The sequence below is a fragment of the Hordeum vulgare genome, chromosome 3H (assembly GCF_904849725.1).
Source record: "Hordeum vulgare subsp. vulgare chromosome 3H, MorexV3_pseudomolecules_assembly, whole genome shotgun sequence".
In the NCBI taxonomy this organism is placed as follows: domain Eukaryota; kingdom Viridiplantae; phylum Streptophyta; class Magnoliopsida; order Poales; family Poaceae; genus Hordeum; species Hordeum vulgare.
This window is the reverse complement of record NC_058520.1, coordinates 567863459-568007637: the sequence shown is the minus strand read 5'-3', so window position 1 is coordinate 568007637 and position 144179 is coordinate 567863459. Positions and strand designations below refer to the sequence as shown.

Genomic DNA, 144179 nt, shown 5'->3' with positions numbered 1-144179 from the left:
GCCCTGTCGGAGGGGACTTAGTTGGAGGGCCTCTTCATCATCATCATCGCCCCTCCAATGACTCGTGAGTAGTTCACTTCAGACCTACGGGTCCGTAGTTAGTAGCTAGATGGCTTCTTCTCTCTCTTGGATCTTCAATACAAAGTTATCCATGATCTTCATGGAGATCTATCCAATGTAATCTTCTTTGGCGGTGTGTTTGTCGAAATCCGATGAATTGTGGATTTGTGATCAGATTATCTATGATATATAGTTGAGTCTTTGCTGATTTCTTATATGCATGATTTGATATCCTTGTAAGTCTGTTCGAGTCTTGGGTTTTGTTTGGCCAACTAGATCTATGATTCTTGCAATGGGAGAAGTGCTTGGTTTTGGGTTCTGCCATGTGGTGACCTTTCCCAGTGACAGTAGGGGCAGCAAGGCACACATCAAGTAGTTGCCATCAAGGGTAAAAAGATGGGGGTTTATCATTGGTTTGAGATTATCCCTCTACATCATGTCATCTTGCTTAAGGCGTTACTCTGTTCTTTTGGACTTAATACACTAGATGCATGCTGGATAGCGGTCGACGTGTGGAGTAATAGTAGTAGATGCAGACAGTATCGGTCTACTTGTTTTGGACGTGATGCCTATAGAAATAATCATTGCATAGATATCGTCACGACTTTGCGCGGTTATATCAATTGCTCGACAGTAATTTGTTCACCCACCGTCTACTTGCTTTCATGAGAGAAGCCACTAGTAAACACTACGGCCCCCGGGTCTATTCACATCCATCGTTTACATCTTCGCTTTTACTTTGCTTTGTTACTTTGTTGCTTTCAGTTCTCACTTGGCAAACAATCTATAAGGGATTGACAACCCCTTCATAGCGTTGGGAGTAAGCTTTTGTGTTTGTGCAGGATCTTGTGATACTCCTCCACCGGATTGATACCTTGGTTCTCAAACTGAGGGAAATACTTACCATCATTGTGCTACATCACCCTTTCCGCTTCGAGGGAACACCAACGCAAGGCTCCAAGGCCACGGGGGAAATCCTTTGCATACTTGCCTAGGAAGTCCTTTAAGGCGTAGCCGCAGCTGAAGGATTACTGGTGCCGTCGACATGACTATTTTTGGCGTCGTTGCAAGGGAAGCACAGCTGCCATCAGAAGTATTTCTGGCGTCGTTGCCAGGGATCTTTTTGTTGACGTAGCAGAAGGTCGACGGCAGCCACCGGCATATTGAGTTGGGCGCATGGTTGGGAGGATAAAGATGACGAACTTGGGCCCCTATGACTGAGCGCATCAGCTATTGGCATTGGGTGAAAAATAAACCGAACATATGCCTCACTTATTTCTATCTGGCTGGATGGGCTCGCGCAGCACCAAAGTGTTGCCTCCATAGTACATGCTCTAATAGTCCTAAAAAAAGTGCATGTTCCATAATATGCTTTGTTGAGCCCCATAATAATCTTCTCCTTCCAACCCAATAACACAAAAGAAATGTGAACCAACATGTGATTGAATGGTTGCAAAAAGAGTGGTATTCTCAATTCAGAGTTCACGTCACAGACAACGTGCTTTAGTGGGATGAGACATTCCCGTCGACTACAAAGGTGTGTGTGAAGATTTCGTAAATCTTAAAATGATGTGCTCGCTCAATTTCTCGGAGGTGCTTATAGGAATAAGACATGTATATGTGTTCATAGGGATGAGTCTATATGTAAGCGTGTATGTGTATGTGGTGTTAAGAAAATAACATAAAGAAAACAGTTGGGAGACGGATTTCATGCAAATTGCCCTTTACTTTGTTTCAAAACCCGAAAAGGAAGGGAGAAAAATACTAATAGATTTTGTGTGCGATTTAATCAAAAAGCGCCCATGGCCTAATGGATAAGGCGTCTGACTTCTAATCAGGCGATTGTGGGTTCGAGTCCCACTGGGCGTGTTTAATTTTTAATTTTGTTTCTGTTATTATTTTTGAACTCATTTTCTTGTGCGTTATTATTTTTCTCACTTAAATTCGAAGTGAAGTTATTCCTGCTTCTATTACTTGGGCGTGTTTGAGTTTTTATTTTGCTTCTGTTACTTATTCTGAACTCATTTTCTTCTGCGTTATTATTTTTCTCTCTTAAATTCGAAGTGAAGTTATTCCTTAAAAAATGCTTCTATTACTTATTCTGAACTCATTTTCTTGTGCTTTATTACTTTTCTCTCTTAAATTCGAAGTGAAGTTATTCATTCATCGATCAGCCCAGCCTCGCGAGATTTTGCAGCTAGCGATGGTCTACCGGAGTCCAGAGATAGAGCAGCAATGACGTGCCAACACTTACGCACCAGTCCACGGTCCACCGGCTGTTAACCAGTCTTAGAGCAAGTACAATAGTATAGCCAGCTGCTGGCTATAAGTCATTGTCATGTCATCTATAGCCCATCTTATAGTTAACATGTACAATAGTTTATTGTAAATGTATACTATTTTTTTATTATATGGTCCACCTTTTATACTCACAAAATGACTAGGAGCACGTGTTAGAGCGGGCTCTTTTACCTTCTCTCTCCTCTTCTCTTTACTTTAACTAACCAAAAATATATTAATTTATTCTTTATAGCCAGCTGACTCAACTTTATTGTACTTGCTCTTAGAGCATCTCCCTCCAACACAGACGCGTGACTTTTAACACCTCGCTGAAAAAATCATAAAAAACGTGTGCATGCTATAATTGGTTTATCGCACGAAGCAAAACGGTATCACGCGCTGTTTATTTGAACCAACTATGAGTAGGCAGGTGGGGTTGCTGGATTAGACTCTGTTCTACACGCATTAAGAATGCTACAATGGCATGCTAAAAAAAAATTGAATGCAATTTTTTTATTCGGCTGTTGAGGATGTTCTTACTAATGGCAATGTTTACAGCCATCATCTCAAAAAAAAAAGGTTTCTGCGGCCACCATCACACCTTCTGTGCCGTGTTGCTCCATCGGTTCTAGAATGGTCGTATGACAACAGCCCTAGCATGCAAACTTCATGTAACTTGACTACTTAGATGTAGTGTGCAACAAGGCTATTCATCAAACACATTCGGATTTCTAATTTTGTACCAGCATTTTCGTTTTTGGCAATCCAAACACCAACTTAAAAATAAAATACCCATAAAAGAAGATGCCTATTTTTTTTTAACATGGAACAAAGTAAGTATTCCCTCGCAGCAGCAAATTGCTGATATATCATGGTATACCTGTCTTTTCATTAGGGTTTCTTCGTTTATAACTATTGCTCGTCGCCACCGCAAGGGTAGAGCATAGCAAACAGGCCATCCATAAACGCAGCCAAGAACCAGAATGGTGATTCTATCTTGAAACGGATGGGAGGAATACGAGATGCCCAGGGCAAAATTTGCAAGTTAGCACGTTATTATGTTCCACGTGTACATGAAAAATACACGGCAAAATCAAAGCCTCCAGGAGTGCCCTCTTCGACAGGACCTCCTCACGGGTGTGGGTAGCCTTTACACTCTAGCAGTGATCAGGTTGTACCCTTATGGGTGGTGTTCTCTGCTCAAAACCCATTGGGCTTGCTCCCGGTCCCGGACTTTGAAGATTTCTGCTGCTGGTCATGGTAGAATGCAGCATCCAGCGCCTGGAAATTATTATATAATCAGCTTGCTGAAAATTATTCAAAGAAAACTGGTATTCATGAGCTTTATGGCATCAACAGCAAGGAAGCAAGTATCCATTCCGATGAGCATGTAAACCAGCAAATGAAGATAAAAGCATTCAATACAAAATATTTGCTCTGACCCATATCCTTCTGCTTTACAAATATGGAAATGCATCTAGCTAAATCATGACAAAGGTATAGGTGGATAGTTTTCTGCAAGTTCAGATAATTCATGGGGTAATGGTAATCAAACACAGCAGTAAGGAATGGTAGGAACCTGTGTCATGGGCTTTACGAGTTGAGATATTTCATGCCGTACATCAGGCTGTGCCGATTCCTTTATATCCTGCACGTATGAAGTTGCACACATGATGCACACAAATATAATCAAAGGCAATTTCAGTTATAACCAGATAGATTCCAAATATCTACTGTGCTGACAAAGATGAACCTGTAACTTCTGATATATCTGTGTCATTGCTTCCTTAAGCCGTTGAACCTGTGGAACAACCGGACAAGTACATAAACATCTAAGCAATAATGGTCTAGGTGTTTTAATTGCTTAAGATAGCTGACCATATAGCAGTCCTACCAGGTATCTAGATTATAAATTAGCGGCAAAACTACAGTAACAACATAACCATCAATCTGGGCATCCTTGACTTAGTATTACGCTGTGTACACAAATATACCAATACTACACTGTACTCCCTCTGTAAACTAATATAAGCGCGTTTAGATTACTAAAGTAGTGTTCTAAATGCTCTTATATTAGTTTACGGAGGGAGTATAACACAATATTAACATCTGCTATTTTCAAGTCATTGGTTTTATTAAAAGAACGAATGCAGTATGAGAAAAGCTAGAAACAAATTGGGCCGTTAAATGCAACATTTTGATAGCCAAAAATATAATAATAATAATAACCTGGTGGTGGTCCATTTCCAGTCATGAGTTCAACCATGTTGACAACACATCAAACTCCACCACTCAAATAATTAATTGATCATTTCTACTTGCATTGTTATTAGTTATTATTCACATTTATAACATGCACTGGTATTGTTCTCATCTTGAAGCAGGAAAATACATTTCAGTAACCATTTTATTAATAAAAAGTCATCCAGCCACTGAGCTACTTTTACCAACTTCCACCGAAATAGTACTCGTGGGTTACAAGATAGGAGTGACAATACACCTTATTAGAAAGAACTGCGGTTGTTATCGGGTATGATGACCAAAAATGGCGCAGCAACTCCTGGATAGCCGTCCAATGCTAGCAAAATAGGCAGTCACAAGAAACTCTGTCAATACAAGATGTATAATAAGATCTCAAGTGCAGTGATAAGAAGATTTGAGAATGGTCAGACAAATATAAGCCGACCAATGCTAAGAAAATAGAGTCACAAGAAACTCTGTCAATACAAGATGTATAATAAGATCTCGAGTGCAGTGATAAGAAGATTTCAGAATGGTCAGACAAATATACATAAATAAACAAATAAAGGTACATTAAGATAAGTCCAGAAAATAAACATTCTAGAACAAATTGGAAGTACGGTACAACTTCTGCATAAAAGGTAAATAGGTGCAGTATCTCACATCCATAAGTTCATCTCGTGTTCGGTGAGGAAGACGACCAAGGAGACTGTCTTGGGGATTCTTAAGATTAAGCCTCCGTGAACGTGAAATTCCTTCATTCAATTCGTTAAGAACCTAGGCCCATACCATGTAGGTAGTTAGGTTTTCCTGCTCATGCAATTTAATAGCTTAAGAATAGAGAAGGCACAGCACAGCATCCAGAAGGTGTGTTTGTAAGGAAAACTTGGAGTATTGGGGTACTTGGGGGTACTGGGATGTTGATGAAATGACAATCCACTATGTAGAATTAGAACGAAACAAACAAAGGTAACTAGATACTGTTTCTTTTTCAGCAATGCAAAGTTGTGCACCAGATAAGGTGTAAGTTAGTCATATATAGAACAGTTACAGACATCAACTTTTCTCATAGTCCAACAATATATATTTTTTGTCACATATAACCCACATTTGGTTGGTCCAATTTATGGTTGAAGTTCAATTTTGAAATGTGTGAACGCCTTATTCATTGGAATGGTCAATGGAGGGAGTAAGTCAAAAGTCCTCTTCTACTCCTGCTCAAATGAGCTTGGTATGAACAGTAAAATTCAAAAAAAAAAACTGAAATTTTCGTGTGCCAAACTTTGACAAGTATTTTGAGTGCTTGAAAATTTTCATCATGAAATGACATTCATGGAAGTCATGACAAAAAAATAAATTCAGCACACCAAAATGCTTTAAAAAAATAGCATTTTTGAAACATCTATTTTTTATTTTATAATATTGCCCCGACTTCCACGAACGTCATTTCATGATAAAACTTCGCAAGGACATAAAACATTTGTCAAAGTTCGTCACAACAAAAAATCAGATTTTATCTCTTGCTATTTTTTTATTTATTTTACTGTTCATCAGGGAGCATTTCAGCTTGGGGTCAGATAGTCCGCGTCTATATATCTACAGATGCATCTTTCAAGGAAACAGGACCTAATCCCCGTAAAGTTGACTATAGAACATTGGTATCAGGTTAAAGTAAAACTGCTTACCTTCAGAGCAACATCTGCCTGAACAACCGGACAGTTCATTTTCACGGAAGATATTTGATCCATCAAATGACGGAATGCATCATCGGCGCTCAGGCTGCAGCTGCGCGCCTTTCTTCCATCGTTGTTACCTAAAGGTCTCAGAGCATTTGCTTGCTGAGAATCAAAATATTCTCGAGGATCCTATAAAGACAAGACAGGCGTGAGAATCCATAACCTTGTGATATATTACTGTAGTTGATATATTATATCAACCATATAAACCAACTATTACCTTTATACAAAGTGGTGCATATGGGAGACTTCGTGGAGCTTGCAGATCCTCTAACTCAGTCATGCGGGCCGCCTTTACCAACCTCTCATGACTAGCATCATCAGCAACAGAGCTAGGAGGTGGTTCTGCAGTTCATACCTCAACAGCCTAGTAAGGAACTAATTAGAGTGAGAAAAGATGCACACAGTGATATAATTACTAACCTTTCTTGGACCTTGCAAGTGCTTCAGCCACAGTCTTCGTATCAGTTGATTCAATATCTGAAAAAGAAGCATAACAAATACAATCACCTTACGGACTGAAACCATATGGTGCATTAATAGTTTAATACTAAGATATTAACAGACAATAAGCAAATGCAAAGTAGAAATGACTGGCATTCCTCTGATGTGAAGGGGAAAGTACACCAGCACAGAACAGGTACTACACTACAGCATTACAGTGTGCAACCAACCAGCAGTATAGGATGGTCGATTTGTGCAATTGTCTGTGCATTCTTTTCCAGGAAAGTATTAGACAGACAAACAGGAAGCCAGTAGAAGAACTGGTTGCAGGAGAACGTTAGGCTGTTAGCATATCAGTATCATCTCATGATAGTAATAGCATGCTTGACCAATCAACTTCAGCATACAAAAATTTAAAAGAGACAGCATGAAAACTTTTGAGTTGAGTCCAAAACTTCACCTGTTGATCTCCCTTCAAGAACAACAGCAGCATGCCGATTTAGATCTTGAGAAAGTGTTCTCCTAGCCAACTCGCTATCAGTATCAGTTGTCTCTCTGCTGCCATCACGGAGAATCCCATGATCCTAGATGCCCAAAAGAATAATGATATGAAAAATTCCAAAATAGGACTAAGCAATACATGAGGTTGTACTCAAAATAGCAGAAAAAGTTGCTCAATATGAGAAACAAATAAACCACTCGTCTTTGTGAAGTTGCAGATACAACAAAACAGTAGCAAGAACACAAACACACCGGAAGATGAATGTAGTCATCCCCTGCATCTGCCTCCATGTCTAATGTTGGATCAACTCGTTTTATCTGTAAACAAGAACCGAGTCACCAAAAAAATTGAAGGAAAAATGTATTGCAAAATATGCAGGATGACAACAATAAACAGCTAGAATTATACCTTGAGCTTTGCCTCCTTGGCAAGTATATCATCATTTTTCAAAAACATGGCTAATTCCTCATCGTCAGCAGCTTCAGCTTTTGCCGCTAAAGTATTTTTTGTCCTAAGTAGATACTCAGCTCTACAGTATTTTGTCCAAAAATCCTTTTCTGACAACTTTTTGGGAGTCACGGCAGATGAAGGAAAAACAGAGCAAAATGAGAATCCAAATCCACTTTATGCCAACACAGATATAGTATAAACTAAATCCAACTTAAGCTCAAGCTTCCTAAAGCCTATGGTAAGGATGACAATAGTATATGCAAGTATGCACTATCTTACCTTCTTTGGAACATAATCTAAAAATGCCCGATGCACGGCTGGCTTTTCTGCAAAAATCTGCAAAACATAAAATAATATATCATATTCATAACAGCTGATTTTCAAGACTCATTCAACATCCAATAAACAATCTCGTAGTTCAGCATTTACATGGTTAATAATGTATGCCAGGTAAACTGGTATTACTGAGCAGATGTAGCCCAGCCCAAGGACAAGAATAAGCCTATTCGACCGAGTCGAGAAATGCGGTCATGATGGTGTGGCCTCACTCACAGGTGGCTACCTGTGTGATTCAAAAGGGGCAATATTCTTCATGACACTCATTAGGAATGTGGCCCGATGAATCCGGGGCGATGACCCTAAGAGTCAGATAATACATCGACGCAATCTAAATGTATTTGGAGAGGGAGATGAAGAAGAGAATGAGAAGAGAGTGGGCTGTGGGACAACCCAGCACACAGCTCCAGCAAATTAACATAAGCGGCCCACAAGGGCCATCATCTCGCTTCCCCTCCCCAGCCTTAATCCCCTTCCTAACGCCACCTCTCCCTCCTAGTCCTCTGTCATCACCCTTGTTTTCTTGGATCTGATGGCAAGAACACAGAACAAAGGGGGGAACTGTGATGGCAGCTGTGACAGCAACGATGAGAAGAACTAGTGGGGATCGTAACAAAATGAGGTGACATCAACTGCTAGGACTAGCTCACTTCCTCTCAATCTGCCCCTCTTCCCCTCTGCCCTTCTCCCATTGCTATCGCATGGGGTCATGAGCAGCAGCTTCCTGGTGGAGAACCAGATCACAAGAATACAGGATGCTGGACTTGACGACCTGACATCGTGAACCGCAGGGTGACCTGCAATCCAAGTAACTATGGCCAGGACAGGCTTGCAATGCCTGATAGTCAAGTAACTATGGCCAGGACAGGCTTGCAATGCCTGATAGTCTAGATAGGCCAATCCTGAGCATTGCTTCAATGATCCAGACTTAACAGATGCAAGAATGTGTTTCAGTAGCCCACTCAAGGTTTTTGAACAGGTATAGCTAAACACAGTGGAATTTATATTTTTCATGCGGTAAAAATGGCATATTTACATTTTCATGACATAAAAATGGCTTGACAAGGGATCATACCGTTCTATATGTATGCCAAGTACTGAAAAGGAAAAGAGAAATAGACAGTATCATCACAAAGAGGTACAGTTTGTAAAATACCACCCAGTGAGGATGACGTGGAGTCTAGGGCCATGTGTTAGTACATTACCCTAAGAAAACAAGGGGGTGTTGCTCCTTACACAGAATGCAATAGGTGCTAATAAATAGTTGGTCAAGTAGAAGCCATTAAACAACACAACTGTTTAGAAATTCCATTAACCATGGCATTACACCTTTTTTAGGTACATAGCACTACACATGACAGTTAGAAATATTGCAAATGATGCTACCTGGCAGGGCAGCATTTAGATGTATGCGTAGCTGCATTTGTGATGGTTAAAGAAGTAACAAATGATGCTAGCAGGCAGACCTGCTTTAGATGATAATTCATTACCGAGGTAGAAAGAATGTACCTGATGGATAATCTCAGTAGTCAGACTGAAAGTAACCTTGTTTGTCTGTGAAAGGATACACATAAATCAGAAATGAGTAAATTAAGATAATCAACATATACAGCCATGTACTGCAGAAACTATCATAGTATGCCACATAGGCTCGCAATGATTATAGACCAATAGCATACCTGTCCATCAGCTGATGGCCTAACATCAGCTAGCATGGCACTTTTGAAACCTGGCTTTTGTTTTGATGATTTGTTTGTTTCATCATCAAGTAAATTCTGCAGAAGGACTTGAAATAAGTATTGGTTGCAACTGAATTTATATACTACTCCCTCCGTCCCATAATATAAGAGCGTTTTTGACACTAGTGTAGTGTAAAAAACACTTATATTATGGGACGGAGGAAGTACAAAACAAACAGAAATTGTATCAGTGCACAGTAGTTTTTACCTTTCTTGTTGCCCAAAATTCAGACTCTTGCAGAATATTGCCAAGCACAAACTTCTTATGCAACTTCTGCAGTTCACTGCAAACAGAGAAGGGTTCAAACAAGACAAAACGAGGCAATAATACAGCGCAACTATGTTTCCTCTGGTTGGCTATGATAGTCTGCAAATCTGTCTGTATCATTCTCTTAAAACAACGCACGAAGATTAAATGTTCATCCCTACAGCAACGCAGATCTGTTAACCTAACAGCATGAACATGCTCCTGACATGATCTGTCAATAAAATATAACCGAATGACATTACACCAACAACAGTAGCATTTTGTCCCAAGCAAGTTCAGGTACGCTAGAAAATATATCTGATTGACATTCCCATACAAAAAAATGGATAGGTGACGACATTTTGGCATCTGCACTTTATTTTGGCTCCTTCAAAATTCTACAGTTACAACACATAAAAGGCATATCATATTCAATCTAGCAGCTATGCCACCAGCTTCATTATGTAATGTTGCACACATTTGCATGCTGATGAAACAGACCAGTTAAAAGTGAAGCTCTGGTATCATCTTTGAATAAGTGAACCTACAAAAGCCAAATGCATACTTCACAGGAAAAAAAACTTAGAATCAGGTAATCAATTGAAAAGCACAAGCACATAAGAACTCAGCAAAAAATACTAAAGAGAGCAGGACAGCTTACACTGTTGCGGTTCAGTATTAAATTATTACCAATACCCATGTTGCTGTCAGCAGAAGAAACATGCAGGGTATTTGAAATGCAGATATTACCTGTCTTCTCGTAGCAATTTCATCCGGCGTTCCATTTCGGCAGAACTGAGCTGTTCTGGACCAGTCGACACGGCTAATTTTTCAGGAGGTACATTTGGTCTAGCAGGCACAGTACCTTGATGCTTACCTAAAACCCTAGCTGAAAGGAAAACATCATGAGCTGGTTCTATATTTTGTTGGCAATAATTGTGTAGACTAGAGGTGAAACTCAAAATCCAAATATTGAAGGACCAAAAGTAACATTAAAAATGCATATATTCAATCTAACAAGAATAATAATTTTCAAACGATGAATTTGTTCATAATCTGTGATCTATTCGATGGCAGAAAATGACATGCCTGTTAGGAATATTTAGTGAACATTACCTACAAAATCACGGCACAAATCACGGTTACCAACATTGTCAAACTCAAAAATATAGCCTCCCCCCTGAAAAAAGCATGGAAATCACAATCTTCTCGGTCACAGAAATAAATGTAGAGAATATGCTTCTCAACCAAAACTCAACAGGATGTTTATATTTAATTGATCATACCTTGTCAGAAACTTTTGAAAGATTCAATAATGGCGGTGTTGGTTTGCTACCATCAACCTTATTAAATTTGTGGCCTGAACCACATGGAGGAAGAAGCTACAAAGTTACCATCAAGCATATTGGTAATGACCATGAAATCAATTCTCATCAACCAACATGCATGGCCTACTCTAGCACAGCTGATGAGCTAAATATGTAATCGTGGATGTAGGTATTGTGAATATGTAATCTTAGATGTACGTATTCTCCATTCTGTTAAATCATTTCAAACAAACCGACGGCAAATCGCAAACCACATCTAGTAAATGCCCATCTATCTACAATTAAATAGTTTCCTTAACACATCAGCTCAACGAGACTAACACATCAGCTCAACGAGACTAACACATCAGCTCAACGAGACTAACACATCAGAACAAGGACAGTACTTCAATAATATACAATCCTCGGTGCTATATTATGAAACCACTGCTGCAAATGGACAAAGACTAAGTACCTTTGATGCTTCGGAAATCTACACTGAGCTTCATTAGTGAGCGTGGATCGTTAGGGGTAAATATTAACTTATCTTCGCTCTGCAATTAGAAGAACAAAGGAATATTATGATTTAGATCAAAGAAGAGCATTATGATGACTTGCAAGCAGCGGTAAGAAAGGATGAACGATTCACACCAGGTGAAACATACAGAGATGACTATTCAAAAGTAATACCCACTAAGTCAAAGAATCATTGCGCCTTGCTGCATCAGCACGAAATATAAAAATACTAGGAACATCATACATAAACAGTGCAACCACGAACCAAACAACTGCTACAGGCAGATTTTTTATAGCATGTGTTGAGCCCCCAATTTCATTAAGCAAACTGGGTGTTCTTATTTGGGGCACAAATTGGCTCCCACTAAAGGCAAACGAGGCACCAGGCTTGATACCAGTGGCGAGTCTACTAGGTAGGCATCATCAGGCTTAAGCCTACCCTTCACAAACATATTTCAGCTAACCATACCACTTAAAAATCATATTTAGGTGCTTTACATGCAAGATTCAAAATGCAATTGCTAATTAGGCTTATAAACTTGATGTTTTGAGCCTACCCTTCATTGTAATGCTAGATTCGCCACTGCTTGACACACAATCCTTTTGCTCCAACCGCAATGCTAACTTCCAGCGGATCAGACTTACTCTGTTCCACGACTAAACACGAAGGTTGGATGCGGTACACATACAACAATGAGGAAAGCACAGGCACACGCAGTCCTCCAATCTAAGCAGCAGCATGCTTCAATTTGTTCCGTTTTGCGTCCAATCAGAGACCTACTCGGGATCAATCAGTTGGGCACCTCAACACCGATAAACCCCCTGCCGGGCAACCCACGCCCCGACACCCGAGCAGCAAAATCAACGCCGGCGCAAGCCAACCAAACAGAACAAGACCAATTGCCTGAAAAAAAAAAGGGGGGGGGGGGGGGGGGGGGGGGGGGGGGAGGGAGGGTCGGATGGGAGGTGCGAATAGGGCGGCGAGGTGAGGATGGGACGCACCATGCGGAGGACGCCGCCGTGGCCCGGGTCCTTGAGCGTGGTCTTGTACTTGGCACCGATCGTCATGGTCCCCATCGCCTCCTCCTCCTCCTCGCTCTCAACGGCGCAGGGGGAGGGCGAGGCAGCTACCTGGACAGGGGTTCGCCCGCCAACCTCGGGAAAATGACAGCCGTCTGGTCGCCTCGCGTCGCCGGCGCCGGCGCCGATGGGGTTGGTGTCGATGTCGAGTTGGAAGGGGGGCTTCGCGCGTGCAGACGGGGGCTGGAGTCGTTGGAGGGGCGGAACACGAGACGCTGCGGGGAGCTGGGACTCCGGCACAGGGAGTGATTTAGACTGCGGAGGCGGCGGCGCGCGTCGGTCTGAGCGAGGGAGGAACGGCGAGGGGAAAAGGAGGCCGGGCGAGCGTGTGGGTAGGCGGTGGCACTGGTCCGTAAATAAGAAGACAAGGTCGTGGCTAAAGCTAGGTCGCGTTTGGTTAGACCGAACTGATCTGTTGTTGTTTTTCTTATTAAAGAAGAAAAAACGGTCTTCTAAATGACAGAATTAGAAACGATTTTTAACCAGAATTCGGTTCAACAAATCGGTCTTCTGAAATGACAGAATAAGACCTGATCTTTTAACCAGAATTCGGTTCAAAAATCGGTGTTCTTGAATGGCAGAATCACAACCGACTTTTTATTGAAGCAGAAATTTAGTTTGGTTCCTGTTAAAATTTGAACTAGAATTAACACGTACAATTCGTCATTGAGGGAGAAACGTTAACCATATACATAGAATTCATTAATGCTTCAGCCCAAAATGAATTAGGTAAATGAGCATGAGAGAGCATAGTTGTGACCCTGTGAGTGTCCTGTTCATTATCTCTGCAAGACCATTGAGCTGAGGTATCTTTGGTGTACTCTTCTCAAGCCTAATGCCAAACTTTCTGCAATACCTTTCAGAATGACCACAGTATTCACCACCATTGTCTGATCTCACGCAATTCAATTTCCTACCAGTTTCTCTCTCAACTTTGGCATGGGACTCCTTAAAGGCTTCAAGTGTTTGGGATTTGTGTTTCAGCACATACACATAAACCTTTCTGGAATGGTCATCAATGAAAGACACAAAGTGTAATGCTCCACCATGGGATTTTTCAGTCATGGAGCAAACATCAGTGTGCACAATATCAAGAACATTTTATGCACCATGTGGAGGGATGTACGAAATGCAACCCTATGTTGTTTGCCAGCAAAACAATGTGCACATGGTTTCAAGGATATACCTTCCAACTCATGGAGGTACTTCATGCGAGTAAGAGAATGCATGCCCTTCTCACTCATATGCCCAAGCCTCTTGTACCACAATTCCACTGCAATGTCTTTTTTATCAATGTTCCACACCTCATTGCACAACTTGGTTTTAGTCACATAGAGGTTACCTTGCCTACTTCCTCGAGCCATAATCAAAGAGCCTTTGGTGAGCTTCCACTATCCTTCACCAAAATAACTAGGGTGTTGGATATCATCAAGCTTGCCCACTAACAATAAATTCAGCCTTATGTCGGTAATGTGCCTCACATCATCGAGCACCAACCTTCAACTTGTGTTTGTTTCAATGCATATAGATCCCTTGCCAACAATTGTTGACGAACCACTGTTTCCCATCCTCGCTTGACCAATAACACCACTACTGTAAGATGTGAAATATTGCTTGTGTGATGTGATGTGGAAGGACGCACCTGAATCCACAACCCAACTCATGTCATCATCACGAACAACACTATAGCATTCATCATTTTCAATGACTAGACAGTCCTCATCTTTTGCGGTCATGGTTGAGCTGCTCTCAGCCTTTTGCTCGGTTTTCTTTGCAAGTTTCCCCTCTGCAAGCTCTCTTTTGTACTTCCCGCACCCGCTCTTTATGTGTCCCGGATTGCCACAATAAAAGCAAGTAATATATTTTCTCTGTTGTGGCTTTGATCTCCCCGTGCATTTGCTTCTCCCTTGCTGAAATCTGGTGTGACCGCGTCCATGATTCTCATTCTTTCAACCACATACGCATCATAAGAAGATGCATCACCCTTTTCCTTCTGTATGGCTTCTTCATTCAGCATGTTGTTCTTCACCTTCTCCAAAGTCATCTTCCCATCCTGAGTTGAATTGCTAACTGACACAACAAGCATGTTCCAATTATCAGGCATGGAACTCAGCAGCAACAATGATTGCACCTCATCCTCAAAGTTGATCTTCATGGCTGAAAGTTGATTTATATGGCACTGAAAGACATTCAAGTGCTCAATCACACTTGTGTTACTCACCAACGCCTTGTTCATTGATGTCTTTCTATCATACATAGATTCCAACTTCTGCCACATCTCATACGCATTTGTGTCATTTGCAACATGGTGGAATATATTGTGGTTGATGTACAATTGAATCATACCTACTGCCTTTCTATGCAACACTCTACATTCTTCTTCCGTGACACCTGTGGGTATCTTGTCTTTCACAATTGGCTCATACAAATCCTTGCAATAAAGGATGTCTTCCATCATGGGCTTCCATAATGAGTAATTGGAAGAATCAAGTATTATCATGCCACTTGTAGTAGCGCTTACTTCCAAAGCCATTGCGAGCAGCACTTCCAACAACAATCAGGTAACTAGGATTAGCAACCTCCTAAGAAACCAAGGCTCTGATGCCACTATGTTGGGAATTAGCACACAAATGCACTTGTGGTTAACTGTAAACTGCGACGAAAACAATGTAATCTTAGCACCACGTCATGTACTAACTCAAGGATCGTCGCTTAGCACAGAAGGAAACATATGCAACAACATATATGGAGGTCAAATGTTACTCAGGAGGCAAGACACTCCTCTCAAGAGTGTCTTGTGGAAGGAGTAACTTTCTAGACAACAACAAGCATTAACAAAGAGACACCAGATTTTTACATGGGAAACCCCTCAACTTGAGGGGAAAAAACACGGGCCGAAGCCACCCAAATCCTCTTCCACTATTATCAAATGTGGGATACAACAAGTTCTTCTCTAGATAGCACCAGGGGATCTCATACATCAAGATTTTTGAATCTTGGATGAACACAATAGGATTTGGGGATCAAGAGCTAGGGATTGGAACAATCTCACCAAAAATGGTGGAACCGGAACTTGAAGGAGACAAGGTGGTGGATCTGGACCATCAAAACCTTGGGGAGGAGCTCCCTTTGCTTCTTCCTTCCCTTTCTCACTTGGTTTTCTCTCTTCTTCTCTTGGAGGATGAACTGATTTTCGTCATTCTTGGTGGTGGCTGCTGGATGGAGGGTAAAGCATCCCCATCCTGTCACGTGCAAAGACCGAAATGACCCTAGGTCATAACCCTAATGGATAGTGGGTTCTGCACCTCTTTGGGCTGCCTAAAAGGCTTCAAATGATCATCTCCTCACAGCCAACATGAGAAGGATATCCCAACAATTTCCTGATCAAATTATATATAGAAATTACTGGAATCCGGGTTACGGTTGCAAAGTTATAGCATAATCATGTTTACCATATTCTCTGCAAAATAATAAAAGCTAGGGACCTAACGGGCCTAAAATAGAGCGAACATGTTAACTGCAGCTAAACGCGGAATACTAACCAAGTCTACACGCGTGCACATGCTCTCTGCTCTTTACTTGATTTCCATGCCAAACTTTGCAATATATATAGGGGCGTGCTAGACGCCGGTTGGACGGTTGGAATTTTGGCAGGTCGCCTATCCAGCGTCCGATGAAATCATGGAGAACCATCTGATTCCGCACGGTGACCTCATCCCTTCTTCGTGCTGGAACCTTTCTCTTCCTTAAAATAGATGCACCCCATGGCCAAAAACCATACAGTGAGCTCGGAGCCACCGCGCTCCTCGCCGCACAGCCAGCTTCGGTGCCCCTTGATCCCTTGCTGCACAGTCGTCCGACGCCCCACGTCGGCATCGCTACAGGCTGCACCATCCAAAATGCACCGTTGTCTCGGATTGCAGTCACCGTCGGCGATTGCCGCTCCTCCGACGAACGATTCCAGCATCTCCACCCACATCATAGTTCTAGCAAGCGTGGCTGCAGCAGCACCCACCACGCCACGTCATGCTCCCACTGGCAAGTAGGTTCCAATCAAACCACTCGTTAGTTGCACCAAAATCAGGTCACCTCGTGCATTTTGTGCTGATAGGTTCCAGCAAAACGGCTCAGTGATTCCAGCAAATCTGGTCCCTACGTCGTTGCTCGCTCGTAGGTTCCATTAAAACGGCTCAGTGGTTCCAGTAAAAATTTATAGTGAAACAGTACCACAAAATTCATGCATTTCTGTTCATCAACATTGCAGTACGGTTTCTCGTCGGATGCGGTTCACTTTGTCGATTTTGGTAGCCGTGAAAACAGTGTCCGTGTTTCGGTAAATTTGAAATGCTCCTAAATTGTATGAATTTAGAGAGAGTATTATATATGGAAGAGTTGCGCCTCGTTGATATGTTTCCCACGGCGTATTATTTGCACCATTCCGACTAGCGTTTTACAAATAATCGCGAAAAAGCTAGCTAGCACTCGTCAGGTGGTGCACCGTTTTTGAAATTCATTTAAAATCGTAAGGAATCTCTAAAAGGTGTTTTGCATGAATAAGTTGTGTTTATTCCATAGCTTTCGAATGGCGTATCACACGCCTCGTTTCGACAAACGGTTAAAAACTACAACAAAAACAATACCGAAAAACCACATGCAGTCCCCTTCATCGACATTGCAGTGCGGTTTCTTGTTTGATGCAGTTCACTTCGTTAATTTTGCGTCCACGAGAAAACAGTATTTGCATTTTGATAAATTCATAACTTTTTTAAACCGTAAGGAATTCAAGAGGGTGTTTTACATGAAAAAGTTGTGCCTCATCGATATCTTTCAAACGGCGCATCATTTGCATCATTTTGATGAGTAGTTTGGAAAAAATCAAGGTCAATAGCCTAGGTCGAGGTCGAGCATTGTTCATCGGCATTCACAGGTCACTCTCGGTGCCTATCAAGGTTTACCCCTCTGGTTCCATCACCGGTGACACCATCTACCCATGCTTTGAATCCAAGGAGGGGTACAGGGTCGAGGCTTACCATCTCGCTAATAGAAGCATCACACCACACCTGCTTCCAGCTCCATACTGGATAGCTTTGTTAACACAGCCACAGACTCTTGTGGACTGCCTTGCCTTCATCTGTGATCGCTGAATATTGTGTTCCATCACCCGGCGGTGTCAGGTTATCTTTTGTTATGGATGTTCTTTTCTATTTTTGCTGATCGTCACCATGCTAGCTGTAATTATGGTTCTGCTAGATTACTCGTAGTACTCTAGGAGAACTGAAGAAGTTAAGCCATGAAAGGGCACCTACCTTGTCAGCTCGTGGTGCTTCACTGGTCTGGATACTCCTATTGCTTATCATTTGTTGTCACTGTTGTGTTGTTGGCTGATGGTCTGTAATCACCTTTTATGTTAATGGTACTGTAAAAAACAAGAGAAAGAAAATAAACAAATGCCGACGCCGGCAGACCAACGAAGCGAAGATGGCCGACACGAGCGGCACTCTGCGGAGAAGTTCCATCGCACTCCTACCACTCTGAAGCCTCGCGTACCAAGCAACACCTTCATGAAGGAGTGCGACGACGACGATGCTGCTGCTCGACAGGTCCTAGGGTTTTTCCCGGTATGCGGATGGCAATGGGGAAGGGGTATCACCGATGCCCCTCGGGAAGGTCCGACGGCGCCGGCGGGTGTAGCCGCGCCGGTGACGGACAAGCCGCCAGGGATTTCTCCCGCCCCGAAACAACCACCACCGTCCCGGACAACCGGAAGTGCACCGCCCAACATGCCACCCACCAGCCTGTGCCACCACAGTCACTGAACCAACTTCTCCGTCTCACGGAGGCCACCAACACGAGACCTAGAGGGAGGACGAGAAGACAGCAGGCTCAAAGGCAACCGCAATGCAGCCGACAGGAGGGGACAACTCCACCGCTGCACGGAGCCGACTGGACGCAGCGACAGGGACCTACCAGGCCTCCATAGGCCCGGACGGACCCCAAAGGGTCCGAACAGTCCCTGCTGCCACGCTGCAGCACGCAAGCCACCGGAGCCATCACCACCCACAACCATTGACGCCTCGACACCACCACCAGAGAGCCGCGTCGCCACGCCTCGAACCGCCGACCTACCCCAGCCCAGATGGGGCCCGAAAGGGCCTAGATCTGGGTCGAGCGGGCATCGCCGGCCAGCAGCACAACACGCCGCCCCGCGGCCTACGACCACGCCGCCGCGTTAAGGGCACTCGAGGCCGGCGGGAACCCCGCCGCCGAATCACACCGCCGCCAGCCGAGCAGCATCGCCACCATCAGGTGCCCCCGACCCTCCTACGCATGCGGGGAAGGAACGGCACGCCGACGCCAGCGCCGTGCGGGCAGGGCCCAGCGGACCACGCCGACGGCGGCAACAAGGGAGCAAGACGGGGAGGGGGCTGAAGGAGAAGTGGATAGGGGATTCGCCCGTCGCCCGCGGGCGGGAAGGGGGGGGAGCGAGCGAACGGGGAGAAGACTGGTACACCGGCTTGTTTGTGCTGCGGCCCAGCAAGCTGGTTGTATTGGATAGTTGCTTTATCGTCATGTTAATGGTACTGTAAATGCTAGTCAGCATTTGCAGTTCTATGTGCTGGGGATGTTAATCTCTACTATTAAAGGGGGGGTCTGCCGTCGTGATCGTTCAATCAGATCCCCCTCGCTAGCATTGAGTTGCACCGAGTTCCACCGATTTTTTTTCCATCCCTCCAGAAACCATTCCCAAAATCAATCTGGTACCTCCCCACCTCGTGGTCACCTCGTGGTCAAAACAAAACCCAAAAACCAATCCGGTACCTCCCCACCTCGTGGTCAAAACAAAACAGTTCACATCAAACACACCCACGCACGATCAAACACACCCACGCACGCACGCCTCGCACCCACGCACGCCCGCCTCCCTCGCCTGGTCGCCGTTCGCCTGCCTGTCCTGGTCGCCGTTCGCCACCATCGCCTCCTCACCTGCCTCGCCTGATCGCCGTTCGCCTGTCTGGTCGCCGTTTGCCGCTGTCGCCTCCCTCGCCTGGCATGTTCGCCGTTCGCCTGCCTGGCCTGGTCGCCGTTAGTGGTGCTCGTTCTTGGGCCTCTCCGACCGCCGTTCGCCGCCATCGCCTGCCTCGCCTGATCGCCGTTCGTGGGCATTGCCTGGTTGCCGTTCGTGGTGCTCGTTCTTGGGCCTCGCCTGGTCGCCGTTCGCCCACCATCGCCTCCCTCGCCCGATCGCCGTTCGCCGCAGCAGAGGAGCACCTTCTCGCGCCTTGTGCTGTCTCCCTCGTCATCTCGTCATCGTCTTCAAACTGCGCCTGGAGAAGAGCACCTTGCCTCGCCTGATGCATGCAGTGCGTTTGATGGCAGAAGGTTTGTTGGATTTATAACTTTATATATGAACTGAAAAGCAAATCCCTACTGTTATAAACAACTCTTCTCCTTTTTATTTGAAGTTCCCCGACATAATGTACTGAAACATATTTGCTTTTAGTCTACCAATTTATGAAGAAATCCCTACTGTTACATCAAGGTATCCTTACATGTATGAAGAAAATATATAGGTGGACCATCTGTCCCTCTTACGAATAGTGTCATGCTAGATACTTACAGGATTCATTTAATCAATATTTCTTGAACTCATGGTGATTACAACCTTCGATCTACAACATTTGTATAAGCTGATAAGCATTTGTATAAGCCGATAGCAGCTGAGTAAGCAAAATTAGGATTGTTATACTACTCAAACATGCAATCACTTCTAGACTCTAACAATGAGTGAGATCTTTAGGAAACCGAAAGATAGTATCCAAAGAGGAGACCAGCTACCCGGTGAAGCATCTGGTGTGCTAAGTTAAGCTGCTGGATAGTACACTAGCTAACAACTAATAGCAATTGAAGAAATTATGATCTATTAGCTAACAAAGATACTACATACTTATTGGTATAGTCCAATTACTATTTGTTTTTTCAGCTTGAGTAGTAAAGGCTCGATGATTACCAATGGAATGTGCTATGTGTTTTTCACCCAGAGTTTAAGCAATGTTCTTTGACTCCCATTTTTTCTACTATTTTAAGAGTTATTATCCTTAACACTGAAATGATAGGAATGAAGGGACATGCCTGATTTGAAAGGAATTTTTGGATCAGGAGCGGGGATCAAACGTGCAAACTGCAGTACAGCCTGGTTCGTCCATTATTTTGGTTTAACATTTACATTTTGTCCCTCTCTTCATCTTGATAGGTGTTTTAAATCATTGTAGTATGTTGGCCTTCATGATCCATATCTAATGGACATGGACAAATTGAGCAAATAATGCATTCAAAATCCCAAGCAATGTTCTTTGGCTCCCATTTTTTCTACTATTTTAAGAGTTATTATCCTTAACACTGAAATGATAGGAATGAAGGCTCTGCCTCCTCTACGGCCGCGACAGGGAATGACACATATACTAGAGAGCCACATCTTAGTAAACCAAACAATGAAGAAAGCATATTGGATGTAGAAGGTGTACATGGAAGTAAAATTATTATTGCATATTTACCTTATGGGCGATATGGTCCACATAATATTAGTGATGAGTGTAAAGTCGGGCCTCTGAATTAAAGCAGCAACATAGTCAACAAAAGTGGAGTGACTCTTATTTTCTCATGGAACAGAGCCACTACCAAGCAATTATGGGAGTGGATCTACAGATTATCATACCTGTATCCTGGGCACCCATAGGCAGCTCCTACGCATCCATAGGCAGATCATCCTACTCTCGGTTTGTACCCTACAAGACATAAACATGGTCTGCACTATCATCAAACTGCAGTGCTGTGGATATGCCAAACACAAAATTTTATAGTCATATTCTATCAGAACAGATCGACATTAAATCAGCTTCTTCAAATAGAAGAATAAAAGTGAAGAAAATCATGCAGTCAATGGAATTATCAGTTCATACCTTTCTGATTCAACTGTCCATGCCCTTTTAGCTAACATGAGAATCAGAAAACAGGTACCATCGCAGCACATAAATAATCAAGAGTATGCCCACTAACAATTTGAAGCATCCACCTATAAATTGGTTTGGCCGCAACCACATCTACTCTCGGAAGGAGGTAAAATCCTGAAATTGTTTTTTAAAAAACAGAACAAAAAGATTCAGATTGTACAATTTAGATCATACCACATTATACTTTCAGTTAAAACTACAGTAAGTTCATACCTCGCCTCCCTCGCCTGATCGCCGTTCGCCCGCCATCGCCTCCCTCGCCTGATCGCCGTTTGCCGCAGCAGAGGAGCACCTTGCCGCGCCCTGTGCTGCCTCCCTCGTCATCTCGTCGTCGTCTTCAAACTGCGCCTGGATAAGAGCACCTTGCCTCGCCTGATGCATGCAGTGGGTTTGATGGCACAAGGTTTGTTGGATTTATAACTTTATATATGAACTGAAAAACAAATCCATACTGTTATAAACAACTCTTCTCCTTTTTATTTGAACTTCCCCGACATAATGTACTGAAACATATTTGCTTTTATAGTCTACCAATTTATGAAGAAATCCCTACTGTTACATCAAGGTATCCTTACATGTATGAAGAAAATATATAGGTGGACCATCTGTCCCTCTTACAAATAGTGTCATGCTAGATACTTACATGATTCCTATAGTAGAGATTCCTATAGGTGGACCATCTGATAAGCATTTGTATAACCTGATAGCAGCTGAGTGAAAATTCCATGCAACAACAAAATGACATACCGCAACATGAGACGGAAGGAACTCCAGCATGTCAAGAAGCTGCAGAGCAAACTCGACAGATTACAAATCACAACAAAGGATCATAAACTTTATTACTTAGGCAACTATAACAAAGGAAACAGTTCTACAATGTCAATATGAAGGCAAGAAAGATGAACTTGGAGAGGGCGTTACATGTCCAAATACAAATAGAAACATGTTCAAATATGAATAGTAATATAAGACAAATGCTTGAAGAAAACAGAGTTTGGAGTGAATACTGTGTTGAAAACTATTTTAAGAGTTATTATCCTTTTCACCTCATCAGGAACATGGAAAGGCTCATGAGCCCAGGAAAGATTTTTTCTGGTTGCCTCAACTTCTTTTGAACCTAAAGCGCTCCCATGGACATTGTGGGTGCTTGCCTTGTTTGGAGATACATAACCAATTGTAGTAGTCACCTACATATACAAGAACAGTCCCAGTTGTCACTTGTCTGATAAACTGTATCAAACTGACAGACAAAACAAATATTACTGAGCCTTATAATCACCTTGATAAGAGTTGGCTTATCTTTGACCTCCTTTGCTTCTTTTATTGCTGCACCTTGTCGCGCCTGCTGCAGTTTAGAACAGGTACACCTCAAAACGAGTTAAATTTAGATTGGATACGCCTGGTGAAGTTCCCTGATCACCTCCCAGGCTTCTTTTGCTGTGTTATTTCTGCATACATGACGTGCTACATCATTGGGGATAACATGGTACATAGGAAAAAAATACAGAACAAAAATATTCAACGATGGCTCTATACTCTCCTTCCTATTCTTTGATTTTTATAGGGGTTTACAAACAATTCACGTCCAACATGGCACACGTACTTGCCGAGAATTTCCATGATGCTTATTATTCTAGCCACATGTCAATGCTAAGTAGGGATTGGCATTTTTCACATGAAAAATAAAGTCATAGAAGAGTTATAACCTGATAAATACTTCATATCTGAATCTGTGATGCCATTACAATATCTCATGTTCAGCGTTTCCAGTTTTCTCAAGCCTGTGAAAGAAATAAAGAATGTTATGTTATTGCAACAGAGGCAAGTAGTTTTTCTGAGTTACTTGCTATTGAAACGGAATGTTAGGATCAGAAATCTTATAAAGAGTAGGTATTAAACAGTCAAGGGTCGAAACAAAAAACTGCATGGGATATTGTTCTCGTGTGAAAATTCTTGCACAAAATTGTACATAATATACTGTATCACCATTTGCATTCTACTAGAACCCTCCACCTCTCTTTGTATGCAACATGTTTAATTGACCCTTTTTTCTGCGGGTACCAAGTTCAGATGACTTTGCTCAAAGTATATATCTGTTGAAGTTTGACTATATTTATAAAATAATCTCTAGCAAACAAACCTCTGTTTAAAAATTAAAATTGACAAAACAATGTGTACATTAAGATATTTTAATAAAAAGTAGGGACACTAAAAGCTATTGTGCCTGCTTCTACAACAAGCATAGTTAACTAAAAGAAATGACAATTAAAGACAGTTGTGCTCTATTATTAGGCATTAGCACATAAGTACTGTTTAACTAAAAGAAACCCCCGTCACTAAGGTGTGCTCTGCTCAGAGAAGTAGCGAATATGGTTAAATTACCTGATTGCTTGCTGCAGTATTGATCTCATCCTCTCCATACTATTAAGTACCCAATCTCTATCAGCACAATGGCGTAAGCATAATCTCACGATTTCCATAATGTGTAATGTCAAACAGAGTATAAGACTTCAAACCAATTATATTGTATCTACAATACGAAGATGTTTTCCGGACTGATTCCAACAACTCGAACATAAAACTAAAAGGTCATGATGTATTTTCTTGAGCTTCCCTTCAAGTTTCACAAATAGTTCAAATGGTTGGCAAATAAAGATGGCAAGATCCATGAAAAGGATACATATATGTAGACCTAAATAATATCTAGCCTAGAAGTGTTCGTTTAAGTTTCACTGCTTCCATAGACATGTCAATAGGATGGTGTAAACTAAATGGTTTCCTTGAAAAAAATATACCAGAAGATGTCATAGGCCATCCGAACTCAATGCGGGAAGGGGAATGAGAAGGTAGGGTCAGTGGGCGGCGGAGCGGACGACGAAACTGCTTCATAATTCATTGTCAGAATCTTTATTCTCCCAATTGGCCATATAAGTGCAGCTTTTAGTCGACTGATATCCATAACCATAGAAAAACAACAAATTTAATAGTACAGAAAATTACTTTGATCTTTGCCCAAATGATTTAACTTTATCCAAGTGGTGGAGGCAATGGGTGGCCAGTTTTAAAAATAGCTATAAGCATGTGCATTTTTGTTTCATTCCCTCCCTGTCAGACCCCATTTGCACTCTTTCTCCACGACCGAATTTAACAAACGGAATGAAAATTGACACACGCATAGGGGTACCCTTATATGATAATATTGGAAACAATCATTTTCTATGTCAAATATCAGTGAAGCGTGAATTACTAGCAGAGCATTAATCTAGGATGAAGGAAAGGCCTCGGCATAAAGAAATGCAAATAGAAAGAAGAAACAAAGATGTTTGCATAGTAAGTACCAGATATGAAACTAATTCAGGATTGCATATGAAAGGCCAATAAATCACTAGCCCTGAGAGAATTTTACAATGTGAATAACTTACCTGCCCTGAGAAGATCAAATTTTGATGGGGGAACTACTGTACGAAAACAATTTGAGTAATATCAACCTTCACGCCCAATGGGAGAGTTTAACCTCCGAAGATGTGATAATGTAGACGCTTACGTAAAACATTGACATGAATGCGATCATGAAAATTTACACACCTGACACACACCAGCTCGTGTACCAGCTTGGTTTGCGTGTCCCCAGTTCCCAGTAGCAAGGGAATACTTCAAATCTAGCACATCACACCCTCTAATTTAATTTTGTTTCTTGCCATATGAATGCAGTTTTAGAGATAGAGATGTCACACGAAAAAGGGAATCTTTATGATAAAGGAAAAAGAGGTATGTCTATGCCCATCACATGTCTGCATATAAGGTATACAGTGTTCTTTCACAAGTTATCCTACATTAATTCTTGGAAAGTTGTTGAATATGAGAGGACACCGAGGCTACAACCCACCATTACCCACCGACCACTTTCTGGTTTTTCCATTCGCGACCAGACGGATACTACTAAAAACAGTGTTTCATCTTGCGACGATGATGAGAATCTGCCAACTCAACTCCGTATGATGGTTCCCATAGCCGGCAATCTCACGGCCTTTCGGCCAGTGCAACATGTCGAAACCCTAAGTGGTATCGCCCTTGACCACTAACGTATTTTCCGTTAGCATTTATACAATTCATAACCAAAGTGGTCCATAAAATGGTTCTTCAGGAAATCATTCTCGTGAAGCCATCTACTATGATCATCGTGCATCACTTGGAGGAATACCTAGCAGCGCTGAGCATGATATTGTTTCATATATAGCGCCGAGGCTCAACACCTCACAAACTGGTCCGGAACACCTTGCTTCAAGCGCAGTCATTGCATCGGACAAAAGACAGAAAAGGCGAGACCAATATGTAGCACGGCGAAATAGATTAACACTTGAACAGAAGGAGGAAATCAATGCACGTCGCAGAGCAGCTTGGAAAACGAAGACAGATGAGGAGAGGAATTCCCGTCAAAGAGAAGCTAGGCAACATATGACATCACACGAGAAGGAACAGAGTAGCACCCTTGGAAGGGCAGCCTACCAAAATATGTCGGTCGAGGACAAAGAACAGACAAACTCCCGCCGAAGAGCACGTGTGCAAAACATGTCACCCGAAGAGAAGCAGAATATGCGAGCTCAGCGAAACGCAAAAATCGCGGCTAGGCGCAACACCCCTTGCATTGAATCCATAGCAATGCCGCGACCAGATGCATCTAACTTAGCTGCCCCCAACCATATGTCGACCACTCATCCGTTCGCAGTCGGGGAACCCGTCGCTTCATCTCATGCCCCCGGGCCACCAAGTAAGGCTGGTCACGGCTTGGAATCAGACGGTAATCCCCCCATCTTTACACTACTTGATATGTCCATGTGTGTTCAACCAGTATTTACTAGCTACCTAACGATGCAGGCGAGTACCTTAGTCATACCCTGGGCGATGGAGATCAACAGGAAGAGCACATCAATGCGTCGCAACAAGGCAACGATCAACGAATATACGTGAACCAGAATCATGCCCATGAGCAGAGGCATGAGACCAGAGCAGAGCGTAGGGCTAAGCAGCGAGCTGACAAAGAAGGTGAAACTGTAAAGAAGATTCAAGGGAATGTCGTAAAACGAAGGGCACGCGGGAAGAACATACCAGAGGGTAAGAAGTCAGCATTGCTAGATTGTCGTAATGCAAGCTTTGAAGCTAAGCGGAGGACTCCCCGCCAAGAGGCAAGTACCTTAGATGTGAACAAATCACCAACAAGCTCATCTTCACCACCCACAGGAGCTGCTTCACTGGCTTCCCCCCTTCATCAAGCACGCCATCTTACACCATAGGGACCGATGGTAACCCTATCATCTTTACTGTCCACCATGTCACCTCACACTAAACCTTCCTCCCCCTTCATCAAGCACGTCGTATTACCGGCTCAACAATGATGCAGCTGATATGGAAGCCTTCCTCAGTGGCATAATGGACGATGCTGCACTCTCCGATGGCCTCATGGATGATGAGTACTACCTGTTTGCCGGTGAAGGTACTCTGAGACGCCTTTCGCTTCTCGTCCATGTATACTATTCATTTATGATGTGAATCCTATCATGTCATGTTATGTCTCGCTGATGCTTGCAGGATACGACACTGATGGCACGGACATCGATCAACCCGTGGACTCCTCCGAAACGGGGCCTATCAACCTTGATCCTTTTGACTATGTCTACTCGAACATCCCAGACAGCACGCACATCCTGAAGCATGCGGCAAACTGCGACCATTGCAAGGCCAGGAAGTTCCAGTACGAGACAGATGGCTTCTGCTGTAGAAACGGGAAAATAAAGTTGGCCGAACAAGAGCCTATTCCAGAGCTGATGAGGTTATGGTCTAGCGCAGATGCAGACTCTCGGCACTTCCAGGAGAGCATTCGGTTCTTCAACGGTCACTTCTCCTTCACTACCCTTGGCGTCATCCTAGACAACAACTATACGAACATGAAGTCTGGGGTATACACGTTTCGGGCGCAGGGCACTATTTACCACAAAGTGCATTCGTTCGGTCCAACAGCTCTTCCTGGACATCTGCAGTTGTACTTCTATGACGACGATCCCGACTTAAGCCGTCGCAAGGAGGCTACCAAGAAATTGGACGAACGCGTAGTCAGCAAGTTAGTGGACATCCTCAGGGGCAACCCCTACTCCCAACAGTTTAGAAGTTTGGGTGCCCACAAGGAAAACCTCAAGGAGTACCGCATAGACCTCAACATTGACCAGAAGCTAGATCAACGGAGATATAACAGACCTGTGTCATCCGAGGTGGCTGCGATTTGGGTCGAGGGAAACGAATTAGCAAACAGGTTTAACCGCAGCGTTACACTCTATGGGGACAATGATGAGAACCATAGTATACATGCCACAAATGGCTGCTATGACCCGCTCACGTATCCCCTCTTTTTCCCAAGGGGGGAGCTTGGTTGGCATCCAAATATCCCGAAGCGCAATGTCCCTTGGGAGCTTGCACAGCAACCAAGACGGAACCACGATAACGATTTAGGTTTGCCCGTTTGCTATGCTTATATGCAAAAAAGATAACATTGTATATCCTTCCCATATGGTAACTAACCTTCTTCTATCACGTCTATGCACAGAGGGGAACAACCGATTGTGCGTCTCTGTCAGGGACTACTACTGTTACCGGCTACAGACACGCCCGATATTCAACCCCATACTTCACGGAGCACGCCTGTTCCAGCAGTGGGGTGTGGACATGTTCATCAAGATTGAGGGTTGTAGGCTGAAGTGGATCAGGGACCACCAAACGCAGATACGTGCTGATTTATATCAAGGCCTTGTGGATAGCATCGCGGTTGGGGAGGTGCGAGCGAGCGCTATTGGCAAGAGGATCGTGCTCCCAGGCACGCATCAGGGGAGCAACCGGGACATGAAGGGGAGGCATATGGTGTTGGGGAACGTCGCATGGGAAACAAAAATTTTCCTACGCGCACGAAGACCTATCATGGTGATGTCCATCTACGAGAGGGGATGAGTGATCTACGTACCCTTGTAGACCGTACAGCAGAAGCGTTAGTGAACGCGGTTGATGTAGTGGGACGTCCTCACGTCCCTCGATCCGCCCCGCGAACAATCCCGCGATCAGTCCCACGATCTAGTACCGAACGGACGGCACCTCCGCGTTCAGCACACGTACAGCTCGACGATGATCTCGGCCTTCTTGATCCAGCAAGAGAGACGGAGAGGTAGAAGAGTTCTCCGGCAGCGTGACGGCGCTCCGGAGGTTGGTGATGACCTTGTCTCAGCAGGGCTCCGCCCGAGCTCCGCAGAAACGCGATCTAGAGGAAAAACCGTGGAGGTATGTACGTAGCTATGGACGTAGCTTCGACTGCGCGCTCTGTTGAAATTTGGAGGTGGGCCTTAGGCCCACTAGAGAATTTCAGAAAAATCTAAAGGGCCCATGTAGGTGGTGGCATGGCAAGGTGGTGGGAGTTTAGTCCCACCCCGCTAGTGGAGGAGAGTTTGGACCCCTTTATAAGGGTCTCTCTTCCACATGCTATTGGAGAGTGAGAAGAGAAGGTGCCCTCGCGCACTCCTCCTCCGCCGCCCGCCTCGCCACGCCACGCCTCGTCACGACGCGCCGCGGGTTGCGGGAATGAGCCGAGCCGAGCTCATACCTACGCGCTTATTTTTGCCGGTCAGGAACGGAGAATACGTAACGGACAAGGAAACGATCCGAGACGTCGGATCGTGATCGTTACCGACTCGGACTCTTCCACCCAGCCGTCTTTATAAGCACGCGATCGCCTACCCTAGCCGTCACGAAATCAGATCACATCTGCCTCACGCGTTCGTTCCTTGAACTGCTGCTGCCGCCGGCGACTCCGTCCCGTTTACCGCGTACACGGTCGACGGGAGAGCAGGCCTCCGAAACCTCGCCTCTCCGGTTCCTGTACGGGAGAGGGGCGATTAGGTTTTTGGGGAGCGATCACGCGACTGCTCGCCTCCGTCCGTCTGCTTCGTCTACGTCCGCGTCGCCCTCGTCATCGCCATGTCTTCACCAAGCGAAGCTGATCGTCTCCGCGAGGAAGCCGAAAAGAAGACGGCAGAGGATACTGCCTCTGCCGCCGCCGCCGCTGCTGCTGCTACGGCCAACTGGCCGATTGGAGGGTATGACTCGTTTATCCTCTTGTTCGTATTTATTCTAGCAGTACTACTTGTTTGCATAGATGTATCCACTATATGCGTAGTATGTGCTAGGTTAGCTCAACATCAGTATGTCATTAGTCTAGTCAATGCCATGCTAGTTATTATTTTGTGGATTAATCTACTCGGAAAATTGCCTATTTACTCAACAATCCAAAAACCTAATGTCTGTAGGAATTTTTCGAGTAATGGTTTTGCTGCTGCACTGAAACCGGATAAGTTTACCGGTACTTTTTTCAAGCGTTGGCAAACGAGAACCACCTTATGGCTCACGGCTATGAACGTGTTCTGGGTAGCCGGTGTCACTCCTACGGAAACTATCACTCCTGAACAGGAGAAGATGTTTAAGGAGGCCACCGTCCTATTCCTTGGAGCAGTCATTAGCGTGATCGGAGATAAGCTGGTTGATGCATATTTACATATGCATGTTGCCAAGGACTTGTGGGAGGCGCTCGAATCTAAATTCGGGGCCACCGATGCTGGGAGTGAGATGTATGTTATGGAGCAGTTCCACGATTACAAGATGGTTGACAACCGTTCTGTATTGGAACAAGCTCATGAGATAATATGCATAGCTAAGGAACTTGAGGTTCTTAAGTGCAATTTGCCGGGCAAGTTTGTCGCGGGCTGTATAATTGCTAAGCTCCCTAATTCCTGGAGGAACTTTGCTACTACTCTGAAACATCAGAGGCGTGAGTTCTCAGTAGAGGACATCATCGGCCATCTGAGTGTTGAGCAGAACTCGAGAGCAAAGGACTCCAATGGAAAAGCGGTGGAAAGCTCTTCTGCTGCCAATATGGTACATCAGAGGAACTTCAATTCTCACAAGCCCAAGGGAAAGAACTCTGTCCAACAGAATACCGACTTCAAGAAGAAGGGGAAGAAGCCCTTCAAGAAGAATAAGAAGGGAGATGGCTGCTATACTTGTGGTTCAGAGGAACATTGGGCGAACAAATGCCCAAACAAGTACAAGAAGCCGGCGCAGGACTCCAAGTCTGCAAACATGATTGTGGGCAACAATGAAAGTGGTGCATCTGGGTACGGTAATTTACTTACTGTATTTACAGTTTGTCAGTCCACCGATTGGTGGGTGGACACAGGTGCAAATATTCATGTGTGTGCTGACTTGTCATTGTTCTCTTCTTATCAGGCCACCGGTCGCGGGTCCGTATTGATGGGGAATGGCGCGAGTGCTTCTGTTCTTGGTGTTGGCACGGTCGATCTGAAGTTTACTTCGGGAAGGATCGTGCAGCTGAAGAACGTGCAGCATGTCCCCGCCATCAAGAAGAATCTCGTTAGTGGCTCCCTTCTGTGTAGAGAAGGGTTTAAGTTGGTGTTCGAGTCTAATAAAGTAGTAGTTACGAAATATGGACTTTTCGTTGGAAAAGGTTATGAATGCGGAGGTCTGTTCCGCCTTTCTCTAGCAGATTTTTGTAATAAAGTCGTGAACAATATTCATTCGAGTGTTAATGAATCTGAAGTTTGGCATTCACGTCTTTGTCACATAAGTTTCGGTGTTATGTCGCGGCTAGCAAAACTGAATTTAATCCCAACTTTCACTTTAGCCAAAGGTTCTAAGTGCCACTCGTGTGTGCAAGCAAAGCAACCTCGCAAGCCTCACAAGGCTGCAGAGGAGAGACACTTGGCACCATTAGAACTCATACATTCTGATCTTTGTGAGATGAATGGTGTGTTGACTAAAGGTGGAAAGAAATACTTCATGACATTGATAGATGATTCCACTAGATTTTGCTATGTGTATCTGTTAAATACTAAAGATGAGGCTCTACACTACTTTAAAATCTATAAGGCAGAAGTTGAGAATCAACTTGAAAAGAAAATTAAACGAGTCCGGTCTGATCGTGGTGGAGAGTACTTCTCAAACGAATTTGATTCATTTTGTGCGGAACACGGCATTATTCATGAGAGGACGCCTCCCTATTCACCCCAGTCAAACGGGGTTGCCGAGCGGAAAAACCGTACTCTAACTGATTTGGTTAACGCCATGTTAGATACATCGGGTTTATCCAAGGCATGGTGGGGGGAGGCTATATTGACCGCGTGTCATGTCCTGAATAAAGTTCCTACAAAAGATAATGAGGTCACTCCCTACGAGGAGTGGTCGAAGAGAAGGACGACACTCTCGTACTTACGTACTTGGGGCTGCTTGGCGAAAGTCAATGTACCGATCCCCAAGAAGCGCAAGCTTGGACCAAAGACTGTGGATTGCGTTAATTTGGGATACGCTAAGAACAGCGTAGGCTATAGATTTCTAGTAGTGAAATCTGAGGTACCTGACGTGAAGGTCGGTACAATAATGGAGTCGAGGGATGCTACATTCTTTGAGGATATATTTCCCATGAGAGATATGCAAAGCACTTCTAGACAGGAATCTGAGATAACTCCTGAGCCTGCCATTCCTATGGAATATTATGAACAAACACATGATGAAAATCCTGAGGAGGATGACGAGGAAGCCCGTGGTAGGGGCAAGAGACAAAGGACTGCAAAGACCTTTGGTGATGATTTCTTCGTATACCTCGTGGATGATAATCCCACTTCTATTTCAGAAGCGTATGCTTCTCCAGATGCTGATTACTGGAAAGCTGCTGTCCGTAGCGAGATGGACTCCATCATGGCTAACGGGACATGGGAAATCACTGATCGTCCCTATGGTTGCAAACCATTGGGATGCAAGTGGGTGTTCAAAAAGAAGCTTAGGCCCGACGGTACAATTGAAAAGTACAAGGCTAGGCTTGTGGCCAAGGGCTATGCCCAGAAAGAAGAGGAAGATTTCTTCGATACTTATTCACCTGTGGCTAGACTGACCACCATTAGAGTACTACTCTCATTGGCGGCCTCTCATGGTCTTCTCGTTCATCAAATGGACGTTAAGACGGCTTTCCTGAATGGAGAGCTAAATGAGGAAATCTATATGCAACAGCCAGATGGCTTTGTGATAGAAGGTCAGGAAGGAAAGGTGTGTAAGTTGCTGAAATCTTTATATGGTCTGAGACAAGCACCTAAGCAATGGCATGAGAAGTTTAATACAACTCTGACATCTGTTGGCTTCGTTGTTAATGAAGCTGACAAATGTGTATACTATCGCCATGGTGGGGGCGAAGGAGTTATATTGTGCTTGTATGTTGATGACATACTGATATTTGGAACCAACCTCAAAGTAATTGAGGAGGTTAAGTCCTTTCTGTCTCAAAACTTTGAGATGAAGGACCTTGGGGTGGCTGATGTTATCTTGAACATCAAGCTATTGAGAGATGATGAGGGTGGGATTACACTTCTGCAATCCCACTATGTTGACAAGATTTTGAGTCGCTTTGGATATTCAGACTGCAAGATTTGTCAAACACCATATGATCCTAGTGTGCTTATTCGAAAGTTTAAAGGCACAGCTATAGATCAATTGAGATTCTCTCAAATTATCGGTTCACTTATGTACCTAGCTAGCGCAACGAGGCCTGACATCGCGTTTGCTGTGAGCAAACTTAGCCGGTTTGTTGCAAACCCGGGCGAAGTTCATTGGCGTGCTGTTGAAAGAATTATGCGCTACTTGAAAGGTACTGTCAACCACGGGCTTCACTATACGGGATTCCCATCGGTACTTGAAGGGTATAGTGACGCGAATTGGATCTCTGATGCTGATGAGATGAAGGCCACTACTGGGTATATGTTTACTCTTGGGGGTGGTGCTGTTTCCTGGAAGTCTTGCAAGCAAACGATCTTAACAAGATCGACAATGGAAGCAGAATTAACAGCATTAGACACATCTGGTGTCGAAGCAGAATTTCTTCGAGATCTTTTGATGGACTTACCTGTGGTTGAGAAGCCAGTTCCGGCTATCCTTATGAACTGCGATAATCAGACGGTTATTGTTAAAGTGAAGAGTTCAAAGGACAATATGAAGTCCAACAAACATATAAGAATGAGATTGAAGTCTGTCAGACGTTTGAGAAACTCCGGAGTGATAGCGTTGGATTATATCCAAACGGCTAAGAATCTGGCAGATCCCTTTACTAAAGGGCTATCACGTGTTGTGATAGATAGTGCATCGAGGGAGATGGGTATGAGACCCACATGAGTTGCCATGGTAGTAACCTAACCTATATGATCGGAGATCCCGTGAAGTAGGACCTGGGAAAACAAGCCAGTGGTGAACTGAGGAGAGTAACTTTACTAACCCACTCCGTTGGAGATGCAATACTCTCGGATACTGTATGGTAGGATGACTACTGTCTTAATGTGTTCTAAAGCTTATATGTAAGCAAGATGCTGTCCTACAGAGCGATCTTTGGAGGAACACACCTATATGAGCTTGACTGCTGGTCACAGTCTATGAGATTTGGGTGATCTCTAGTAAACTCATGAATAGGCCAGGAGTGTGACTAATATGCTCCACCCGAGGGGTCACCTTCGGCAGCCTAGTACTAGTAAGACTTGTGGTGAAGCTCCTTTACGCCAAACTGACAATTCAAGGCATAGTCCATTGTTCAGTTGTGAAGGGGTGTAGCTACTTGTTCTAGGTGAAGCTCAACCTTAACAGGTCTTCACTGAAATGCTGGTATATTAAAACAGTGATTGGAACGAGGGAACACGATGTGCCCTTGAGATCTGGTGGGGGATTGTTGAAATTTGGAGGTGGGCCTTAGGCCCACTAGAGAATTTCAGAAAAATCTAAAGGGCCCATGTAGGTGGTGGCATGGCAAGGTGGTGGGAGTTTAGTCCCACCCCGCTAGTGGAGGAGAGTTTGGACCCCTTTATAAGGGTCTCTCTTCCACATGCTATTGGAGAGTGAGAAGAGAAGGTGCCCTCGCGCACTCCTCCTCCGCCGCCCGCCTCGCCACGCCACGCCTCGTCACGACGCGCCGCGGGTTGCGGGAATGAGCCGAGCCGAGCTCATACCTACGCGCTTATTTTTGCCGGTCAGGAACGGAGAATACGTAACGGACAAGGAAACGATCCGAGACGTCGGATCGTGATCGTTACCGACTCGGACTCTTCCACCCAGCCGTCTTTATAAGCACGCGATCGCCTACCCTAGCCGTCACGAAATCAGATCACATCTGCCTCACGCGTTCGTTCCTTGAACTGCTGCTGCCGCCGGCGACTCCGTCCCGTTTACCGCGTACACGGTCGACGGGAGAGCAGGCCTCCGAAACCTCGCCTCTCCGGTTCCTGTACGGGAGAGGGGCGATTAGGTTTTTGGGGAGCGATCACGCGACTGCTCGCCTCCGTCCGTCTGCTTCGTCTACGTCCGCGTCGCCCTCGTCATCGCCATGTCTTCACCAAGCGAAGCTGATCGTCTCCGCGAGGAAGCCGAAAAGAAGACGGCAGAGGATACTGCCTCTGCCGCCGCCGCCGCTGCTGCTGCTACGGCCAACTGGCCGATTGGAGGGTATGACTCGTTTATCCTCTTGTTCGTATTTATTCTAGCAGTACTACTTGTTTGCATAGATGTATCCACTATATGCGTAGTATGTGCTAGGTTAGCTCAACATCAGTATGTCATTAGTCTAGTCAATGCCATGCTAGTTATTATTTTGTGGATTAATCTACTCGGAAAATTGCCTATTTACTCAACACGCTCTTGGCGAGATCGCTGCCCCCCGGATCTCGCAGTACGACACATAGTGGTGGGGCGCCGCGCAGCGGGGGGCGCGGAGCGGGGGACGCGGGGCAGAGGGCGCCACGCGTGGTTGCCACCGACTGCGCGCTCGTCGGCAAGAGCGCTGCCCCCCGGATCTTGCCGACGACACATGGTGGTGGGGTTGGGTGGGAGGCTGACGACGGCGTGGCCATGCTGTAAGGAGAGACGGGGGAGGTAGAGTTGCTCCGGCAGGTCAGTCGCGTCGTCCAAGGTTCCACAACTCCGGCGCGCGGCGCGCCGGCCGCAGCATAGATGCGTTGCTCAGTGGATAGCACGGGAGGGGGGAACGGTGGTGGGTGGGGGGTACGGGATGAGTGTTGGCTGCTGCAGTGAAGAGAGTGCGGTGGTGATTTAGACTTGGCCAGTGTGGCTTTTTGCCTAAAAAATATCATAATTAACACAGATGTGGCCGATGTCTTCTACTGCAACCTCATGTACACAAGCGTGTGTTGGTGCACTGGTATGATAGGGAAAGATGGAGGAAAGAGTTTTTAGGTGCCCAGTGTTGACTGCAATTTCTATCAATTTTGTTCTTATTCTTATATTTTGTAAGTTGCATATGAATTATGATATTGTAGCCTAAAAACAATTGATACTCTATTTAAATTATATTTTATATATATTTCAATTTTACAGGATGTGTCAGTGATAGATATGGATATTGATGACCATCAAAATGAACCTACCAACAAGAGCCCGAAGGTGATAGATATGAATATCGTGGACCATCAAAAAGAAGCTACCGATAAGAGCCCGACGGATATGTCATTGGAAGAGAACAAAAACTCAGCAATCCTTATACAAGATATAGATACATCCAATTCAGGTCATACCAAACCGAAAAGAGCAAATACTAATATTACACCACAAGGTACTTACTTTTACAATGATTATCAACTTTTTCATTCTATTGGTCTTTTTTATGATCTACTAATTTGGCTTCATGTCGTCGCATGACAGATTATATTTGCACCGCGGGCGATATTTCAATTATTAAATCAATTATGCCCTTACATTCAAATACTAAGTTGGTGCACATCAATGATGCATTATTATCAAATGCTGAGATGAGATGCCTTACGCACGATGATGTGTTTTTGCACGATGATGTAAGTCAAACCACACAAACTCTGTTAAACTAACAAAAATATATTGTATCTTCGCATGGTAAGTGTATTAACATTTAAATGTATTCTATCTTTGAAACTATAGGTAATAAATGCATACATATATTGCATTAGTGCCCAAGAGCATCTACAAGATAGAGTGGGTGGAAAGGTACACATTGCAAGCACATTTGTGTCTTCCCTTCTAAAAAAAGATGAGATAGACCCGACAACACATCGTCACATTGTAAAACGAGTAAACACTGTTCTGGAGCATGACATGGTCAGTCTTAACTCACTACACTTACATATAATGATGCAACATTTTTTTACGTGAGAGTAGTCACGTGTTATGTTATATAATATGTATTGCTTTAGGTATTCCTTCCAATTAACATTACAAAGTACCACTGGTATCTATGGGTTCTCAATGCGAAGAAACGAGAGATACATGTGTTGGACTCACTTGGAATTGGCATAAACCGAAGTGACCTCACTATGACGGTAAATGTCTACTTCATGTGTTTCTTTCCCTAGACATTACATTTCATTTGCCTAATACGTGGTGACTTTTTTTCCATTTAATAGATACAAGGACTTGACAAGCACATAAAAATCGCATGTGATATGTCGGAGTTTAAGAGAGGTGATAGGTGGCAGGACCTCAATATTATGAATTGGACAGTCGTAGAACAGTTCCAAAAGCCACTCCAAACAGATGGGCATGATGAACACATCTCATATTTAAACTGAATTATAGAGAAATTTATGATAGATAGAATAGTAAGTCATGTGAATAATAAATTTTTGGTGGTAAATATGGTCTTATTTTATAGCCAAAACATTGAGGTAATAGATACATTTGACGATGCATGGAGACATGCACAATGAACATTTGACAAAAGCCTAAAGGAATATTTCAATGTTGCAGCACGTCGTGTGGATTGTTTATGTTAAATTTTATGGAGTATTGGACAGGAGAACTTTTGTCAGATCAATTCACTCAGGTATCTCTTTTTCTTAATATCAGATTTCATCTCAAATGCACGTACTTTTTTAACGAATTATTTTTAATTGCTGAATTATTTTTAATTGCTATATGCAGGAGGACATGAAAGAATTTCGACGAAAATTAGCTGTCATACTATTGAAGACAGAACTTAATAAGTTAAAAGGAAGTCCAATATACTATGAGCCTGACAATGAAGAAAAAAATCTGATTCTGATGTTAAGCTCCTGGATGATCGAAAGCGTAAGCGGCAAGATACACCTGATGGAGCCGAAGACAAAAGCCCCCTTCGAGGCCCCATCATGGGCGTAGACCCGCATGATTTAGTTGACAAAATATGCAATGACATCATGTCAATTAATGATGCTGATTTGTTGGAGTAAGCACCATGTCTAAGAAATATAAAGTTTCAATATTAGCTATTAGAATGTTACAATTATTAATTGTTACCTACAGGAAGGAGTGGATGCGAAGCTCTAAACCCCATCTGATAGGTTTAAGTCTTAGAAGAATTCAAGGTATACTACACAGGGACCAGCCGCTGGACGTTGATTGTTTCAACATGGCTATACGTATACTTGCATGTGACAAGGCCTTATTGGCGGTAGATCCTCCGGTGCGCTACATGGATCTACAATTTTCAGTGAGTTGCCACAATCATAGATTATATTATCATTGTCATCGTCATGTTTCTTAACCATTTTTCACCCAGACGGCTGTGACCGAGGCCGCTCTTGCTTTTGCACGAGATCTGGATTCACAGGTACAACCAGATATTCAGGCGCTAGCAGCATTGCTTCGTAGCTGGACTGAGATAGAGCGCAACATCTCATCATGCAATTTGGTAAGTTTGGTCTATTTTATATGATTGTCGTGATAAATGTTTATTCTTAATGAATGTTGCTTGTAGATTTTGCTTCCTCATAGATTCCTTGGCCACTACATCTTGTTCGCGATCAACAAACATGCCCGTCAAGTATTTATTATGGATCCTCTTTTTCCGTCCTTATTCTCGGAGAGATATGCACTAAAATTTCAAAGGATTTCATTCTACCTGAATGATGCACTGGAATTAGCGCAACCAGGTTGGAAGTCCGATATTTTCTTCTGGCCACGTAAATTAGCAACTGATGTTCCAACGAGCCTAGACCGGTCAGTTACTATGAAAATCACTATGCACTTTTTATATTCATTGTCATTAATTCCCAAAATAATGATAGTGTATTCGTCTACAGGTATGAATCTGGTTATTTTGTTTTCCATTTTATGCTCTCATGGTATGGTAACAAATTTGTTCGTCCACTTTGCACGGTGAGTGTTTGATAGCACATATTAATAAAAAACGAAGCAGCATTGCATGCTAATGAGATACATTGCTCATGTAGGATGGTTATGAGCTGAGAAAGAATTTTTTGATATGTTTGCTCGACTATCATGCGAATGAAGCTGAAGACAACATCCCGTATAATATGCGACAGATTATCAAGTGCCTGAAGTAGGGAGTTAGTTATCTAGATAATTAAAGTGGACTTATCTCTACACACCTGTATTCAAACTATTTTTTTATCGATTTTTTTTGTTCATCTCCATGGATTTGTTTATTGTATTTTGCCATATGTTGTGGCTATATATTTATAATATGAATTTTATGATGCAATATGTTTCGGTGAAGAAAATAATTAATCTCTGTTATATCTAAACCCGTATGATGACGCGCCATTAAGAACGAGGATGTATACAAAGAAAGCTAGCCGTATGTAGTACAAATAGTAGACTTTGGTTATGTCTATCATACATGATTATGTGTTTTAATTTGTAAGTTTAGTTATGACGAACTTGGTTTGTATCCACTATGTAGATGACTATTTCGTCATGTTTGTTTGTCTCTATGGCGTTTCAACGGATGTGCTAATTTTATGAATGTTTTAGTTATTATCTATATTTCAAAACAAGTTTGTTCATGCTCATAAATTTTCAATTACCTTTAACATTGTTCTGTTCTTGAAATATCTTCTATAAAAGAACGAGCGTCTAAGATATTCAAATTCTGTGCTATCATTTTATCAAGTAATCTTTTCACATCATATTTCGTATGCCGTGGCAACACACGGGCATTTAACTAGTGGTACTGTAAATGCGGAATATTGTGTTCCATTCTAGTAGTAATGAAACAGGGGCCTGAAGGTCCTTTGGCTGTTCAATTTTGTTTACCTAATTAGTGTATTATCTTCTATTATTGTAATGAAACAGGGTCTGAATATTGTCTTCCATTCTAGTAATGTTGCGAGGAGCTGGCTGATGCATGTTGATGATGTGGTTGGTTAACCAAGTAACGACTTCTAGTTGTAGCAACACCCAAATGCATTTTTCACCCACGGGAAGTTAATGAACGTGAATGAAGAACGTTCTGCTTCATATGAATTGTCCATCCTGCTTATGTCCATCCTGCTACCGCTGCCTACCCTTAATCCTTTCGTCTACTCTGTTCTTGTTGCTTCATCTGCCAGGTAAACATGCTGTTGTGCCCAGGTCCATATCATGAGAGACCATCACTTTGCATTTTTATTCGGTTTCATCAGTTTGTTGTATGTGTTCCGGACAGCAGTTTCAACACAGTTACTAATGTTCATTGTCATTAATGAGATATTGAGAATGCAGTACAATCTTGACTTGCGGTTCTGGGGCCAACAGGAAATTGTTTACTGATTAACCAATCAAACTTGTGTATCTACCAACTATCAAGAGAGGACATTCTTGTATGTTGTGCTAAAAAAAACCTGTGCAAGTATCAGTACATGCGTGTTGCCCTAGTTTTATTTATATATATTTATTTATGCAATAATGCGCTTGTGCAATGAATTCTGGCTTTTATACCTGCGCCGAATAGGCTGTTATGTAATCAAAACTATATTGTGTTGTTATGTAATCAAAACTATCTTGTGTTTTCCCTTAAATAGCTAGCAATTTTTACTTGGGTTATGTACGACTCTAGTTATTTAGTTTAGACTGGTTTCATTGCTGAGTTTGGTTTCAAGACAGGGCAGGGCAGGTCAGGCACATATTTCACCCTAAATTCATTAGTAAGCATGCATCTATTGGACTACAGTCTAGGAGAACCTGAAGAGTCGACAGCAAAACTAATTTGGTTGATTGAGGAAGGAACAACATGTAGTGCATTATGTAATTTTCTAAGACAAGAATCAATTAGGACGGGCCTTTCCTCCCTTTTCTCTGGAAATCTAATTTGGTTCATAACTAACTGGATCTTATATAGCATAGAGGACAGACAGTGGCAGTGCAATTGTGAATATCAATCTCAGATAAAGGAATGATCAGAAAATGTGATTCAAAGAGCACAATTGTACAGTTTGTGTTACCATGCTAAACATCCAGGGTTCAAAGGGCGAGTAGAAGCAGAGCACCACTTACAAGATGACTTTCCTTGGTCCGAAGCCACATAGTATCATTTGGTTTTGTTTTTAACCAAAGCCACAGATTGATTAGCCACACATTTTTCTTTCCCAGTATCCTGCCAGAAATGAAAAAGATGAGCACTATCGTCTGCACTGACTGACAAGATGTTTTTCGAAGTGACACCAGATCCGACCAGTAGTGCACAAGGAGAGACAATCGACAAGAGTATGCGGCTGGAGGACCAAGTGGCAGTTCAGGTTATCGCTACTAATGGTGCTTCTGTCTGCAAGATGGTAGCCCTCAGTTTTGCTCCTCTCTGCAATGTCAAAGCTCAGGTAGATGGTGTCACCCCTAATGGAGCCTGCAGGGAAAAGCTTGATAGGCACCGAGAGAGAGCAATACAAGCCGATGAACAAGGCATGTGCCCCGCCACCAAAGCTGTTGACTCGGCACAATGTCCCGGCGCCCAAATCCACTCTATACACGTCGTACCTCCTCTTGGCCACGTTATTGGTGTCATGGTGTCGTGAGAACCTACGGTGCACCAGCATCAACTCTCCAGCACTGTCCATGAGGTGCACAGTATCCGCCACCGGGGAAACCGGCATGGGTAGCTTGGCAACCAGCTCCAAGCGTGGTGGCTGATCCTCCAGCACCATCACGCCATCAGTGGTGACACAGTAGAATCGTCCTGCGATCATTGAGGAAGCCGTTCCCAGCGCCACCGGACTCGGACTGTGGAAGTTTAACAACGTCCAGTGGTCATCGCCGGGCTTTGCCATGCCGAGCATGTTGAGCCTGCTAAAGCAGAGCACCACCGTGGAATCATCATTGAGAATGCCGGAACCCCAGGCTGGAAAGTGGGTGTCAAAAGCACTAGTGTAAAGGAAGCACTCGTAGCCCTGATAAGACAGCAGCGCCATGAGCGGCGGGAGCTGGGTGAGATGGCGCGTGAGCGGGTTGAGCAGGTGGACCTTGGTGCTCCGCGGCCAGTCGAGCACGACGAGTAGGCCCTCGGAGGAGAGGGCGAGCACCTCTTGGTTATGGAGACCCGGGAGGTGAACCCGGATGCACTCGCCGGTGGAGGAGTTGAGGAAGCGGCGGACGTTGGGAGAGTCGATTCGTTCCCGAGGTTCCCGGAGCATGAGCCACCGTCGGGGATGGAACCGGCGGTCGAGGTCGCCGTGCGCGCGCGGGTCCGCGCAGCAACGCCGCCACGGGCTGCACACCGCGCGGAAGCGGAGGTAGTCGGCGACGTCGTAGGCGAGGACGCGGTCGGCAATCATCCCTGCCACCCCGTCCCCGAGATCAGCCCAGTCCCTCCGCTTAGTTTCAGAGGGAGGCATGGAGACGGCGCAGCTCGTGGGTGCTCCGATCCCAAATTACCTAGCTGCACAAGGAGGATTCTGTTGAGTTGAGTCCTTGATAGGGAAAGAGGGAGAGAGAGAGAGAGGGAGAGGGCGGCGGCGGCGGCGGTACTGACCTGGCTACGGTGCGGCTTGTCCAGATCCAGGAGCCGCCGTGGTCGTGGTGAGCAGTTCACCGGCGGCGTGCGAGGAACAAAGAAAAAAGAACAGAAAAAAGGAACGCCCAGTGCGTTAGCATGTGGCCAGCGACAGAAACCAATGAGGTATTTTCCCTTGCAACACGTGTGGACTAAGGACTTGCTTTCTTGTCATTGCCATGTCATCAATCCGTGGGACATGTGTGACGATCAATGACAAAATTAACCTCTGGGCTGAAAGAACTCGCAAAGTAAACCCGAAGGGGAATTTTTTTACCCAACCGACTCTTTCGTGTGGCGTCTGACACCTATACGTCATACTACACTGTGTGAGGCCTAAGACGTTGGCGCCACACGCCTGGCCACGCTGGCACAGTTGGCCCCACCCCAGGCAGTGCGACGCCTAAGCCTCAGGCGTTGCACACTCTGCAGTGTGGCGTCGAGCGCTTAGACGCCACACTGTGACTTATCCAGCCACGGGTCAGCCCCCTCCCCCACCCCCTCCTCATTCTCCTCCCTTCACTTCACTTCACAGCTCGTGTTCAAGTCGTCCCCTTCCTCAAATCCCTCTCCAAATCAGCAGATCTGAAGGTTTGGTCCGGACATTTGTTGTCCAATCCCTCCCCTAAGGTAATCCCCCCGATCCCCTCCTTCTCATCCAAAAAAAAAATCATTTGGTCACTTTTTTGCAAATGTGAGGAAACCCTAGTTTTTCATGAAATGTGGGGTGTATATGATATTGTTGTATTTGTTTGTATGTTAGGAGAAGGGGTATGATGGGGTTAGGATTAGGGTTGTTTGGATGTTTGCATTATGGTTGTGTTAGGGTTAGGCTAGGGTTAGGGTTAGGATTAGGGGTAAGATTGGGTTAGGATTATGGATGTTTGGAAGTTAGAAATAGGGTTTATTTTTATTAAGTAGATATTATAGTATTTGGATGATTGCTTATAGAAAATATTGTATGTTGTGTTGTTTAGGGATGGGAAGAACATGTGTTTATGTTCATCACGTGGACAAGGATGCCTTTTTAAAAGGCAATATTGATCCGAACCCGGATGAGCTTGACATGGTGTTCGATTTCTGTCCTAGCTATGCTGAATTGTTGAAACAAGTCCGGAAGGATTTGAATTGGATGGACCCTAGTGACGTTGTTGAGTTTAATGGTAGGCATAATGTGGGATTCGGAATGCACATTCGTTGGAAGACCATGCGTGTCAACTCTGAGCAACGTTGGCTTGCATACAAGGATACGGTGGCCGAATCACTAGACAAGGCTCTAGAGTTATTTGCCATCCAAATAAATGTTCCTAACTTGCACTTGGATTTGAACCGGGTTGCCTCTCCGATTGGTGAAGCAAGTACTCCACGCATCAACGAAGAGGCAAACATTGAACCTCTTTCAGCACAACAATCGAGTATCCAACATGAACCATTGCTAGAGGAGAATGATGAGCATGATGATGATGAGAATGATGGTACTATCCTCCATGACAACAGCCTTGATGATTTGGACAAATATAATTTGCAAGAGACAATGGACCATTCTATTCCGTACTCACATGGCTATGCATCCGAGTCGGACGATGAGGGTCCCTATGAAGAAGTTGATGAGGAAGGGTTCACGGCAAAGGAGGTTGAAGCTTTCACGAAGGTATTAGGGCGGGATCACCGGACACCATTGTTCAAGGATCTTAGCCTTGCGGATGAAGTCGTGGTTGACGGAGGCGAAGGCATATTGTTTGGAGTTAGGCCACCTTCTCACCGGGACAAACATGGGAAGAATATTATATTGCCGGGGTCAAATTTCAAAACATTCCTTGAACTGAAGATGTGGTTGGATGAATATTTCGTTACGCATTATAGGCAACACAAAGTTATTCATTCAAACATGAAGCTGCGTTACACGGTTGCATGTGAGGATTCAGGGTGTCCTTGGATTGTCCGTGCAATACCATGGAAAGGAGGGCCAGGATGGAACATTGTCAGTTGTATGCCTCACACGTGTCGAGCAATCCAAGTGAAAGAAGCGCCAGCCGGGACTCTATCTTTCTTCCCTCCATCTTCTACCTCCGGCTCTGGAGGTGACATACCAATAAAGGACTCCATTTGGTGCCGCCATCCCTCAAAATCAGTGCTCATACAAAGAGGCTTCCCCTCAATCGGAAGTGTGGTGATCATGGAAACATCTTCAAGAGTAACTGTCATCTCTCCGGTCCGGAGGTGAAAACTATGGGTCTCCGGCCTCCACCGTTCAGTAAGTGCACTGATTGCCACATCGTTCAGGTTGGGCGTTGACCGACTCACAAGCTGAATGAATGAAAGGAGTCCTGTCATCTCGATATATGGTGTGTACCGCTCATCGTATGGCATGACAGTCGATGCCCCGTGAGACCGAATCTTCAAGGGCATAAGCTTCTGCAAACATAAAGGAGTGATATGGTTACAGTTTCATCTTATTAAATAAATACGTGATTATTGAACATATGATCTACTTACCATTTGCTTCTCCGACATCAAATATGCCCGATGTTCAACGTCATAGGCATCATTCAAAAGCCACACCATCCTACATATCACAAAAAAATACACTTATGAATCTACTTATGAATCCTACATATCATTCAACTTATGAATCCTACTTATGAACCCTACATATCACAAAAGCCACACCACACCATCCAAAAGGCATCATTCAACTTATGAATCCTACATGTCACAAAAGCCACACCACACCATCCAAAAGGCATCATTCAACTTATGAATCCTACATATCACAAAAATACACTTCAAAAAAATGCTACGTAGAACTAACTCCTCATCTACATAGGACTAACTCCTCGTCTACTTATGAATCTACATAGGACTAACTCCTCATCTACATAGGACTAACTACTCATGAATCTACATAGGACTATCTCCTCATCTACATTTCAAATCCAATCAAAATATGTCTCTCAACCTAACTAACCCAAATCTGAAAATACCCAATACTATTTGGATAGATAGATGTGAAACGGAAGAGATTACCTCGTACGCAAGTTTGGGGGATCAATCCACGAAAGAAATCACCAGATCTGAAGCATTTAGAATAGGGGATTCGGATGAGGAGAAAAGCCAGCCGTCGGTTTGAAAAAAGAAAGGGAGGGGAATGAGGAGGTGGTGGGGGAGGAGGCTGGCCCGTGGCTGGATAAGTCACAGTGTGGCGCCGAGAGTGTGCAACGCCCAAGGCTTAGACGTCGCACTGCCTGGGGGTGGGGCCAGCGTGGACGGCGTGTGGCACCGACGTCTTAGACGTCACACAGTGTAGTGTGACGCCTAGTGTCGGACGTCACATAAAAGGGTCAGTTGGGTGATTTTTTCTCCTTCGAACTCACTTTGCGAGTTTTTTAGCCCGGAGATCAATTTTGCCGCGGGCTACAGATCTGTCGCCCGACTACAACACGGCAATCAATGTAAAAGCTTGCATGCAGCCCGTCCCAATGCAAAAGGGCAGACGCTAGCTTCGTTTCTTTCAATCACCTACTTTCATTCACATGCATGCATTAAATAGTATCATCAATTAGTAGCTAATCTACAGCTAAGTCACTATACCAGTGGATTTTTTTTTATGAACCTTAGATGACATGACACTATTATATAGCCAGCAACGGACTTTGTTATTAACCATGCTCTAAGGTGGGACTTTGTTAGAGCATGGTTAATAGTACAGCCAGCTGCTGGCTATATGATATTGACACGTCATCTATAGCCAAGCTTATAGCCCGCAAGTACAATAGACATATGTAAATAAGTACTACTTTATTGATAGAAGGCCCACCATTCTCTCTCACAAAGTGCCTAGGAGCACGTGTTACAGCCGGCTGTTAGTTTGTAGCCCGCTTCTCTTCTCTCTCCTCTTCTCTCTCTTCCAACTCATCACAAATATATTATTTTAAGTCTTACAGCCCGCCCACGTCATCCTATTGTACTTGCTCTTATTAACCATGCTCTAAGGTGGGTGGGGCGTTTTGGAGGACGAGCTCCATGGAGCTCGTTTTTTTAATAAAAAATTGTACTTTAAAGTTTTAGAAAAATCTGAAAAAAATCATACACGTTCATATGGATGTGTTTTATATGTGTGTAAAATCTAACGACGAAATACGTTATGGTGCGAGCTACACAAAAAAGACAAATGCCTCTATTTTTTTTTCATAAACAGTGAATGCACTGTTCACCCTTTCAAAAACACGATTTTGTCTTTTTTGTGTTGCTCTTACCCTAATGTATTTCATCGTCAGATTTCACACACATGTGTTATACATCCGTATGAACGTGTATGATTTTTTTCAGGATTTTTCGAAACTTAAATATATGTTTTTTGAATTTTTCAAAAAAAGAGCTCCATGAAGCTCGTCCTCCAAAGAGCATTTTTGCTCTAAGGTCCGTTATATAAATACTACTTTTGTTTACATTCTCTCTATGTCTTTCTTCATGTTTATTGCATCTGTGTACGAGTATACGCATATAGCTTGATTTTTACATAAGAGTCAATCTCCCTTACTTTTTAATGTACTTCTCTACATAAACAAATTATCATATAAACAGGCTATAAGATCACTATTGTACTTGCTCTCAAGCTCACCTTGCCAAGGTCGAGACAACCCTTCACCCGCAAAAAAAAAAAAAAAAGGTCGAGACAACCCTGCCGGTACAAAGTAGAACGCCATGCGTATGGCTGCAAAATTCACCCGGGGTGGTTCCAAGCATCTATGCTTATACACAAGTAGTACGAGGTTGTGGGTATCGCACAAGAAGTCTCTCTCTCTCTCACTCACTCAGAGACCACCCCCAAACCTGACCAGGATCTTTTGCTTTTACCATATGTAATGTACAGGTTCAATGTGGCGGGCGACTAGGATCTTATCTCTGCCGCTTCACATTTACGCTGTCCCTCTATGCTCCACCGCGAGATGCCCGCCTGACTGCCTGAGTGGAGGACGGCCGGCCGGTCACCACTGCGCAGACGCTTTCATAGGCCATAGTCATCACAATGCGTATACCTAAGCATCTTCTATAATAGCCAGTCCACGGAAGGCCATACGTACACAAGCCACACTTGCATGGAATGATCGGTCGATAACGAAAGAGGTAATATCATCACTAGTGCTTAAACTTGTCACCGTTGTTCACTTTAGTGTATGAACTTAAAAAATACGTTAAATTGGTTCTAAAATTTGGCATAAGGGTGCATATACGGTGATAATCTCATTCATAGACGTATAATGCGTTGATGTGGCACTATTTTGACCAACATGTATACGTAGCATGGGACTCGTTTAAAATAAATGGCTTTCTTTATAAATGGCACAATGACAGCGGGCCTATATATGTCAGCATAAAAGAAAACTAAACAATAAAAATTGCAGCCTTTCGACCTGGAAAACTATATAATAGCCAATCCACGGAAGGCCATACGTATACAAGCCACACTTGCACAGAAAGATCGATCTATAACAAAAGAAAAAGAAAGAAGGAAACAGATAGCTAGATGGCGTCCGGCGCCCGGGCGCCGACCGTCACGGGGGCAGCCACCAGCAGCAGCAGCGACCGTGGAGGAGGTTGTGACGCACTAACACTAACGGGCGGCGGATACACCCAGCAGAAGCACGGCTACTGGGCGCCTGCTGATCTGACCCGTCGTCGAATGTTTTTACATGCATGGAGTGCAATGAAACTTAAATAATGCTGATAGAATAAATAGCAAAAAACTACTCAAATGACCATAAAAAACTACCTGTTTTCTTAATTTCTTCAAAATTACCATAAAATTGATGGATTGCTCCAAAAAACTCAAATGACCACGTTGTTTAAAATTGATTTGGATTGGCAGTGCTCTAAGCATGTGAGGTCTACCATCCCTTCTTTTTGACAAATTGACCTCTTTAGTACTCTATATATAATATGGAAAATGCAGGCAAAATTGACAAATTTGACCTCTGGATCCAAAAAATTCACAAACTGGATTGCGTTTGATTTTTTTTTGCCCAGCTAACCATTTTGTGTAGCGCCCGACGCTTAGACGTCACACTATACTGTGTGACGCCTTAACCGTAGACGCCATACCCCTGGCCATGCTGGCGCTGCAGGCCCCACCCCAACAGTGTGACGCCTAAGTATCAGGCGTTGCGCTTGCAGTAGTGTGACACCGAGTGCTTATGCACCACACCCTTACTTTTCCAAAGCGCTGACCGCGGAGGCGTCGGCGCAGGCGCATGACTCGCAGGGGCAGCTCGTTGAGCTCTCCTCGGTTGAGGAGGCCCACATATTCGAGCTCCACCGGCTATCCCAGAAGCGCGATCGCTCGCGGCAGTCGGAGCTTGAGGCCATGCAGAAGCAGCACGAGGCGGACTCGGCCGCGCTCGCTGCGGCCATGGGCAAGGTGCGCCGCCTCCGCATGCAGCTCACCGCGGTTGCCCACGCCGACCGTAAGCAGGAGGTGGCGGAGGCGACCGTGGACGAGCTCAGGACCAAGCTTACGGAGGAGCGCAAGCAGCAGCACGAGGCGTACTCGGCCGCGCTCGTTGGGCCATGGGCGAGGTGCACCGCCTCCGCATGTCGCTCGCCACGGATGTCCGCGCTGATCGTAAGCAGGAGGTGGCGGAGGTGCTGGCGACCGTGGACGAGCTCAGGACCAAGCTCACGGAGGAGCGTAAGCAGCAGCTTGAAGAAGCAGCACGAGGCGGTGAAGCTCAGTTGACAAACTACTGAAGCTCAGTCACAAAACTCCGAGTCTCTGACAAAATGCAATGCAGTGCAAGTAGTACGGACAGAAACTGAGCCTCGCACGAAAGGTATTTGGCCGCGCTTTGGGAACAAGATGGCGTACCTTTAGCCTCGCACGAAAGGTATCTGGCCGCGCTAAGTGCATACATCTAAGCCGGTGATCACTAGAGAACGCTGCTTCGTCAGGGAAGCCACTAAACAAACAAAGGTTGTCTATCACAAGAAACTATGTGTGAAGGTTATGCAGCCTAATGGAGATGGAGATGTGGTGTGACATCCTCAGCTTTTGCTACAGTGTTGAATGTAAATGAGCTACAGTGATCCCGCGCTAATGATGCCACGTCGCCGTTATTGCTATCGTTGTTCTCGCGTTAGTTCGAAATCGAGTCAAATTCAAAATTTAAAAATAAAGTCAAACGAGGAAAGTTTTTTGAATGCGAAAATAAAGATGTCGGAGGACTTATAAAAATTCCTAATAAATTATAAAAGTGAATCGTTTTGAAATTATTTAAAAACCTATATATTTAAAACAAAAACTATAAAAAAAGATAAGAGAAAAAAAAGCAAACAAACAAAAAAAACCAAAAGGCCTGGCCCAACTGGGCCAAAGTGGCCCAGCCACCACCCACCGGCCCATCCGCGTGGGGGTATAAGTCTCCCCACGCCCCACTTCTCCCTGCCGCCGCCGCCACTTCCACACACCCCATGTGACAGCCCGATGCCGACGTTCCAGAAGATTCCTCTCTCTTTCCGTTTTCGTCGTGTGTCTGTTTTATTTTGTCGCATCATCATCGCATCATGCGCATCATCAGCATTGCATCGGCATCCCGTTGCCGCCCGTTTTCAAAACTTGCATCCGTTGTTAGTTGTCGGTTCTCGTCGTTGTTCGTTCTGAGCCCGACCACACACGCACGCGCCCGCGGCATCGTCGAAACCCTCTTTTAAAAGTGTGCATAAAACTTTCTCTGATCGGGTCGAGATTTGACGTGCGGTCTTATTTTAATCTAGCTAGGCCGCCTATCGAATTTCGTCACGATCGCAGTCCGTCTGGTACCCGAACGGTCGATCGTAGCGGCACCGTATTCGGGCTACCGTCGGACGTTTGTCGGTGTTTTAAAATTCGTGCCGCGCCGCCCGTTCTCCCTCTCGTCTCCGGATATCCCCTCTACACGGCCGCGTACCCATTCCCTCGTGCGGTATCGTCCGAATCCGACCCCGCGGTTGGATCCGGAGCGCGATTCCGGTTAACCGAGCCCCCCCGTTTGTCTATATATACCCCACCATCACATTTAGACAGCCATCCCTAACCTGCCTCATTTTTCGCGCCCGAAACCCTAGCCTCCCACCTGCTCTCTCTCCTCCCCCACGCCGCCGGCCCGCCAGGCCCAGATCGGGCCCGGCCGAGCCCATCGCGCCGCCGCCGCCGTGGCCCGAGCTCCCTGCGCCCGGGGCTCCCTCTCCCGCAGCAATAGCGCCAGCAGCTCCCGTGCCCGCCGACCTCCTCCGGGAATCGAGCCGCCGGCGACCTCCCGCAGAGCAGCAGCCCGTGCCCCTCGCGGAGCACGCCGGCCGGCCAGATCCGGTTGTCCGCAGCTCCTCCCGAGCCCTCCTTCCAGGAGCCGGCCGTGGCCTCGGTCCCGCCGGCCGCGAGCTCGCCGGAGCAGCGTCCCGCTCCTGCTCCCGTCCAGTTCGATCCCCGCCAGTCCCTCGTCCCCGCCGGACCCGGTTCCGCCCCGACGGACCCGCCTCCTCGCGTGTCCCCGGCCACATGCTGGCGCTCGCCGCAACCGCCGCCGCCTCGTCCCCGATCCAGATCGGATCGGGACGAGGGAGTTGACCACGGGATCGGTCTCCCCCCGATCCGCTAGCCTCCAGCAGCCAGCTGGGCCCGCGTCGCCCCGGCCCGATCCCGCTTCGCCCGTGTGGGCCTCGCCCCGGCCTGCCAGGCCGCCCCACCGGCCCGTCCGCGTCGCCCGTCGCCTCAAGCCGCAGCCTCCTCACCACGCGGGTCCGAGCCGGCCCAAGGTGAGCTCCCCGTGGCCCTTTGTGTTTTTTTTCTTCTTTTTCGCCTAGGTGTTAGATAGTGATCCATGCTGGTTTCGTCCCGGTTAGTTAATTAGGGATTTTTCCGAATTATTAAATTCCAGAAAATGACGGTTATTAAAACGTCCGTAGTTTTTAAACCGTAAGTCGGATCGAGGCAAGTTGTATATGGTTTTCGTGTAGAATTTCGCGTAGAATCCGAATTTACAACTTGCATAATAATTGGGCGAAGTTTAACGTGCCAAACGCCTAGTTTTGCGTGCTGTTTCAATAGGATACGCCCCGTATTTAATTTTCGTGCAAGTCCGGACTGCCCGTATCCCGTAGATTAAATGTCCATGTTTTAGGGACTATTTTTCCGTGTATTTTAGAGCGGTCAATTGTATTTTTACGTGTAGGGGTGTAGGGATTTGCCGGTAGTTTATTTTCCCGTATCTAGGTGTTTATCTCCCATTAATGTGTGGAGTTATTTTGTGTAGCAAACCCCACATATTTTATATGTTTCCGGGGGGATTTTTCTGTGCAATTAGATTTAGCTTTCGAGTAAGTTAGTTCGCGAGATATTTTGCTAAGTTGCCCTTTTGTTTAATTCGTAGGATTTATTCCGTGCCTCGTTTGAATTAGTTGTCAACTAGGGAGTTGATCTTGGATGTTTTGTTTAGCCCCTGGTATTTTTGGTTGCAATAGAAATGCATGTTTAGGTGTGGTTTGATAGCCCTCAAGTTGCTAGAAATAGTGCTGATTTGGAGGAGCTGAAATATTTCTAAGTCTGGAATCTGTGATATTTTGTTGCTGTCTTGTCGAGCTTGCATCTTTAGATCTGTAGCTCTTTTGAGGTTGGTCCAATGGAGTTAGTTGTACCCCTTGTGTTCCTTTAGTATGCTGTAAAGTTTCATGCCATTTGGAGTCCTGTATCTATAGGTTTTGTTGCTGTCAATATTTTCACTAAGTCTGAAATAGTGTGTGAGATGCCATTTTGAGTCTTCTTTTCCGAGTGTTCCTTGATGCCATGCTAGTTATTGTTAGTTGTTTGTAGTAGAGCGTATTTTCCCTCTTCCGTGCCATGCCTTTCTTGAGCATATCGGAGTTGTGTAGCCATAGTTGTGGGGCGTAGAAAATGCTATGTGGCTGATTTTGGCAGATTGTAGTGATTTCTTGTTTTGCTCGTAGTTTTCGAACCGTAGCTCCGATTTGATTGTGTCCTACATGGAACTTTCTTAGAATCTCGTGTAGTTTCATGTTATCTTGCTGTTTGCATGTTTTGAAGTGCTCGTGACAGCCGTTGCACACATATTGCATTCATGCCATCATATCTTGCGGTGCTTGTATCTTTTGAACCGTAGCTCCGTTGGAGATGTTCTTTATGTGTAGATTGCTTGCCTTGACGCGTAGAATCACGTGAACCTATTTGTTTTGCTGTTTAACAACTAATTAAATGTGTTAATTCAGATCTGGACAGAATTGTAAATTAACATGTGAGGTCGTCTCGGAGATGCTATATGTCATTTCCGACCTCATTTAAAATGTCTAGATAGGTAGTTTAATTTCCGCTTCACCTCTTGCATGTTTAACCACATTTAATATTGCCGTGTATCTAATCGAGATAGAACTAAATAATCAACGTGGAGTTTCGTCAGTATGCAACTCGTTGCATATTGAACTTCACTTAATGTGTAGTGTTTGATTGTGTGATTTGACATGCCGTGACTTGCATATATTCAGCTGCTCATGCATCATATGTGTTGTGCATCGTGTGGTGAATTCCGTGTGATGATTTGTGTTTCCGGTTTGCTTCGTCTCGATAGAGTTCCGCAGCGTGTCGGATTGTGAGGACCCGTTCGACTACGTCGGTTCGTCTGCTTCACGGAGGCATTCTTCTTCCAAGCGGGATCTCAGGCAAGATGATCATTTCCCCAGATACCATTACTATCATTGCCATGCTAGTCTTATCGCTTCTATCGATTATGTCTCGTTGCCTACCACTTGTTAAATATCAGCCTCTCATCAATGCCATGTTAACCTTCAACCTGTTCGACCTAGCAAACCACTGATTGGCTATGTTACTGCTTGCTTAACCCTGTGTTAGCGTTGCTAGTTGCAGGTGCACTTGCTTCCATGTGATAACATGGGTTCCTTGTTATATCACCATATTAAATGCTATTTAATTTAATGCACCTATATACTTGGTAAAAGGTGGAAGGCTCGGCCTTTCTAGCCTGGTGTTTTGTTCCACCTTTGCCCCCTTAGTTTCGGCTACCGGTGTTATGTTCCATAAATGAGCGCTCCTAACACGATCGGGGTTGTTATGGGGACCCCCTTGATAATTCGTTTTAGATTAAGACTGGTTTGGCAAGGCCAAACTTTGGTACTACATTTGCCTAATAACCTAATAATAATGCATAGGGACCCGCCGGCACCCGCGGACTAATTTAATCAACCCCCGGGCCAGTGCTCCTCATGAGTGTTGGCCCCACCTGAGCGATGTCCAGCGCCCCTCTAGTCACCCGGAGGTTTAGCGATCCCGGCGTCTAGCTCATCCGTCGTGTCCTGAGAACGAGGTACGCGACTCCTATCGGGATTGTCGACACGTCGGGCGGCCTTGCTGGATTAGTTTTACCTTCGACGAGATATCTTGTGCATCGGGATTCCGGTGGTGCTTTTGGTAATCTCAGAGTTGAGGTTTTCCACTAGGGAATCCGACGAGATCGCGAGCTTCGTGATTGAGGATTTCTATGCGGCTTGTGGTAATTTGTGATGGACTAGTTGGAGCACCCCTGCAGGGTTTAATCTTTCGGAAAGCCGTGCCCGCGGTTATGTGGCAACGTGGAAGCTTTGTTTAACACTGGTCCTAGATAACTTGAAGTTAACTTAATTAAAATATGCCAACTGTGTGCGTAACCGTGACTGTCTCTTTCGTGAGTTCCTTCTCCGATCGAGGACACGGTGGGGTTATGTCTGGCGTAGGTAGGTGTTCAGGATCATTCTTTTGATCATCATTAGTCCACGCCCGTTATGCGTAGACCTTCCCTCCTCTTATTTCTTGTACTCGTAAGTTTAGCCACCAAATATATATGCTTAGCCGCTGCTGCAACCTCACCACTTAACCATACCTCACCCATTAAGCTTTGCTAGTCTTGATACCTTTGGAAATGAGATTGTTGAGTCCCCTGTGGCTCACAGATTACTACAACACCAGTTGCAGGTACATGTAAAGGTTACTTGACACGAGCGCGTTGATTGTCATTTGGAGTTGCTTCTTCTTCTTCTTCTTCTTCTTCTTCTTCATCGATCTAGGATGGGTTCCAGGCCGGCAGCCTGGGATAGCAAGGATGGACGTCATTCTTCTTTTGTCGTTTGTTTTCGTCCGTAGTCGGACCCTGCTCTTACTCTTGATGATTATGTAATGTACTGATGTGACTCTGATGTAGCTTGCGGCGAGTGTAAGCCAACTCTGTATATATATCTCTTCTGTTCAGTACATGTACTTGTAACGATATCCATTCTTGCGACACAACGAGATGCGCTTCTATCCCTGACGAGGCCTTCATGCCAAATTGAGGATAGGGTCACATCTTGGGCGTGACACCCCATCGCTCCCACCTCTCCCCACGAGGGAACCCCCTGGTTCCCTCCCCTCCGAGCGACTCCCACGATCCTCACCTCGTCTCCCCCGTCGCTCCCTCCCCACTCTCCTCGCAACGAGCGCCAGGAGCCCACCGCCCCACGTCACCTCGCTGGCCTCTCCTTCCCCGCGCCTCCCTACTCTCCCCTGGATCCCATTGCCCCGCTCGGCCCCTCGCGCTCGCCCCCCAGCACCCGTGCCTCTCCCGTCGGATCCGCGCCAGGGTTGCGCCGGCGACACCCCCGCCCCGGGTCGCCCTTCACTGCACCGCCACCGCACCGGCAGCCACCATCCTCCTCCGCCGCCCTGGAGCCCCACGGCGGCGCCACCAGCCGTCGCCAGATAAACCTCGACCTCCACCTCGTCGCCGGCCTCCTCGTCATCCTCCACGTCGGCTCCATCGAGCAACGCCACCCCTCTTCTCAGCAACGCGCCGTGAGCCCATTCGGGCTCCTCCCACCCTCCCCTTCCTCTCCCTACTCCGGCGAGCCGCCGGTTGCGTGCTTGCGTGCACTCCGGTTCCTCCCTGTTAGACAGAGGGGATTAGCCCCTATTGATTGTGTAGTGTAGGAGAAAATGGAAATGTGTATGTATGTATGTATGTATTATGAGATAATTGCAGGGCAATACCACACTTGGGCACGCTATGACGGATAGGTACCAGTAGTCATTTTTTTGCATGTCAGTACCATTTCCGAGCCTAATTGTTGCAATACGGTCTCACAGCGTATAAACTCGTATTGGCGCAGTATCTGACGTACCGGGACCGCATGTCAATTGGCACGGTTCGAACCTGTTCGGTCGGTCGATCTTTGTGTCTGGCTCGGACCCATCGACTGAGCCAGTCGCCTCCTTCCCCCTTCTTCTCTCCTGGCACTCCCTCGCCTCTGCCCCTCTCGTCATCGAACCTCGTCCACCGCCACCCCCTCCGCCGCGCCATGGTTTACGAGGATGAGAGTAGCAACGACCTGTCGAGCCTGGACATCAGCACTTCCTCCGACGGCATGATGTACCGGGTAAGTTGTAGAGCTAGGGTTAGGGTTAGGGTTTCTGTTTCTTCCAACTGGGGATTTCTCTCTGATTTTTGGTTCGTTCTTTAGATCCCTGCTAGCATCGACGACGAAGACTACATGGGCATCGAGAATTCGGCCCTGGATGTTTTCTCGGAGCATCGGCTGTCGCCTGAGCGTCGCATAGCATTCGAAGGATTTGAGACGGGAAGGAGGTTTTTAGTGTGTGCTCACCCGGTAAGATGCTTAGTTTAGTGTGTGCATCAATCATTCAGTAATGTGCCTCTCATTCAGCTTAGTTAGATGCAGCTTAGTTAGATGAGCTCATTGTTTATGTAACTAAACAATGTGCCTTGGACAATCATGTTTTTAGTTGCACGCTAAAATGTGCCTTGGACATTTCCTGCAGCAGATTGTCATTGTTTAGTTAATGAATCAGTATTAGTGCAGAATGCTTAGTTACAAGTGCAGAATGCTTAGTTCCTGTTGTAGATTGTCATTGTATATTACAAATTGTCATTGTTCCTACTGCAGACAAGATTAGATTGTCATTGTTTATTACAAATTCAGCTTGCAGTTTGTTTACTACTAAAGATGCAACTTAGCCAGTACTAAAGATGCAGCTTATTCATTGTTTACTACTCCTTGCTCGGTAGTAATGGGCATCAATCATTGTTTAGTACTACTAAAGATGCAACTTAGTTACAATAGCTGGTATTTTTTATTTATGTACTGCTAAAGATGCAGCTTAGTTACAAGTGCTCCTATTTTCTTACAAGTAGTGTTCATTAGTAGTGCTATTTTTTTATTTATGTAGGTATTGATATTTTAACTAAATGAATCATTACTACTGATTACTACTAAAATGAATCAGTGTTAGTTTTTATTTATGTAGGTGGCGACATTTTAATTGGTGTGCTTTATAGAGAAATATAATATGTGGTTTTTTGTATTGCAGCAACCTCAAAAATGTGGTTTTGTTGGGTGGGTAGACCGAGAGTGGCCTCCCACAATGCAAAATGCATTGTTGAAACTTTGGGAAATGTTCGAAGACAACAAGAGTGCTAGGAGGGATGATAACTTGGAGAATTCACTGAAAATTCACCACTTTACAGAAGAGAAAATAAATCTTGATGCAAACTATGACAAACTAGTAGAAGATGTGAATCAACTACTCAATGCCCAGGAGGAGAGGGTCATGGATTTGAGCTATTTGAAGGATAAGGTGAATGCCCATGGTGCAGAGAGCTCTAGTGCTGTCGTGGCTGTCATGAATAGTGAGATTGAGAAGAAAGAGGCATAGATAAAGGAACTTAAATGGAAGTATTCAGTGCTTATGAATCTTGCAGAAACTCAAGGCAGGGTCATTAGGAACCAGAAGGCTAATCATTTGAAGGAGAAGGAGAAGCTAACTGAAGAGAACTACAATTTGAAGGTTCAGATTGATAAACTAACCAGTTCTAAGGAAAAACTTAATGATGACATTGTGGTGCTCAACCTTCACATTGATGGTCTGAAGAAAGGAATTGAGAATCTCATTAAATGCAGGGATGAGCTGAAGCTCCAGATTGCTGATCAGTTGAAGGCAGTGGAGAAGAACCAAAAGAAGTTGAAGATGATCAGGGACATTTTGGATGGATGAGCTGAAGCTAGATTGCTAATGATATGAAGATGAACTCCACTATGCTATGGTTGATGTGCTACCCTTTTGTGAATTATTATTCTTTAATGTAGCTTGCACTCCACTATGCTATGGTTGTAACTTAATAACTAAGTAGGTTTGTACCCATGTTGTACTGTAAGAATCTCTGAATTATGGATGTTTAAGTGACTTGATCTGTGTTCAACCCCACTATGTTGTATTATGTGAAATATCTTCTTATATGTTGCATTGATAGATGGGTTTGTGCCTTGGAAAGCACATAAACACCATTGATATATGTTGTGCCTTGAAAAGCACATAAAACATCATATCTTCTTATATGTTGCATTGATAGATGGGTTTGTACCTATGATATATGTTGCATTGTGTCAAAAGTTTTTTTTGGAAGAAATAACTATAAATTGAAGATACAGTTATGTGTTTTACAGGAAAGGAAGAAACCCATCAAGCATCTAGGAAAGCAGAAACACACTTTCCTATTTTCTTTCATAACTAAAGAGAGCAGATATAACACATAACATACAACAGAACCATGAAGTTAAACATAAAAAGTTGCAAAGCACAAAAGGATCTTGTGGATGATAAACAGAAATAAGTCACTGATCACAAAAGGATGATGATCATAGATGATGATCTTGTAGATGATAAACAGAAATAAGTCACTGATCACAAAAGGATGATGATCATAGATGATGGTCTTGTAGATGATAAACAGAAATAAGTCACTGGTCACAAAAGAATGATGACCATAGATGATGATCTTGTAGATGATAAACAGAAATAAGTCATCGATCACAAAAGGATCTTAGTACTGATCACTTAGTACACATCATACAACTTAGTACACAATAAGTCACTGATCACAAAAGGATCTTAGTACTAATCACTTAGTACACATCATACAACTTAGTACTGATCACTTAGTACACATCATCATTAGTTATGGTTACCACTGGCAGTAAAAAATGCCATCCAGCCAGAATGGTTTGTTGGGGTAGGAGCAGCTGATGAACCTCCAGGAGCAGATGATGAACCTCCAGCAGCAAATCTTGAGGAAGGAGCAGATGATGAACCTCCATCAACAGATGATGAACCTCCAGGAGCAGCAAATCTTGGGTTAGTGAAAGGCCTATGAACACTGGCACTACTTGTTGACCTTCTTGTAGATCTTGCAGGGGAGGCTGTGATCTTGGAGGGGGAGGGTGTGATCTTGCTTCACTCCTTGGTCTTGCAGTTGGAGGTCGTGATCTTGTAGTTGTAGGTTGTAAACACAAAGGGATTTAACACATGCACATAATAGTTGCAAAGCAAATAAACACAAAAGGATTTAACACATGAACATAATAGTTGCAAAGCACATAATCACAAAAGGGTTTACCACATGCTTGTTTTTTCTCAGAGCCAACTCTGTTCTCAAATGTTGTCTGCAGGTTGTGTACCTATGGCCTTGGAGCCCACAGTTGCTGCATGTTATAGTGGCCATTCTTGAACTGTCCTTTGGTTTTGGAACCTCAAATTTTCCCTTTATTCTCTTCTCTTTCTTTCTTCCCCTCTTCACATGAAATGTGGGTGGCTCTATGTCTGGGCCACTTGTCCTTGTCCAATCATGTTCACCAGGAATGGGATATATCATTGGCTGATAAGAAGCAAGGTAGAAAGGTTTTTTGAAGAATTTGGACACATATTCCTCTGGAAATCTTTTTGCCTTGTTAATTGCTGATATTGCATGGTTGCATGGTATGCCAGATAGGTCCCACTTTCTGTAGCCACATGTATGAACTTCCAAGTTTACAGCATGTGTTTGCTGCCCACTAGTCACTTGCCATAGATTTACACCGGCTTGGATAGGTTTGCAGAATCTAGCCCTTTCCTTTTCCACCTCTAGCTTCTCAGCATAATGTGGTGTAATCTCCCACAGAGTTGCCTTTCCTTTCTCTCTATTCCTATGCCACCTCACCATCTGCTTGTCCTTAATACCATCAATTATAGTCCTAATAGGTTTTCCCCTAAAATCTAGGATGTAATTGTGGAACACCTCAGGCAGGTTATTATCAACCAAGTCTGTCTTGCAGTTAGTGGCAAAAGCATGCCTAGCCCATGTGTTCTTAGGTATTCCACTCAGCCACTTCCAAACTTCTTCACTCTCATTTTTCAGATCATTCATGGCAATGTTAAACTTGTGTTGGTTGTAAGCATAGCTGGCATTATCCATGCATTTCGTAAGATCTCCCCCCCCCCTAAACCCAGCATTCTGGAAATTTGCATATAGGTGTCTAAGGCCAAATCTTTGATGGCAGTTTGGGAAAACTTGATTTACTGCATTTAGCAGCCCCTGATCACATAGCATGCTAAACTTAGCTCATATACAACTACAAATGCAGAACTTAATACAAATGCTAAACTTGATTTAGTTGCAAAGCACATACCTTCTGTCTATCAGACATGATAGTATAAGGACCAAATTTCCCAGTTTCACCTCCTAGGTATATCTTCAATTGGTGCACAAACCAGCACCAATTAGTTGTGTCCTCTTGTCCAACTATAGAAAATGCAAGTGGGAAAATATTGTTATTGCCATCTCTTCCAGTGGCAGCAAGGATTTGAGCACGAGTGGCCAGCTTAATGAAGCATCCATCAACACTTGTTGATGGAAAGCAAAGAACAATCTAAGTCTCTATAAAGCATTGCTAAACAATTAAAATTTGTGATGCACAATAAAGGAATGACTAACCAATGAATGGTCTGCATCCATTCAGAAATCCCTCCCTTGATCCATTTATGCATAAGAACATAGCATGAAACCTTGGTCCTGGATGTGGTGTATTTGTAGTAGGTTTTGAAATAACTGTTGTCACTACAACTCTACTACCAGGGTTTGTATCCATGATGGTCTGAGCATAATCTCTAAGTCTGGGATACTGCTTCTTGTGCTCTCCTAGCACAACTTCTACAACAAGGTTTTTGGCCCTATAGGCCATGTGCCTTCCCACATCAACACCATACTTCTCCCTGCAGTTGTCCATCAAAGTGTGTATGCTAGTGGTGGGATCGGACCTGAACAATGACTCATAGGTCTTTGCAAGCCACTTTGCACTAATCCTTGATTTCTTTGTGTTGGTAGGGCAAGTGTCCTCCAACCTCATTTTCTTTATAGCAAAAGTCTTCTCCCCTTTGATAACTGTAGCAACAATGCAAAACTGGCAGTGATCTTGCTTACAACAAGCAATGATCCTTTGGTCTGAGTTTCTATGGTACCTGAAGTCTCTGGACTATGTGATGTGCAAGCTCAACAAAGCTTCTCTGAATTGATATTGATCCTTAAAGCACATGTACAGACATAACTGCTGATGTGATTGCTCAAGTTTATCATTGTACCAGATCCTTGGTTTCCTTTTCTTGGCCCTACTCTTCCTCCCTTTAGGTAGCACAAATGAGGGTGGCTCATGTCCATCATCTTCATCCTCAAACAACAACCAATCATCTTCTTCATCTGTTGAAGGAATGAAATCATGTATCACCTCCTCTAACACACTTGAATGTGACCTAGTAGTGGGGCCTTTCCTAACTGCAAGTTTCTTCCTCCTTTTTGCATGTTTTTGCATTGGAGGCTCTTCTCTTGCAAAAACATTGGCATCCTCCTCTTCTTGCTCAAACAAATCCTCAACCTCAGTGTCACCCTCATAATGTAATTGTTCCTCATCTGAATTTTCATCTGAATCTTCAGATTGATCTACATCTTCTTCCTTTGCTAATTGTGAGTTGTTATCTGAATCATTATCACTGTCATATGCATCATCAGTGTCATCACTACTATTATGTGCCTGCTGAAACACTGACTCTTCCTCCATTATAACTTTGAGATTGTCCTTTCTGAAGTTTATGCTCTCTTGGGTGCAAAAAGCAGTAGGTTGCCTAGGGCTACTATGAAAAACAACACCTTCTGGATCAACAACAAGAACTGCAGGCTCACTAAGATCATACAAAACAGGTGGTTCATACACTATTACTGCTAATTTTTCAGTTGGTGTTGCCCTCACTAGCAAATTGAGAACTAAACAGTGATTATATTCCTTCTTCACTTGCTGCAGTTTGATGTTTGTGTCAATCAATTCTAAGCCATGCTCTCTCTCCTCTCCTATTCCTAAATTCCTCATGTGGTATAGCTCACGAGAGAAATAAAAACCTTGTGTTTGCAACACCGCATACAGGTTCAGAAATGTAACATGTGAGCTACATAGCTTCATATCAATATTTGGCTGACAATCAAAGTGAATCCGAAGTTCCCAAACATCATCATTCAACTACAGTTCACACATATAAATTCAAATAAGCAAATAACCATAGATATTCAGATAAGCAAATAAATTCAGATTGTAAAACTGGTAAAGCAAGCAACCTCATCAGTCAAACATTTTAATGGGAATAGGACAAGTATGCCATACTTCTTTTCAACAACACAACACCACAACCTCTAATATGAATTCAAATTGCCGAGGAGCAATCCACAACCTCTAATTGACAAGTATGGCGATTCAGAATTACAGTAACAAGATTAAATACTCTAATATGAACATGATCATAATAATATCGAGTCCAGAAGCAGCCCACAAGAAAGAAACAAAGTGCCAACATCACGGACTTACATCTACCATTGACACAACAAAAGGAAAAGGCAAAAAAACATCAGGGACTTACATCAAGCCGCCACGAGCACCACCGGTCCAGTGATGGCTACTGCTAGGGTTGGCGACCAAGATCTCTGCCATCTTCACCCTGTCCTCCATGGACAGCGCCTCCTCCTCCTCCTCCAAATCATCATCCTCCAAAGCAGCGCCGGAGGAGTGGTTCAAACTGGAGCCGCCGTCGTCCACAGCTAGACCTACGTGAAAGAAACAAAGTGCCAACATCACGGACTTACATCTACCATTGACACAACAAAAGGAAAAGGCAAAAAAACATCAGGGACTTACATCAAGCCGCCACGAGCACCACCGGTCAAGTGATGGCTACTGCTAGGGTTGGCGACCAAGATCTCTCCATCTTCACCCTGTCCTCCATGGACAGCGCCGCCTCCTCCTCCTCCAAATCCTCATCCTCCAAACCAGCGCCGGAGGAGTGGTTCGAACTGGAGCCGCCGTCGTCCACAGCCAGACCTACGTGGGCATCTACCCCGAGGCCGGGGAGGTCTCCGTAGCCGCCCGCAACGTCACCGCCGCCGAGAGTCGCCGCCGCCATCGTTCGGAGAGCCACCGCTACACCACGACATTGTATTCCCTATAGACGTGTGTTGGGAAAGATAACTTTTGTCGACCGATTGTTGATGGGGAAAACTTCTAACAAACTGTTGGTCGAGAAAACTCACATACACCAACCAACTGTCGGTCGGGAGTGCAAGGATGCATACCGTCTAATTATCGGTCGGCAGTACTCTTAATAAGAGCTAACGGTCGGTCGGCAAAGTGGACAAAGAATCCCGACCAACTTGCGGTAGATAAAGAGGCCAACCTTCGATCGACGCGCGCGTGTATGAAATTTCGTAGAGCCACCAATTTTGGCCCAGCCCGCGAAACCTCCCTTGTTTCATTTTCCTTGACTGCACGTTCCAAAACCTAATCCCCTCCCTCCCTCCCACGCCGCCGCTGCCACCTAGCGCCCCATCTCCTCGCACCAACCATGGCCTCCCCCACAGCCTCCGTCCCGACACACTGCTCTCTCCCTCCTCCCCTCATCAGAAGAGAAGAAGAAGGAAATCGAGCGAGCAGGTCCAGATCGAGCTCTGTAGCTCAGGACTTCGACCACACCTCCGATGACGCGGCCATGCGTTATGGAGGAGACGGGGCTGCCTGCTCCATGCAAGCCCTCCCTTCCTCACCTCAGGCAGTTGCCAGATCATGGATTCACGCCGTCGTTAAGGTCCTCGACGGAGATGCTCGCACGTCGTCCGTTGCCCATGCCATGGACTTCTCGGGACGCCACTCAGACTTTGGTACTCTTTCTAAGGTCCATCTTCCATTTTCTCTTCTCCCCTCCCCATCCATTCGGTGATGTGGTTTCTGTTTGTTCGATGGAGCAGGTGCATGTGCATGGTCGCGGGAGACGCCTAGCATCCAACACCAGCTACCGAGAACCGTGTTGCAAGACAGTCTGACGCCTCCCTTCTTTAGTGATTTTGGCATAGGTCGTTCCTCTACTCTGCTCTCATGCTCACTCTGTGTGTGCATGCAAATTTCTCCCGTGCGTTTTGGATTTGTGAATCTGTCAACTGTATCTGTAGCTAAAAATCTCTTCCTTGCTGGTATTCTTCAGGCCATGAGCAGCTCTACCCTATTAAATCTGCTAAGTTTGTAACCAATAGGCGTACTTTTATGCTAGTGCCATTGGATAAGTACTATCACGTCACGTGTGGTCTAATGCAAAAGGATATTTGAAAATGTACATGAATCAATTAAGGGAAATCAATTAGCAAAGATGAGGTTCTAGCAGTACAAGAATTCCTATTTGGATTTGTACAGAACTACCTCGCGGGAAGGCACTCATTTATTCTTATTTATTTTGATCCTTTGGTCAGATGAATAAGGTTCCGGAAACTTACATGCGCATACATCATTGATTGTGTTGAAAAATAATTAATTTTGGTCTAGTAATTATTCTTTGTAGCTAGCTTGTGAGACTTGGGGTACTGGTTGGTGCTCTAATTCACAACAATCACTGTAGGTTAAATTCTTTTGGGAGGAATCAGCTGAACTAGCTATTAAGTCTAGTTTGCCTTACACGGGTTTGGAGGGGTCTGTTGCTGGGGTTGGTTCCTCGCTGCATCGTTGAGGTTAAGGTAAGTCAATTTTATTTGTTGCTTGCATTCATACATGTTAACAAGATACATGCGTTTGTGAAATTTCTTGATTTGGTTCTGCAAATTATTTCCAAGCATGACATGATTATTATTTTTACTTTTATCAGTTTTTTGCCAAAGCTAGAAAATATTGTTAGCTAACTTATCGAATGTTTCAGGCATCAGCTGTGTGGGGCTAACAACTGGAACACTAGCTAGTGGGCAATGACCACTAAGAACACTTATTTTAAGAGAAAGATGATATGCCCTATCGGTGGCCACCAGGAGAGGAGAAAAGCAACCGCCAAGCTCCAGGAGATAGGGGATTAGCCCCACCTACTGGTGAAGAACACACACATGCAAATGCCATCTCTAAGTATGTCAACATCCTGCATTCTCTTCTTCTCCGCTTCCCATTTCACAATTCGGTCCAACTGCATACCAATGTTTTACGAACTTTAGTATCCCAAATGTCTCTATCGCTGGCAACAGGAAGATAGCATTCTGTTGTTGGTGTCCATGTATCTATTGCTGCCACCACGAAGATAGCAACATCCCTTTCAGTGCCATCTAATTTATGGCCATTACTAAAGACTAAACAAAGATAGCTGAAATACTGTACTCACATGGATAGAAAACACTAGAAAGGTGTATCTCTAATACTTAGCTATATGGTACTAGTTCTCTAGAAAAAAAATTACATGACCACATAACTCTTTCATGTGTTCAGGAAACAAAATTACAGTGTCAATTACGTCTTTTATGTCTCATATACTTTCCATCTTAGATATCTATGATGGTGGAAAGATAACATTTGTTTATGTCATTGTTGATAAGAGAATGTGAGAATATATCTTTTTTTCGTCATCATTATTGAAAGGAAGCTAGTACTTGGCTTCCTGTAGTTATAACTAGATGAGTGTAGCAGTCAACACAGCTACAACCACAATATTGCTTATATTTTTTGTTCTCCACCTCGACACGCATTATTCAGTTTCACAGCATAACATGAACCTTCTAGTGCACAACATTTTTTCACCCTATGACATAAATCAGATGAAGATAGTCATGAAACGGTTCAAACAAATGCCTTTGCTGACCTATCAAGTCCTTATGGAGATGGTGGGTCGGTTGGGGTGATCTCAGTCGAGGATCAACGTTAGTATTAACACATGGCTATTGAATTCTCTGTATTTATTATTATTTATATTTTTGAGAATGTGATGATCCTCTATGTTTGATTTTTTGTTTTGTAGTGTAGTTTCTAATAGTGTATTATAATTAAAAATTGTTTAAATTTTGTAGGACGCAAACAAAAGGACTTCACTCCCATGGAACCATGAAGCCAATGATCTATGTCAACTAGATGTTTTAGATTTCATTTTGTACAATTGATGTCTCATGCATGCATATTTTACATGTACTTTTTTGAACATGATGTATGCTCATTTTGTACAACTTATGTCTCATACATGCATCTTTTACTTATCCTTTTATGAACACGATGTATGGTATCTGAGTAGTTATGTCTAGAACAGACTTAAGTGTGTGTATGTGACAAATAGTTAATGGAATAAAAAATGTTTGGTGGACTTGAAGTGAGCCTGATTGGTGTCTTGGTGATTGTACTTAGAACACATGAACTATATGTATGTGACAATCAGTACCACATGTAAGGTGTGGTTGGCTGAAGAAAATGTTTATGAACTATTGGTCGGCGAAGAAAAACCATTTCTGATTGTTGGTCGGCAAAACAAACCGTGTCTGACAGTCAGTTGGCAAAGGCTAACACCAGGCCCAACATAATGTTGGTCGGGAAAGAATACCCTGTCCAATAGTCGGTCGGGAAAGGCACATGGTTGCCCCAACAGACTGTTGGTCGGGAAAGGTCCATGGCAGGCCCAACAAACTGTTGGTCGGGAAAGGTCCATGGCAGGCCCAACAAACTGTTGGTCGGGAAAGATACTCCATAGCCGTCAAGCAGTCGGTCGGGAAATCTATGTTGGTCGGGAAAGGGTTTTCCCGTATGGACTTTCCCCAACAGACATTATCAGTCGGCAATAGTTTTTTCCGTCCGACCGTTTGTTCGCGAAACTTGTATTCCCAACCAAACTGTCTGTCGGGAAGCAGTGTCGTGGTGTAGTGCGTGCACAGAAGGAGAGGGGAAGCAAGGCTAGGGTTCTCGGGTTGGTCCGGTTCGACCAGGTTTGGGTATGCTACGCGGTACGTGTACGCCACTGTGCCAACTGTCATGCGGGCCCGGTACGTCATATAGTGCGTCAATACGACTTTATACGCCTGTCAGACCATATTGCAACAATTAGGCTCGGAAATGATACTAACATGCAAAAAAATTGACTATCGGTACCTATCCGTCACAGCGTGCCCAAGTGTGGTATTGCCATGCAATTATCTCATGTATTATGTATGTATGTATGTGTATGTATTATGTATGTATGCATGTATTTAGAAAAAGATACATAATGTATATGTATGGATGTGTGTTGTGTATGTGTGTGTGGTAGGCCGATGGGCCACTTGAAAGTGGGGCCATCCCTGTAAATTGTTTTTAAGTAATAATAATAGATAATTAAATAAACAAATAATTAATTAGTTAATTAATTAATTAGATAAATAAGTATTAGTGATATGATTACGAGTAAATAGATTAATTAGATAATTTTTTAATTAGGATAATTAAATTATCCTATTAGACTATGACACGTTAGTCCCTCATTGAATTAATCTGATTAATTAATAATTAACCTAATTAAAAATTGAGTCTATGACACATGAGACCCACTGGTCAGTTGACCAGTCAACTGCTGATGTGAGCATGGCATCATGCTGATGTCATAAAAGCATTTATTTGAATTAATTAAATCTGTTTTGAATTCCTAAATATTAATAAAAACTTTAAAAAATAATATAAAATTAATCATAACTCAGATGAAAATATTTTCAACAGAAAGTTGATCAGCAGAACGAGACGAATCCGGATACGCGGTCCATTCGTTTGTCACGCGTCCCTAGCATAGCAAACGTGGAACTTTTCCATGGTTTCCAGTCTCACCAGTAGTAGCCACATACCCGGAAAATATCATCACATATTCTTCGGACCCGTCTATGACGTGTAGTACCGCGTTAGTCCATGCCTAGAACTACGTGTTACCATGTCTTGCATCGTGTTGCACCTGTTGCTGTTATTTATTGTTTCTTCCCCCTCTTCTCTCCGGTAGACCCCGGCGCTGACGCTGCTGCCGGGTACATCTGTGCCCCTGGCGACCAGACCTTTGCCGCACAGCAACAAGGCAAGCAACCCCCTTGATCATCCCTATATCGCCTATGTCTTTCTTCCTCCTGCTTGCATTAGAATTTTGCTACTGTTGTAGTTAGCTCCTATATCTGATGCATAGCCTAATTTTTTATGAAATTCTACTTTCAGTACCGCACTTTAAACTGTTTAGTATAGGTGGAGTAGTCATCCCCTCTGACCCCGTAGTCCACTTGCCCCGCTTTGTCTTCAAGTCTCAATCCCTGATCGACGAGCCAGACCCGGCACAACACTTACACCCCCCTTAGTTGTGCGACGGTACAGAGATACTATCGGGTACCGAGGGTGACACCTCGCGAAGTACTCCTGATGATATCTATGTAGTACAGCTAGTCGGTCGTGGTTATCGAGGGTGATTCCTCTAGGTCCACCTTGACGGATACATCATTCGGAATCCAACGACTGTGATACCTCGGATTCCTCCTGATGTTTCTACCACACAGTTACTTGGCCATGTTACTCGAATCTTTGATGAATAGATGTTAGGCGGGTGGATTCCGCATGTTTGTGTCGATGACATAATAAAAATGACATTGGATTTGGGTATTTGATCTGGGTTGGTCGGAGACCTTTTCGCACTAACCGGCTACGCGGGAAGAATTATGGGTACTCGGCATCGCGGTATCAGCCGAAGCTCTTTAGACGTCAGCGATGGAGCGGCGCATGCCCGAGTGGTCCCGAGATGCATCGCACTTGTTATAAGGGGTGCTAGGACTAACATCAGCCGCCCACGCCTCATGTAGGAGCGCAGATGGCAAGTGGGCCCATGACCCCTTTGTGCTTAGGAGTTAGACCGGCGGGCTAGCCTCTCTGTTGAGCTTAGGTGAGGCTGCGACGTGTCGATATTCCGAGGCCGGGCATGACCCAGAAAAGTGTGTCCGGCCAGACTGTTATCGAGCGTGACGGGAAACTTGGTGCACCACTGCTGGGATGAAAATTAACTATTCGAATAGCCGTGTCCACGGTTACAGGACCACTTGGAGTTATGCCCTGATCTTATACAACTACAATGGTTATTTCACTGGTTTTTGTTGCCCTGGGATTGCTTCCTCGCAGGGAGTCGAGGGAGGATCTCTGGGCGTGACCTCATATTAATATTTTTGCAACAATATGACTATTATTTGTGTTCCCAGTTCTACTCTCGTCTATTGTTGCAAGACCCCTGAAGATGCTAGTCTCCGATAGGACTAGGCCTTCTCTCTCTTTCTCGCATTGTTGCACTCAGTCCACGTATAAAACCCCTTCTTTGATACTGATGCATACTTAGTATAGTTCTGATGTAAGTCTTGCGAGTACTTTGGATGAGTACTCACCGTTGCTTTGCTCCCCCTTTTCTCCTTGATCCGTTGCTGCGACTAGATGTTGGAGCCCAGGAGATGGAGTTTCCTGCCGACGAGTGTCATCCCGATGGTGACTTCTTCGTGGAGGCCGCTGAAGACCTGGAGTAGTTAGGAGGTTCCCAGGCAGGAGGCCTCGCCTCGTTCGATCGTGTCTCTTTTGTGCTAGCTTTCTCTAAGGCACCCCATGTCTAATGTTTGTACTCAGATATTGTTGGTTCCGCTAACTCGTGTGTTTATTGAGCTTCTGTATTCTAGCACCCGAGGCCCCTGGCTTGTAATATGAAGCTTATTTTGTTTTTATTTGTGTCTAGAGTTGTGTTGTGATATCTTCCCGTGAGTCCTTGGGTTTGGTCGTATGCATTTGCGTGTATGATTAGCGTATGATTAAATCGAGGGTGACACAAGTTGGTATGAGAGCCGACTGCCTGTAGGTAGCCCCCTTTCCAACTCCTTGGCCGAAGTTGAGTCTATTGCTTGAAAAACTTACTAACTTTGATGTTGTGGCTTACGGGCCCACATCTCAATTGGGTGGTATTAGTATCTTTTACTCCTTTTCTATACTCTGGATTCTACTCTCTCTTCTCTTTCGGGTTAATGATTTTACTAACTCTAACTCTAGGTTCTCGTAAATACTTCCTCCCGGAGAGCCCCGTATTCCATACAATGTCTTGATCCGTCACAAGACTCCGATGATACTCTCCAATGTTTCTCTTGAGAACTTGTGCCCATCGCTCTTGCAATTTCCCTTCCTCCGTCAACCACTATGGATGACTACATACAAATGTCGTTCATACCTTCTTCTCCAATTGTTCTTGTTTTACGAGATGCAACGAATTATCTTATCGGGGATTCGTCCATCATTAGTTGTCATGGGTTTTGAAAGTTCTTCGAACTGTTATTCGATCTTCCGGAATCCTCTGTAGCCTATTGCTCTTGACCTTCTGACCTGCTTGCATTATGGTTAAATCCATATGTGTAGCCGCATTCATTAAAATCCTTTGTGATTTTCCTATGATCTTATTGATTCTACCTTAGTGTGAATTAACACAATCATCTGTTTTGACTCATAAACTATCTTCCGGCTTAGACGTCCTTCCAGACAGAGCTGGTTCTCGAGAAATCAACTTTGGTTGGTTGTCCATCTAAGTCCATTCAACTTACTTGTATATTGGTCGGAGCATCTGATTATGATACACCAACCTGGAAATCCTAATTCCTCTGGTAATTAAGTATCGATATTTTCAAATGTTCTATAATCTGATCCCTTGCATTTTATCTTCCTCTGGTTGAGTACCGATACTCACATCAGGTCCTTTGTGGATAGTCAGACGCATCACTGGGTTATTATCCGACATCATCCTTTACATTCAAAATTTTCTTGTGATATTGTTCTTGATACATAATGCCATTGGTTAATTGTGTCTTCTCCCTCTAATAGAATTGTATCCTATGCTTTGTCAACCATGCTCTTCAAGCATGTGTTATTTACTCTTAAAGTTGTGGTATTTGTTCCTAAGATGCCCCGATGGGTTGAACCTATGCCTTACTAAATCTATATGACCCAAAGAGTTTTTCACGAGTCTTACTCTTCTGGTGTTCTGCCGGATATTCTTTCAACGCTACAACCTGATCAAAGGCGAGGAGTAAATGGCAGGTGACGCATTGATGAAGTGGGAGTCGACCTTGAACTTTGTGTTCATGCCCATGGAGACGACGTTGATCCTATCATAGAAGCTTCTCGTATCAATAACCATTTGTTGTATGATTTGATCTTGTATCCGTGATTGGGTACTTTGCAATGGTAGTTCCGACCATGTTGTCCTACCTTGAATTCATCCTTAGATGAGTTAAAGTAGTTGTCTTCTTTAGATCAATACATTGGTCCTAACCTTAATGTTGATCTACCTCCGAGTATTATCCCGTGTAGCCGGAGGATATCGCGGAGCTATATAACTTCTTGTGAGCTCCTCATCAACTATGATATTTTCAAGGATTCCAGTTTTCCTCGTGTTTTGAGTTATTGGACACTCAAGGACACTGATAACTGAATTGAGTATGCAATGCAATTCAAAAACTCCTAAGTAATATTCTTTGTTTATGAGTTTGTGCTCGATCTTGTCATTCCAAGCTTTTAAGCTACATCATCATCGTCATGTTGGAGCTTGACCATGCTATATATGCCCTCCATCTCTGGAACACATTTCCAACTGTGCGTTAAGCTCACATAGAGCTTTCCACATCATATTGGCTGTTTTGAAAGGCAATATTGATTCTGGGCTAGCAGTCTTAACTGTGTTTCCGACAACCTTTAGCTTCACCATTCCCTTGCTCGATGTCGTCGCTGATCGATTACATCTTCGTGAAGCTTCTCGACAAATGTGTCGTGATCATCATCAGCATTCTGAGCTCTTGCAGGGTATGAACCGAATGCATGTTGAGAAATATCATCCCTTCCCCTCGATGAATTGTATAATCATCGACATCCTTGTTGCCTTCCCTCCAACACAAATGTGTTCATGTTTTGTGTTTTCCTTTGAGTTCCTTACTATCCGACTTATGTTATGTTCTACCTTGGAGTATTACCATTTGTTATGTCAAGAATATTGTGAGCATTGTTGCACCTCTTAGGAATTCTTGATATAGTAATACTTCTCACCATGACACCATCACCCTTCATTTCTTGGTCCCGTGTTGTTTCAAACCGGAATACCAACAAGTGAACTTTGATGTGTGATCCCAATACTTTTCACAACCATATCGTTTTGAAGTTAATGACTGATAGTTTCAGTCTTGGTGTGTTGGTTGTCGACTCACCATTCTAAAATTCGTCGTGCTACTCAGTCCATATTTTTGAGTGCACCCTTCGACCAATGTTAAATTGTTGTTGTTCCCTCGAGCATACGTCATTATATCATTTGAGTTGACAAATGGTATCTCCTTTCCCTTATAATTTTGGAAGTTCATCCCTATCGAAATCTTGATGAATTGTTGTTGAGCCCATCGGCCGCACCCTCAAGTTCTCCATGGTTCATGATGAAGCTTTTGAAAGCACTATCTTTGTGCCTAGCTCATGAAGGATATGTTTGATAGAAGAAGTGTTTTCCCAAGGTTCACGTGCAATCCTGTCGCCGCGAATATATGGAAGTTTTGTTTTGCTTCCTCTAGGATCATACCAAATCATTGACGCATGTACGAAGTGTTATATGTTTTGAACATTTGTTATCTTCACTTCATATAATTTCTCTTAGCATCCCAAGCCACTAACTGATTTGATCAAGGAAGAGAAGTTCCTTCGTAAGAGCTAACCGAGGCTTACGCAAGGACCTTGATATCCTCGGTGATGGTTCCCAAACCAGAACTCGGTTGCATTGTGTTGTAAGAATTCCACGTGGGCACGAATGTCTTGACATTGTGTTCATGTGACTTGCAATCCAACTCATGATCCAAAACTTGTTTCCGTAGTACATATCCCGAGAATCTTGCCTTGTCATCTCGTCTGATTTCGGTGGTCCCCCTTTCTTCTCAGGCACCCTGAGACTGGGGTATCCTGACACCAATCAGATCTGAATCTCGGGCAGATATGATGGTTGGAACATTTTCCAATAACTATAACTTTGGTCTTATGTAAACCGGTACGGTGATGTCTGGTCTAACATACCGGGCCAAAGGACCTATTGTCATAAATTCTTCCATATGTAAGGTTAGCCATTCTACCATGCGGAAACTAAATGGCTTATTTTGTAAGTTGTTTTTGATGAATCCTTTGTGTACCCAAAGTCCAACCTTTATCCGATGAACATGTCGATGCTACCTCGAAGCAAGAATGTGGTACTTCAATTGTCAACAGGAACATTGAAAGCGCAATGCTAAATTGTTCCTGATCAATTATCCAAACCATATGGTATGGGTAAACATCATGATTCTCCTTGCCCTTTTATAAACATGGTTATGTACTTGATGACCTATCATTTATACCATACTCTATATTTTCCTCGGGAATGGTATACTTTAATACTTGTGTGTGTGAACACATTTTCCTTCCCATTGGTATGTTCGACCTTTCTTATGGCATAACTTATCTAAGCAGTGTTAATTCCCTGTTTAGGTAAATTTCTCGGTAAACAACTCTGTCAATAAATTCCTGGTACTATTGTGGATAACATTCTGGTAGCCGCCGGTGGACGATGACCTTGCCTATTGGTCCGCCTCGTTTCAACGAGCAGGAAAATGGTTCTATTCGTTCCCCGCCTTTGGTATCGACGTTGTTGCCAACATAACTGACATGCTATCCTATGAAATGCCTTGTTACCAAGACCGTATAAGATGTCGCCGCTCTGCCTACTCTTGGGCCATATGGAGGACCCATAACCCAAAGTTCCACAGGATTGAAACCTGACTCTCCTGTACATCTTTTGACTCCAAAGTATCCTTTGCACTTGGCTTCGTATGAAATTCCCGAGCCACCGTCCAATGGAACGATCACTCTTTGGTCCAGATGTTATCCAACATGCTGAAGATCAAGGCCGCATTTTTCATGAGAATCTGAAGGCTGCTCAGTCTCGTGAGAAGAATCAGTATGACTGTCATCATCAAGATATGGTCTATCAACCTGGCGGAAAGGCTTATTTTCGTGTCACACCAATGAGAGGTGCACATCATTTTGGGATCAAGGACAAGTTAGCTCCTCGCTATATTGGTCCTTTCACTGTTCTCGACGGGCGTGGAAAAGTAGCTTATCAATTGGAATTGTCGGCGAACCTTTCTCAGGTTCGCGATGTCTTCCATGTTTTCTCAGCTCCGTCGTTGCTTCAAGGATCCTATTCGAGCAGTGGATCATGATATGCTTGAGCTGCAACAAGATCTCTCTTATAAAGAGCATCCGGTCCGCATTCTCGATTAGGGTGAACGTCAGACTCGTCGCAAAGTCACCAAGTTCCTTAAAGTGCAGTGGACAAATCATTCTCAAGATGAAGCCACTTGGGAATGCGAGGATCATCTTTGTGATGAATACCCCGAGCTCTTTCCTTCTACCCCATAATTCTCGAGACAAGAATTCTTGTTAGTAGGGGAGAGTTCTAACATCCCCAGCTTTTGCTACAGTGTTGAATGTAATTAAGCTACAGTGATCCCGCGCTAATGATGCCACATCGCCGTTATTGCTATCGTTGTTCTCGCGTTAGTTCGAAACCGAGTCAAATTCGAAATTTCAAAATAAAGTCAAACGAGGAAAGTTTTTTGAATGCGAAAATAAAGATGTAGGAGGAGTTATAAAAATTCCCTAATAAATTATAAAAGTGAATCGAGCATTTTGGAATTATTTAAAACCAATATATATTTAAATCGGAAACTATAAAAAAAGTAAAAGAAAAAAACAAACAAAAAACCCCAAAAGGCCTGGCCCAACTAGGCCAAAGTGGCCCATCCGGCCACCCACCGGCCCATCCGACTAGGGGTATAAGACCCCCACGGCAAACCCTAAGTCTCCCCACGCCCCACTTCTTCCTACCGCCGCCGCCACTTCCACCCACCCCGTCGCTCCCACCTCTCCCCACGAGGGAACCCCGTGGTTCCCTCCCCTCCCAGCGACCCCACGGTCCCCACCTCGTATCCCCCGTCGCTCCCTCCCCACTCTCCTGGCAAAGAGCGCCAGGAGCCCACCGCCCAATGTCACCTCGTTGGCCTCTCCTCCCCCGAGACTCCCTCCTCTCCCCTGGATCCCATCGCCGTGCTCGGCCCCTCGCGCTCGCCCCCCCAGCGCCCGCGCCTCTCCTGCCGGATCCGCGCCGGGGCTGCGCCGACGATGCCGCGACACCCCTGCCCCGGGTCGCCCTTCGCTGCACCGGCAGCCACCGACCTCCTCCGTCGTCTCGGAGCCCCACGGCGGCGCCACCAGCCGTCGCCGGATCCACCTCGACCTCCACCTCGTCACCGGCCTCCTCGTCATCCTCCACGCCGGCTCCATCGAGCCTAACCGCCCCTCTTCTCAGGAACGTGCGGTGAGCCCATTCGGGCTCCTCCCACCCTCTCCTTCCTCTCCCTACTCCGGCGAGTCGCTGGTTGCGTGCTCGCGTGCACTTCGGTTCCTCCCTGTTAGACATAGGGGATTAGCCCATGTTGATTGTGTAGTGTAGGAGAAAATGGAAATATGCATGTACGTACGTACGTATGTATGTATGTATGTATGCATGTATGTAGAAAAAGATACATGATGTATATGTATGGATGTGTGTTGTGTATGTGTGTGCGTTAGGCCGATGGGCCACTTACAAGTGGGGCCAGCCCCTGTAATTTGTTTTTAAAATAATTATAGTAATAATAATATATGATAAAATAAATATATAAGTACCTAATTAGTTAATTTATTTATTTATTTATTTTTGAATTAATTAATTAGATAAATAAGTATTAGTGATATGATTACGAGTAAATAGATTAATTAGATAATTTGTTAATTATGATAATTAAATTATCCTATTAGAGTATGACACGTGGGTTCCTTATTGAATTAATCTCATTAATTAATAATTAACCTAATTAAAAATTGAGTCTATGACACATGGGACCCACTAGTCAGTTGACCAGTCAACTGCTGATGTCAGCATGGCATCATGCTGATGTCATAAAAGCATTTAATTGAATTAATTAAATCTGTTTTTAATTCCTAAATATTAATACAACTTTAAAAATTAATATAAAATAATCCGTAACTTAAATGAAAATATTTTCAATATGAAAGTTGATCAGCAGAACGAGACAAACGTGGATACGCGGTCCATTCGTCTATCACGCGTCCCTAGCATAGCAAACGTGAAACTTTTCCATCGTTTTCAGTCTGACCGGTAGTAGCGAGAGACCGTGAAAATATCGCCAGATATTCTTTCGACCCGTCTATGACGTGTAGTACCGCGTTAGTCCATGCCTAGAACTGTGTGTTACCATGTATTGCATCGTGTTGCACCTGTTGATGTTATTTATTGTTTCTTCCCCCTCTTCTCTCTGGTAGACCCCGGCGTTGACGCTGCTGCCGGGTACATCTGCGCCCCTGGCGACCAGCCCTTTGTCGCAGAGCAACAAGGCAAGCAAACCCCTTGATCATCCCTATATCGCCTATTTCTTTCTTCCTTCTACTTGCATTAGAATTTTTCTACCGTTGTAGTTAGCTCCTATATCTGATGCATAGCCTAATTTTTTATGAAATTCTACTTTCAGTACCGCACTTTAAACTGTTTAGTATAGGTGGAGCAGTCATCCCCTCTGACCCCGTAGTCCAGTTGCCCCGCTTTGTTTTCAAGTCTCGATCCATGATCGACGATCCACACACGGCACATCACTTACACCCCCTTAGTTGTCCGACGCTACAAAGATACTATCGGGTACCGAGGATGACACCTCGCGAAGTACTCCTGATGATATCTATGTAGTACAGCTAGTCGGTCGTGGTTATCAAGGGTGATTCCTCTTTCACCATTCCTGGTGATGCCTCTGTCGTGCAACCCCTCAAGTGTGGGACCCTCAAGCGTGATTCCTCTAGGTCCACCTTGACGGATACATCGTTCGGAATCTAACGAGGGTGATACCTCGGATTCCCCCTGATGTTTCTACCACACAGTTACTTGACCATGTTACTAGGATCTTTGATGAATAGATGTTAGGCGAGTGGATTCCCGCGTGTTTGTGTCGATGACATAATAAAAATGATAATGAATTTGGGTATTTGATCTGGGTTGGTCGGAGACCTTTTCGCACTAACCGGCTACGCGGGAAGAATTATGGGTACTCGACGTCGCAGTATCAGTCGAAGCTCTTCAGACGTCAGCGATGGAGCGGCGCGCGCTTGAGTGGTCCTGAGATGCATCGCGCTTGTTATAAGGGGTGCTAGGACTAACATCGGCCGCCCACGCATTGTGCAGGAGCACAGAGGACAAGTGGGCCCACGACCTGTTTGTGCTTAGGAGTTAGACCGGCGGGCTGGCCTCTTTGTTGAGGTTAGGTGGGGCTGCGACGTGTTGATATTCCGAGGCCGGGCATGACCCAGAAAAGTGTGTCCGGCCAGAGTGTTATCGAGCGTGACGGGAAACTTGGTGCACCCCTGCAGGGATGAAAATTAACTATTCGAATAGCCGTGTCCATGGTTACACGACGACTTGGAGGTGTGCCCTGATCTTATACAACTACAATGGTTACTTAACTGGTTTTTGTTGCCCTGGGATTGCTTCCTCGCAGGGAGTCCAGGGAGGATCTCTGGGCGTGACCTCATATTAATATTGCTGCAATAATATGACTATTATTTGTGTTCCCTGTTCTACTCTCGTCTATTGCTGCAAGACCCCTGAAGATGCTAGTCTTCGATAGGACTAGGACTTCTCTCTGTTTCTCGCATTGCTGCAGTCAGTCCACATATAAAACCCCTTCTTTGATATTGATGCATACTTAGTATAGTTCTGATGTAAGTCTTGCGAGTACTTTGGATGAGTACTCACCGTTGCTTTGCTCCCCCTTTGCCACTTGATCCGTTGCTGTGACCAGATGTTGGAGCCCAGGAGATGGAGTTTCCTGCCGACGACTGCCATCCCGATGGTGACTTCTTCGTGGAGGCCGCTGAAGACCAGGAGTAGTTAGGAGGTTCCCAGGTAGGAGGCCTCACCTCGTTCGATCGTGTCTCTTTTGTGCTAGCCTTCTCTAAGGCACCCCATGTTTAATGTATGTACTCAGATATTGTTGCTTCCCCTGACTCGTGTGTTTATCGAGCTTCTGTATTCTAGCCCTCGAGGCCCTTGGCTTGTAATATGAAGCTTGTTTTGTTTTTATTTGTGTCTAGAGTTCTGTTGTGATATTTTCTCGTGAGTCCTTGGGTTTGATCGTACGCATTTGCGTGTATGATTAGCGTACGATTAAATCAAGGACGTCACATGTGGGAAGCTGGCGGCTGCACATGGCAACCGTGGACGAGCTCATGACCAAGCTCGCGGAGGAGCGCAAGCAGCAGCTTGAAGCATCAGCAGCTTGAGGAGTTCAAGCAGCAGCTTGAAGTTGAGGTCGCCCCTCACAAGACGGCGAGGCTATACCTGTCGCTGCGCAGGAGCTGCGGCCCGCCGCTGGTGGACCTGGCACGGCGGCTCGAGGAGCAAGAGGGTGTGGCACCCGTCACCTACGTCGCGCTCAGCGGCCTCACCAGCTTCGTGTTGTGCGTCGTGGAAGCCGTCGATCGTCATCTTGGGCACCGGCCAACGCTAAGGGTGTAGCGCCTAAGCGATCGGCGTCACACTACCGTAAGTGCAACGCCTGAGGCTTAGACGTCACACTGGTGGGGGTGGGGCCTGCAGCGCCAACATGGTCGGGGGTGTGGCGCCTACAGCTAAGGCGTCACACAATGTAGTGTGACGCCTCAGCGTCGGGCGCCACATAAAAGGGTTAGCTGAGCGGAAAAAAATCGAACGTAGTCCAGTTTATAATTTTTTGGATCCAGGAGTTAAATTTATCGATTTTGCCGGGAAATGTGTCCTTCATGGACGCTTTCTCATGACAGCCTAGCGTGCCCACCAACTGTGTGCAGTGATAGTTCTTGCTTGCCAGGAATTTTACAAAGTGAGGGCACTTATATCTTCAGCAACAAAAGTTCTCAATGCCAACCATTGCTCGCGGTTGCAAATATTAAAGAGAAAAGTGGACTTTGGTTTTCTGAATTCTTATCTTGTGTTTAGGGGTTCTAGGCCATAGATGGTTCCTTTCTAGCACTAATGTTTATTGAGTGCCCTTTTTTATTAATTGAGAAGGTTGAGAGGAACTTTTGTGTGTGTGTGACGGCCGCCGGGGGGGGGGGGGGGGGGGGGGGGTTGTTCTGAAGTACCCAATGGTGGGAGGTGTCTTGTGGGTTCAACCAGTGTGTGTCGGCCAAAAGTTAAGCGGGCTTGAAATTCCTTCTACCAGAGCCCAAAGTAATGTGTGAAGCTTCATAGGCGGTGGCAACACTAAATGGAACCTGACAAGCCGAGGCATGGGTCGCCCTCCCTGTTGATGATGCAACTCAAAACATCTTAAACACTTACGCGAATAAGGGTGATGGAATGCCTACAAAACTCTGGTATGATTGGTGGCTCTTGGAGATGCCTTTTGCAATTGTCATGCCAAACCTTCTAAAGTGTTTTGCTAAAAGGATTATTTCAGCGGATGATGCTTGGATGAAGTTCATGAAAATTGATCTCCCTCGGACTCCCCTTCGTGAATTCACCAATGTTATCAAAAGGTTGCGTTGTAGTCCTGTGCTCGGAACAAATGATACATTGACTTGGCGATGGACTAAAAACGAAATCTATTCGACGAAATTTGCATGCATATTTCAGTTATTTGGCTTGCACTTGACTGTTTCAGCATGCTTATCCAGTACATCTTTGCTCTGCTTAAATGCAAGATTTTCGGCTAGACAAGTGAAGAGTTTAACTACTGACAATCTTGAGAAAAGGATTTGGCCACGTTGTAGTTGTTGTCAACTTTGTTTCAGCGGGATAGAAACATCATGCCATTTACTCGCCTCGTGTCAATTTCTATTAGATTGTGGTAGAAACTAGGCAGGCACCTTACTTTGCTACCTCTTTTCTCTCACACATTGGTGAAATGTTAGGATAATTCCTTCTCAAAAGTTGCTTCCATCTACGACAGCTCATTGGTTATTTTCATTTGTTGTTTCCTTTCGTAATAACGCACTAATTGAATTTCTAAAAGATATCCGTTTTTTTAGAAATGAATATATACCAGTTGGTGGATAAGTGGTGTCAGTTGATTTTTGATGAATCATGCCTCCGGGCTTGAACAAGGTGTCCCTCGATGACTACTGAGATGGCGAATGCAAAATACTGGGTTGAACCGTCCCTAAACCTTGGCAATCAATTGGCTATGTGTGTAGTCAAGCATTGGTACACCTACGTAAAAGTTCTTACGTAACTTATGATGATTTATCCTAGTTTGGTTAGAAGAAAGAAAAGCCACAGGCCCACACGAAGGAAATAGCATAGGTTTGCGTAGGTAGATTACCCAGGTCTAACATTTTTTATGTGTAGTCCTATCTTCGGTGGGAGGCCGGGCATGCATGGACTCCGAGTGCAAACGCCGGGAGACGGTCACTCAGGTTACAACACATTAATTAGGTTATTGACACATGAGGCATCATGATCATGTGTTCTATTCGATTGTTTCAACCTTGTTATAGTTTTAATCTTATCTTGTCCTTCATTTCGTGATCTTGGATTCTTAAAAACTACTCCATCCGTTCTTAAATATAAGACCTTTTAAAGATTTTACTATAGACTACATACGAAGTAAAATGAATGAATCCACACTCTAAAGTATGTCTATATGTAGTTCATAGTGGAATCTCAAAAGGTTTTATATTTAGCAACGGAGGGAGTATGTGACAATAGAATGTTGCATTCAACTATCGATGCAGGGCCTGGGGTTTCTACCCTCTTTTCGAAAGAAAGAAAAATCTATTAGCACAAATTGTCAAATCATTTCACTGTAAGGTATGATAAGTAAGCATCCTCTCGGAGGCTCGCGAATGGGATCTTGGCTTTATCTTCCAATAATTACAAGATGCTCGCAAGTTTGGAGATATATACAAGATGCTTGGAAATTTGGCAAGGATGCTTGGAGATTTACACTCCCGCCAGGCACAGAAATTAGGTTAGAATCACTAGATGCTTGACCAGATATAAAGTTTCCGAAAGTTTAGAGAGCATATATCCATCAGCTACCATGCCCAGCACAAATGCTATGGCTCCCACCCTCGCCACGGCGTCTATAAAACCCTACCTCCCATGGCCACATAGGCACACCGCCACAAAGCAACCAAGCAAGCCAAGCCGTAGTAGCAAGAGCAATAGTAGCCAGGAGCTTCAAAGCAAGCAAGCAAGCAAGCAGCCATGTCCATCGTCAAGCGTGCTCTGGGGTTCGGCGGCGGCTACGGCCAGAGCAAGCCCGTGATGAACTACCACACCCAGAACTCCGACTCCGTGACCACCGTCGTGACGGAGATCAGCCACATGAGCCTCAACGAGAAGCAGTCGGCGTACAACGGCGCCGTGCAGCAGACGGCCTCCCTCACGGAGCTGTGCAGCGAGGACGCCGAGGTGCAGAAGCACGGCTACGGGCAGCAGGCGTGCGGCAGCGACGTCGGAGGGTTCGACGCCCTCGTCCGTGACAACGCCGCGCAGAAGCACGGCGGCGGCTACGGCGAGCAGAAGGCGTCGTCGTACTCGTACCAGCATGAGAGCGGCGCCCACGGCGGCTACGGCGGGCAGAAGGCGTCGTCGTACCAGCATGGAGGCTACGGCGCCGTCAGCCACGACAGCGCCGGCGCCAAGCAGAAGCATGGCTACGGCGAGCAGAAGGCCTACAAGCATGACGAGAGCTCCGTTCAGAAGCATGGCTACGGCGAGCAGAAGGCCTACAAGCATGACGAGAGCTCCGTTCAGAAGCATGGCTACGGCGAGCAGAAGGCGTACGGTGGTCACCACCAGGACAGCAAGGTCCAGAAGAGCGGCTACGGCAGCGAGCACACGGCGTACCAGCATGAAGGCAATCTCAAGGGGTACACCGCTCTCCACCAGGACAGCAAGGTCCAGAAGCATGGCTACGGCGAGAAGGCGCACGGCTACGGCGGCGAGCACAAGGCCTACGACGGCGCGGTCCAGAAGCACGGCTACGGCGAGCACAAGGCGTACGACGGCAAGGTCCAGAAGCACGGCTACGGCGAGCAGAATGCATACGCGCATGGGAGCGCCGCCGCCGCCCTCCACCACGACGGCTACGGCGCCGTGAAGAAGCACGGCTACGGCGGCGAGCAGCAGGCGTACCAGCACGGCGCTGCGGCGGGAGGGTACGACGCCGTCCACCACGACAGCTCGGTGCAGCAGAAGCACGGCTACGGCGAGCACAAGGCGTCGTACCAGCACGGGAGCGACGCCGGAGGCTACGGCGGTGCCCAGCACGGCTACGGCGGCGGGCAGAAGGCTTACGCGCACGGCGCTGACGCCGGGGGGTACGACGCTGCTTTCCACCACGGCGGCGCGAAGCAGACCAAGCACGGCTACGGCGGCGGCCAGATGGGTTACCAGCATGGCGCCTACGGCGGGCAGAAGGCGTCGTACCAGCAGCAAGGGTGCGACGGCGGCGTCGCCGGGTACGACTCGCTCGTCCAGAAGAAGCAGGGGAGCTACGTCGGCGGCGGGAACAATGCGTACCCGCGGCAAGGGTGCGCCGGCGGCGACGTCGCAGGGTATGATGCTCTTGTCCAACTCCGGCAGATGCAGAAGCAGCAGCAATACAACCAGGCCGGATGCGAGAGCGACGAAGAGAGCGAGGACGACAGCGACTGCGAAGATGGCGGATACGGATACGGCGCTGGTGGAGTGCACAAATACACCGCCGGCAGCACCATGCCCGGCGGCACGCAGTACTACTCCGCGTACGAGCGCCGCCAGCAGCTCGGCGGCGGGAGCCACTACGAGGCGTACGAGAGCTCCACCACCCAGGGGTACTCCGGCGGCGGCGGGTGGGCGCAGCCCAAGAACCACAGCTACTACTGAGCTCCTGCCGTCCTGCCCACCTGCTTCTACCAGCGTGATACAATCCTACCCGCAGTGATACTTACCTGCTCATGCTCCTGCATGGGTATGCTAGTATTTGGTGGACCTTTGCATTGCAAAAGTGTCTAAATAAGATGTAATTCTAACTGATATTCTCTGCATCCACCATAAGTGTCATCGGTACAATAATTTACTACGCAGTACACAAGTCTGATTATTAGCATGCGCCTCACTCTGCAACATGCTCTTGATGGTCGTCGTGGTAAGTGGTGGTAACCCATGTACAGATCTGGCCCGGGAGCTTCAGCTATACTAGTAGGCAGCTGCTATTCATCAACAATGCTGAGCATGCAAGGGCCAGGTTTCCTGAACAGAAACCTAACATGGTTTCTGCGCGCCGTGTAATTACTTCTAGACTGAAGTCGAATTCGGCGGCGTGATGCCTTGATCCAAGTAATACTTCTTCTCGGCATCGGCCAGCCTTGCCTGGAATATCCCCCATTCTTTTCTACACCGTCCTCTTACCTGTGGCGCGCCAACAAACGTGTGAGTATAACAGGAAGTGTAAAGCATAAATGGATTGTGTCGTGGCGTGGAGTTCAGAATTCGTGTACACAGAAATTCACATTGGAATGTAGAGAATACACAAGAAAATCAGTAAGATTGTGCTTACCCCTTCCCATGGTGCTCTTCCGTTCTCCGACTTGCCCTGTCAGGAAGAATACTACAGGGTCAGGAAACAAGTTACAGCATACAGTGATAGGTGAGATGGAACGGTGACTATACCTGGTTACCAAGTGATGGAACACCCTGATGAACAATCCACTGAGCGTCAACAACTCCAATTTTCTCATGAGCCGGCTGTTTAATTTAAAGAAAGAGTAAAATAGTTTCAGCTCAGGAAGACATGCAGGGTTGGGAAAAGCATGTGAAGTGAAGAAACACGTAACTACAGCTTCATAAAGTTGTTGTCGATATAATTGTGGATGGTGCTAGCCTTCCATGAAAATGTAATCAAATAGTTAATAATGCAGACTACCCCTTTGGATCGAAAGGATTTTGTAGGATTAGAATCAATAGATTTATTTTTCTTTCTATGCAGCTCCTTTTGGATCAAAGGAATAAAACCACCGAACTTACTATGCATTGCTTTCTACACCCCAATGCCACAGGGTCCCTAGCAATTTAAGCTAACCTAGACCTTTAGGAGGTTAAATTACATGTACGGTGATCACTTTCAAGGGAGCAACATGTTTAATTGATAATTGGCAAAAAATATTACCTCCACACATTTCCTAAGAGCAAAATCAAGACCCCATCCATGGATCAAGTCGTTCTGCAGAAAACAGTGTGTAGAGGTGTAAGCATACAGCTCCAAACAAGATGACTAACTAAGAGATCTAAATGACACCCCACCTGAATCATATGCCATACACAGCGCCATGCATCCCTAGAGAACACAGTTGCCATGATTTCTACAAATCTGCACATCAAATTGTTTGTGAAGACATATTTTGACAGATGAAAATAAATTAACAATAAAAGATTGGTCCCTACGCTGCACATGGTGGCAGATGGGGATCCGAACACCAGCCTGGCCTCTCCTCAGTTACTCTGTATAAAGCAAAATATCACACAAGGAACTAGTATAGGTGGGAGATGGTTAAGCGTTAATAAGAATATAGATTCTCTAACTCACTTGTGAACTTCTCGATCACCTCGCCGCTTAGTCATTTGCCATGTCAGACCTCTATCAGGTTCCAAACCAGGTTGAGAGATCTCCAGGCCATGCTTCCTTACAAGCTTGATGTACCTGAAAAAAATGTATTGCAAATATCAGAGGAGACACCAGGGTGACAAGCAAAGAGAACAAGGGTGTGATGCTTACTCCTCTGCGTTGAAATGTTGAACACCTAGATCCTCATCCCAGATAAATATGTAGTCATACCGGGCAACGACATCAGGATGTAGAAATCTCTTGGCATACCACCTTCGATAAATAATAAGTAAAGCATTAAGAGTTGACAGTCAAACAAACAGAAATATTGCAAAAAACTAAATAAAATAATGGCACAAGCTTACCATTTAGTTTGCTTGCTAACGCTCACATGGATAGCCCTTTTTGACCACTCAAATTCATCCCATTCAGTAGTTCGACCATCATAGTGGAACAACATAATTGTGAAGTTCTCCGAGAACTTTATATAAGACATGCATTAACATGAAAAGCAATCATTAATATTTTGTAAGTGAACAGAGTGACCCATTCACTGCGATGCATCATCAGTACCAGAACATGTTTTATCCAGTGCTCTGTTTAAGCATGTTACATGTTTAATTAATCACCTTTTTGACTGCTGCATCAATATTTGCCTTTTGCGCGATTCCAACTGTAAATGTAACAAGATACCTTGGCTGGATAGTAAGATCCTGATGGTATGGTCCAGATCATAGATAAGAAAAGGGTATTAGAAACATCAGTTAGAGATTTTAAGGCGTCATTTGTTACTTAGCAAGTGAAACAACAACTAACCTCGCTAGGTTCACCCCACAATCTTCGTGGATAAAGGTCTGTTTCAGATACGACAATACCTGGTGGGAGCCTTTCAGCACCTTTAGGGTTTGAAGTGACATAAATCTGAATAAAGAATATTTGTTAAAACATAAAATAAAACCAGCTTTCTCTATGAGGAGAGACACCTATTCAGTCAGTTATGTCCTATATTTCAATAAAAGAGGTTACCCAAATTCAACTGGGAATGAGAATAGTTAGGATGAATTATATATCTTTTTTATCTAAGGAGAGTGAGAACTTCGATCAACTCCCACAGATAATCGAGGATCCAAAATTTGGTCATCAACTTACACACTTCCATAAAGAATGCAATACATCGTTTTGACAAGGCAGAACTAATTTTGTATCCTACATGTAATCCCAGAATTTGAAATTCACATACTATACATGAGAAATACAGGAGCAAATGATCACAAAAAATTAACTAAAACAATATACAATCTAAACAAAAAAGGATATACGCCAGAAGAAAGCTAACACAGACTGCACTGAACAAATACAGGACACATGTCAAAAAGCTAACATAATCCCTTGGAAAGTATTAGCCTGGCAATGTACCTTAGGAATTTCATCAGACTTGGAATCAGAATTGTTCTTCTTGTGACTATTTGCAGATGTCCATGCATGGTTCAACAATGTTTGGGTTGTGATTCCGGAGTTTCTATCTTCAATATAGGAAACAATACTGGAAGGAAAATGAAGCTGCAAGATGCAGATAGTAAAGATTTTCTGTCTAAAGTATGGGGTATAAGAGAACAAGAGATGCAAATGATCCAATTTACCTTGGTTATATTGACTGTGGGGAAGGATATCCCAAACAAGTAACCTAGCATAATACCGATAACTGCTGAGAATATGAGCCTCATGCCTTCATTTGATCTTGGCATGCTGCTGCTGATGAAGATTGGCAATGAAATTATTATGCATTCAATTGAGGACCACAGAATAAAATATCAGAAGTCACTAGGCATCAGTACTGTCCATGAACTTGATGCACTGAACATACCTCCGGCCTAGAATGCCGGGCTTTGCCATGGGGGCTGTCAGTATCTTTTGGCGGCGATGGAACTTGTTAGCAGAACGGTTTCCGTACCGCTGAAGAACTTGTAGCTGTTAGTTCAGAAGGGGAGAAAAGAATGGTGAGTCGGAGCTGCTTGTAAATCATCAAATGATTCAGAAATGAGAAAAGAATGCCCCTGAATCCCCGATGAACAAACTGAGAAGCAACAAGGGGTGCTGATTAAGCTGGTTACATATAAAATGCTGAATCCCCGTTACCAACTTGAACAAGTTTCGCAATGAATGAACTAGACTAATGCGAACGCCCCGACTAAGACAGGCTTCTAGAACTACCGGTGCAGCTTTCTTAGTAGTACATCGAAAAATCAACACCCTCAAGTCAGCATTGCTTCCTACACTGCCGCAAGCAAAATTTAAGACTACAACAGTGCCGACAAGTACGCACGCAAGCACCTAGAAGGAACTCTAAGCCACCCGGCCCCGAATTTCAGCGGCGGTTGTTGAAATCTCAGGACGGAAGCAAGATCCGCGTGAGGAGCAGAGCACGGGCACGCGACGCGGATCGCTAGAGCATCCGAGCAGCGCAGCAGAAACTGAAGGAACAAGGGAGCAGCTGCGAATCGGAGGGGATTCGAGGCGGCCAGATCCCCCAGACCGCGGAACAGCTTGAACTGGACTCAACATCCGCGCGCGTGCGCGTGCGCGGGTGCTGCGCACGGCCCGAGACGGTGCTTACCGAATCCGCGGACGGCGGCTCGTGTCCTCGCGGATCGGGACGGCCGTGCCAGCGATCCGGCGGCGGCGGCGGCGGTAGGCCTGCAGGCAGGGCTGACGAGCCCGGGAGCCCTCGCGGTCCCGCACGGGCGACGCCGAGCTCGCACCGGCGAGGTGGGTAGAGAGGCCGCCGGCGACGGCGTGAAGTCGGCGCGGCGGCGGCGGGGGGGAGGCGAGCCCGTGGACGCGGTGGCGGGGGGAGAGGAGGTGGCAGCGAAGGCCGACAGGACAAACCCTTCTTCGCTGTGACCCAGTCCCCCTCCCTGGTGCTGCTAGTCGTGGTAGCGGTGGTGCAACGGCAGGTGGGGTAGAATATTACGTACTACTCGGCTCGGCTACGACGAGTCTACGAGCGACGGTGGTGGTGGTGTTGGTGGTGGCTTGCGGTGTGAGCGCTGGGCATGAGTCATGGGTCATGACAGTGGTGGTTGATAGAATAGTCGTAGCTGTATCTGGTTGTCCTACACATGGCAATCATTTAGCGCCAGGATTAAACTGTGCCACACCCGACGGGCATACATTAATCGGGGTTAATAACTTATTATAAGTATAATATGCCGCCGTCTCGTTGTTTCTGCTGCGTCTCCAGCAACGGAACCGGTGGTTGCTCGCCTGCTGGTGCAAAATATTGAGATGCGTCTAAAACACATTTGGGACTTGAGAGGGCGGTGAGGGTGGCTCTAATTTTCCACCCGGATCAAATCAATTGAGAGAGAGAGAGGGTGTCCAGGTGTGATGATGGAGGAGGAGACGTACTTACGGTCATGGAGGCCTCGTGGGGATGAGAAGAGAATGAAGGCAGCACGTCGAGACCACGGATAAAACTACTGTCGGGCCAGGGGTTTCCGTTCATTAGCAGGGAGATTGATTCCCAAAGATTTGCATTCAAGCAGGGGTTAGTACCCCTGCCATTTATATACGCACACAACTATTCCATCGCACAAATATACGCACGCAATTATTCCACCACAAAAACAGGCCGTGGCGCCAACCTACCTCTGATTGCATCATTTGGAGGACATTGGTATTCCTAACTCACCGCGATCTAATTCTTGATGCTCTCTTTTTTTTGCCTTTTTTATGGTGCGTATTAACTGAGGGGGGACATTTTATCGACTACGAGACGTCTATAATGAAAGTTAAAATGTGTATATGTTCGTTTATAGAGATGAGTATACGCAGGGGTGTAATCAGGGGCCATGGCCTGGGCGTGGCTGCTCGATTGTTTGTTGACCATATCTAGAAAACACTATTTTGACACTGTTTAGTAAGGCTGTTGGCCAGGCATGTTCCTAAGCTAGCTACGTTACTAATATAATGCACGTATATATGAACGTTCGCATTTGTACTATGTTAAAAATCAAATGGTGGTAATTCACTTGATATTATCCATATACTAAAAGGATTAAGTGTACGTTGTTGCGCCGTTGGTGTTGTTGTGTTTTTATAAAATAAATTAGCTTATTTGTTTTTTTAAATATAGGTGTATTAGATTTTTAAAGAGTCAAAACTCTTCAAATTTGACTAAATTTGTGGAGAGCTATATTAATATTCATAATATCGAGTTGCGATCATTAAATTCATCATGAAATAAATTTACATACTTTATTTATTTAGTATTATAGACGCTGACATTTTTTTACTTCAAACTTAGTCAAAACTAAATAAATTTGACTTTCAAAAAAATATACCTTATATCTTGAAACCGAGGAAGAATTTGATTTGGTTGGTGTGAGAGGGCGATGGCCTATCTATTTTTATTTTATTTATAATGCGGTGTTTTGATGGGCCTTTCATGGTATGATTACGTGTTATGTGCTAATCAAACAATATTTATATCGGAAAATTTTCCGTGTCACTATCTACATGTACAATTTTGATGTAACAATAATATATTTTTAGGTGGCGAGGGGTGCACGGGATAGACATACTATTATAAGCCGGTTGCTTATGGTTAATTTTAAAATGGTTAACCAAGTCAAAATCATGAACCCAATCCCAAATCAAATACCTTAATCGAACCAAAAAACTTTAAAATTAAAGAACATAGTGAATTAAAAGAATTGAATAGCAGAGCTTGTTAAGAGATTATTGATCCGGTCAAAATTTGGTGACCAAATTTTAATTGAAGACTTTAATTGATTGTAAAGCCTCCAATCCTAAAGAAAATAGTGATATAGTATATAACTACTCCGTTCCCTCCACAAATGTTGTACATGTAGAATTTTGTTCAGAAATTAAATTTTAATTCCTCCATTTTAAAAATAAGTGTCCCAATTTTGAGACACTTATTTTAGGATGATGAGAGTATTAAGTTATAAAGATTGGCTAAGTTTGAAGAGAAAATATATACATCTATTGTATCGAGAAAAAGTGGTTACACGCAATATTTTCTGTAGACTTGATCAAGTTTTATAACTTTTGATTCTTGGAAGAAATCTAAAGGCATTGTATTTTCGAACATAGTGAGTCATTAAAATATTCAGTTTTGATTGTTCATTTTCATTTCGAACATAGCCTGCCCACAAATAGGAGAAGACGGCCTCAAACTGTAACGTGATGCAGTGCATGTGTGTGTCCCACACGAACCCTCCACTTCAAGAACACCTAGTAGCACCTCAATTTTATTTCCACTACTAGACGTACTTGACGTGCGAAGGTGCAACATTCGGAATGGCAATGTGCTTTCTATTAACGAGGGATCTTTCTATCATTATAACATGCATAGAAATAAAAAAGCAATATCAATCACATATAAACATAAATATGTGAAATAGTATGCCTCCTTCATGAATGTCCTTCTAGGTGTTAGGGAACGTTGCATGGGAAACAGAAAATTTCCTACGCACACGAAAGACCTATCATGGTGATGATCATCTACGAGAGGGGAGATCGGACCCACATACCCTTGTAGATCGCTAAGCGGGAAGCATTAAGAAACGCGGTTGATGTAGTCGAACGTCTTCGCGATACAACCACGATCCGTCCCACGAACTCCGCCCCGATCTAGTACCGAACGGACGCCACCTCCGCGTTCAGCACACGTACAGCTCGATGACGATCTCCGTCTTCTTGATCCAGCAAGAGAGACGAAGAGGTAGCTGAATTCTCCGGCAGCACGACGGCGTGGCGGTGATGGTGGTGGAGCTACTCCGACAGGGCTTCGTCGTACCGTATCGAACTAGCTACGGGGTGTCACAAAGTAGTGGAGGGAGAGAGGGCTGCACAAAGGCTTGGGGTGCAAAAAGCCTCTCAAACCTACACTATATATATGAGGAACAAGAGGGAGGGTGGCTTGCCTCCTACTCCAAGTAGGAGGATTCGGCCGAGCCAAGAGGGAGGAGTCCTCCTCCAATTCAGTTTGGTGGAGGACTCTTTCCCATCTTGTCCACCTCCTTCCTTTTATTTTTATTTTTTTTCCTTTTTTTTCTTTCAGCTGAAATAGGCTTATTGGGCTGGCCTCACCAACCCACTAAGGACTGGTGCGCCACCCATGGGCCTATTAGGTCCTCTCCCGACTGGGTGGCCCCTCCCGGTAAAACACCGGAACCCATTCGTCACTCCCGGTACTTTACCGGTAATGCCCGAAATCTTTTCGGAAGACAAATGCAACAATCGTATATATCAATCTTCGTTTTCGGACCATTCCAGAGACCCTCGTGACGTCCGGATCTTATCCGAGATTCCGAACAACATTCAGTTACCAACATCAATAATTCAACTATACTGAAACGTCACCGAACCTTAAGTGTGCAGACCCTACGGGTTCGAGAACTATGTAGACATGACCGAGACACTCTCCGGCCAATATCCAATAGCGGGACCTGGATGCCCATATTGGATCCTACATATTTTATGAAGATCTTATCAGTTGAACCTCTATGTCAAGGATTCATTTAATCACATATATCATTCCCTTTGTCCTTCGGTATGTTACTTGCGCGAGATACGATCGTCGGTATCCTCATACCTATTTCAATCTCGTTACCGGCAAGTCTCTTTACTCGTTTTGTAATACAAGATCCCGTGGCTAACTCTTTAGTCACACTGCTTGCAAGGCTTGTTTGTGATGTTGTATTACCGAGTTGGGGCCCCGAGGTACCTCTCTGTCACATGGAGTGAAAAATCCCAGTATCAATCCATGCTAACTCAACGGACACCTTCGGAGATACCTGTAGAGTACCTTTATAGTCACCCACTAACGTTGCAACGTTTGATACACACAAGGCATTCCTCCAGTGTTAGTGAGTTACATGATCTAATGGTCATAGGAATGGATACTTGACATGCAGAAAACAATAGCAACAAAATAACATGATCACATGCTACGTTTATAGTTTGGGTCTTTTCCATCACATCATTCTCCTAATGATGTGATCCCGTTATCAAGTGACAACACTTGTCTATGGCTAGGAAACCTTAACCATCTTTGATCAACGAGCTAGTCAACTAGAGGCTTACTAGGGACAATGTTTTGTCTACGTATCCACACACATATATATGTTTTCATTCAAGACAAATATAGCATGGATAATAAACGATTATCTTGGAACAGGAAATATAATAATAACTATTTTATTATTGCCTCTAGGGCATATTTCCAACAGTCTCCCACTTTGTGATAGCTTGGCTTATTAGGGATGATAGACTACTCATATCAATAAGGAATTCCTTCTTTTCTGGGAGCCCATTCGAACAGAACTCCCAGGTTAAGCGTGCTTGGCTTGGAGTAGTTCTAGGATGGGTGACCGACCGGAAAGTTGATCCCGAGTGTGCATGAGTGAGGACAAAGTGCGCAGAAAAGTCTAGTATTGATATGTGGGGCCAGTCTAGATCCCGTCAGGAGTAACGACCCTCGGCGGGTGTATCCGGGACGTTACAAGTTTGATATCAGAGCCGACCCTCGCGGTTACACGGATGTTTGCGGACAGGTGTGCGGTCATGTTGTTCATGACGTTTGTGACCCGTCGTGGCACACAGCATGATACATGTACTGGACTAGATGCACAAACGTTTGTGCTAAGAGGGAACGGTCCTGTGGCCCGACGAGGACATCGGTTCCTATTCGAACAGAACTCCCAGGTTAAGCGTGCTTGACTTGGATTAGTTCTAGGATGGGTGACCGACCGGGAAGTTGATCCCGGGTGCCCTCACCAGAGCATAGATGAGGAGAAAAAAGAATCATACTCTCTGATATATAACTAGACTCAAAGTAGTTTTTCACTAGACTCGACTCGGCCAAGTTCGATCAATCAAGGGGGCTCCTAGGTCGGTACTGCTCTGATACCAACTTGTAACGCCCCGGACACACCCGCCGACGGTCGTTACTCCTGGCCGGATCTAGACTGGCCCCACATATCAATACTAGTCTTTTCTGCGCACTTTGTCCTTACTCGGACACACCCGCCGACGGTCGTTACTCCTGGCGAGATCTAGAGTGGCCCCACATATCAATACTAGTCTTTTTTGCGCACTTTTTCCTCACTCATGCGCACCCGGATCAACTTCTCGGTCGGTCACCCATCCTAGAACTACTTCAAGCCAAGCACGCTTAACCTGGGAGTTATATTCGAATGGGCTCCCGGAAAAGAAGAAATTCATTATTGATATGAGTAGTCTATCATCCCTAATAAGCCAGGCTATCACACACTTGCACTAGAGTCAATAATCCAGTATCAAATCCATATGTTATTTACAATGTAACAAATTTAACACCCATACAGTTCTGGTGTTGGTCATGTTTAGCTCGTGGCACAAGCTTAGTCAGCAGGTCTGCAACATTCACATATGTGTGCACTTCGCAAATATTTATGTCCTCCTCCTTGATGTACGCGCGGATGGCATTGAAGCATTGTTTTATGTGTGTGGTCCTCTTGTAAAATCTTGGTTCCTTGGCTAGAGCAATGGCATCGGTGTTGTCACAGAACAAAATTATTGGATCCAGTGCACTCGGCACAACTACAAGATCTAGACACCCTCCTTAGCCGCCTCTGAGCAGCTATGTACTCCGCTTCACATGTAGAATCAGCTACGACGCTTTGTTTGGAACTTCACTAGCTTACCGCACCCCCATTAAGAATAATTATGTATCCAGTTTGTGACTTAGAGTTATCCGGATCAGTGTTAAAGCTTGCATCGACGTAACCCTTTACGACGAGCTATTCGTCACCTCCATAAATGAGAAACATTTCCTTAGTCCTTTTCAGGCACTTCAGAATATTCTTTACCGTTGTCCAGTGCTCCACTCGTGGATCACTTTGAAACCTGTCTGCCATACTTATGGCAAGGCTGGCATCCGGTCTTGTGCACATCATTGCATACATGATAAACCATATGGCTGAAGCATCGGGGACGATACTCATCGTTTCTCTATCTTCTGCAATTACTGGGCATTGAGTCTTACTCAACTTTATACCTTGTAACACAGGCAAGAACCCCTTCTTGGATTGTTCCATTTTGAAATTCTTCAAAACCTTATCAAGGTATGTGCTTTGTGAAAGTCCTATTAAGCACTTTGATCTATCTCTATAGATATTGATGCCTAATATGTAAGCAGCTTCTCCCAGGTCCTTCATTGAAAAAATCTTATTCAAGTAATCCTTTGTGCTTCCCAAAAAAATATATATTGTTTCCAATTAGCAATATGTCATCCACATATAATATTAGAAATGCTATAGAGCTCCCACTCACTTTCTTGTAAATACAAGCTTCCCCAAAAACTTGTATAAACCCAAACGTTTTGATCACCTCATCAAAATGTTGATTCCAACTCTGAGATGCTTGCACCAGTCCATAACCATGTGTTGGAATCCGGGCCCACCATTGCTTCTCCATAATTCGTAGGCTCATTGTTGTCTAACAACATAATTGACAAGACAGGATTACCGTACCACTCAGGAGCAGTACGTGCCCTTGTGGACCTACGAGGTTCGATAGCAACTTGATCCAAAGGTTCACGATCACCATCATTAGCTTCCTCTACAACTGGTGTTGCTTCGACAGAAATTTCTTTCTACCCTGCACCACCATCTCGTTGAAGCATAGGTTCTACAACCTCATCAAGTTCTATCTTCCTCCCACTCAATTCTTTCGAGAGAAACTCTTTCTCAAGAAAAGCTCTGTTCTTAGCGACAAACACTTTGCCCTCGAATCTGAGATAGAAGGTATACCCAACTGTCTCTTTTTGGTAACCTATGAAGATGCACTTTTCCGCTTTGGGTTCCAGCTTTTCAGGCTGAAGCTTTTTGACATAAGCATCACATCCCCAAACTTTAAGAAACGACAACTTTGGCTTCTTGCCATACCATAGCTTATATGGTGTCGTCTCAACGTATTTTGATGGTACCCTATTTAAAGTGAATGCAGTTGTTTCCAATGCATATCCCCAAATGATAACGGCAAATCGATAAGAGACATCATAGAATGCACCATATCTAATAAAGTATGATTACGATGTTCGGACACACCATTACGCTGTGGTGTTTCAGGCGATGTCAACTGTGAAACAATTCCACATTGTCTTAAGTGAGCACCAAACTCGTAACTCAGATACTCACTTCCTCGATCAGATCATAGGAATTTGATCTTCTTGTTATGATGATTTTCAACTTCACTCTGAAATTGCTTGAACTTTTCAAACATTTCAGACTTGTGCTTCAGCAAGTAAATATAACCATGCCTACTCAAATCATCAGTGAAGGTGAGAAAATAATGATATCCACCACGCGCCTCTATGCTCATTGGTCCGCACACATCAGTATGTATGATCTCCAACAAGTCACTTGCACGCTCCATTGTTCCGGAGAACGGAGTCTTAGTCGTCTTGCCCATGAGACATGGTTCACATGTGTCAAGTGATTCAAAATCAAGCGACTCCAAAAGTCCATCATCATGGAGTTTCTTCATGCGTTTTACACCAATATTACCTAAGCGGCACTACCACAAGAAAGTGGTGCTATCATTATTAACTCTACATTTTTTGGTCTCAGTGTTATGGACATGAGTGTCATCACTATCGAGATTCAATATGAACAAAACCCTCACATTGGGTGCATGACCATAAAAGATATTACCCATATAAATAGAACAACCATTATTTTCTAACTTAAATGAGTAACCGTCTCGCAATAAAAAAATCCAGATATAATGTTCATGCTCAACGCAAGCACTAAATAACAATTATTTAAGTTCATCACTAATCCTGATGGTAACTGAAGTGAGATTGTGCCGATGGCGATCGCATCAACCTTGGAACCATTTCCCACACGCATCGTCACTTCATCCTTCGCTAGCCTTCGTTTATTCCGTAGTTCCTGTTTCGAGTTGCAAATGTGAGCAACAGAACCGGTATCAAATACCCAGGCACTACTACGAGAGTTGGTGAGGTACACATCAATAACATGTATATCAAATATACCTTGTTTGGCGTTGGCCGCCTTCTTATCAGCCAAATACTTGGGGCAAGTTTCACTTCCAGCGACCAGTCCCCTTGCAATGGTGGCACTTAGTTTCCGGCTTGGGTCCAGACTTGGGTTTCTTCGTCGGAGGGGCAACAGCTTTGCCACTCTTCTTGGAGTTACCCTTCTCCCCTTGCCGTTTTTCTTGAAACTAGTGGTCTTATTGACCATCAACACTTGATGCTCCTTCTAGATTTCTGACTCTGCGACTTTCAGCATCGCAAACAGCTCGGCGAGTGACTTATTCATCCCTTGCAGGTTATAGTTTAACACAAAGCCTTTGTAGCTTGGTGGCAGTGACTAAAGAACTCTGTCAGTGATAGCCTCTGGTGGGAGAGCAATTCCCAACTCAGCCAGACAGTTAGAGTACCCATACATTCTGAGCACATGTTCACTGATAGACCCGTTCTCCTCCATTTTGCAAGCATAGAACTTATCGGAGGTCTCATACCTATCGATCCGGGCATTCTTCTCAAAGATAAACTTCAACTCTTGGAACATCTCATATGCTCCATGACGTTCAAAACATCTTTGAAGTCCCAGTTCTAAGCCATATAAAACTGCACATTGAACTAACGAGTGGTCATCCTTGCGCGTCTGCCAGATGTTCATAACTTCAGGCAACGCACGTTGGGGTGGTTCATCACCTAGCAGTTCATCAAGTACATATGACTTTTGGACAGCGCGAAGGATAAGCCTCAGATTACGGGCCCAGTCAACAAAGTTGCTTCCATCATCTTTCAACTTAGCTTTCTCTAGGAACGCATTAAAATTCAGGGTTGCTACTGCGCAAGCCATTTATCTACAACATAAATTTTTGCAAAGATTACTTAGACTATGTTCAAGATAATTGAGTTTCGCTAATCATATTACTAATAAACTCCCACTCAAATTGACACCCCTCTAGTCATTCGAGTGTAGGATGATCCAAATTCAGTATCTCAAGTCCGATCATCACGTGAGTTGAGTATAGTTTCAATAGTGAAAATCTCCATGTTGATCATATCAACTGTATGATTCATGCTCGACCTTTCGGTCTCTTGTGTTATGAGGCCATGTCTATACATGCTAGGATCATCAAGTTTAACCCGAGTGTTCCGTGTGTGCAATTGTTTTGCACCCGTTGTATGTGAACATTGAGTATATCACACCCGATCATCACGTGGTGTCTCGAAATGACGGACTGTAGCAACGGTGCACAATCGGGGAGAACACAATTTTATCTTGAAAATTTAGTGAGGGATCACCTTATAATGCTACCGTCGTCCTAAGCAAAATAAGGTGCATAAAAGGATTAACATCACATGCAAATCATAAGTGACATGATATGGCCATGAACTTGTGCTTCTTGATCTCCATCACCAAACACTACTAGAAAAACTGGCATTAACGATGATGTCTCGAAAACTCTTGGTCGTTAAACACCCAACCTAAGTCCCACACATTGAAATCCAGCCTACGTAATAGCTTCAACAACCACCGGTTTGCCCGTCGCTAGCTAAGCGGTCGTTATTGTTGTGATATGGGTCTGCACGTAACAGCGAAAATTTATTTTTTAAACACAACGGACATCTATTTTAATCTATCAGGATCCCATCTCCCTGCCTCTTTATCCTCTTATCCCCTGACCTGTCCAACCCGCGACACCTCCATAGATCGCATCTACCTTATGCGTTGCAGCCCTTAGGTCTCCGGTGGCCTCGACCACGGCTTGTCTGCGCTGCTGCCTGCTGCATACACGTCGCCGATAGTCTCGAGACTGGTGCGCTCGCGCTGCCGCCTGCATGTCGCCGGTCGTCTCGAACCCGATGCGCTCGCGCTGCCGCATGCACTTCACCGGTAGCCTTGATCCCGGTGCGCCCGCATTGCCGCCCATGGTACCTCCTGCTCATCTCCATTCGAACTGCTGCTGCATGTTGGTTGGCGTTCCTCCTTCCTCTGTTTTGTTTTTGTTGCAGGACCTTCATGCGCTGTTGCTGATCTTGATTACTACATACGTATCAATGTGTGAGGTAGGACTTGGTACTTATGTTTCGAGAATTTGTGATGAAGTTCAACCATATATTAGGTATTGATTGGTCGGTTCACTTATTAATTACATAGTCAACTAATTTTTGCATGCCCATACCAATCAAGTTTTGTAATCAAGATGGATATTCAATTCAACCATTTGCCACCATGCCGAACCAGAAGTTCAGTTAGTGCTTCAGAGAGAAGGTAAGACAAAAGATTCCAGAATAAAGAGTGTATATACATACATATGCACCTAAATTCCAGTATCTTTGTGTGAAGATGTTAGCATAACTACATAGTCAACTAATTTTTGCTTGCACGAACATGATATGAGTGAGCTCACTGAAGACCTTTTGCCAATATCACATGGTCCATTGGAAAATGTAACATGTTTTACTGTCTATGACATGAATAAATTCAGATGTCGTGTTCAAGGTACAGATAGACTCCTCTGCGCACATACGAGTGGGGTGGTTGTACTTTCAGAAGAAGGGGTTAATAGTAAATTGGTAATATAGTAGAATATTATGGAATATTGATACAGATAATCGACCTCCAATATTAGATGGAAGGTGTGTGGCATTATTCTGTTGCAACTAGATTGGTGTATTTAACAAAGAGCATGGGATGAAGTAAGACAACCAGAATGCAATCCATAGTGTTAACCTGCAGAATTTCCTTCTCACAGACGACCTTTTTGTTCTGGCCAGCCAAGACGACCTTTTTGTTCTGGCCAGCCAAGCTTCTCGGGTGTTTTTTATTAAGGACAATCTTATAAAAGGATGGCGCACACTTGTGGAAAATCCATGACGTCATGCTTATAAGGTGCCACATGGACATACTTCAACCTAATGCCATATATAGGTTACTCCCTCCGTCCGGTAATAAGTGTACTTTTTCCTTTTCCGTCAGTCAAACTAGTTAAACTTTGACTAATTTTATTGAAAAAGGTGCTAGCATTTATGACATAAAATTAGTATCAATAGATTTATCTTTATATGAAATTTTCAAATATATTATTTTCATGCCATATATGTTGCTACTATTTTTGTAAAGTTGGTCAAATTTTAAAAAGTTTGACTAAGTACAAATCTATATGTACACTTATTTGTGGACGGCGGGAGTATCATAGTGAGTCATCATAGTCATAGGTATGGAAGCTTGACAACATTAGCTTGGGAAACACGCTACTCATAGTTAAATAAGTCTGGACTCGTACACCAAGGTATTGGTAGGCGTACCTTCCTAGACAAATCAAGTCAATTAGCACATTGAGAAGAAAAGGGTTACCCAGAGGCTCAAACACAAGATTGAGGAACTGTGAAAAGTTCTATTAGCTACAAAAGGTACCATGCAAACAACAAAATATTATTCTAAGGTAATTCTACTCAATGATATAATGTGGTTACTTGTTTTTATGGATGGAAATGATGTGCTAACAGATACGCCAATCTTGTTTTTAAAATGCTTCATCGATCTAGCAGTAAACCCTCTAGATAGATAATTTGGGACATGGTACACGATTTAACTTCTGTTGTTTTTCATTCCAATAATATAAGTTCAGTATGACTAGTCTTTCCATTTTATTTCAAATAATAATAGCCACTTGATATTCGAACAGGGAGGAGAAGAAAACAAGCCATCGAGTATGGATAGTGTATTTTCTAAGAGACACAAGAAGGGTACAGCCTTTGCTGATTCTACAACCACCGCGATACATGTAAGACTTATTTAACCGTAATAACTTTTCCAATGAACAACAACTGTACAATTCGTACTTAGAGATAGAAGTAACTTACTGTTAGCGCTTCAGGAACAAATTAAGACATAGTTGAGCTGAATCCTCGTCTTTGAAATGATGAAGTCATGCAGAAATGTGAACTCATATAAGCGGCGTGATTGCTTGGTAGGCTTTGGTGGTGGAATAAGAGCAAGATATTTGCGAGGACCAACATTAAGTAACGCTCAATTGGATTCTAAACTTCAAGCTTCCAAACAAGCGAAACAAGGACTCGAAGAAAAGTTCAATGACAAGGTGCAAGAACCGTCAAAAATTAAGCGTCTTGTGACTCGTAAATCTCTACGTGATGGTTCTCATGAAAGCCAACATGATCGAGTAAGTTTTTCTTATACATTGATTTTATTGTCATTGCACTTTGTGCCAATTTATTTACATGGACCGACTTCCATAAACTACTCAACATTTTGTAGGACTGATGGTCCACCGTGATATATAGAAGTATCTGGAGGCATTATAATTGCTGATGATATCCACTCAAACAATGATGGCGTCCCTTGATTGAAGATAAATAAATATTATGTTTTCAATTTATCTCGCCTTCCAGATAGATATGATCAAGTACATTGGTCATATAAGGATTGCTTTTGACTCAAATATCTCAAATGTTACTTTTTCAGAATTGTATGTCGGAATATTGATGTTTCTATCTATTAATAAAAGAGGCTATGATCCTTGTTTCAGATTATTTTGTGTCTATATTAACGTGGATGTTGATATTAAAATGTTGAGTGATGCATAAAGTGATAGATGAACAAAAAGTTATACTAAATATAAGTGATTCTAAAGGAAAGAGAGAGGTCGGTATTGATACTTTGATCAGCATGATAACATTATTAGCAACGACAAAAGTGGTTGTTAATACTATAATTGTGGTCGTTATTGCCTTGAAATTGGCAACAACAAATCACCCCGTCGTTACAAAAATAACGACCACAAAAAATATGTGTTCGTTATAATTTTAACGACGGAGCCTACTACGACCAACAGATTGTGGTCGTCAATGACCTTTAACGACCACAATACAACCTTTAACCACCACATATACCGTCGTTAAAAACCGTTTTTCTAGTAGTGAAAGCACATGCATGATCTCCATCATCACCGGCGCCACACCATGATCTCCATCATTGTGCTGCCATCGAGGTTGTCGCGCTAACTATGATGTTACTTCTAAAGCTACTACTAGCGATAAAGCAAAGCATCACCAAGCGCAAAAATAATTAAAGACAATCCTATGGCTCCTGGCGGTTGCCGTAGCATCGACGTGCAAGTCGATATTTAAGTATTACAACATGATAATCTCATACATCCAATATATCATATCAAGTCTTTGGCCATATCACATCACATGCATACCCTGCAAAAACAAGTTAGATGTCCTCTAATTTGTTGTTGCAAATTTTACGTGGCTGCTATGGGTATCTAGTGTGATCGCATCTTACTTACGCAAAGCCACAACGGTGATATGCAAATTGCTATTTAACCTTCTCCAAGGACCGCCTCGGTCAAATTTGATTCAACTAAAGTTGAAGAAACAGACACTCGCCAGTCATCTTTATGCAACAAGTTGCATGTTAGTCGATGAAACCGGTCTCTCGTAAGCGTACGAGTAATGTTGGTCCGGGCCGCTTCAATCCAACAATACCGCCGAATCAAGAAAAGTCTAAGGAAGGCAGCAAATTGAACATCAACGCGTGATACGTCCCAAACGTATCTATAATTTCTGCTTGTTCCATGATCTTTTGGGTGACATTGTTATATGTTTTGCTACACTTTTATATCTTCTTACACATATTTGGACTGACCTACTAACTCAGTGCACCCAGTGTCAGTTTCTGTGTGTTGTGTCTTTTTTGCACGGACTTTTACCCAAATTTCCAGTCCCAAAAATCCCGAGAAAAAAATATAAAAATCAGCGTGACGGAAGCTTCCGGAGCACCAAAGGTGGGCCAGAGGGGAGCCAATGTCTGCCCAGGCGGCCTCCCTACGCAGCCTGGCCCGTGGCCGCGCCCACAGGTCGCTTGGGTGGGGGGCCACCTCCTCTGACGCCATCCTTTGGCCTATATTTACCCTCTGATCGGAAACCCTTCAAGCATATCCAGAATCGTGAATTTCTCCATCGTTCCGCGGCCGCAGCGCTTCCAAGATCGGGAGCGTCAGGAGACCTCTTCCCGGCACCTTGCCGGAGGGAGGATTGACCTCCGGGAGCTTCTCCACCGCCATGGAAGCTTCCTGGACATGTCATGAGTAGTCCTCCTTGGACCATGAGTCCATGACCAATAACTATATTATGTATTCTCTCCAATCTTCTGCTTTAGTGTTTAGCCCTTGTGAGCTGCCCTACATGATCAAGGCACCTATATAATTTTCCTGCTATTGCTATGCTTGGTTTGTTTGAATCCGATGGATTATGAGATTATGTTCAGATTGTGATGAGTTATAATTATGTCAATTGGTGAGCTGTAATTTGTTTACCCATGCATAGTTGTTTATCGTCTTTTGGGAGAGAGACATCACTAGTGAACATCATGTGACCCAGGTCCACATTACCACCATTGCTTACACCTTCATCATTTATTGCTTTCATTTACTTTTCCATTGCAATCACTATCACTATTCCCGCTTGTGTTTTGATCCTTTGCAAACTACAAGGCCGGAGAGATTGACAACCTCTTTGTACTCGTTGGGAGCCAAGTTATTTGTTATGTGTGCAGGTCCACTTCTTCTGTTAGCGCCAGAGCAACAGACACCTACTTGTTGATCCTAGGAGTCCTCCTGGTTTGATAAACCTTACAGTCCCCGTGTAAGGGAAATCTGCTGCTGACTACATCTCCACCTTCCACTTGGGGTAACCAACGAGGGGCGAGAAGTATATCCATCAACTCGTCATCAAGAAAATTTCTCGTGCCATTGCGGGGGACTCCAGTCTTCAAGATAGGGGAGATACACACTATCTTTTACGTTTGCTTTTTTAGGCTTGTTAGTTTGCTTTCTAGTTTTTGCTTTAGAGTCTTATACCAAAAACCACAAAAAAATAGTTGCTATGTTCTTGCTTGTTGCTGCTGCTATGGGTTCTACTGAAAACACTAAGTTGTGTGACTTCACTAGTCACAACAACAATGACTTCATCTACACTCCTATTGTTGCTCCCTCCACTGGGGCTACGTCCTATGAGATTAAACTTGCTTTACTGAACCTTGTTACGAAAGATCAATTCTCCGGTGCTGGAGATGATGCTGCTTTGCACTTGAACAATTTTGTTGAGATTTGTGATATGCAAAAGTATAAATAAGTAGATGGTGATATTGTTAAACTTAAGCTTTTTCCTTTCTCTTTGAGAGGAGGAGCTAAAGTGTGGCTTCAATCTTTACCTAGGAATAGCATAGATTCTTGGCATAAGTGCAAAGATGCTTTTATTGGGAAGTATTACCCGCCTGCTAAGATTATCTAGTTAAGAAGTAACATTATGAATTTTAGGCAACTGGATAATGAACAAGTTGCTCAAACTTGGGAACGTGTGAAATCTCTTGTTAAGAATTGCCCTACACATGGTTTGACTACTTGGATGGTTTGACTACTTGGATGGTTATCCAAACTTTCTATGCATGATTGAACTTTACCTCGCGAAATCTGTTAGACTCGGCCGCGGGAGGAACCTTTATGTCAACTACACTTGGTGCTACCAGGAAATTATTGGATGAGATGATGACAAATTATTCTCAATGGCACACCGAGAGAGCTCCAACAGGTAGGAAGGTAAACTCTGTTGAAGAGATCTCCTCCCTTAATGATAAGTTTGACATGATCATGACTTTACTCACTAAGCAAGCTCCTATTGATCCTCATGATGTTCCTTTAAATTCTTTCGTTGATCAAGAAAGAGAGCAAGTTGATGTTAATTTTATCTCTAGGAACAACTTCAATAATAATGCTTATAGGAGTAATTTTGGTAGCAATCCTAGACCGCTTCCATCTAATAACTATGGGAACAACAAAACTTATCCTAACACCAAAAACTCCACTTCTGAATTAGAGAGCATGCTTAAAGACTTTATCACTTCTCAAAAAGCCTTCAACAAGAGTGTAGAAGAGAAATTAGAAAAATTAGATAGTCTCTCTTTGAAGGTAGACAACATAACTCATGATGTAGAGATGCTTAAAATTAGAACTCCCCCCCTTGAGGAAAGGAAGACCACACCCATGAATGCTATCCAAGTCCAAATTAATGAGAACATAAGAATGCTAGCCAAACTTAAAGATAGATGGGCTAGAGAAAAATAAGAGGAAGATATGATTAAGAGCCTTCCTACATACACTACCCTTGCTACTATACAAGTTGTTGAGGATCTCAAAACTTTTAGCACCCATCACACCCCTAGTCCCAATGGACCTATTAATGGTGATGCTAATACCTCAACTATAGGACAAGAAGGTCCTTTGAATTTAGAGACTATCAAAAGAATGAGCTTAGATGATATTACCACCACTTTAATTAATGGTAGTAATCTTGATTTTGACAATTGTAGTCTTTCCGAAGTGATCACTTTTTTTGCAAAGGATGGCTAAAGACCCCCAGACTAGTACACTCAATATGCCTTCACCGAGCATATTACCAATGCTCTTAATAAAAAAGTTAGGGAGGAGAAGCTCAAGCTACAAACTTCTATTCCTATAAAACTAGAAGATGGTTGGGATCCTATGGTCAAGATTAAATTGAATAATATCTCTTGCTTTGCTTTATGTGATGTTGGAGCTAGTGCCTCTGTTATGCCCAAAAGAATGTATGACATGCTTGATTTGAAACCTTATGATCAATGTTATTTTGGTGTTCAACTTGTTGATTCTTCCATAAAGAAACCTTTAGGGAGAATTGATGATGTTCTTATTGTTGTCAATGATAATTATGTGCTCGTTGATTTTCTTATTATGGACATTGAGTGTGATCCCTCATGTCCAATTATTTTGGGACGTTCTTTTCTCCGCACCGTTGGTGCTATCATTGACATGAAAGAAGGGACTATTAGATTCCAATTTCCCCTTAAAAGGGAATGGAACACTTCCCTCGAAAGTATATTAAGTTACCTTATGAGTCCGTTATTCGGGCAAGTTATTCTTATGGAGTTGATAACACTTGATCTTTTTGCATCATGCCTAGCTCCAAGGCATAAAAGAAAGCGCTTGTTGGGAGTCAACCTAATTTGTTTTTACTTTCAGTGTTAGTGGTCTTGATGCTTGTTACTACTGTAGCAACATCATTGTATCTTTATTTTCAAGCTTTGTGCCAAGTTTTAGCCTCCGATTGCAAGAAAGTTCAAAAGTTGTGACATGTTGTCCAGAAACAGATTATGACCACTTGACGGAAAAATTAGCCAAACATCATAAGATCATCTTTTTGATCTGATTTTTTGACAGTATGCTCTATATAATTGTATTTCTGGCATCTGTTCTGAGTTTTTTTATTTGAGTTTCAGAAGTGCCCCGAAAAAATTATTTACTACCTGATGTTCAGTTTTTCACAGATTCTTCCACGTTTTGCGTTTTCATCATTTTGTAAATCTTAAGCTTGCTTTTCCTTTGCAAAAACCTTTTGGCAATCATGAGAAACAGTAGCTTTTCATGAAAATCTTTATTTCGAGTAGATAATGAATTATTTTATCATGAGTACTAACCACTCTAATCAACGTGTGATGAGTTTCGCATGAAGGGAGTTTTCAAGTATGCGATGGAAGATGATGAAAGAAGATCCAAGAGTGTCAAGCGCTCAAGCTTGGGGATTCCCCCATGCACCCCCAATAAATATTCAAGGATACTCAAGCATCTAGGCGTGGGGAATGCCCCCGTGCATCCCCTTCTCTATCAACAATCATCAGTTCGTCCATCTTCATGCTATATTTTTATCACTTCATATGTTATGTGCTATGCTAGGAGCGTCCCGCTCTTTACTTTTTAGTTTGTTTTAGTTTTGCTTGATGTTCATAACAATTCAGAACCTAGCCTTCCTTGTTTGGGAGAGAAACACACTCCATTCCACCCTAGAACACAACATAGGTTTTCATGCTTAACTTTTATGTGTGTTCTTTATCTTTTCATAGTTGGTGTCATGCTTAGCTCTTATTTTTGATGATTTATCTTTTTAAGAGATTTTATTTAGGTTGCTTTTGGAACTCTCTTGAGTTATCATGCTTATCTTGTTTAGAGAGTTGGCTCGTTGCACTGAGTTGTGTGTCTTGCATGAGTAGGGAATTGAGGTTGCTATTTAAGTATAGTAGTAACTTGCAATAGTTTTGAGGTATTGATTTGAGTAATGTTTGGACTATTGGTGCCAAGAGCTTGAGCCTATTAGTGATAGGTGTTGTATTTTTGGAAATCCGTGTGTTTTTCAAAAACAAAAAATTAGTTGAGAACTCTAGCTACTAGATTGATCTCTAACCTATGGAGGGGTTGGAATATATAGAGTACCCTCTCGTTACCATGGGTCGAGGATGCGCAAGGATAACCAAACCCCCAAACACTCCTCCTCGGGGTACTTGTCTCTTTGTGAATCTCTTAACTAGAGTTACCTATAATAAGTGTATGAGTTCTTCGGACTAATGAGAGTATTCGATTGTTGGCACTTCCACCATCCATATTTTGCTAGCCTCTTCGGTACCGTGCATTGCCCTTTCTCACCTTGAGAGTTGGTGCAAACTTCGCCAGTGCATCCAAACCCTTGGCATGATACGCTCTGTCATCATAAGCCTCATTATATATTTCCTCAAAACAGCCACCATACCTACCTATTAAGGCATTTCCATAGCCTTTCCGAGATACATTAACATGCAACATCCACCATCTCATGACTTGATCTTCATGTCATACCTGCTTTTGCTTGATCGAGGAGCCGCATGTTAGTTGGGCCTTGCCGTTATTATTGCTTCATGACGCGCTAGTTTCATTGCATATCCTGCTACACTGGCAGAGGCATACATTTGCATAAATCGTGATAGTTTTCATTTGTCTTTATGTGAGTACTTCTTATAAAGTGTGATGGTCTTCTTTTTATTATTGTAAAACATAGAGTGTTGCCCTTAAGTGAGGAAAAGATCCCAAAGAGGACAAATGAAAAGATCCCAAAGAGGACAAATGAGAGATAAGTAAAAAGAGAAAGAAAAAGGAAAAAAGAAAATAAAAAGAGAGAAGGGGGCAACACTACTATTCCTTTTGAAAGATCCACACTCTTACTCCATTGTTATATTTGTACTACATAGAGATTATCATTCATGCATAACTATGTGTGGACCCTTACACTATATAACTTGGCTTGTATATTCCAATGATGAGCCTCCTAAAATGGGCTCTAGGTCTTCATGAGCAAGCAAGTTGGATGCACCACCACTAGTTCCATTGGAGAGCTTACCTTAGCTCATATGTGCATCCGTTGCATGGCAATCCCTACTCCTAACATCATATCTATCATTTGGCTTTCTCTCGCCTATGGTTGTCCTCATTCATGTGAGCCTTTCACACATTTTTGTCTTCCTTACCCATCATTATTCTCTTTGCCATCCTAAGTGCCAACATACCTTGCTTGTGATCATCCATTGCATGAGTGCTCAAAGTCGAAAGGGAGAGGATCATTTCGACTTGTGCCTGACTAGTGGTCTGGGGATGAGTCAACATAAGATTCCGAAGGAGACCAAGTGTGAAATTTAGTAGATTGATTTCTCAATTAAAAATATATATTATGCTCTAAACCCATCTCCCATTTCTTGCACGCAAACACCATTTGGAGACATTCGAGTCACAAACATCGAGAGCTCTTGCACCTTTATGTTCTTACTTTGCTAATTTCAATACTAAATATAGACTCTTGCTTGTTATTGTCTTGACTTGAATTGCATATCTTACTTGCTTTACTTTGAAGTTCTTATATGTGTGTTAGCATGTCACCACAGAAATTATTTGTGTTATCATTTACCTACTCAAGGACGAGCAGGAATAAAGCTTGGGGATGTTGATACGTCCCAAACGTATCTATAATTTCTGCTTGTTGCATGATCTTTTGGGTGATATTGTTATATGTTTTGCTACACTTTTATATCTTTTTACACATATTTGGACTAACCTACTAACTCAGTGCACCCAGTGCCTGTTTCTGTGTGCTGATGTCTTTTTTGCAGGGACTTTTACCCAAATTTCCAGAGTCCCAAAAATATCGAGAAAAATATATAAAAATCAGCATGACGGAAGCTTCCGGAGCACCAAAGGTAGGCCATAGGGGAGCCAGGGCCTGCCCAGGCGGCCTCCATGCGCGGCCTGGCCCCTGGCAGCACCCACAGGTCGCCTGGGTGGAGCCCACCTCCTCTGACGCCCTCCTTTGGCCTATATTTACCCCTCTGATCGGAAACCCTTCAAGCATATCCAAAATCATGAATTTCTCCATCGTTCCGCCGCTGCAACGCTTCTGAGATCGGGAGTGTTAGGAGACCTCTTCCCGGCACCCTTCCGGAGAGAGGATTGACCTCCGGGAGCTTCTCCACCGCCATGGACGCTTCCCGGACGTGTTGTGAGTAGTCCTCCTTGGACCATGAGTCCATGACCAGTAGCTATGTGATGTATTCTCTCCAATCTTGTGCTTCAATGTTTAGCCTTGTGAGCTTCCTTACATGATCAAGGAACCTATGTAATTTTCCTACTATTGCTATGCTTGGTTTGTTGGGATCCCATGGATTATGAGATTATGTTCAGATTGTGATGAGTTATATATTTGATTATCCTTTTATGTTATGTTCTTTAGTGATTCATGCATGTTCTTCGTTGCTCTTTATTGCTTTGGCCGAGTAGTAGATTGTAACTCCAAGAGGGAACGTTATGCATGATTGTGGGTCCATGCCCCCTGATGTCTAGCTTGAGTGACAGAAACATGAGACTAGGGGATGTGTTGTTGCCACCAGGGAGAAAACAACGGTGCTTGTGACCGCGGTTGCAAGGATTGTTTACCTTACGCAAAGTTCGTTAATGCAGTTGTCCGTTGCTTTGAGTTTACACTTTGGGTGGGGCTCGCAACTTAATACCACCGAGATGTTCTGGATAGATATCTCAAGGTGGATGATTAGTAAGTAGATGCTCATGAATAAATGGTCTACTTGTCTTGGCGTACTTCCCATTACTATTGAGCCTCTAACTTTCAAGTAGCATAATTAGCATTGCGGTGTGTTTATAATTCTGTCAATTGCCGAGCTGTAATTTGTTTACCCATGCATAGTTGTTTATCATCTTTTGGGAGAGACATCACTAGTGAACATCATGTGACTCAGGTCCATATTACCACCATTGCTTACACCTCCATCATTTACTGCTTTCATTTACTTTTCCGTTGCAAACTACAATGCCGGAGAGATTGACAACCTCTCTGTACTCATTGGGAGAAAAGTTATTTGTTGTGTGTGCAGGTCGACGTCTTCTGCTAGCGCGAGAGCAGCGGACACCTACTTGTTGATCCTCGGAGTCCTCTTGGTTCGATAAACCTTATAGTCCCCGTGTAAGGGAAATCTGCTGCTGACTACATCTCCACCTTCCACTTGGGGTAACCAACGAGGGGCGAGAAGTATATCCATCAACTCGTCATCAACACCCACAAACTCTTTTGTGTTCTACTCGAGATATCATCTATGCATGAACCTGGCTCTAATACCACTATTGGGGAACGTTGCATGGGAAACAAAAAAATTCCTACGCACACGAAAGACCTATAATGGTGATGATCATCTACGAGAGGGGAGATCAGATCCACATACCCTTGTAGATCGCTAAGCGAGAAGCATTAAGAAACGCGATTAATGTAGTCGAACGTCTTTGCGATCCGATCACGATCCGTCCCACGAACTCCGTCCCAATATAGTACCGAACGGACGACACCTCCGCATTTAGCACACATACAACTCGATGACGATCTCCGCCTTCTTGATCCAGCAAGAGAGACGAACAGGTAGTTTAGTTCTCCGGCAGCACGACGACATGGCGGTGATGGTGGTGGAGTTACTCTGACAGGGCTTCATAGTGCCATACCGAACTAGCTACGGGGTGTCACGAAGTAGTGGAGGGAGAGAGGGCTGCACAAAGGCTTGGGATGCAAAAAGCTTCTCAAACCTCCACTATATATAGGAGGAACAAGAGGGAGGGTGGCTTGCCTCCTACTCCAAGTAGGAGGATTTGGTCGAGCCAAGAGGGAGGAGTCCTCCTCCAATTCAGTTTGGTGGAGGACTCCTTCCCATCTTGTCCACCTCCTTCCTTTTCTTTTTATTCTTTTCCTTTATTTTGCTTTCAGCCGAAATAGGCTTATTGGGTTGGCCTCACTAACCCACTAAGGGCCGGTGCGCCACCCATGGGCCTATTAGGTCCTCTCCCGGGTGAGTGGCCCCTCCCGGTAAAACCCCAGAACCCATTTGTCACTCCCAGTACTTTACCGGTAATGGCCAAAATCTTGCTGGAAGCCAAATGCAACAATCCTATGTATCAATCTTTGTTTCCAAACCATTTTGGAGACCATCGTGACGTCCGGGATCTCATCCGGGACTCTGAACAACATCCGGCTACCAACATCAATAATTCAACTATACCGAAACATCACCGAACCTTAAGTGTGTAGACCGTGCGGATTCGAGAACTATGTAGACATGACTGAGACACTCTCTGGTCAATATCCAATAGGGGACGTGGATGCCCATATTGTATCCTACATATTCTATGAAGATCTTATCGGTTGAACCTCTATGTCAAGGATTCATTTAATCTCGTATATCACTCCCTTTGTCCTTCGGTTTGTTACTTGCCCGAGATACGATTGTGGGTATCCTCATACCTATTTCAATCTCGTTACCTGTCCGAGATACGATTGTCGGTTGATACGTCTCAAACGTATCTATAATTTTTGACGGTTTCACGCTGTTATCTTGTCTTCTTTGGTTGTTTTATGTACCTTTTATATCTTTTTTTGGGGACTAACTTATTAATTCAGTGCCAAGTGCCAGTTCCAGTTTTTTCCGTGTTTTTGACTCTTTTCACATCTGATTTTCAAACGGAGTCCAAACGGAAGAAAAAACCCGAAATATTTTTTTCCCGAACGGAAGAAGATCAGGGGGCCTTTGGGCCAGGCCAGGTGGGCTCCAGGGAGCCCACAAGACCCCACTCCGCCACCAGGGGGGAGGCGGCGGTGGGCAGGCTTGTGGCCTCCCTGGCCTCCCCCTGACCTAGGTCTTTGGCCTATAAATTCCCAAATATTCTGCAAAAAATCAGGGGAGCCTTGAAAATACTTTCCGCCACCACAAGGTTCCGTTTCCGCGAGATCTCATCTGGAGACCCTTCCCGGCACCCGGCCGGAGGGGACTTTGGAGTTGGAGGGCTTCTTCATCATCATCATCGCCCCTCCAATGACATGTGAGTAGTTCACTTCAGACCTACGGGTCCGTAGTTAGTAGCTAGATGGCTTCTTATCTCTCTTGGATCTTCAATACAAAGTTCTCCATGATCTTCATAGAGATCTATCCGATGTAATCTTCTTTGGCGGTGTGTTTGTCGAGATCCGATGAATTGTGGATTTTTGATCAGATTATCTATGATATATATTTGAGTCTTTGCTGATTTCTTATATGCATGATTTTATATCCTTGTAAGTCTCTCCGAATCTTGGGTTTTGTTTGGCCAACTAGATCTATGATTCTTGCAATGGGAGAAGTGCTTGGTTTTGGGTTCTGCCATGTGGTGACCTTTCCCAGTGACAGCAGGGGCAGCAAGGCACACATCAAGTAGTTGCCATCAAGGGTAAAAAGATGGGGTTTTTATCATTGGTTTGATATTATCCCTCTACATCATGTCATCTTGCTTAAGGCGTTACTCTGTTCTTATGGACTTAATACACTAGATGCATGTTGGATAGTCGTCGACGTGTGGAGTAATAGTAGTAGATGCAGACAGTATCGGTCTACTTGTTTTGGATGTGATGCCTATAGAAATAATCATTGCATAGATATCGTCATGACTTTGCGCGGTTCTATCAATTGCTCGACAGTAATTTGTTCACCCACCTTCTACTTGCTTTCATGAGAGAAGCCACTAGTAAATACTACGGCCCCCGGGTCTATTCACATCCATCGTTTACGCCTCCGCCTTTACTTTGCTTTGTTACTTTGTTGCTTTCAGTTCTCACTTGGCAAACAATCTATAAGGGATTGAGAACCCCTTCATAGCGTTGGGAGCAAGCTTTTGTGTTTGTGCAGGATCTTGAGATACTCCTCCACTGGATTGATACCTTGGTTCTCAAACTGAGGGAAATACTTACCACCGCTACGCTACATCACCCTTTCCGCTTCGAGGGAACACTAACGCAAGGCTCCAAGGCCACGGGGGAAATCCTTTGCATACTTGCCTAGGAAGTCCCTTAAGGCGTAGCCGCAGAAGAAAGATCAAGCCAAGTATTCTCCCATCGATGTGCCTATTTCTGGCGCCGTTGGAAGGTCTTTTGTTGCAGTAGCAGAAGTATTTGTGGCGCCGTTGCCAGGGAGGAGAAATCAAGATTTATCCAAGTAGGTCTCACAAACTTTTCTCTTGCATTTACTTTTGTTGCCAGTTGCCTCTTGTTTTCCTCTCCCCCACTTCACATTTGCCGTTTTCATTCGCCTTCGCCGTTTTCTTTTGCCTTTGCCGGTTTTCTTGCTTGCTTGTGTGCTTGTTTGTTTGTTGAAGTCATCATGGCTGAAAACACCAAACTTTGTAACTTCTCGAGCACTAATAATAATGATTTTACTAGTACTCCGATTGCTCCCGCCACTAGTGCGGAATCGTATGAAATCAACGCAGCTTTGCTGAATCTTGTTATGAAAGAGCAATTCTCTGGCCTTCGTAGTGAAGATGCCGCATCCCATCTCAATACCTTCATTGAGCTTTGTGATATGCAAAAGAAAATAGATGTGGATAATGACGTGATTAAGTTGAAACTTTTTCCTTTCTCGTTGCGAGATCGCGCAAAAACTTGGTTTTCTTCTTTGCCTAAAAATAGTATCGATTCTTGGGATAAGTGCAAAGATGCTTACATAGTCAAGTATTTTCCGCTGGCTAAGATCATCTCCTTACGTAACGATATCATGAATTTCAAGCAACTTGATCATGAACACGTTGCACAATCTTGGGAGAGGATGAAGCTTATGATTAGAAATTGTCCCGCTCATGGCTTGAGTTTGTGGATGATTATACAAATCTTTTACGCTGGCTTGAATTTCGCTTCTCGCAATATCTTGGACTTCGCCTCAGGTGGAACGTTCATGGAAATCATGTTAGGGGACGCTAGAAAACTCCTAAACAATATCATGACTAACTACTCTCAGTGGCACACTGAAAGGTCGCCTGGTAGCAAAAATGTGCACGCTATAGAAGAGATTAACTCGCTTAGTGCTAAGATGGACGAGTTGATGAATTTGGTTGCTAGTAGAAACGCTACCGTAGATCCTAATGACATGACACTATCTTCTTTGATTGAGAGTAGCAACGCTAGTTTGGACGTGAATTTTGTTGGTAGGAACAATTTTGGCAACAATAATGCTTTTAGAGGAAACTATGTTCCTAGGCCTTTTCCTAGTAACTCCTCTAACAATTATGGCAACACTTATGGAAATCACAACAAATTACCCTCTGATTTAGAGAGTAATATCAAAGAGTTCATCAACTCTCAAAAGATTTTCAATGCGTCCATAGAGGAAAAACTACTCAAAATAGACGATTTGGCTAAGAGCGTTGATAGGATGTCTTGTGATATTGATGCTTTGAAAGTTAGATGCACTCCTCCCAAGGTCAACTTGGATGAAACTTTGAAAGCTATGCGTATCTCCATGAATGAGTGCAAAGAAAGAACCGCCCAAATTCGCGCTAGACATGAATGGTTTTAAAGGGTGCGTTCTAGTGATGCAAATCACGAAGATCTTAAAGTGCTTGGTGTGTCTCCTCTTGAATCTTTGTTTTCGCGTGTCAAATCTACTTATGGAGGGGTTGGATATGAATCCACTTTGGTTGAAAAACGCCCCAATGATTCGGAGTCCACCTATCTTGATGATAAGGGTGTGGAGAGTGGAGTAGAAGAAGTCAAAATTTTGGGTAGTAATGAAACTCCCACTTTGGATTTCAAGGAATTCAATTATGATAATTGCTCCTTGTTTGAATGCATTTCTTTTATGCAATCCTTTGCAAACTCTCCACATGCTTATAGCCAAAGCAAAGCCTTTACCGCGCATATCGTAGATGCTATGATGAAATCTCTTCAAGAGAAGCTCGAACTAGAAGTCTCTATACCTAGAAAACTTCATGATGAGTGGGAACCTACTATCAAAATCAAGATCAAAAACTATGAGTGCAATGCTTTGTGTGATTTGGATGCTAGTGTTTCCGCAATTCCAAAGTCTTTATGTGATATTCTTGGTTTTCATGAGATTGAAGAGTGTTCTTTTAATTTGCATCTTGCAGATTCTACTGTCAAGAAACCCATGGGGAGGATCGATGATGTTATTATTGTTGCAAATAAGAACTATGTACCCGTGGATTTCATTGTACTTGACATAGATTGCAATCCTTCATGTTCCATTATTCTTGGTAGACCTTTCCTAAGGACTATTGGTGCTATCATCGATATGAAGGAAGGGAATAATAGATTTCAATTTCCTTTAAAGAAGGGCACGAGCACTTTCCTAGAAAGAAAATAAGATTGCCTTATGAATCTATGATGAGGGCTACCTATGGTTTGAGCACCAAAGATGACTATACGTGATTTCATCACCTTTCGCCTAGCTAAGGGCGTTAAACAAAAGCGCTTGTTGTGAGGCAACCAAACGAATCTATCATTTTTCTTTATGTTTTGTGCTTTCCACACTTTCATAATTATGTTATGATTGTGTTTTCTGTGTTTCTTTTTGCGTTTGTGCCAAGCAAAACCGTTATGATTAGTCTTGGGGATGATCGTTTGGTCATGCTGGAAAAGACAGAAATTTTCTGCTCACGAAAAGAATTTTCATTTTTTTATGTAAGAGATTTTGAGTTGATTCTTTTTTGGCTGATTGATACGCTAATTATTCAGACTGTCGTAATTTTTCAGAATTTTTGAAGTACCAGAGGTGTACAAAATATACAGATTGCTACAGACTGGTCTGCTGTTAACAGATTCTGTTTTTGTTGTGTTGGTTGCTTATTTTGATGAAACTATGGATAGTATCGGGGGGTATTATCCATTGAAGATTGAAAGTACAGTAACCAAACATCAGCACAAGTAGAATTTAAGTTTTCTACAGTACCTAAGGAAGTGGTGGTTTGCTTTCTTGTACTAATGTTATCACGAGTTTCTGTTTAAGTTTCGTGTTGTGAAGTTTTCAAGTTTTTGGGTGAGGTTCTTATGGACAAAGAGATAAAGAGTGGCAAGAGCTCAAGCTTGGGGATTCCCAAGGCACCCCAAGAGATTCAAGGATGCCATAAAAGCCTAAGCTTGGGGATGCCCCGGGAAGGCATCCCCTCTCTCGTCTTCAATCCATCGGTAACGTTACTTGGGGCTATATTTTTATTCACCACATGTTATGTGTTTTTGCTTGGAGTGTCTTGTATCGTAGGAGTCTTTTATTATTGTTGTGTCACAATCATCCTTGCTACACACCTAAAGAGAGAGACATGCACACACCGTGATTTTGTCGAGCTTCACTTATATCTTTTGGTAGACAATTCAGCTCACATGTGCTTCACTTATATCTTTTGAGCTAGATACTTTTGCTCTATGTGCTTCACTTATATCTTTTAGAGCACAACGGTGCGTGGCTTGGTAGTTGATCTATGCTTTGAAAGTAGTCTCAAAAGGGGTAGTTATCCAAAGGGATACGAAAACTTCCACCTTCATGTGCATTGAATAGTTAGAGAAGTTTGATTCATCTCAATTAGTTTTGAGTTGTGGTTATGATAATATTGAAGTCATGCTAGTAAGGTGTTGTGGATCTAGAAATACTTGTGTTGAAGTTAGTGATTCCCATAGCATGCACGTATGGTGAACCGCTATGTGATGAAATCTGAGCATGATTAGTATATTGATTGTCATCCTTTGCGTGGCGGTCGGGATCGCGCGATGGTTTATACCTACCAACCCTTCCCCTAGGAGTATGCGTTGAATGCTTTGTTTCGATTACTAATAAAACTTTTGCAACAAGTATATGAGTTCTTCATGACTAATGTTGAGTCCATGGTTTAGATGCACTTTCACCTTCCACCATCACTATCTTCTTAGTGTCGTGCAAGTTTCGTCGGTGCACAAAACCCACCATTAGCCTCCCTCAAAACAGCCACCATACCTACCTATTATGGCTTTTTCAAAGTCATTCCGAGATATATTGCCATGCAACTACCACCATGACATGTGCCACCACGTCTACTTTGCCTTTGCACGATCGTAAGATAGCTAGCATGATGTTTCCATTGATGTCTATGCCATGCTAGATCATTGCCACGGTACACTACCGAAGGCATTCCATATATAATCGTTACTCTAAGTTTTGTGTTGAAAGTGTGATGATCATCATCAATGGAGCATTGTCCCATGTGAGGAAATAAAAGAGGCCAAATAAGCCCACCAAAAAAAAGAGGCCAAAGAGCCCACCAAAATTAAAAAAATGAGAGAAAAAAGAGAAGGGACAATGCTACCACTTTTTCCACACTTGTGCATATTAAGCACCAAGATCTTCATGATTGAGAGTCTCTCGTTTTGCCACCACCATATAGCTAGTGGGAAATTTTTATTATATAACTTGGCTTGTATATTCCAATGATAGGCTTCCTCAAAATTGCCATAGGTCTTCGTGAGCAAGCAAGTTGGATGCACACCCACTAGTTTTCTTTAAGAGCTTTCACATACTCATAGCTCTAGTGCATCAATTGTATGGCAATGCCTACTCATTCACACTGATATCTATTGATGAACATCTCCATAGCTCATTGATATGCCTAGTTAATGTGACTATCTTCTCCTTTTTGTCTTGCAACCTCCACTACATTCCACACCATCTATAGTGCTATAATCATGGCTCACGCTCATGTATTGCGTGAGAGTTGAAAAGGTTTGAGAAAGTAAAGGTGTGAAACAATTACTTGGCCAATACCGGGGTTGTGCATGATTTAAATTCATTGTGCAATGATGATAGAGCATAGCCAGACTATATGCTTTTGTAGGGATAACTTTCTTTCGGCCTTGTTATTTTGAAAGTTCATGATTACTTTGCTAGTTTGCTTGAATTATTATTGTTTCCACGTCAATAGCAAACTATTGTTTTGAATCTAATGGATCTGAACATTCACGTCACATAAGAGGAATTACAAAGGACACCTATGCTAGGTAGAATGAAAGCATCAAAAATTCATTTTTATCACTTCCCTACTCGAGGACGAGCAGGAGTTAAGCTTGGGGATGCTTGATACGTCTCAAACATATCTATAATTTTTTATGGTTTCACGCTGTTATCTTGTCTTCTTTGGTTGTTTTATGTACCTTTTATATCTTTTTTGGGACTAACTTATTAATTCAGTGCCAAGTGCGAGTTCCTGTTTTTTCTGTGTTTTGACTCTTTTCATATCTGATTTTGGAACGGAGTCCAAACGGAAGAAAAACCTCAAAATGATTTTTTCCCGAACGGAAGAAGATCAGGGGGCCTTTGGGCCAGGCCAGGTGGGCTCCAGGGAGCCCACAAGCCCCCACTCCGCCACCAGGGGAGGCGGCGGTGGGCAGGCTTGTGGCCTCCCTGGCCGCCCCCTGACCTAGGTCTTTGGCCTATAAATTCCCAAATGTTCCGCAAAAAATCAGGGGAGCCTCGAAAATACTTTTCCGCCGCCGCAAGCTTCCGTTTCCGCGAGATCTCATCTGGAGACCCTTACCGGCACCCTGCCGGAGGGGACTTTGGAGTTGGAGCGCTTCTTCATCATCATCATCGCCCCTCCAATGACTCGTGAGTAGTTCACTTCAGACCTACGGGTCCGTAGTTAGTAGCTAGATGGCTTCTTCTCTCTCTTGGATCTTCAATACAAAGTTCTCCATGATCTTCATGGAGATCTATCCGATGTAATCTTCTTTGGCGGTGTGTTTGTTGAGATCCGATGAATTGTGGATTTGTGATCAGATTATCTATGATATATATTTGAGTCTTTGCTGATTTCTTATATGCTTGATTTCATATCCTTGTTAGTCTCTTCGAGTCTTGGGTTTTGTTTGGCCAACTAGATCTATGATTCTTGCAATGGGAGAAGTGCTTCGTTTTGGGTTCTGCCATGTGGTGACCTTTCCCAGTGACAGTAGGGGCAACAAGGCACACATCAAGTAGTTGCCATCAAGGGTAAAAAGATGGGGTTTTTATCATTGGTTTGAGATTATCCCTCTACATCATGTCATCTTGCTTAAGGCGTTACTCTGTTCTTATGGACTTAATACACTAGATGTATCCTGGATAGCGGTCGACGTGTGGAGTAATAGTAGTAGATGCAGACAGTATCGGTCTACTTGTTTTGGACGTGATGCCTATAGAAATAATCATTGCATAGATATCGTCACGACTTTGCGCGGTTCTATCAATTTCTCGACAGTAATTTGTTCACCCACCGTCTACTTGCTTTCATGAGAGAAGCCACTAGTAAACACTACGGCCCCCGGGTCTATTCACATCCATCGTTTACACCTCCGCCTTTACTTTGCTTTGTTACTTTGTTGCTTTCAGTTCTCACTTGGCAAACAATCTATAAGGGATTGACAACCCCTTCATAGCGTTGGGAGCAAGCTGTTGTGTTTGTGCAGGATCTTGAGATACTCCTCCACTGGATTGATACCTTGGTTCTCAAACTGAGGGAAATACTTACCACCGCTACGCTACATCACCCTTTCCGCTTCGAGGGAACACCAACGCAAGGCTCCAAGGCCACGGGGGAAATCCTTTGCATACTTGCCTAGGAAGTCCCTTAAGGCGTAGCCGCAGCACAAAGATCAAGCCAAGTATTCTCCCGTAGACGTGCCTATTTTTGGCGTCGTTGGAAGGTCTTTTGTTGCAGTAGCATCGGTATCCTCATACCTATTTCAATCTCGTTACCAGAAAGTCTCTTTACTCGTTCCGTAATACAAGATCTTGTGGCTAACTCTTTAGTCACATTGGTTGCAGGGATTGTTTGTGATGTTGTATTACCGAGTGGGCCCCGAGATACCTCTCCATCACACGGAGTGATAAATTCCAGTCTTGATCCATTCTAACTCAACAGACACCTTCAGAGATACCTGTAGATTACCTTTATAGTCACCCAGTAACGTTGCGACGTTTGATACACACAAGGCATTCCTCCGGTGTCAGTGAGTTACATGATCTCATGGTCATAGGAATGTATACTTGACATGCAGAAAACAATAGCAACAAAATAACACAATCAGATGCTACACTTATAGTTTGGGTCTTGTCCATCACATCATTCTCCTAATGATGTGATCCTGTTATCAGGTGACAACACTTGTCTATGGCTAGGAAACCTTAACTATCTTTGATCAACGAGCTGGTCAACTAGAGGCTTACTAGGGACAATGTTTTCTCTACGTATCCACACATGTATCGATGTTTCCATTCAATACAATTATATCATTGATAATAAACGATTATCTTGAAACAGGAAATATAATAATAACTATTTTATTATTGACTCTAGGGCATATTTCCGACACTAGGACGCCTCCAACTCCGATGACCAGGGTAGAACTCCATATTGTCCGTCACTCCAGGACGCCAAAACCTTGAACTTGACCTCTGTACTCCAACTAGTAACGAATTTACAGAGAATCACAAGTCGACGTGCAAGTCGTTATACAATATAATGACAACACTTTTGGCTCTTGCCGACTCACAATCATGACACACAGGTCATGTTAAATTACACACATGCATCACATACCTACAAGTCATACTATTCACATCAAACCTGCAAAACAAACTTATGCATAGAGTCACATTCTACCAGTTTGTGTGATCGTGTATGAAATAGACGGTGCTACGCACATGGCGGTCCCGCGAGCCGTTTAGCGGGCGGAGTTCAAAGGGGCAGCGCCCCCGCTCGTCGGTTTTAGGAAATCATATATCGAATATGTGCTCCGATCACGTCGGATTTTCTGATCTGACCAACCTCATCGATCATCGTGAACCCGATTCGGATTTGCACTATTAACCCCGATGGCGAAAATCGACCGATAGGGGTAGGTTCTGTCACGACCTCATCGATTCTGATTGACAGAAAACATAGCATAATCACATCAACCGTGCACATAGTCGATCTCAAGAACGACGACAGATCTCATCCGCCGCCTCCACATGTCAAATATGAATCCAATCTAAAATCAAAACCTATAGCAGAGGCTCTGATATCATTGTTGGGTTCTACCGTAGGTGCATCACACGCGAACTAAAAAAGCATGCACGCAAAACTGTTGGAAATATGCCCTAGAGGCAATAATAAAATAGTTATTATTATATTTCTTGTTTCAAGATAATCATTTATTATGCTTGCTATAAATGTATTGAATGGGAACATAAATGCATGTGTGGATATATAGACAAAACAATGTACCTAGTAAGTCTCTAGTTGACTAGACTGTGGGTCAAGGATGGTTAAGGTTTCCTAGCCATAGACAAGTGTTGTCACTTGATGACGGGATCCCATCATTAGGAGAATGATGTGATGGACAAGACCCAAACTATAAACGTAGCATGTGATCGTGTCATTTTGTTGCTATTGTTTTCTGCATGTCAAGTATTCATTCCTATGACCATGAGATCATGTAACTCACTGACACCGGAGGAATGCCTTTTGTGTATCAAACGTCGCAACATTACTGGGTGAGTACAAAGGTACTCTACAGGCATCTCCGAAGGTGTCCGTTGAGTTAGCATAGATCAAGACTAGGATTTGTCACTTCGTGTGACGTAGAGGTATCTCGGGGCGCACTCGGTAATACAACATCACAAACAAGCCTTGCAAGCAATGTGACTAAAGATTTAGTCACATGATCTTGTATTATGGAACGAGTAAAGAGACTTGTCGGTAACGAGATTGAAATAGGTATGGAGATGCCGACGATCGAATCTCGGGCAAGTAACATACCGAAGGACAAAGGGAATGATATACGGGATTGTGTGAATCCTTGACATAGAGGTTCAACCGATAAGATCTTCGTAGAATATGTAGGATACAATATGGACGTCCAGGTCCCGCTATTGGATATTGGCCAGAGAGTGTCTCGGTCATGTCTACATAGTTTTCGAACTCGCAGGGTCTGCACACTTAAGGTTCGGTGACGGTTTCGGTATAGTTGAATTATTGATGTTGGTAATCGAATGTTGTTCGGAGTCCCGGATGAGATCTCGGACGTCACGAGTGTCTCTGGAATGGTCCAGAAAGGAAGATTGATATATAGGATTGTTGCATTTGGCTTCCGGAAAGATTTGGGCATTACCGATAAAGTACAGGGAGTGACGAATGGGTTCCGGGGTTTTACCGGGAGGGGCCACCCACCCGGGAGAGAACCTAATAGTCCCATGGGTGGCGCACCATCCCTTAGTGGGCTGGTGAGGCCAGCCCAATAGGGCTATTTCGGCTAGAACAACAATAGTGGGCAAGAAGGAAAGGACTCCTCCAAACCGAATTGGAGGAGGAAACCTTCCTCCTTGGCTCGGCCGACCCCTCCTACTTGGAGTAGGAGGCAAGGCAGCCACCCCTTGGTTCCTCCTATATATAGTGGAGGTTTGGGAGGGTTTTTGTACCTCAAGCCTTTGTGCAAACCTCTCTCCCTCCACTACTTCGTGACATATCGTAGCTAGATCGGTACGACACGACGAAGCCCTGCCGGAGTAGCTCCACCATCATCACCGCCACGCCGTCGTGCTTCCAAAGAATTCAGCTACCTCTTCGTCTCTCTTGCTAGATCAAGAAGGTGAAGATCGTCATCGAGCTGTACGTGTGCTGAACGTGGAGGTGTCGTCCGTTCGGTGCTAGATCGGGACGGATCGTGGGACGACGGTCATTTGGATTGCGAAGACGTTCCACTACATCAACCGCGTGTCTTAATGCTTCCCGCTTAGCGATCTACAACGGTATGTAGATCTGATCTCTCTCTCATAGATGATCATCACCATGATAGGTCTTCATGTGCGTAGGAAATTGTTTGTTTCCCATGCAACGTTCCCCAAAAAAACAACCAAGAACATGCAACGAAGATGGATCACACACCGTTACCACTGAAGTGCAGTGTCGTGCAGTGGAAGTAGAGTTCGGGCAACGCGTTCGCATGGTCCGTCTCCTCCTCGTCCGATCTCCCTAGAATAGCCGATCATTGGATCCTCTCCCTCGAACAGTAAGCCACCGGATCCCGCGTACAGGTTCGTCGGATTGGCGCAAGTGCACCGCCTCTAACGGTATCCGCGTGCGCAGGAGGAACATCGTGCGACAGACTGCTAGGTCCGATCATATAGTCGTCGGCGGGTGTAGGTGGCTAGTTGCAACACATGCAAAGTCCTAATGACAGGGCCGAATCGATCAACTGAGTAATCGTGTCGCACCTCCACTATCTGTAGGCATCTAACGCGGGCTCAACTCTTGGGCCTCGCACGGATCCTAAATCCTATGTGTTCCTCCCCTTAAGCGTGCGGCCCCTTAGGTTTTTGTTCACTTGGTCGCGAGTTAGATCACATCCGACTCGGCTAGTCGGTAGCGGCCTCTAGCAAAGCGTGCTGACTCCACGTGTTCTATGAGTCTCGTTAGTCGAACCTGTACTTCATACTTTTTTCCTTTGCCACACGGTGTATGTTGTCGTGCACAAGGCGACATGATCATCCTTGTTGTAGCACGACCTCTTTCTCATTCTAGTGAATCCGACTAACATTCGGATTATCTCATAATCCTCATCGCATGGTCATGCTTGTCCATGTCAGATCACCCGAGGGGGCCCAGAGTATATCTGAAAGTGCGTTATATCGACTAGAGGGGGGGTGAATAGGAGATTTTTAGAATTTCATCACTGAGGAAATTCCTTTTGAGGAAATTCCTCACTGATAACTAACTTACAGCGGAAACAGTAAATGATCAGACATGCAAACGTTCACAACAACAGTATTTCAGAGTGAAGAATGTGAAAACAGATTGCACAGTAAGCAGGCACGCAGAATACAGAAGATGATTAACTATCGTGAAGAATTTGGGGTTGAGGAAATTTAGAGAAAGTCTTCAGCAAATTCTTCAAACAGTCACAGTGAAAGTCATCAACACACAATACAAGAAAAGTAAAGAGTTGAGGAATTAGAACCCGTTTCTCAGTGAAGACTGTTGTTGATGACCCAGTTCCAACTGTTGTGACAGTTGTACATCTGGTTTGGAGCGGCTTGGTATTGAAACCAAAGGACACACAGTCCCTACCGTATTCTCCTTGAGCTAAGGACACACAGTCCTCGCCCAACACTCGTGGTAAGTCTTCAGGGCAGACTTCCAAACCCTCACAAACTAGGTCACCCGGCGATCCACAATTGACTGCTGGAAAGCTCTAGACCATGACGCCTAACCGTCTGGAGGATGCACACTCCTCAAAGGTAAAAGGCTTCAGTCCCACACAGGAACAACTTCTTCAGTGATGCTCAATCACTAGGTTTGGTTTGTGGTTTCGGTGTATGGGGTATTTCCTCACTGATGAATTACTCTCGAAAGCTCTGAGGAATTTGGGTTGCTCTTATGACAAGTGTGTGTTTCTAACGGATCTGCCAACCAGCTAGTGGTTGTGGGGGGTGGCTATTTATAGCCTGGGAGCATCCCGACATGATTTGACACTAATGCCCTTAAATAATATGACCGTTGGAGTGGATAAGACCAGTGACTTGGCGTGGTTATCGAAACGGTCGGGACCCTCAACTGTGAGAGTCCTCATGTCACTCATATTCCTCACTTGAGGCTTTTGGTAGGATTAGGCTTGGGTTGAGCATCATGAGGAAATCCATTACATAGTGTTACTTTGACCCCCTTTAACAGTACGGTGTTCCTATTCATCAAATGCGAAGAAAGTAAAACAGAAAACGTAAATCTTCACGCTTCAATTTCTTCAGAATGATTTTCTTCAGGAACCACCGGTCTTCTCAATATCAGTATCTTCATGAGGAATATCAATTTCATCGCAGATTCTTCGCGATTCATTTCTTCAGCTTCAGACCAATTTCTTCAACTGAAGATATACATTTTTAGGGGTCGATATTCTTCAAATATCTCAAACTCCTCAATGACTTATAGATCTTGTGTATACTCATAAACACATTAGATACTTAACCTATAAGTCTTCAAACCACCAAAATCACTAAGGGGCACTAGATGCACTTACAATCTCCCCTTTTTTGGTGGTTGATGACAATTAGGTTAAGTCTTCAACAGGGATCAAAAATATGAAGTGTAAATACTCATTTGAGGAATTTGAAAACAAGATTCAGAGAGACTCCCCCTGAAGATGTGCATACCTTGATGATTTTGCTTTTATAGCAAATGCACATTGATGATTTATATCATGGAGATCTCCCCCTGAGTCTTGTAAATCATGCATACATATAACATATCATATCAAGAAAATGAAGATGCATGATGGCAAATGGTATCTGACGAATTTCAGCATGCGTGCATTAAAACATGAGGAATAAGCATGCGAAGAAAAGCGTTCAAAAGCGTCAGAGTACCATCGGGCTTAAGTTACAACTCATTACATAAAAACTTCAGAAGAGCCAAGAGTTTGTAACTTAATATAATTTATAAGCCCCAAAAATTTCCCGCTTGAAGACTAACTCTCGAGTTTCTCCCCCTTTGTCATCAAGTGACAAAAAGGGACAAACTGAGGACTAACGCCCGTGAAGACTTCATTTCTTGGCGGGTGATGAAGAGTCGTGACGCTTCTTGGGGGTAGTCTTCTTCCTTGGGCCGGTTGCTGTGTCGAGTTGTTCCTCATCAGATTCAGTAGTGCAGAATGAAGAAAAGGAGTTGTCTTCAAGGTCTGGCACTGGAATGGGCCTGAACTTTCTCTTGGGAGGCCACGACCAGTCAAAGTCCTGCTCAAAGTTCATTTCTTCAAGCTCAGTCTGGGTCTTCAGATGTGCAAGTGTAGCCCAGGTGCGATCGAAAACCTCATGCAGATAGTGATGATTAAGCTTCACAGCGTTCTGAGTTTCAGTGAGGGTTTTCACAATGGCACCAAACTGGCGTTTGACCCATTTGTGGTTGTGATCCACCTTCTGGTAAAGACTGAGGAGGAGCTCTCTGGTGTTCAGCACGCGAGGAGGAACAGGGCTTGTTGGACGAGTCTCAGTATCGTCCCATGAAGAATATGCTTCTGGCTCTCTGAACTGGCCATCAAGGGGCCTGCTGCCTTCTTCAATCACAGATTTTCCTTTTCCTTCAATGGGCTCGAAAGTCTTCTTGTTTACCCGAATAGGAGGCATATAACCAACATGGTTTCGACAATCAGCGTGAAAGTTGATGCCTGTCCTTGTCCTGATGAATCTCATGATCCACGGGGCATATATCTTGTGATCATAGGGGCACATGGCATTGTCGGCCAAAGTCCTCAAGAAGAAATCATGGATATTAATAGGAATACCGTGAATGATGTTGAATAGGATATTCTTCATGAGGCCTACAACATCTTCTTCATCGTCATGGCCTTTGATTGGCGCGAGCACACTCCAGAGGATTCTGTAGACAGAGCGGGGTGTGTACTTGAGATCATGGACGAGGAATGTGGTTCTTGAGGGTTTTCCTACAGCCAAAGGCTTCATGAGGACTTCCATCATTCCATTTGGCAGCTCACGCTCACCATAAAGCTTCACCGCCCCATCTGAGGGAATTGGTACGGGCAGTTCTCTAAGGAGTTCAGAAGCAGGAGCCTTGTAGTGAGTGTTTTGTGTCATCCAATCAAACACCTAAGTGTTGATGTCTTCAGGGTTGCCAGATATATGAAGATTGGCATAGAACTGAAGAATAAGCTCACTGTTCCAGTCTGATATGTCGGAGCACATAGGAAGCAAACCTGCATCGTGGAGTACACTGAGGACTGGTTCCATGCAAGGTATTTCTTCAAGCTCAACATGAGGAATGTGCCTGTGCTGGAATATCTTGTTCCGTCCACAAAGCACAGAGGCATAGTAGTTCATCTGAGTCCTTGTCCAAAACTTCAGATGCCTCATTTGAGGCTTGTCATAAGGGTTCTCTCCGATGAAATACATGCGTTCCTCAAAGAAATTTTCTTTCTGAAACTTTGGACGCTTGGAGAAGGGCTGACGTTGAACTGGCTTGAGATTTTGTTGAGGAATGGGGGGGGAGACAACAATGGCAGTCTCTGTGTTGAGCACAATGAATTCATTGTCTTGGGCGGGTACATTTTCTTCAGCATTTTCCTCAAGTTGAGGAATTTCATCAGCAGGTACTTCTTGCTGGGTAGATGATGCTTGCTCTGGCTGAGCTTCAGGCTGAGGAATTTCTGCTTCTTTCTCATTTTGAGGAGTTGGGTCAGCCTGTTCCTCATCTTGAGGAGTCTGCTCAGAATGTACATTTTCCTCAGCTTGTTTTTCTACAGCTGGCTTTGTGGCAGAAGCAGTGTCATCAGCTGTTGCAGCTGATGCTTGAGCAGTCTCGGTCTGAGGAATAAGAGGTTGAGGACTGTCATCAATCTGGATTTCCTCATCAATGTGTTCCTCAGAGGCGACATCCTTCATTTCCTCATCTGCCCTTGTAGCTGGGTCATCAATGACGACCATTTCATATGAAGGTGCGACATTTAGAGGCACGGGGTCCAGAGGGGCAGATTCTTCAGTTTCTTTGTGGCGCTTTGCCTCTGTCTCTTCCACTGCTCAGGAGGCTTTTCTCTTCTTTGCTTCCTTTTCAGCAGCCCTTGTTTTCTGCACGTCTGATGCAGATGGAGTTATCTTCTTCACCTTTGAAGCTTTTGGTGAAGGTGTTCTTTCTGCAGATTCTTCAGCTGGTAGTGAGGAACCAGCTGGAACAGAGTCATCAGCCTGCTTTGATGAAGCAGCTGGATCAGGAGCAGTCTCATCAGTGGTTGCAATTTCATCAGTTGCAGTTTCCGTGATGATTTCTTCAATGGCCAGTTCATCAACACGGCGCTCTTGGTGTTCTTCCTCAGCTTGAGGAGTTTCCTCCTCATCAGGAGATGCATCTGCTGGCTGCTCAACCAGGGGCTGAGGAGTTGGTGCTGGTGGTGCTTTTCTCTTGTTGTAGTCATCAACAACACTAGTGGCTAGCTTGTTGAAATTGCGCTTGATGCTTTTGCGATCTGACAGCTTGTCATACTTGTCAGTCAATACTTGCAGCTCTGCCTGGGTTGACACCAGTGCATCAGGAGTCAGCTTGAGGAGATTCTGCCTGAGGAATTCATCCTTTTTGGCCTTTGCAACCTTTGCCTGCCGGGCGTGCTGTTCTTTCCACTTGGCTTCATTTATGAAGGTGGCCACCATGTGGCTGATGCAGGAGGAAGTTTCAAATCATCAATGGGAGTGTTTGGATCCTCATACCAGATATTGATGTAGTCAAGGAGGACCTTGGGGTCCATGGCAAGAGGAATAGCACTGCCTGATGCTTGAGCAACCCTTTCTTGCTTGTTTCTAATGATGGCTTGTAGGGTTTCATCATCATATTCATCACTCCCCTCTGATGCAAACGGGACTGCGATGATTTTGCTGGGGCTGGGCAGAGGTGCACGTTCAGTAGCTGCCAAAGTCTTCATAAGTGGTGTTGAAGACTTTGTCTCCGAGCTAGTTGCAGCTGGGAGTGAGGAGCTGGAGCTGGCGGTCGTAGGTTTCACGACATGCTTCTGTACTGGTTTTTCTTGAGGCTTTGGAGGTGGAGCTGAGGATTTTGGTGCTGAGGAGATTGGTGCAGAGGGTTTTGGCGCTGATGGTTTTGGTGTTGAAGGTTTTGGTAATGAGGGTTTTAGAACTGAGGGTTTTGGAGCTGAGGGTTTTGTGAGAGAAGCCTGAACAGACTTCTCTTGAGGCTTTGGAGCCCTTTGCTTTGATGGCACATATTGCGTGTGAGGAATTTCTGAGCCTGAGGTTTCTGCCGCCGAGGAATTAGTAGCACCGGAGGTAGCAGCTGCGGATTCATTAAATTTCCTCACTGCAGCTTCTGCTTGCTTCTTGAGCTTGGCCAGATGCTTTTCCTTTTCATCTGGATAGTCATCAATGGTCTTGAGGCTTGATGGATGAGCTACTTGATGATCCTCAAGTGGGGCCCTTCTGCTAGGAGGCTTCAAAGCGAATTTCTTCGCATATTTGGGAGTCACAAACCTGTACTCCTTCCATTCCTTCGCCCATCGGCGTTCAATCTTCTGCAGCCTTATCTTTCTCTTGGCCATTGTCTCATGTTCATCAGGCGTACAATAGTCCAAGTATATGTCCTCAGGGATATCAGCAGCTGTGTTCTGCTCCAGTTTCTTTCCTCCCTTCTGTTTTCTCTCTTCCTCCATTTTCTTCAGTTGAGGACTTTGCTGATGATTTTGAACTCTTAAGGATTCTGAAGAGCCTTGAAGAGTTTCTTCCAGAAACGCTGCAAATGAGTTAATGTGATGAGAACCGAGAGATTCATCAGCTGACATGTGTGTACCTGTGAACAGAGTATAGTTGCGAGGAATTTGGAGAGGTCATATGCGTTCTCAGATTTGAAGAAAATGAAAAAGTTTGACAGTTTGAGGAATATAACCAGTGGTTGAGGAATTTGCCTAAGCATACTGTTCTTGGGTTCCAGAGTTGTACAAATCCGAAAATTCGCACAATTGAGGAATCTCGTGAAAATCTTAGATGCTTAGCTAGTTCATCAATGATTGCGGTGATAGGTAGTGTTTGAGGAATCATGTGCGCATCGTATCTTGAGGAAAAACAGATTTCACATAGAAGATGTAAAATTTCAGATCTAATCTGCTGTAAAAATGGGATATATTTACCCTGGAAGGTGCGTACGAAGAACACAGAAAGTAGTGTTGGAGAGGTTCTTCGTTCGAGTGTCCAATGCACCCTAACTTGGTGGCAAAGGACGTCTACGGCGGCGGCGGACGAAGATGGTCCGACTCCGACGTGATTCTCGCGACGAAAAGGTCGAGGCAGTAAAGCTTTTCCTCTCCGGCGACAAGACTACCAGCGGTGGTGCTAGGGTTCAGTGGAGTGTGCTGTGGCAGGAGAGCGATGAGGCGAAGAAGAGGATACCGAGGGGGGATAAGGACATATTTATAGCCCAAAAGTTACTGTTTGGCGCGAAAGTTTCGGACCAAATAGCCCCTGCCTCTACGTCTCCGCAGACACGTGTAGCTCCCGTACGATGCGGTGGAGATAGTGGAGATCGTGGTTATCCGATCGTGGGAAGTGGGGCTTCAGTTACTGTGCCTTTAAAGAAAACAATTTTTGAAGATTTGAGGATTTTTGTTACAAAATCATCAGCTGACAAGGATGCAGTGAGGATTTTGAACAAAGTTTCAAATAGAACGCATATGAAGAATTGAATAGATTGGATAAGTATAGCATAGAGGGAAAGTAGGGTCCGATCACATTCACTTAGCAGAAATATCAACTTGAAGAAATAGCAATAAGTGAATGCTGTTGAGGACTAGAAATCTCAGTCTACCTAGTCAAATGAAAGTCATCAAGTGTTTTTGAAGGTTTTGTAATAGATCATCACAATGAAGAACAACTGTTTTGAAGAAGAATGCATTGTGAGGAAATTGATCATTTGAATAAAATCAACTTGAGGAATTTCACATTGGGCGGTGGCGTTACCCACCATATAAGAATGTTGATTACAGACGCCGCGTACAATTGTCGTAGGGCCCTGAGAATCAATTTCTTCGTTAATTTCTTCACATTCAGAGTGACATTCTTCATCAATTGAAGAAAATCGTTTCATCATGTGTTGCACATCTAAGTCATCAACTCTGCATAAGTGTTTGGATGTGTGCATGTTTTTACAAAACATTTGAAGACTCTAAGATATTTAGCTCACACCGCAACTTGCAAAACCTTTTCTCATCCAAGGGCTTAGTGAAGATATCTGCCAATTGATCATCAGTCTTCACATGGTCGATGAGGATATTGCCCTTGAGGACATGGTCCCGAAGAAAATGATGACGAATCTGGATGTGCTTGGTCTTCGAGTGTTGTACTGGGTTGTATGCAATCTTGATAGCACTCTCATTGTCACAGTAGAGAGGTACATTCTTCATGTTGATGCCGTAGTCCTTGAGGGTTTGCTTCATCCATAGCAATTGAGCACAGCAAGAACCAGCAGCAATGTACTCAGCTTCGGCAGTGGAGAGTGATACGCAGTTCTGCTTCTTTGAGGACCAACAAACCAGTGATCTTCTGAGGAAATGACATGTGCCAGAAGTTGACTTGCGATCCACACGGTCACCAGCATAGTCTGAATCAGAATACCCAACCAGATGAAGATTGGAGCCCTTGGGATACCATAATCCTAGTGTTGGTGTGTGAGCTAAGTATCGAAGAATATGTTTCACAACCTTATGGTGTGATTCCTTTGGTTTTGCTTGAAAACGTGCACACATGCAAACACTAAGCATTATATCTGGCCTAGATGCACATAGATACAATAAAGAGCCAATCATAGAACGGTATACCTACTGATCGAAATCTTTACCATTTTCATCAGTGCCGAGGTGGCCGTTGGTAGGCATCGGAGTCTTGGCACCTTTGCATTCATGCATGTTGAATTTTCTCAGAACATCCTTGAGGTATTTCTCCTGTGATATGAAGATTCCATTGCTTTGTTGACGAATTTGAAGACGTAAGAAGAATTTCAGCTCCCCCATCATGGACATCTGATATTCCTCACTCATCATGTAGGCAAATTCATCACTATATCTTTTGTCAGTACAGCCAAATATAATATCATCGACATATATTTGACACACAAATAGCTCATTATCATAGGATTTAATGAAAAGAGTTGGATCGAGTGAACCAGGTTTGAAGCCTTTCTTCATGAGGAATTCCTTCAATGTATCATACCATGCTCGAGGGGCTTGCTTGAGGCCATACAGAGCCTTTTTGAGTCTGAAGACTTTGTTTGGATTCTTTGGATCCTCAAAACCTGGGGGCTGAGCAACATATACTTCTTCCTCAAGCTTACCATTGAGGAATGCACTTTTCACATCCATTTGATATAAGGTGATGTTATGATGATTAGCATAAGCAAATAATATTCGAATAGCTTCAAGTCTAGCAACAGGTGCAAAAGTTTCATCGAAATCTATTCCTTCAACCTGGGTGTAGCCTTGGGCTACAAGTCGTGCCTTGTTCCTCACCACTTGACCGTCCTCATCTTGCTTGTTTCGGAAAATCCACTTGGTGCCGATGATGTTGTGCTTGCGAGGATCTGGTCGTTTGACGAGTTCCCATACGTCATTCAGCTTGAATTGAAGAAGTTCGTCTTGCATAGCTTGGATCCACTCCGGTTCCAGAAAAGCCTCAGCAACTTTTGAGGGTTCTATGATGGATACAAAGGAGAAATGCCCACAAAAGTTAACTAAGTGTGAAGCTTTTGAGCGAGTGAGAGGACCTGGCGCGTTGATGTCGTTGAGGATTTTGTCAAGTTCAACTTCGTTTGCAATCCTCGGATGAGCTGGTTGAGGATTTTGTCTGGGCTGAGGAAGTGGTGTTGATGCAATTTCCTCAGGAACATCTTCTTGGTTTTTATCAGCGATGGGGATCGTTTCTTCATCAATTTCCTCAGATGGAACAATGTCTTCAGTAGGCTTGAGTTTTATTGCTTCCTCAGGAGACAGCTTATCTGGATCAGAAGGAAATTGCTCTCTTTGCGAGCCATTAGTTTCATCGAACCGCACATCTACAGTCTCAACAACTTTGTTGTGATAGTTGTTGAAGACTCTGTAAGTTTGCGAGTCCTTTCCATAACCGAGCATAAAACCTTCATGTGCCTTAGGTGCAAATTTTGAGCCGTGGTGAGGATCTCTAATCTAGCATTTTGCACCGAAGACTTTGAAATAACTTACATTGGGTTTCTTGTCAGTGAGGAGTTCATATGAGGTTTTCTTGAGGAATTTGTGAAGATATACCCTGTTGATGATATGGCATGCAGTGTTGATTGCTTCAGGCCAAAAGCGACGAGGAGTCTGATATTCTTCAAGCATAGTTCTTGCCATTTCAACCAGAGTCATGTTCTTCCTTTCGACGACACCATTCTGCTGAGGAGTATAAGGAGCAGACAATTCGTGAGTAATACCAAGTTCATCAAGATAATCATCAAGACCAGTGTTTTTGAACTCGGTTCCATTATCACTCCTGATGTGTTTGATCTTGATGCCAAAGTTCGTCGAGGCCCTTGAAGAAAATCGTTTGAAGATTTCCTGCACTTCAGTTTTATACATTATGATATGCACCCAAGTATATCTGGAATAATCATCAACTATGACGAAGCCATATAAAGATGCTGCATTGGTTAGTGTGGCATAGTGAGTAGGTCCAAATAAATCCATATGAAGCAATTCGAATGGACGTGTAGTGGTCATGATGGTTTTAGAGGGATGCTTGGATCTGGTCATTTTCCCAGATTCACAAGCACCGCAGAGATGATCCTTGAGGAATTTGACTGATTCGATGCCGATGACATGCTTCTTCTTTGCAAGCGTGTGCAAATTCCTCATACCTGCATGACCTAGTCTTCGGTGCCACATCCATCCTTCCGAGGTTTTTGCTAGTAAGCAAGTGGCTGGTTGAGAACCTGTAGAGAAATCAACAATGTAAAAATCCCCTCTTCTTACACCTTCGAAGACTTTGGATCTGTCAGATTCCATGATGACTACACATCTATATCTACCAAAGATAACAATCATATACAGATCACAAAGCATCGAGACTGACATGAGGTTAAAACCAAGGGATTCAACAAGCATCACTTTGTCCATATGCCTATCCTTGGAAATAGCTACTTTGCCAAGTCCCAATACCTTGCTTTTACCTTTGTCAGCATATGTGATTTGCTTCAGAGGTGATGGAGTTACTGGAATATTCATCAGTAAGCTTTTATCACCAGTCATGTGATGTGTGCAGCCACTATTAAGAACCCACTCAGTATTCTTGGGTTTGTCATCCTGCAGATGAATTAGTACTGCTTACCATCTCATATGCTTCAGATTTGAAGAATATGATACTAATTTCATCAGATCAATAATTTCATCATAACAGAAATGTAAGGACGTGTGAAATATTTCAATTTTATCAATCATTAGCTTGCGTCCTATCAAGCATTTCTTCAGGTCTCCAGCAAATTCTTCAGATGATGATTTTCATCTGGAGACCTGTCCTGCAGAAGTGATTAGTTAGATTTCTTCACCACCCACATCTTAAGGGGTGGCAAAGCGTTCATCATCTTGCGAGAACCATATGAGAAAGGTGGCATTGAAGCTAATGCACTTCTCTTAGCAGTAGGGGGATTAAAGTACTCATATGAATATGCAGAGAACTGGTTTGAGGATTTATGAACATAATGATTTGAGGAGTAGCGCTCATATTCATATTCCTTATAGTTTCCCTGCATGTTAGACGCATAAGCACGGGTACGAGCATAGTTTTGACCAGTTGAGGACTTTGATCCTCTTGAAGACTTTGGTCCTCCTGAGGAATTTGATCTGGGATTCAGATTCTTCAGTGGTGGTGTCATGAGGACATTCACCTGAAGATTTTCAAGACAACTTTTGGGAACCCAGATTTTCCTCAGAGGAGGGCCATTCCTACAGTTAGTTCCAACATATCGAGCAAATACTTCACCAGATTGATTTTTGAACAGTTTATAGTTGGAATCAAATGACTCATCCGAGGAATAGGATAGTTCACATGAAAAGCCAGTTAGATTAGATGGATCAAAAGGAGGCCCAGTAGCAGCAACCCATGAGGTTTTGGGATACTGCTCAGGTTTCCAATAAGATCCATCAGCATTTAGTTTCCTCTCAAAGGCAATTTCTTCTTTCCTCGGGTTCCTGTTCAAGATCTGCTTTTTCAGCACATCACAAAGGATTTGATGTCCTTTGAGGCTTTTGTACATGCCTGTCACGTACAATTCCTTCAACCCTGCATTTTCATCAGTGACATTTGTGTTTTCCTCAAGTGAGGAAATAGACACAATAGGTGCAGTTGAAGAATTTGTAGCAATGGTAGCATTTGAAGATTCTGGTGAAGAATCAACAGTTTTGCGTTCAATGCATTTAAGACATGGAGGAATAAATTCAACTTGACTAGCGCTGATCTGTTGAGCTAGTAATGAATCATTTTCCATACGAAGATCATGATGAGACATCCTCAGCTTCTCAAGATCAAGCTTCCTTTGAAGAAATTCATAGGAAAGCTTCTCATGATCAGTGAGGAGTGTATCATAACGATCCTGAAGATTATCAAATCTAGACTGAAGACTTTTCATGTCGTCAGTGAGGATTTGGGTAAGGTTCATTTCATCATTCAACAGATCATCACTTTTGTCTAGCAGTTTCTAAAGCTTTTCCAGAGCAGTTTGTTGTTTAGTGGCAATAATAGCAAGTTTACTGTAACTGGGTTTCTTATAATCATTAGGTTCACACTCACTTGAATCAGAGGAGGAGGCATTATTTGATACCTTTGAACCTTTTGCCATGAAGCAATAGGTTGGAGCGATTTCATCAGCATAGTCATCAGTATGGATGGTGCAATCATTTTCTTCAAGATTGAAGATTGACTTGCTGACGAAAGTGGTTGCTAGTGCAATACTAGCCTGTCCTGATTCTGAGTCTTCATCAGAACCCTCTTCTTCATCACATTCCTCTGATTCTGCCTCGGAGTCCATTTCATTGCCAATAAGTGCCCGAGCCTTTCTGAAACTGGTCTTCTTGTGCGATGAGGGCTTTGAAGATGAGGATTTTGAAGATTTCTTCTTCTTCTTCGAGTCATCAGAACTTTCATCCTTGTATTTCTTCTTCTTTGATTCCTTTCCCCAACAGGGACAATCAGCAATGTAATGACCTTATTGTTGGAATTATGCCCTAGAGGCAATAATAAATATAGTTATTATTATAATTCCTGTATCAAGATAATCGTTTATTATCCATGCTATAATTGTATTGAATGAAGACTCATTTACATGTGTGGATACATAGACAAAACACTGTCCCTAGCAAGCCTCTAGTTGGCTAGCCAGTTGATCAAAGATAGTCAGTGTCTTCTGATTATGAACAAGGTGTTGTTGCTTGATAACTGGATCACGTCATTAGGAGAATCACGTGATGGACTAGACCCAAACTAATAGACGTAGCATGTTGATTGTGTCATTTTGTTGCTACTGTTTTCTGCGTGTCAAGTATTTGTTCCTATGACCATGAGATCATATAACTCACTAACACTGGAGGATACTTTGTGTGTATCAAACGTCGCAACGTAACTGGGTGACTATAAAGATGCTCTACAGGTATCTCCGAAGGTGTTCGTTGAGTTAGTATGGATCAAGACTGGGATTTGTCACTCTGTGTGACGGAGAGGTATCTCGGGGCCCACTCGGTAATACAACATCACACACAAGCCTTGCAAGCAATGTAACTTAGTGTAAGTTGCGGGATCTTGTATTACGGAACGAGTAAAGAGACTTGCCGGTAAACGAGATTGAAATAGGTATGCGGATACTGACGATCGAATCTCGGGCAAGTAACATACCGAAGGACAAAGGGAATGACATACGGGATTATATGAATCCTTGGCACTGAGGTTCAAACGATAAGATCTTCGTAGAATATGTAGGATCCAATATGGGCATCCAGGTCCCGCTATTGGATATTGACCGAGGAGTCTCTCGGGTCATGTCTACATAGTTCTCGAACCCGCAGGGTCTGCACACTTAAGGTTCGACGTTGTTTTATGCGTATTTGAGTTATATGGTTGGTTACCGAATGTTGTTCGGAGTCCCGGATGAGATCACGGACGTCACGAGGGTTTCCGGAATGGTCCGGAAATGAAGATTGATATATGGGATGACCTCATTTGATTACCGGAAGGTTTTCGGAGTTACCGGGAATGTACCGGGAATGATGAATGGGTTCCGGGAGTTCACCGGGGGGGCGAAAACCCACCCTGGGGAAGCCCATAGGCCTTGAGGGTGGCGCACCAGCCCTTAGTGGGCTGGTGGGACAGCCCAAAAGGGCCCTATGCGCATTGGAAGAAAAATCAAAGAGAAAAGGAAAAAAAGGAGGAGGTGGGAAAGGAAAGAGGGACTCCACCCACCAAACCAAGTAGGACTCGGTTTGGGGGGGGGGGAGTCCTTCCCCCCTTTGGCTCGGCCGACCCCCTTGGGGCTCCTTGAGCCCCAAGGCAAGGTCCCCTCTCTCCCACCTATATATACGGAGGTTTTAGGGCTGATTTGAGATGACTTTTCCACGGCAGCCCGACCACATACCTCCACGGTTTTTCCTCTAGATCGCGTTTCTGCGGAGCTCGGGCGGAGCCCTGCTGAGACAAGGTCATCACCAACCTCCGGAGCGCCGTCACGCTGCCGGAGAACTCTTCTACCTCTCCGTCTCTCTTGCTGGATCAAGAAGGCCGAGATCATCGTCGAGCTGTACGTGTGCTGAACGCGGAGGTGCCGTCCGTTCGGTACTAGATCGTGGGACTGATCGCGGGATTGTTCACGGGCGGATCGAGGGACGTGAGGAAGTTCCACTACATCAACCGCGTTCACTAACACTTCTGTTGTACGGTCTACAAGGGTACATAGATCACTCATCCCCTCTCGTAGATGGACATCACCATGATAGATCTTCGTGCGCGTAGGAAATTTTTTGTTTCCCATGCGACGTTCCCCAACAGTGGCATCATGAGGTAGGTTCATGCGTAGATGTCTTCTCGAGTAGAACACAAAAGTTTTTGTGGGCGGTGATGTGCGTTTTGCTGCCCTCCTTAGTCTTTTCTTGATTCCGTTGTATTGTTGGATTGAAGCGGCTTGGACCGACATTACTCGTACACTTACGAGAGACTGGTTTCATCGCTACGAGTAACCCCGTTGCTCAAAGATGACTGGCAACTGTCGGTTTCTCCAACTTCAGTTGAATCGGATTTGACCAAGGAGGTCCTTGGATGAGGTTAAATAGCAACTCATATATCTCCGTTGTGGTGTTTGCGTAAGTAAGATGCGATCCTACTAGATACCCATGGTCACCACGTAAAACATGCAACAACAAAATTAGAGGACGTCTAACTTGTTTTTGCAGGGTATGCCTGTGATGTGATATGGCCAAGGATGTGATGTGATATATTGGATGTATGAGATGATCATGTTGTAATAGATAATATCGACTTGCACGTCGATGGTACGGCAACCGGCAGGAGCCATAGGGTTGTCTTTATACTAATGTTTGTGCTTGCAGATGCGTTTACTATTTTGCTAGGATGTAGCTTTAGTAGTAATAGCATGAGTAGCACGACAACCCCGATGGCGACACGTTGATGGAGATCATGGTGTGGCGCCGGTGACAAGAAGATCGTGCCGGTGCTTTGGTGATGGAGATCAAGAAGCACGTGATGATGGCCATATCATGTCACTTATGAATTGCATGTGATGTTAATCCTTTTATGCACCTTATTTTGCTTAGAACGACGGTAGCATTATGAGGTCATCTCTCACTAAAATTTCAAGACGAAATTGTGTTCTCCCCGACTGTGCACCGTTGCTACAGTTCGTCGTTTCGAGACACCACGTGATGATCGGGTGTGATAGACTCAACGTTCACATACAACGGGTGCAAAACAGTTGCACACGCAGAACACTCGGGTTAAGCTTGACGAGCCTAGCATGTGCATACATGGCCTCGGAACACATGAGACCGAAAGGTCGATCATGAATCATATAGATGATATGATTAGCATAGGGATGCTTACCACTGAAACTATGCTCAACTCACGTGATGATCGGACTTGAGCTAGTGTAAGTGGATCATGAACCACTCAAATGACTAGAGAGATGTACTTTTTGAGTGGGAGTTTAGCGAATAATTTGATTAAGTTAAACTCTAATTATCTTGAACATAGTCTAAGTCCACTTTGAATATATTTGTGTTGTAGATCATGGCTCACGCGACAGTCACCCTGAATTTTAATACGTTCCTAGAGAAAGCTAAGTTGAAAGATGATGGAAGCAACTTTGTAGACTGGGCTCGTAATCTTAAGCTAATCTGACAAGCTGGGAAGAAGGATTATGTCCTTAATGCTGTGCTAGGAGATGAACCACCCGCTACGGCTGATCAGGATGTTAAGAACGCTTGGTTAGCACGTAAGGAGGACTACTCAGTAGTTCAATGTGCAGTCTTGTATGGCTTAGAACCGGGACCTCAACGTCGCTTTGAGCGTCATGGAGCATTTGAGATGTTCCAGGAGTTGAAGTTTATCTTTCAGAAGAACGCCCGGATCGAGAGGTACGAGACCTCCGATAAATTCTATGCTTGCAAGATGGAGGAGAACTCGTCTGTCAGTGAACATGTGCTCAAAATGTCTAGGTACTCAAACCGTCTAGCTGAGCTGGGGATTGAACTCCCGCAAGAGGCTATCACTGACAGAATCCTTCAATCACTGCCGCCAAGCTATAAAGGCTTTGTGTTGAACTACAACATGCAAGGGATGAACAAGTCTCCCGGCGAGTTGTTTGCGATGCTGAAAGTCGCAGAGTCCGAACTCCGTAAAGAGCATGAAGTGTTGATGGTGAATAAGACCACTAGTTTCAAGAGAAACGGCAAAGGCAAGAAGGGTAATTCAAAGAAGAGCGGCAAGCCTGTTGCCAATCCCACGAAGAAACCCAAAGCTGGACCTAAGCCTGAAACAGAGTGTTACTATTGCAAGGGTATGGGTCACTGGAAGCGCAATTGCCCCAAGTATCTGGCAGATAAGAAGGCAGCCAAAGAAAAATCAGGTATATTTGATATACATGTTATTGATGTGTACTTAACCGGCTCTCGTAGTAGTGCCTGGGTATTCGATACCGGTTCTGTTGCTCATATTTGCAACTCGAAACAGGAACTGCGGAATAGACGAAGGCTCGCGAAAGATGAAGTGACGATGCACGTAGGAAATGGTTCCAAGGTTGATGCAATCGCCGTCGGCACAGTTTCACTTCAGTTACCATCAGGATTAGTTATGAACTTGAATCATTGTTATTTAGTGCCTGCGTTGAGCATGAACATTATATCTGGATCTTGTTTATTGCGAGACGGTTACTCTTTTAAGTCAGAGATTAATGGTTGTTCTATTTCTATGAGTAACATCTTTTATGATCATGCACCCAGTGTGAGAGGATTGTTCATATTGAATCTTGATAGCGATACACACATACATAACATTGAGACCAAAAGAGTTAGAGTTAACAATGATAGCGCCATATTTTTGTGGCACTGCCGCTTAGGTCATATTGGTGTGAAGCGCATGAAGAAACTCCATGCCGATGGACTTTTGGAGTCACTTGACTTTGATTCACTTGACACGTGCGAACCATGCCTCATGGGCAAGATGACTAAAACTCCGTTCTCCGGAACAATGGAGCGTGCAAGTGACTTGTTGGAAATCATACATACCGATGTGTGTGGTCCGATGAGCGTAGAGGCATGCGGCGGATATCGTTATTTTCTCACCTTCACTGACGATTTGAGTAGATATGGTTATGTCTACTTAATGAAGCACAAGTCTGAAACATTTGAAAAGTTCAAGCAATTTCAGAGTGAAGTTGAAAATCATCGTAACAAGAAGATCAAGTTCCTACGGTCTGATCGTGGGGGTGAATATCTGAGTTTCGAGTTTGGTGCTCACTTAAGACAATGTGGAATTGTTTCACAGTTGACACCGCCTGGAACACCACAGCGTAATGGTGTGTCCGAACGTCGTAATCGTACTTTATTAGAGATGGTGCGATCTATGATGTCTCTTACCGATTTGCCGTTATCGTTTTGGGGTTATGCATTTGAAACAGCTGCATTCACTTTAAATAGGGCACCATCAAAATCCGTTGAGACGACACCATATGAACTGGTGTATGGCAAAAGGCCAAAGTTGTCGTTTCTTAAAGTTTGGGGATGTGATGCTTATGTCAAAAAGCTTCAGCCTGAAAAGCTGGAACCCAAGGCGGAAAAGTGTGTCTTCATAGGTTACCCAAAAGAGACAATTGGGTACACCTTCTATCTCAAATCCGAGGGCAAAGAGTTTGTTGCTAAAAACGGAGCTTTTCTCGAGAAGGAGTTTCTCTCGAGAGAATTGAGTGGGAGGAAGATAGAACTTGACGAGGTTGTCGAACCTCTCATCCCTCTGGATGGTGGCGCATGGCAAGGGGAAACCTCTGTCGTTGCGACGCCGGTTGAGGAGGAAGTTAATGATGATGATCATGAAACTCCGGTTCAAGTTTCTGTCGAACCACGCAGGTCGACGAGACCACGTGCTTCTCCAGAGTGGTACGGTAATCCCGTCTTGTCAATCATGTTGTTGGACAACAATGAACCTGCAAATTATGAAGAAGCAATGGTGGGCCCAGATTCCAACAAATGGCTAGAAGCCATGAAGTCCGAGATAGGATCCATGTATGAGAACAAAGTGTGGACTTTGGAGGTACTGCCTGAGGGCCGCAAGGCTATTCAGAACAAATGGATCTTTAAGAGGAAGACGGACGCTGACGGCAATGTGACCGTTTATAAAGCTCGACTTGTGGCAAAGGGTTTTTCACAAGTTCAAGGAGTTGACTACGATGAGACATTCTCACCCGTAGCGATGCTTAAGTCCGTCAGAATCATGTTAGCAATAGCTGCATTTTTCGATTATGAAATCTGGCAGATGGATGTCAAAACGGCGTTCCTTAACGGTTTCCTTAAGGAAGAATTGTATATGATGCAACCCGAAGGTTTTGTCGATCCTAAGAATGCTAACAAGGTGTGCAAGCTCCAACGATCCATTTATGGACTGGTGCAAGCATCTCGGAGTTGGAACAAACGCTTTGATGAGGTGATCAAAGCATTTGGGTTTATACAAGTGGTTGGAGAATCTTGTATTTACAAGAAAGTGAGTGGGAGCTCTGTGGCGTTTCTAATATTATATGTGGATGACATATTGCTGATTGGAAACAACGTAGAGTTTTTGGAGAGCATAAAGGATTACTTGAATAAAAGTTTCTCTATGAAGGACCAAGGAGAAGCTGCTTACATTCTAGGCATTAAGATCTATAGGGATAGATCAAAACGCCTCATAGGACTTTCACAAAGCACATACCTTGATAAAGTTTTGAAGAGGTTCAAAATGGAACAGTCCAAGAAGGGGTTCTTGCCAGTTTTACAAGGTACGAGATTGAGTAAGACTCAGTGCCCAGCAACTGATGAGGATAGAGAGCATATGCGCTCCGTCCCCTATGCTTCAGCCATAGGTTCTATCATGTATGCAATGCTGTGCACTAGACCGGACGTTAGCCTGGCCATAAGTATGGCAGGTAGGTTCCAGAGTAATCCAGGAGTGGATCACTGGACGGCGGTCAAGAATATCCTGAAGTACCTGAAAAGGACTAAGGAGATGTTTCTCGTGTATGGAGGTGACGAAGAGCTCGCCGTAAAAGGTTACGTCGATGCAAGCTTTGACACATATCCGGACGACTCTAAGTCGCAAACCGGATACGTATTTATTCTTAATGGGGGTGCGGTAAGCTGGTGCAGTTCCAAGAAAAGCGTCGTAGCAGATTCTACATGTGAAGCGGAGTACATGGCTGCCTCGGAGGCGGCGAAGGAGGGTGTCTGGATGAAGCAGTTCATGACGGATCTTGGAGTGGTGCCAAGTGCACTGAATCCAATAACCTTGTTCCGTGACAACACGGGTGCCATTGCCTTAGCAAAGGAACCACGGTTTCACAAGAAGTCCAGACACATCAAATGACGCTTCAACCTCATCCGCGACTACGTCGAAGGGGAGGACGTAAATATATGCAAAGTGCACACGGATCTGAATGTAGCAGACCCGCTGACTAAACCTCTTCCACGGCCAAAGCATGATCAACACCAGAACTGTATGGGTGTTAGATTTATTACAATGTAATTCGCATGATGATGTGAGGGCAAGATTATTGACTCTAGTGCAAGTGGGAGACTGTTGGAATTATGCCCTAGAGGCAATAATAGATATAGTTATTATTATAATTCCTGTATCAAGATAATCGTTTATTATCCATGCTATAATTGTATTGAATGAAGACTCATTTACATGTGTGGATACATAGACAAAACACTGTCCCTAGCAAGCCTCTAGTTGGCTAGCCAGTTGATCAAAGATAGTCAGTGTCTTCTGATTATGAACAAGGTGTTGTTGCTTGATAACTGGATCACGTCATTAGGAGAATCACGTGATGGACTAGACCCAAACTAATAGACGTAGCATGTTGATTGTGTCATTTTGTTGCTACTGTTTTCTGCGTGTCAAGTATTTGTTCCTATGACCATGAGATCATATAACTCACTAACACTGGAGGATACTTTGTGTGTATCAAACGTCGCAACGTAACTGGGTGACTATAAAGATGCTCTACAGGTATCTCCGAAGGTGTTCGTTGAGTTAGTATGGATCAAGACTGGGATTTGTCACTCTGTGTGACGGAGAGGTATCTCGGGGCCCACTCGGTAATACAACATCACACACAAGCCTTGCAAGCAATGTAACTTAGTGTAAGTTGCGGGATCTTGTATTACGGAACGAGTAAAGAGACTTGCCAGTAAACGAGATTGAAATAGGTATGCGGATACTCACGATCGAATCTCGGGCAAGTAACATACCGAAGGACAAAGGGAATGACATACGGGATTATATGAATCCTTGGCACTGAGGTTCAAACGATAAGATCTTCGTAGAATATGTAGGATCCAATATGGGCATCCAGGTCCCGCTATTGGATATTGACCGAGGAGTCTCTCGGGTCATGTCTACATAGTTCTCGAACCCGCAGGGTCTGCACACTTAAGGTTCGACGTTGTTTTATGCGTATTTGAGTTATATGGTTGGTTACCAAATGTTGTTCGGAGTCCCGGATGAGATCACGGACGTCACGAGGGTTTCTGGCATGGTCCGGAAACGAAGATTGATATATAGGATGACCTCATTTGATTACCGGAAGGTTTTCGGAGTTACCGGGAATGTACCGGGAATGACGAATGGGTTCCGGGAGTTCACCGGGGGGGCAACCCACCCCGGGGAAGCCCATAGGCCTTGAGGGTGGCGCACCAGCCCTTAGTGGGCTGATGGGACAGCCCAAAAGGGCCATATGCGCATTGGAAGAAAAATCAAAGAGAAAAGGAAAAAAAAGGAGGAGGTGGGAAAGGAAAGAGGGACTCCACCCACCAGACCAAGTAGGACTCGGTTTGAGGGGGGGTCCTTCCCCCTTTGGCTCGGCCGACCCCCTTGGGGCTCCTTGAGCCCCAAGGCAAGGTCCCCTCTCTCCCACCTATATATACGGAGGTTTTAGGGCTGATTTGAGACGACTTTTCCACGGCAGCCCGACCACATACCTCCACGGTTTTTCCTCTAGATCGCGTTTCTGCGGAGCTCGGGCGGAGCCTTGCTGAGACAAGGTCATCACCAACCTCCGGAGCGCCGTCACGCTGCCGGAGAACTCTTCTACCTCTCCGTCTCTCTTGCTGGATCAAGAAGGCCGAGATCATCGTCGAGTTGTACGTGTGCTGAACGCGGAGGTGCCGTCCGTTCGGTACTAGATCGTGGGACTGATCGCGGGATTGTTCGCGGGGCGGATCGAGGGACGTGAGGACGTTCCACTACATCAACCGCGTTCACTAACGCTTGTGATGTACGGTCTACAAGGGTACGTAGATCACTCATCCCCTCTCGTAGATGGACATCACCATGATAGGTCTTCGTGCGCGTAGGAAAATTTTTGTTTCCCATGCGACGTTCCCCAACACTTATTTCTTGCACTTGTGACAGGTTCGTTTCTTGTAGTCCTTAGATGCAGATTCTGATTTCCTCATGTCTCTTCTTGAAGATTTACCGAATTGGCCTCGTCGTGTAAATCTCTGGAATTTCCTCACAAGCATTGCAAGCTCCTGTCCAAATTCTTCAGTATCACAAATGATGTCGTCTGTGTCTTCGTCTTCAGATGAGGAAATTGCTCTAGCCTTCAGTGCACGTGGTTTGGAATAGCTTGGTCCATATAGATCTCTCTTTTCTTCTAGCTGGAATTCATGAGTATTTAGCCTTTCTAGTATATCAGCTGGATCAAGCATCTTGTAATCTGGTCTTTCTTGAATCATCAGAACTAAAGTATCAAATGAAGAATCCAAAGATCTCAGCAGTTTCTTCACAACTTCGTGATCAGTGATGTCTCGAGCTCCGAGTGCTTGCAGTTCATTTGATATGTCAGTGAGGCGATCAAAGGTGTCTTGGCAGCTTTCATTGTCATGTCTCTTGAAGCG

General features: G+C 44.1%; 4 protein-coding genes and 1 non-coding gene across 10 annotated transcripts; 2 read left to right on the top strand and 3 right to left on the bottom strand.

Moving 5' to 3' along the window:
- The first annotated feature begins 1856 nt into the window (after window positions 1–1856).
- TRNAR-UCU lies at window positions 1857–1929 on the top strand. Its single transcript has one exon. It is a non-coding gene; the product is annotated as a tRNA-Arg (tRNA).
- A 1386-nt stretch (window positions 1930–3315) lies between these two features.
- On the bottom strand, window positions 3316–13308 carry LOC123445165 (general transcription and DNA repair factor IIH subunit TFB1-3-like). 3 transcript variants are annotated; one of them, XM_045122113.1, is made up of 20 exons: window positions 12861–13308; window positions 11818–11896; window positions 11322–11395; window positions 11152–11215; window positions 10786–10924; window positions 9997–10213; window positions 9729–9824; window positions 9559–9603; window positions 7993–8049; window positions 7672–7827; window positions 7515–7580; window positions 7222–7345; window positions 6741–6797; window positions 6538–6662; window positions 6267–6446; window positions 5245–5358; window positions 4841–4918; window positions 4094–4141; window positions 3920–3988; window positions 3316–3621 (listed from the first exon to the last, which is right to left on the bottom strand). In XM_045122113.1, exons 1-20 carry the CDS (start codon window positions 12933–12935, stop codon window positions 3541–3543), a joined length of 1944 nt encoding a protein of 647 aa, XP_044978048.1. In that variant the 5' UTR covers window positions 12936–13308; the 3' UTR covers window positions 3316–3540. The 3 variants fall into 3 exon arrangements, with proteins under 3 accessions (XP_044978048.1, XP_044978049.1, XP_044978050.1); XM_045122114.1 differs by having other exon boundaries at window positions 9997–10072; window positions 12861–13263; XM_045122115.1 differs by lacking the exons at window positions 3316–3621; window positions 3920–3988; window positions 4094–4141; window positions 4841–4918 and having other exon boundaries at window positions 5268–5391.
- A 27901-nt stretch (window positions 13309–41209) lies between these two features.
- Window positions 41210–42935, bottom strand: LOC123440660. Its single transcript, XM_045117221.1, has 2 exons — window positions 42786–42935; window positions 41210–42692 (listed from the first exon to the last, which is right to left on the bottom strand). The coding sequence occupies exon 2, from the start codon at window positions 42646–42648 to the stop codon at window positions 41443–41445; it is 1206 nt and encodes a 401-aa protein (XP_044973156.1). The 5' UTR covers window positions 42649–42692; window positions 42786–42935; the 3' UTR covers window positions 41210–41442.
- A 38287-nt stretch (window positions 42936–81222) lies between these two features.
- Window positions 81223–83139, top strand: LOC123445162 (glycine-rich cell wall structural protein 1.8-like). Of its 2 annotated transcripts, XM_045122108.1 has the most exons (2): window positions 81223–81848; window positions 81903–83139. In XM_045122108.1, exons 1-2 carry the CDS (start codon window positions 81325–81327, stop codon window positions 82987–82989), a joined length of 1611 nt encoding a protein of 536 aa, XP_044978043.1. In that variant the 5' UTR covers window positions 81223–81324; the 3' UTR covers window positions 82990–83139. The 2 variants fall into 2 exon arrangements, with proteins under 2 accessions (XP_044978043.1, XP_044978042.1); XM_045122107.1 differs by having other exon boundaries at window positions 81223–83139.
- On the bottom strand, window positions 83116–87761 carry LOC123445164. 3 transcript variants are annotated; one of them, XM_045122109.1, is made up of 15 exons: window positions 87321–87761; window positions 86571–86674; window positions 86347–86458; window positions 86123–86266; window positions 85523–85627; window positions 85336–85419; window positions 85072–85187; window positions 84878–84979; window positions 84689–84802; window positions 84547–84603; window positions 84406–84472; window positions 84272–84325; window positions 83776–83850; window positions 83663–83698; window positions 83116–83514 (listed from the first exon to the last, which is right to left on the bottom strand). In XM_045122109.1, exons 2-15 carry the CDS (start codon window positions 86597–86599, stop codon window positions 83401–83403), a joined length of 1209 nt encoding a protein of 402 aa, XP_044978044.1. In that variant the 5' UTR covers window positions 86600–86674; window positions 87321–87761; the 3' UTR covers window positions 83116–83400. The 3 variants fall into 3 exon arrangements, with proteins under 3 accessions (XP_044978044.1, XP_044978045.1, XP_044978046.1); XM_045122110.1 differs by having other exon boundaries at window positions 86347–86455; XM_045122111.1 differs by having other exon boundaries at window positions 86347–86455; window positions 87593–87693.
- Between the last annotated feature and the right edge of the window lie 56418 nt (window positions 87762–144179).

What these genes read in the sequence shown, in the direction of transcription:
- LOC123445165 (XM_045122113.1), bottom strand. Translation starts at nt 12,935, where the DNA reads ATGGGGACCATGACGATCGGTGCCAAGTACAAGACCACGCTCAAGGAC. An exon ending in TTTGTGCCGTGATTTTGTAG is followed by an intron (nt 10,925 to 11,151) that starts GTAATGTTCACT and finishes TTTTCCTTTCAG; the next exon opens with CTAGGGTTTTAGGTAAGCAT. An exon ending in AGATATATCAGAAGTTACAG is followed by an intron (nt 3,989 to 4,093) that starts GTTCATCTTTGT and finishes TCATACGTGCAG; the next exon opens with GATATAAAGGAATCGGCACA.
- LOC123440660 (XM_045117221.1), bottom strand. Translation starts at nt 42,648, where the DNA reads ATGCCTCCCTCTGAAACTAAGCGGAGGGACTGGGCTGATCTCGGGGAC.
- LOC123445164 (XM_045122109.1), bottom strand. Translation starts at nt 86,599, where the DNA reads ATGGCAAAGCCCGGCATTCTAGGCCGGAG. An exon ending in GGTGATCGAGAAGTTCACAA is followed by an intron (nt 84,604 to 84,688) that starts GTGAGTTAGAGA and finishes TGCTTTATACAG; the next exon opens with AGTAACTGAGGAGAGGCCAG. An exon ending in GTGTATGGCATATGATTCAG is followed by an intron (nt 84,326 to 84,405) that starts GTGGGGTGTCAT and finishes TGTTTTCTGCAG; the next exon opens with AACGACTTGATCCATGGATG.
- LOC123445162 (XM_045122107.1), top strand. Translation starts at nt 81,325, where the DNA reads ATGTCCATCGTCAAGCGTGCTCTGGGGTTCGGCGGCGGCTACGGCCAG.